A 121896-nucleotide genomic window follows, 5' to 3' on the forward strand; every position below is an offset into this window, starting at 1 on the left:
ACTACATCTTAAATTAGGCGCTGTTACACTGTGCAACACGAATTTCATAAGCATCCTTAAAGGTTTGCACTTGGTTGCACTGGCTGTATGCTTAAAAAGTGATGGATGGATGTGAGGTCAGAGTTCAAACACTGCCGTACATTCAAACCACCACATATGTAACCACATCCCTCTGATCTGATGAAGCTCCTTGTTTGAAGCATGATGACAGCTTGCCTTGTCATGTGTCGCTCTGTGGCAGGCAGAGGTGTGGACCCAGTATGCAGGACTGAACTCAGAGGAGGTTTACCGTTGGATTAAAACTAGGTAGGTACTTGAGCACTCTAATTAGGAAACACTGAGCAGACAAGACACAGCATCAAGGGAGATCACCACAAGGAACAGAAGGAAACTCAGGGCTTAAATACACACAAAGTAATCATGGAGATAGAGTACACCAGGGAACACAGGTGAACTAAATCAGACTAATGAGACAGAGGAAGCAAAGCACATAAGACAGGAAACAAACATAGACAGAAATCCAGACTCCAGACATACAAACCTGATGCAGAAAAAAAGGTAAACAAACAGAGATGAAACTGAGTTGATGACACTCATTTAACACAGTATAAAGACACGGCATGGGGAAACCAGACAGACACCAGCACACGACTGGGGAATAGACAGTGATCACAGGAAATAACAAAACAGATGAGACAAGGAAAGACGCATGAGGACAGGCTGATAAAGTGAAACAGGAAATAACTGAACAGAAATGCAAACTTGACGCTGAGACAAATACAGAGACGGAAAACAGAAAGACAGGGAGACAAACACGGAGACGAGACTGACTAAATATAAGGGAGAACACACACAGACAAGACTAAGACAGACTGGGCATGAAAAGGAACCGAATAAACGAAACTAAAGGAACTGAGAACTAGAAATGTAGATAATAAAACGTAAGTATTAGCAAAACCAAGAAGTAGAACCATGCATCTGTAACAAAAACTCAAAACACTGAATCCAAACCCAGGGATCCTACTATATATTATTTATTAATCAGTGTAATAACTGCTTTTTACACTACATTTTTTAAACAATAAGGACTGTGCAAAAAGTCAAAACAGGCAAAGCTAATAAGAGGCTTCGGTAGCAGCTCGATTTGGTATCTTTCCTGTGGAAATTATGTGTAGGTTTATTTTATGTGTTTTGTTCCAGCACTCCAACTTCAAGGATTTTTTTCTTTTGCACCAAGTCAGCAAGGAAACAATTTCAAGGGAAATGCAAACAAGGAATTTCATACTTAAAAAGGCTTGGAAAACACCCACTGACCACAGTTAATCTCGGTTACTGGAACTAGATTTTGGCTTGTTCACCAATATTTGCAAACTGGATTTTAAATCAAACTGTACTGAAAATCTTACTACTCATCTGTTCCCAAGTTTCCAGAAATCTAACTTAATTGTCTTTGGGGTGCTCTTTCTTTTGCCCCTTACAGCTCACAGTGCATGGCGAGCAATGTGCAGATGATCACCTCTCTCTCCTCCGAGGCAGTGCCTGATGGGAACAGTGTGTGTATGTGTGTGTCACAGACTTTTGTCATCTTCAGATTGTTTCAAGATGAATGTGAACAATATGATTCGGATGCCTGCAGGCCTTTACAGTGTCAGGGAATGTGGCGTCTGCATCTGATTAAAAATCTGTCATAATCTTGTGATTGAAAGATGGAATGAGGCCGTGGAAGCTGAGGGGATCAGCTGGAGAACATTAGGACTTAAAGCCTCGCAGATCTTGCTCTTCTGGGTTTAAGAAATAGATTCTGTGATGTCCGATTAACCAGATTTTCCCTCTCCTCTCCATCTTGTTTGCATAACTTCAAGGGCTAAGAAAATTGAAAAGATAATCCTCGTTCTTTTATGTGTTACTGTGTGCCTATGAGGCTCTTTGTGCATTATTGGACACTGGACATGAAGGAGAAGCAGTCTGTATGAGGAGATGAATATAAGCCACACTTATGAGCTGGATCAAACTGCACTCACATAAATAGTTTTTTAATGGCTTGTTTGAGGCACAAGGTGGTTTTGATTTTCCTGTCAGTACATTAACGTTCAGTAGTATCACTCCAGTCATATTATATGAAAGGTAGCCGTGGCTTTAGAAATGGTAATGATCCTTTGTGGGTCATATTGATAAGAACGACACTGTGCTTGGTTTCAACGTAATTTTATTCTTTGAAACCAAGCACACCATTGTTTTTCTTGTGACATTGCCAATAATGTGTCACATGGCCCTCTTCCTATTGAAAAAACAAAAGTTGTATCCAAGATGGCCGACTTCTAAATGGCCACCGTGGTCACCACCCATCTTGAGGAGTTTGCCCCCTCACATATACTAATGTGCCACAAACATGACTTTAATATCACCAACCATTCCCATGTTATTATGGTGTATCCATATAAATGGTCCACCCTGTACTTCATATTTACTTGGTCATACCGGAGCCAAAGCACATCCTCCTCATGGTTTTAGCCAAAGGCAATCAAACACTGGCAAAAGTAGCTGCTGAGAGGGTGGATTGCTCAGTGGTGCAAAATGTCTCACCCTGACATCACACCCTCAATTGATGGTCTAATAACCCCAATTTCTGCCTTATTATGCCCAAGAGATGTTGCTGCATGCTATCCAAATTTGACACTGCTTACCCTGCATGACCTGTGGCTAATGCGACATCATTGGCATAAAATGGAAGGAGAAGAAGGTAAAGAGCATCAACAACAAGACTGTAGACAGAAATATCGAGGTAAACTTGCAATCCAAGACTACAATATCTTTGAACAGACACAATTCAATCTAACTGAAGAGCTATAGTGAATGAGCTCCAAAAAATGTAGCAGTGCATTTTTAGTGAGAGATCAGATTGAACCTTTGCTATGTTTCAATACTGAGACGTCTTGTGGTTCACTTCAAGAACCACTCACAGAGTCCAGGTGGGGTTCATTCACCCTCACCACATAAAGTGAAACATTGAGCAAAGATTAAAAGTCAGTTTACAAGATAATGATTGAGAAAAGCGATCGTGAGCACTGGACCTTATTGATGATCAGGCCAAAGTGTTGCATGACTCTTTCTGCCATTAGAAACTTGCAGAGGATTCGTCACTGAGCCTGAAGCCACTCTCGCTCCTTCACTACTCTCCAGCCCACACTGTTTCAAACACTTCATTACTGATGAGTTGCGAGGCAATGGATTTTCAAACACATCACTGACAACATCTCTTGGCAGGCTCGTTTTGTCTGGTCTCGCCAGCAGGTTGGAAACAGACTGCAGGAGCGACCGAGGAAAATGCTGGACAATATCTAAACTATCGCAAACACTTGTCTCATTATTTGTCAGGGCGCCCACGAGGATTTTCAAAGAAAGCCACGGCGCAGCTGCAGAACTCAGTGAAATATAGCATGCATTTCTAAAAACGTGAAGTCGTTTCATCTAGACTCCTTTTCTTTTTGGCCTCCCTCTTAAATAAAGGTAATTTATTGGCACTTTCAGCTCTCTTAACCCAAACAACCAGTTACCAAGGCAAAGCAATTTTTTTTTGCTTATAGAGGACTTACTGTGTGCAGCAGCAGATAATTACTTTACTTTTATGCGCTTCAGATGGAGACAGTCATGTTTTCTATTGACACTATTATTTTCATGTGGCATTTTTTTTACCCTTTAATTCAATGGAGCTTATTCAATATAGTGTGCAGATAAAGAAAGAACTGTTTATTGCTTAATTTTATTTCTTTTTTTTTTGGTGCAGTTTGTTGCTCAGAGCAGGAGAAGGAATGCATTTATCCAGTGCTGTGACACATATGTTTGCACGCTAAGCCAAGTAACTCATCATTTACTTACATTTGGTTTCCATTTTTCAGATGCATATTGTTTTTGTCAACAGTGAGGCTTTCTCGCTGCTAAGCTGCTTTTGTTGTACGCAAAGCAAACTCAGACTCCTTGTATGTTCATCAGACATTCTCCTCAACGTTTATTTGAATATTCTTAATATCCTTATATTATCATTAACTTAAATTAGTCAGGTAGAGTACAAACTGTATAAACATGCCAGAATATCCAAAAGGCTTTACATTTATCAAAATGAATGCTTAAAAAAACTTAAATCTGTAATATGAGGATATAAAATAAAGTATATATTCCAGTACACTTTGTTCTCAGACTGCTGGTTTACTTCCTAGAATATTAAAAAGGAGAATGGGAGGCAGATCCTTCAGCTTTCAGACCCTCTTCTGTGGAACTGGCCCCTAGTTTAAATATGGTAGCCAGACCCCCCACTACTTTTAAGATTAGGCTTAAAACTTTCCTTTTTGATAAAGCATATAGTTGGGTGTTTCCTCTTCACACACCTCTCGGCCTTAAAAGATTAGTTGTTTTTCATCTCTGGCTCTTCCACAGTGTGTCTTTTGTCATGGCTTCCTCCCCCAATCTCCTTGAGCCCAGTTCTGCTGGAGGTATTTTCCTGTTAAATGAGAGTTTTTTTTCTTCCTACTGTCACCAAGTGATTGCTCATCTGATTGTTGTTATTTTCTCTATGCTATTGTTGATTTCGCATTATATAAATAACACTGAACTGACCTGAATTAATCTATTCAACAACAAGAATAATTCAAAAAAGTTGCCCCTGTTAATCACAATACAAAACTTTGAACCTTCAATCTTCAGACGGAGTTTATAGAAACAGATTTTTGAAGAGTTGAAATGAAAATATAGTTTCATGTTACAAACTCAGAAGTGCCAGTTTTCAATGAGCAACAAACTTTGCATTCAGCCTCACCACAAATAATTTCCTCTGAAGATTATATGTGAACTGCATGCAACAAGCAGAGTAAGATATTCACCTACGTGTTCTCGTGATCTTTAGAAATAAGTAATTTGACTGTTGGGGTGTTTAGGGAGAAGGTGGAGATACAAGTGACAGGGCTGAACTTAGAATCAGCTGAAAGATGTTAGAAGACTTTTTTAGTAGCTGGGACATGTAGGGATACTACAGTCAGGTAACTGCACATTACAGTCAAAGAGCCTTACTTTGGTAATGAAACTCTTTATAGTTCAAAGACTTTGATGAATTAGATTTCTGGAGCCCTGCTGGAGGAAATTACATAAATGAAGTTCATTGCATGTCTTTTTAGAGTCCACTGAACAAATTTGTTGTCTTCAGCTGCAACTGACATGAACTCAAGTGAGGCAATTTGATTTTCATGTATTTTAAGTGTCTAAGTCTGATAAAGTCAACCAAAGGTCTTTGTGTCTTGGCTGCATCGTCGTAGGGCTGTGGAAACACGCCATGAGAAGAAGGGTCAACATACCGAACAGCGGTCAGAACCAGCATTAAACCTGTCATCATATCGTATTTCAGGGACGTGTATTGATGTCTTTGGTACTGTTAAAGAGAGGGCAAGTAAAAGATTTATTTAGTGTAAAGTGTTTGGAATACTACAGTGACTTTTTAATGGTTTATTTTGTGTAAAAAAAAAACTCATACTAATAAATTCAATGTTCAATGTACTGTAGAATTTCTAAATACACGCGTGGAAAAAAAACTCCATTCCACCCACAAAAATATTTTTGGAACAAAAAAAGTTTGCGTGATAGTGATCAAATATAAGCTCTAAAAGTCCTAAAAGTGTCACGGGCTGCCGGGGCAGACTGTGTGGAGAGAGTAGAGGACCCAAGTGCAGACAAAACTGGAATTAATAAAAAGCGAGCCTTTATTTAGGGCTGAAAACTCACGAAAACACAAAAGGGCAAAACTGAGGGCAAACCTGAACATAAACTGGAAAACTATGAGTAGGACTCTCACTGTGACTAGACAAGATAACAACTCTGACTTACTATGACCAGACTGGGAAACTGTGACAAAGGGTAGGGAAGATAACACAGGAAGACTGAGGAATTAAATACACACAAGAGTTGATTAGGGGAAGTGGAGACACATGAGGACACAGCTGACTAGAATAAAAATAATGGATTGCATTTATACAGCGCTTTTTTTCAAGGCCCTCAAAGCACTTTACAATTCCACTATTCATTCACTCTCACACTGGTGGAGGCAAGCTACAGTTTTAGCTACAGCTGCCCTGGGTTAGACTGACAGAAGCAAGGCTGCTATATCACACCATCAGCCCCTCTGGCCAACACCAGTAGGTGAAGTGTCCTGCCCAAGGACACAACGACCAAGACAGACAGAGTAGGGGATCGAACCGGCAACCTCAACAAGATGAGCTTCCTAACCCCGTGAACCATGCCTAACCTTTCAGTAAGCACCAAACACTGACCCAAAGACTGTTAAAAATCATTACTACTCTGTGTTTGGACAAGGCAGCGTTTTGGCAAATGAAAAATAATGACACAGGGGAGAGTAAAATCAACCACATGAACACAGAACACAAGAGCCTTTTCACAATAAAACAGGAAATATGAAGACTTAGACACAGCAACACAAGGCTAGACAAGGAACCAAACACAGAAACCAGGGAGACAGATGATAAATAATCACTATCCTAAACCTCCACTAAACCCTAAATAAGAATAACACACAAACTTATGACCAAACTAACATGAAAACTTCAGAAAATTACAAAATAGAACTCAAAATCCTGGGTCAGAGACCCAGCCTGTGACAAACAGTCACGTCCGTATCTAAAAAAAGATAAAATAATAAAACCAGTAAAGGAATACTGTCTCAGCCAGTATATATATATAATAATATAACACTATAAAATAAACAGTTTTTGTTATGTGATTGTAGAGTAAAGACAAGTCCTGGCATTCTTTTAAAATGTGAAAGTTAGGCAGTATTGACTGTTTCATACCCTAATGCGTTTTTGTGCAGCTTAAAGGGCCGGTGGGCTTGTTTGCAGGTGGTGAGGTCTCGAGGGCCAAATCAGATACCGAGTGACAGAGCAATCTGTATGAGCTCAAAGACAAACTATCGGCATTCCTCATTCGGGGGCGGACCACCCAAAAAGACCCCCATGCTGCCCCCTGCTCCCGCCTTCTGAGCTCACTCAGCCCTCCCCTCTGTCTTGTGTTACAAGGCATCGCTGATCTCCAAAGGAAAATGTCACAAAAAAGGAACTTGAACTTCAAAAGAGGACTAATCTGAAGTAGCCTGAGTTAATCGTGTGCATCTGGTCCACAGCTCCGAGGCTTCTGACCCACAGAAGTCTCATGCTGCTGGCTGCCTAACCATGCAGTAAGCACCAAACACTGACCCAAAGACTGTTAATTGTAATAGTACCAAAATAGTACCAAATAGTACTTCACTCATTATATTAGCAACTCTAAACGTAGGTAATTACTCATTCTTGGAAAACAGAAAATTATTTGAATCATAGACCACTGTCATATTTAAACTTGTTCAATATTCTCTTTTTTTAAATATGGCACACCCATCACCTAATAATTAAATTAAATAAAAACAAATTGCAATTGCTGGAGCCAACTCCTTAGACTGCCCTTTGTTACAATCAACTGATAAATTGGTTCTGCTCCTAATAATAAGTATGTTTCAGAGATATTTAAACAGTTATTTTGTAAAAACAACCAACCAAACAAAGGAAATTACCCAAAGAGACCAGATTCATGCTGCTGGATATTTTAACATGTTGGTCTCCGGAGCTTTTTTAGCTTTTTTGGCTGAAAACGTGTGCGCTGATGTTGGGAGTGTCACCAACGAGAGAAGAGAGAGAAGCAGAAACTGAAAAGAGAACTACACAGTCAGGTGACAATTATCTGTGGTTTGCCTCTTTCACGTTACCCACAGTCATCTGATCTACAGAGAAGTTACACATACAGCAAAAGCCCATTTGCACGCACATCTCCATTGCCCGACAAGCAGATTTGTGTTTGATGTCTCTGCTAAAAGACACTCTGCACACTCTACTTAAAACAAGCCCACACTATGCGGTGCAATTTGTACTACGCTTAAACAACGCTGAGACAAACTGAAAAGTTTACATGGAGACAGGCTGCAAAAAAAGACTTTGGTTGCCAGATATTCCAGCTGTGGCTTAGTGTCCAAGAATGATCTATGCTGAGACTCCTTTTTCCTTTGGCAGGTGCTAAACAAATGAGTCCAGATGTCTTATTTACCCATTTTTAGGGAAGTAGACTAATATACCAACACTGCTGCACTGCCACTACAAAAACCAGCAAAAGCTACAATAACAGTGTATTGATGTGAATGTGTTAGAGAGTTCAATTCAATTCAATTCGGACCTAATCACAAATCACGCCTCAAGGCGGTTTGTGTTGTAAGGTATTACACGACAATAATACATCAATAACCAGAAGACCCTTATGAGCAAGCAATTGGGAAACACCTGGAAAGGAAAACTTCCTTTTAACAGGAAGAAACCTCCAGCACAACCAGGCTCGGATAAGTGCAGCCATCTGCCATGACTGGTTGGGGTGAGGGGAGGGAGACAGGGCAATAGATACGCTGTGGAAGAGAGCCGGAGATGGATAATAATTAATAATTAATGCAGAGTTGTTTCTATACACTTACCTAACTATAAGCTTTATCACAAAGGAAAATTTTAAACCTACTCTTAAAAGTAGAGGGGTTGTCTATCTCCCAAATCCCAACTGGGACCTGGTTCCACAGAAGAGGAGCCTGAAAGCTGAAGGCTTTGCCTCCCATTCTACACTAGGAACCACAAGAAAACCCACAGTCTGAGAGTGTAGTGCTCTACTGGGGTGACATGCAACTAAGAATAGAAGTTTATTGATCATTTTTAAAATTGTAGTTTCAAACACACAGACGAAGACCGTTCAGTTCAAATACTCATTTGAACTGAACGGTCTTCGTCTGTGGATGGAGTCTGGTGAGTTGGCATCTGGGTGGATCTACTTAAGGACTTTGGATTTGGAGATAAATGCTGCAAAACATGGTTTGAAGTTGCTGCAAAAACTAGCAAGTGCAGATGGGGACAGTGGGAGGACCTTGAGTTGGTTTTGAAATAGCGCAATTGTTGTATAATATGGAAACAAAGATGGAAAAACAAATCACAATAATTGCTTAGTGGTGATCTTCAAAGCAGTTTGATGTGTTACACATCTGTGTGAGTAACCACTTTCTGATGTTGCATATCATGCAGTAGGAAAACGACAGAATAGCTGGCCTTAACGACCACTTAGGTTAAGTTTAGCTAATGTTAAAAACTGAAGCTGTCTCTGTTTTTCTGCATAATTTGAAAGCAAAACAGACAAATGATGCGTTTTCCTTGCATGTCATGTTCAGTCTTTTAGCTCAGAAACCTAAATAATGCTATACACTAATATTATCATAGTGAATCTGTAAGATATTTAGTGTTTCCAAATATATTTCTTATTCTGACCACTACATAATTAACACAAAAGGTGATTTTTGTGAGCCTACATTAGTTTAAATCAATTATGCCCTTTGAAGCTAACCTCTTGAACCCTCGAATTGCTGCAGATTCGTGGTATGTGGCCAAGCATTGTTCAAACCCATACAAGTTAAACTTAAATTCTAGTGGAGACGCCCATGTTCTCAAAGATACCACATATGTCAGACTGAATTAGAGGAGCTGCACATAAAATCAAGTGTGAGAAATCTGGTGCAGCCATAAAAACACTCAGATAAAGTGTTGGAACAAGCAGACATCACTGATTTATTTAGCTTTAGGGGCAAAATTGAGGCTCAAGAGGTTAAAATAAAGCCTAACTATTATGCATTTGGAGTAACATGCCCCTTATTAGTTTCACCTGTTCAACGTTTTTTAAACCACTGAAGTTTAAACGACTCAGAACAGCTATGCGAGTTATTTTAATGTCATTTACGCTGTACTGGATCAAATTATCTGCCATCATACGATATGACACACAGGAGCCAGATGTCACTGACATCAGTAATGGCAACGTTATATTTCTGTCTCTCCGGGAATAATGGCAGACACCTCCCCTCCCCCTGTCTGCATTCCTCACTGTGGGACAGAAGCATAAAAAGAACCCCCAGCAACTATCATATTTCATTCACCTTTGCCAAGCAGATAGCAACTCCTGCAACATGTGGCTGCCCCTGAAGGCTACCCGAAACCACATGTGTGAATCCCCTGCCCCCTCAGATGCACACACACACACGGGCAACCTGGTGTCACTGGAGCGGAGCAATTGAGGGGAAGCCAAAATCAAAGGTACAAATCTTGAAAATTAAAGGACTTGCAGATGGGCCATCTTTCCCCCCCCCTCTCTCTCTGTGTCTCTCTCTCTCTCGCCGAGGCAGAAATGCTTCTCATTAAACAGCCGCCTCAACCAGGAACCACAGATGCAGATTAGAGTGGGCGTTTGCTGTTCGAAGCCTCTTTGGGCAAAACAAGCCAAAAAAAAAAAAAGGGTTCAAACCCTTTATGTTACACTGTGTCTGAATCGCATTGTAACTGAATGTGTTGTGGATTTAAGTCGGCTTCACTGTTGATGCACAGTAAGGATGAGCTGCACGGAAATGAGATCAATTATTAAATGGATGGCTCACAAAAATATGGTTAAGGTTAGGAAACTAAAGCTCTGGCTAAGAGTTTAGAGAGGCTCTTGGATACATGCTATGTATTACTCCAGACCTCCACGGCTTAACTTTATCCATAACTAAAGTGCATATGGAGCCTATTAATTTTTGCACTGGCACTGGACATAAATCATGTTGGAATCATCCAACATGGATGCTGTTTCTTGGAATATCACACTGGGTAATCCACAGGCCGCAGTGTAAACAGTTTTTCTTGAAACTATTAGTTGTTTGAAAGTTCTGCTTGCATAAAAAAGAGATGGTGGAGCGCAGAGAGAAATTGGAAAAGGTTAAAGAAGGTTGTAAAAATAACAAATTAGTTGGTGATAATGAACTTGGACACGGAGGTGTGGACTAGCCCCCAAATTACCTTTTAAAATTACACTTATGTGGTGTAAACAGAGGGATATGACTACACTTTTGGAAAAAAAGAGCAATGCTGGTGTTACATTTCTATTACACTCATAAAAATTAAGGTTTTAGTGGTTCAAGCTGACTCAGTCCACCACCTACTGTTTTACATCATCCAAATCGATTTCTAATAAGTCCTTGGTGCTGGAAATACTGGTTTAGGCGAGAGTGCCAGGTGGACAGAGTATTCAGGTAACTGCTCTTTCTTAATGTGCACCACATCATGGGTGCAGAGCATGCCTGAAAATGTCTACAGAGTCAGCTCTTTACTGTGTATCTAATTCATAAACGTTTTAATGTTAAAAAATGGGCGTTAATGGGCTTTGATTCAAAATGACGAGCCTGCTTCCTCTAAACTTTAATGGCAGTGTCTGACATCAGGCTGTTTTCCAATATTTGCTTCACAAGAGTTTACGAGTTTTTACTGAGCCGCTTTCTTTGACAGAATGCTTTGGATTCATGCTTTTAACATCTGCAGAAGCATCAGTGGAGTGCACTGTTTCTCTTATGCCAAAAAACACTGGACGTCATCTCGGCCAAGGCCAAACTGATGAAATTCTGAAATGTTTGGCCCTGGCAGTTTCACTAAGAAGGTGAGTCATTATACTGGCCCCCTCTCTATCAGTATCAAATCATCTGCAAAGAATCTTGGTGTTATTTTTTAACAGCATTTGATGTTTAAATCTGAACTTTTTAAGCTCATCCAGTCGTGTTCTTTTCATCTCAGAATCAGTATAAAGAATTAAGCCTTTTATTGTGTGCCAGTAACCTGAAACTTTTAGTATCCGCTTAAATTCTCTCTAACACAATTTAGTCGGCGTTCGCACATCATCCCACCCTTGCTTCCCTTCATTAGCTTCCAATAAAATTCTGAATTCTTTTTAAAAAGTTGTTTAAAGCCTGACGTGACCAGACTCCTGCACAAGTAACATGACTGCTGAGGTTCCAGCAGTCATAATGTGATTAAGATTAGGTGCTTTTGTGGTTGTGCCGGCTAAACTTTGCTGAGTCATTGATTTGTTTTAAAAGACTGCTGAAATCTTATTTTTATTGCTTAGCCTTGTCTTAATCAATCAGCCCACACTATAGTTAAATAGGCTATAGTTCACACAAAATGTATCTGTGGATGTATATGTGTAAGAAGGAATGTAAGACCGTATGTTGCGATATCCACTCGCCTCTAATTTATAGTCATTAACAAATTCATTAGACCAGTTGTTAGAAACATAAAAGAAAAAAATAATTCAGAAATCTGTCAAAAAACCTGTTTAAACCTAAAAAATGATGTTATTTTTTGGGCAAGTAACAAAGTTAATTTACATTGTTGTACCCACATTTGAGCCATTCACTCATTGAAACTCATTTTCCTGTTCAGGAATCCAAGTAGTAATTGTAATTTGGCATCTTAATCAAAAACTAATCATGCACTTTTACAAAACAGTAAACGCAATCACTCATGGATAACAGCAGTCATTATATTTTATCATTAAAAATATCATTTAGATTAAAGAACTTCCACATACTGGTGGATTAACCGTTACAGAAACATTAAAAAATTATTTTAGTTTTTATCCAGACTGTTAATTTAGGACATAAAATATGTGTTAAGCACTTTTTTGTATAATATATATAATACATATATATTATATATTATAATATATATATGGGGTTTTATAAATAAAGTTCCACTTGTTTCTTTGCATTGCTGTGCATCCTTGTTGGATAAGACAGATCTGTTGGTCTCTATAGTGACTTAAATATCTGTTCCCCCATAAAGTGGATGCAGTGTTAGGCTGAATGGGAAGAAAAGTATAAGAAGCTTACATCTGGCCAATAAAAGGGTGGGTTTAACAACATCTCTAAACTGCTGTGAACTGTTAGTGTTTGCTGCTAATGAACTGAAACCAACTGCTGGTGGCAGAGAGCAGCTAATGATCAGAGCTGGATAAGTTACCTCGATAACAACACTAACTGAATAATATTAAAGATATTTAATCATTACCCCACTTCAGTTTTCACGGTTAGCCTAACCTTAAGCAAATTTGTCAAAGTCAAAATAAGTGGTGCTTCACCTCTCGGGAACATTATCCTTTGCCTTTCCTCAGGAAGAAACAAGTCTATCACCATTACTGGAGAAGGTGTGGAGAGTCATTAAAAGACTGTCAGTGAATCATATCCCCTCCTCCTCCTTTCATCTGTCTGTGCTCGTGACATGATGGATAGGAAATGCTAGCTCACATGTTTACGTTTAAAGGGCCTCAGTTATCAGATCCGTAGCCCAACACCTATGCACATGTTTAACTTGAGTTTGTGTCTGTGTGTGGAAGGTGGCGGTGATGGGCGAGGAGGAAGCACCCATTCAGTTTATCCACTTTTTTCATCACTCATGTTGGGTTTCAAGCCTTTAACACTATCAGGCTGGTAAATAATTCACCTTGTGAGCCATTTAATCATCCAAGTTTCTTTAACCCCCTCAGAAAGCCTGTGACAGCCGATGGACTTGTGTCATAGGTGTGTGTACACTGCAGGGAAAGGCATGTGCTAACGGAGTGTTTGTATAGAATTAGAGTCAGTGCTGTATCCTGTTTACATTCACACGCTGCGCCCCGCTGTAACCACCTTTAAGTCTGGTATAAATCAAGTGATCCATCTAGAGTTTTTAAAATTTCGACTGTGTTCCCTTGAATGTATTTTTTTAAACTTAGCAGATCAGCAAAAACAAGAAAACTAACCAAAATTACCCTAAGAAAACTTTGCTCTTGTGCACTTTCATGTAAGAACTATTTTCTACGGTGGCCCTGAAAGTTCAAATGCATTGCAACTTCAGAAACACCAGTAAATAGAAAAATTCTGCAAAAGCACATCTAACTATTTCTATTGTGTTTTATTCAACTTTTGTTGTGTTTCGTGCACCTTTTCAGCATTTTAAAAAATATTTGCTGGGTTTTTCTTAAGCTGCAGTCAATTTGACCTCTTAGGGCCACCGTAATTTCTTTTCACCCGACAATGTGTCATACCCCATTTTTACCCCTTGCAGTGACACGGTCGCCATCACGCCACCTGTTCCCTGCACAATGTGACAACTTTGAGCTGAAACAGCAACTGCTATGCAGGAGGGGATTGAAATCCATGTGAAGGAAGCCTGTCGACCTCGTGGCCCTCGTGGTGTTTATGGCGGCAGGTCAAACTTTAGGCGCTTGTGCGTTCCTTGTCCGTGGCTGAGCTTGATTTATCTTGTGGGAGTTTGGAAAGGAAATGCCCATTTTTAATCACTGCTCGAGTCTTTTATATCAAGAGTTTAAAGTCTGGTTTGATGTCGATAACTGTGCCTTCAAATGAGTTCCCAGGAAGTATGTGCACACAGCAAACCTCACACATCTTTCCATTACCCTCTTTGTTCTATTGCGGTCATTCACTGGGCTGGCAGCCACTACCTGGAAAATAAAGGTTTCCTTTGAACATGTCGGCCGCAAGATTAGTCTGATTCAATAAGCGCCTAAACTCTCTGCTCAGCCACCACATTACATGATGCTGGGCGCTTGTTGTTAGATAGTGAGTTCAAAACCGTTGACTGTGGTGTTGTTGACCGCTTGTGCTGGTTTTGAGACAAGGCCGTCACTGTTAATGGAGCAGCTCTCAGAGGGTCAGAGCAGCTCGAGGACGCCGGAGCAGCCGATAACAACAGCTCTGGGCTGATGTGAGTCATGTGTGAGAGGATGAAAGCAGAACGGTTGATGGTGATACTTAAAGCCATAATCGTAACATTCACGTTGCTTTGATTTTGGTGACATCTGTGGCGGAAAGCGGTCACTGCTGCTGTGTATTGTTTTACACAGAAACCCTGGAGATAATTTGTCAAAGATTTCACTTCCTTTGAAAGTGACATGAAAAAAACGCATCTTTCAAATCTAAAGACTGTTCAAAGATTGCACAATTTGAAACTGGAAAAGAGGAAAGTAGATAAATTTTGCTTTTGAGCAAGAGATATACAATATAATCATATACTTACTAAAGGCTAGAAACCATGTGATAAACTTGAAAACAGAAGAGAGGCAGCCACAAACTAGGATGGTTACAATGATGTTAATGTGTGCTTGAGTGATCTGGAACGGCTTTCCGGGACATTCGGTTAATAAGAAATTAGGCAGGTTAACCCACATTACTATCAAATGAGTTCATGTTTCATGTGCTACAGGCTGGCGGTGCACTGGGCATGCAGATACTTGTTCAGTAATAAGAAAATAATGAGATTTAACAGCCTGATTTAACACATGCCTTTTCTCTCGTCATCCCCGTGATGTGTTCATGGTTCACATGTACAAAAGTTGTTGTACGCCACCATTACACCTTTTTAAGTGGCAGGTAAATTCAAAATACACATTTTTAAAACCGCTCAACAAATATCACAAAACACACAAACTGCTTCTGCCAAGCTTGTCTGTGAGCTAATTGTAGTAGCGGCTGCATTTCACTTTCATATGTGGAGAAAGACATAAGATAGACAGGACAGAAAAGGACTTTGGAAAAGTAAGAACTGATTTAAAAAACTTGCATGTATTATTATTTTTTAATTAAGTGTTACGTTAAATCAAGGGTAGCAGAAATCAATTCATGTTTAAGTGAATGATGCTGATTGGATTCACTGAAAAATATTCTACCTTTTTACTACTTTATTAGTGTCTGGGGGGTTTGGAAATCATCCGTAATCTGCAATTTGTGAAACATTTGCTTATATCTTGCTGAACACAGAGAGCAGTGCATATATCAGAGCAGCAGAGCAGGTCAGCTGATCACAGCACGCACACAAAGAAAAATCTACTGGAGCTCATAAAGCTAAATTATGGTGACTGGTTTCTTTGTTTTATTCACACTCCACACCCACTGGACATCTAATCTTAGGTGTCCCCCTGCAGAATCACACACAGTCATAATTACTTACACGTAATAATATTGATTCATTAGCAGCTAATGAACAAGTATTTCATTGAGCTGTTGATTCTTAATAAAGAATAAATACTGGAATTACTGAACATTGCTGTTCAGTGGTAGCATGAAGTGGCAAATGCATGCTAATTTCTTATTTTTTACAACAAAAATTGTCTACTTATTCTTTTTATGTCTACATCTATGCATTTACTGTATGTACTGCTTACACTGGTTTCAGAAAAGTATAAAGAAAAGTAAAACCGATGAAAATGACTTGAGTTTTCTGTAAACTGGTGTGTTTACTTACCTTTGCTCCGAGCAAAATGGGGATCATGTTTGTTCAGTTTTTGCACCTGTACAGTTGAGCAGATGGTAACTAGAGGATTTTTCAGATTATGTGACACTATGTCAAGCATGGAAGTGTGCTCAAGAAATATCAAAGATCCTTCATCCTCCCTACTCCAACACTGACAACACTGCTGAAAACTTGTTAATAACATGGTTCTTATCTTATCTTACGTCAAACTGCAGATTAAAAATCTATCTGTAAAACATGTTTTTATATGAAATTTCCCAGAAGTGAAGCTCTTGCAGTGCTGGTGTCTGGCTGAAGAAAAGACAAGGCCCACTTTTTATGCAGACCTACATCAATGCTGCCCTCCACACTCGGACACATACAGGACAAAGAGTCCAGGTGGAACAAGATCAAAGCAATACCCTTTAACAGCAGCCCAGGAAACAACAGCTTATAATTGGTATTTTAACATCTGGTGAAAAAAACATTAAGGATCCAGACTTCAATCCAATTGACATGCGCTGCTGTTTTCCCATAGCTGCTGCTCTCAGTGGAGTCATTGAATGAAATGTTTCTTTCACCTCCTTCCCTGTTTTGACAGGTCTTTATAATAATATTGTTGAGGATGTCTAGGCTGACACAGCTCTTGAAAACAGCAAGACATGCTGCTGAATCCCAAATAGAGACGATCCGTACCGACTTCACAGCCTGAAGTAATATACAGGGTGACCTCCCCTTTAGAGATTGGTGACCTTTTCTTCTCGGGAAGAAGCCACAGTGCCACTTGTGATGAAGCCATAATCTGGGAGGTGAAGGCTGAAGACAAAGTAGGCTGTCTTTACCTTGATGTCTGGATAGCTGGATTGGAAAAGGATCAGACTCTTTTGACAATTCTTTAAGTGAAATGCAATTCGTATAATTCATCACGTCGTGCATATAAATCTATTATATACATGTCATATAATGGCATTACACCATTGTAGTAAGGAACCCAAGTGTCCCCTGTGAGCAAGCACTTTGTGGGGAAGAAAAAAACCTCAGACAAGACCAGGCTGAGAGAGGGTGGCCATCTGCAAACAGAAATATTCTCAAGAGCTTATAACATGGGGTAGTGAATAATCTGATAATGCCATGTGGATTTTGTTCTTACGACATCATGATCAATGTTAGGCCAGCAACAATCACGCTTTGTGATGTCATAGCTTAACAGCTTGAAATGAGGGGGTAGGATGCACATGGGCAAAACTTTTTTTAGGGCCTGCTGTCAAAAAAGACCAGTCAGTAGTGGGTTTTTTTAATATATATATATAAATACAGGGTCAATATAACAAAAGGGGTTTATTTTAATGTAAATGTCCTTAACCTAAAGATGAGCAAGTAGTTTTGGTGCCTTACCCTAACAAAGTTTTTATTCATGCTGAAACCTCAACTGTGTTTTTACTGAAAACATTAAGTCCAGTAAATCCAGGTTCACATGTAACACAAACCCCAGTCTGGTGGGTGAAAGTCCTGAATTTTATGCCTTCATCCACCACCACCTAATCTTTTATTGACTTGCTCTACACGCTTTCCACCACTCTAACCACACCAACACAGTGAGGTCAGACGCACGTTTCAGCAGAGGCATAAATGCACAGAGTGGACGACGGATCAGCTCTAACTGTAAGCTTTAACACAAAGACAAGTGTTAAGCCTAATCTTAAAACTCTTAAAGCCAAAACTGGAGCTTTTCCCACAGCAGAGGATTTACTGTACACATTTTTGGATTGACCAGGGAAAACTGCATTTCCAGTTTGGCAGTTGTTAAAACTCGTGGATTCTTTGATCAAATGTGTTACATTTCACCAAATCTACAAGTTACTTTAATCAAATCTTCTCCTAAACGATTCCACATTAGGACAGACTCCAGATAACATTTTTTAGAACCAGATTACAGTTGCTTTTCCTTTTCATGCCCTCAGCTACTCCCCAGATGTGGTCTCCCAACAAACACTGCCTTCAGATCCGTCAGAGTGATCAGCAGGGGAATTTCATTAAAGCGAGACTTCATGGCGGAGACTGATAACAAGAGGTGGAAGGAGGGGAAGAAGAGAACAGCGTGAACTGTGTTTGACCAAAGTGAGTCCCTCGGTTGTTATCGCTGAGGAAGACGGGAGAGTAACATGAAGGTAAGGAGGAAAGAAAAATGATTAAAAGAAAAGGATGGAGGGAAAACAGGTGCATCAGGAGTTGAAAGAGGAGGAAGAAGAAGAAGAAGTGAAGAATAAAGAAAAGGAGGATGTAAGGAAAGGGAGATGAGGAAATAAGGAAGGAGAGGATACACGATGGAAGCAGGGAGTAAGGGAGGAGCAGAAACAGGAGAAAAGAAGGGAAAGAGTAGGACGGAGATAAGTAAGAAGGGAGCAAATGTTGTGGATGTAGAGAAAACAGAGCAGGTGGAAAAGATAAGGGATGAGAGAGGAAGGGGAGACAGTGACGTAGGACGTGGAGAGTGCGGCTGGACTCCCCACTGAGGAGTGATATGATGGTAATCTCTCAGCTGGAACATCTGGTCTGGGCCTGAACAATGAGTCCCGCAGGCAGATTGCCGCGATCCAGCCGACTCTCTCAGTCCTCTGTAGATGGCCCGATAACCTACCTCAACCGGTCCGACTCTCGCCATCCTGATCAACAAAGACATACATTGTCTGTGGACACACAGGGTCACAGTTAATAAACCTACATCTATGCAGTCTGATGGGAACGGGAGGGGAAGCAGGTCAGATAGGGAGGCCCATGCGTTCAAGGTGATGAGTGAACCGCCACAGGAAAATTCCTCAGAGATCCTCCTTGCATTAATGTGACATTCACTCTGAAGACGACCCGTTAATAGAGCGTTATTTTACAGTCGTGTCACTCTAAGTGCCATCCCACAAATCAGTTTAATAGCCCGAGTGTGTTTATACAGTACATAAACTGGAGATGCACAGTTGTTCAGTGATTTATACTTTTCTTCTTCAACATTTAAGATGCCTCAGAGATCATATCGGGAGCATAAAACTACTCGTGAAAAGACAGCAGAGGACAGAGCGACACACAGCACGATCAAAAAAAGTCCTTTTAGAGCTGAAGAAATTCCAGATGGTGCTCAAGTGGAGGACAACATCGTAGGAGACTATATGGCTCGTGCATGTCAGCAACTGATTAAAAGCCGTTCTCCGCCTGGGAGGAAATAAAACAAAAAAACCCAAAACAAAACAAAAAAACCTGCTGGCTTGGCCTTTCATTCTCATCTATCACAAGGAATTGTTTATATACAGTTATTTTATTCTCCCCAAGCGTGTGTGTATGTGAGTGCGAGAGAGATGAGATGAATGTAATTAAAGTTTTTTAATTAGACACTGTTCTTTTCTGGGAAGCCTGTGGCAGCGCTGGGTGGAGCCACAGTGGAGACAGGAGGTTTGTGGTCTGGCTGAGGGAACCACGCCGGCCTGGGTAATGGAAACCGGGTGTTCATTGTACACATATACACATACATGCCAACACACACTGTTGTACACATGCACTCGCGCCCACACACACACACACATAAACCAAAGCTGAAGAGAGAGTATGCACGCAGAGAAAGCCGCATAAACTTCTGCAGACATGAATCTGAACGCACAGCCCCCCACACTACTAATGTATGCCACATTCAAATACATATATTCATTCATGTGACGCGGCGCATTATGGAATTCATACTGCTGAAGCAAGAATTCCCTAAATAGTGTTGATGTGTGCTTCTGCACGCACGCACGCACGCACAGGCAAGCTCATGCATACGGAAGAACATATAAGCACTGACACACAAACGCATAATCCTAATACAGGCACGAATGGGTGCGCACGCATGCATGAATACACATTTACTCGTTGCCTGTCACTCACACAAGAATGTGTGTTTGCACACAGAGAGCTCATTATAGATGCATGTAGCGCACAAAAACACTCAATGCAAGCGGACACACACACACACACACACGGATGCACGCTATCCACCAGCCCCTCCTCGCTCAGTCATCACACATGCATGCACACGTGTACGTGCGTGCACGCACATATAAATGCGCTACTTTAAAAAGCACACAAAAAGCTCTCATCACACCAATCCCTAGGCGTGCACACACACACCAATTCACATACACATTACATTTCAACCTTCTTCAAAGATACTGACGTGCAGGCAGTCACGACACAAAGACGCACACACCCAGCCTCATTGAGCCTAACAATGTGATACAAACCCATATCCTGCATCATTCACTGGCTTTAATGCACACTCCCACAACCCCCCACACACACACACACACAGTACAGTCCAGCAGGGCCAGGAAATGCAGAAAACAGATCTCGGGCATCTACTGACATCAGTGAGGCAAGGCTCGCCTTTTCCATTAGACACTGACGTCAGTTTTCCCACAAAAACGGCTTCACCCCAAACTACAGGCGATCAAACCTGTTGACAGTTTAAAATAGATCAATGTGAGATACAGGCATCAAACGGGATCAGCGCTGATGATGTTCTCCCCTTCCTTAAACTGTGCGGTCAAACTGTCATAAATGAGAACTGAGCTTCTCCATCTGCCCGTCACTGCAAACAGAAAGGAGACTGTAAGGCCCCGATGCTGCAACTGGCCTCGCTCCAACCACTGGAATCAGATGTATGTAAATATATGGAAAACACTGAGGTGTGAGAACGCATACATTTTCAACACACAGGAACCATATGTGCTCTTTTTTCCCCCTCCCCTCTTCTCTTCCCTACCCGTGAGCATCCATTAGAAACCGAGTAACTTTTATACTGATACCTATATCTTTCGCTCCGGACAGTCAAAGAGAGAGCAGGTCAAGCTGGGCAGCAACAGGTCAATCACTATGAACAGGGCACCATCTAGTGTTGCATGCAGAGTATGAGAGAGCTGCACTTATGTTTGGATTTTTTTTTTTCCCCTTCAAGATTAAAGGACAGCCATGTTGGGTGCACTCGCTGGCTTCATGCCGTGTGCAAATTGGCTTTTCGCTCACATGATGCTCGGGTCAGTGCGAGGTTCGTCGCATGTGTTAAAGTATAGAGATGCAAGAAAGCTGAAACAAGCTGGACAAACACACAAAGGGCTCAGCGGACTTGAGCGCTGGTTAAAGCGGGTGGGAGCAGGGAAACAGATGTGATTGTTTGCATAGGCCAGGCTTATAAACCAAACCCCGAGGTGCTGCTACATGTGCGGGAGAAAGGAAGTTTAAGCTTCAACTACCTGCAACATGTTGTGTTTCCCCCCCCACTCTCAGTGAGTCTGTTGTCTAATTTAGAGAAACATTTTTGAACAACTAAGTTATTGAAAAACACTTAAAAAGTACCAACCTAAAAAATAAATAAAAACAAAAAGCTTCCCCCAAGATCATTTTGGCTTAACAGGAGGGCAGGCACAAGTGGATTAACGATGGCTGCGGTCCAACTTTGAGGAGCTCCCGCCTCTTTGCTGGTTTGCCATCAAGGCTTACTGGGAAACTTAATGGATCGGAGCCACTTGTGCTTTCTCTGCTGTGACGAGTGGACACGCCTGCTGCTGTTTCAGGCAGCTCTTTGCTTCATGTAGCCATTTAGCAGACCAAACTCAATCATTGCATGTTGCTCAACTTTGAAGAAAAAGAAGATCAGATCTGTGTCCCGCGGCTGATCTGGGTGTGGCACCGTTACCTTCATGGTTTGATATGACAGGAAAAGTTATTCTGCATGACACATATCCCACGGAGCGTGCTCAGCTCGCTTCTACCTTCCAAAAAACCCCTTTGACAAAGCAATAAAACACAGCAAATGGTGTTTATTGTCAAAGTGTTGGAGTAGGACAATGTTATATGTGCATAATTCATTATTGTGTACTCTAATTGTGCAACAAACTAAGCTACAGTATATACAGACATCTATCATTAACTGTTGATAGCTGGATGACAGTTATACTGTATAACAGTAAATCTAGTTGGCCGGTTGCTTGGGCAGGACAACCTCAATAAAGGCGATCCATCAAGAGTCCCAAGACTTTGGTATCATCTGCGCTGAATGCAAAATGGTGACTCTTACTCTTACAGTGTAATATCAATCAATACAACTAAACACAGCCATTAAAAACATCCACGTGAATATACTCAATGCAACAAATGTTATGCAGAAATATCTCCCCGCCCTCCCCCTTTCTCTATTACACTCTCTCGTTTCATCTCCATAAAATCCAGGAAAGGTTAAACAAACATTTAAATGTTACATATCCCATTAAAGTAAAAGAGAATAATGTTATGAGAACCCTCAGTCTACATAGCAACAATGCTTTGTGAAAAATATATGTAGAGTGTGAACTAAACATTTACATGATTTTACAGGTGGAAAGGAAACATCGCTTTGACATAACTCTTTAGAATAATAATACAGCCCCACAGTCTTATTAACATGCTATGATCTCTTGTTACTCACTCCGATTGCTGTTCATGTGATGTCAGGCCACGCAGCCTGTCACAGGTTTGTGGTTGTGTCAGTCTGTATACATATTTATTTGTATGTAAGTGTGTCTGCGTGTCAGTATGTGTGTCTGTGTGTGAGTGTATGCACGTGTGCTTGCAGGCTCAACAGTCCCCAGAGTTATGCGAGTGTAGCCCGGTCTCCATTTTCCAGTCTCTCTGGTCGGTGGCGTCTCCCTGGCCTTGCTGGGAGGCGGCGGGAGACAGCGACATCTGTCTGCGGGGGTTGGCGCTGTGCATGGTGTTCCAGTGGCGCTTCAGATCCGACGCTTTGATGAAGGCTTTGTCGCAGGAGCCGCAGTTGAAGGGACGCTCGCCCCGGTGCTGCCGTTCATGGTCTTTCAGGTGGGACTTGTGCTTGAATGCCTTTTCGCACATTTGGCACGCGAAGGGCCTCTCGTTGCTGTGGACCCTTTCGTGCCTCTTCAGGTCGGGCCCCCTGATGAAGGCCTTGCCGCACACCACGCAGCGGTGTGGCTTGAAACCGGAGTGGATCTTCAGATGCTCTTTGAGGTGGGCGGCAGTGGTGAAGGCTTTGGGGCAGTGCTCACAGCCGTAGGGGCGGTTGGCGGTGAGCAGCCTCTCCTTTTTGGCGTTGTGGTCCATGGGCTTTGCTCCCGTGCTCTGGCAGGAGCCGTGGTCGCGGTGGCCATACAGCAGGTACTCCAGCTTCATGTCGCTGGAGGTCGATGAGCCCCAGGTGTGGCTGTGCGGCTCTTTGCCCATGTTGGTGTTATAGTTGTGGGGCTGAGACACGTGTGAGCCACCGGGCCCCATGCTATCCATCCCCTGATCATAGAAGCTGTTCTTCCTCACCTCCTCCATAGCCAGCTCCTTCAGGATGGCATCCTGAGCTCTCATCCCATGGTCACCCGGAGCCTGGTTTTCCCGCGTTTTCATGTTGGTCAGCTCGCGTTTCTGGGTGCACAAGTTATCCAGGAAGTTGATGCCCAGGATCTGACCAGACGACATCATCATATTGATGTCCTTCTTCCTCACAGCCAGCCTGGCTGTGTACATGTAATTAAGCACCTCCTCGAAGATATCCGAACGGATGAAGTCCAACTCCACGATGGAGTTGTCCTCGTCGCTCTGTTTCTTAAAGAGCTTTTTGAAATAGTTGCTGCAGGCGGCCAAGACACAGCGGTGAGCCCTGAACTCTATGTTTTCCACCACGACCACCACATCACAGTGCTCACCTTCCAACCTCTGCTGGTTGAGCATCTTCAGAAAGGTGGCTTTGTGGTCATAGTCGATATATCTTAGTAAATCAGACATGTTGCAGGACAAACTGGAGCAACCTGAGAGGGGGGCAGGGAAAAAAAACAAAAATCAGCAAACTTGTCAAATATTTTGATTCCCACCAAAGAACGAGGGCATGCATGCACCCTGCACAGCTGAGGGGTGGAGCTCTATTTGCATGCCACTTTGGAAAATATATACAGGTAGCGTATGCAGCGCGCCTAACAAACAAAGTATCGGAGAAACTTGCAACCGAAGGTGAACCTGTTCATAAATAAGCGCCCGACAGACAAGAGAGCAAACAAGTGGCCAAACAACCGATGCAGAAACCCCGAAGAAAAAATACGGCAGGGCCCAGAGCCGCAGTAGCGCTAATAATAAGAAGCAAAAACAGAAAAGTAACGGCAGCAGAAACAAACACGCGCACTATTCTCCACTTAAAAAGCGCGTTTTACCGCCGAGTTCGCGTGACAGTCGCGTCGCGTGCAGGAAGGATAACCTTAGCAAGAATATTTCACATTTCACTGCGCCCAGCCATTTTGGTCAGCAAGCCTCCATTGGCATGTTTCTGGTGCCTTTAACTGAGTTCACAAACAGCAGAGACGGCGGCGGCGAACAGACCGACAAACCTCCAAAAACCCGCCGCGCGCTGTTCCGCGCCGCCCGAGCAGACAAAGAGGAAATAAAAAATGTTATTACCCGAAGCCTGAACGCGATTCCCTGTGTTGTCACGCAAGGCAGTCGACGACGATCCAGAGCTGTCGTTTTTCCTCTTCCTCCTCTTGTTGTGACTGTGCGGCTCCACAGGAAATGCTGCATTGTTCTGCTGCCACCTACAGCACCGGAGCGAAGCGCGCTACCGAGATCGTCTATACACGCGGTGGTGACTCACTCTGCCGGAAATCAGACGACGTGCTGAATATATTGGTGATTTTTAAATATAATACAAGCAAACACCCATCAGATAGTCCGTCTGTTCACGTCTTGAAGTTAAAATTAAGAACATTTGATTACAAAAAGTATTTATTTATTCATATTAACTGAACAAAATTGCCAAGAAATGCAGATACACAGTGACACTCAATGAGACACGTGACACCCCCTTAAGGGACAATTCCCACTAGGATTTAAATACCAGGGACTCTCCACCATTTGGTTTTAGAATTGAAGAAGTCTGTTGGATGAAAGGTGAAATGTCTTCAAGAAACATAAAGAAGTCCACTCGCTTTCAGTCCAAGTCTTAGACATAACCTGGGTGTCCAAAAACCTACCTACAGACACAAAGTATCATCTGGGCTTGAAGCTTTTCTTTTTGATAAGCTTTTAGCAGGGGGAGACCTACAGGGGGGCACGGGGAAGCAACAGCCCCCAGCTGCCCACCACAACTTTTATGTTCATCACCCCAGTACAGTCATTTAAGTTCTTTTTCTGTATTTATTTTGGGGAACTTTTGGGGGGAGGGGGGTCTCATTTATACAAAAAAAATTCTTTGTTTTCTCAAAAGAGATAATAATACAATAAATAGATTTAAAGTGTTTTTGTGGATATTTTGTTGACTCTGTTACATGTAGGGCTTTTCACATACTTGCTGAAGAGGTATGTGCCCCTCCTTTGCCCCCCACCACACACGTAAAATTTTCTGTTTTTCGGTGGCTCAAGAGTTGGGTGTTCGTCTTGTAATCGGAAGGTTGCTGGTTTGAGCCCCAGCTCGGACAGTCTCGGTTGTTGTGTTCTTGGGCAAGACACTTCACCTACCGCCTACTGGTGATGGCCAGAGGGGCCAATGGTGCAATATGGCAGCTTCGCTTCGCTTCGCTTCAGTCTGCCCCAGGGCAGCTGTGGCTACAACTGTAGTTTGCCTTCACCAGTGTGTGAATGTGAGAGTGACTGAATAGTGGTATTGTAAAGCGCTTTGAGGGGTCCCAAAAAGCGCTATATAAATGCAATCCATTATTATTATTAATTAAGATGCTGAAATTTAAGAGTAGCGTTCACAAGATTAGAAATGAATACGTGAGGCAGAGTGGTTTAGAGAGGACAGGCTGAGATGGTTTGGACAGGAGGGATGGTAGATATACTGGACAAATGATGCTGAAGATTGAGCAGCCACGGGCGTTTACTCCAATATTGTTCAGCAGGAGTGTTAGTTCATGGGCTACAGCCCAGTGTGGTCTCAAGTGGGCTAGAATGCTAAAACAATTACATAATGCACCATTGTGCCACATGTTTTCTACTGTCACTACATGTGTGACAATTCTTAAAAAAAAAACAAACAACAATAAACAAGCAAAAAACAAAAACAAAAAAACATTTCTATTGTAGATTTTTAAGTGTTTCAAAAGTTTCCTTCCACCTGGAAATACTTTCACTTTTTTTTATAAATTTCTAATCCTGTGTGTAATTAATATTCTTTGTAACCACTGTGGTGACATTCATGCGACTCTGAGGTGCACTTTAGTAACAAATGCACATTTACTCACACAATAAGAGACGGAGTGAGCGCTCTTACTCTCTATAAATCTTGGGAAATAACCGCACGTACGCAGAGGGGCGGGGCTTCCGCGTATTCACAGTAATTACCTCTGACTGCACAACGCCTGTCTTAATTAGCCCGCGGGCTCTCCTTTTAACAGGTCAATTAAGGGTTTGGAGCATTTGGTTTCATAAATAATAGATGGGCTGCAGCTTACAGCCTCAACCGCCTCCCATCATCATATTTAAACATTAATTTAACTTTAATTATGTCATTTTTAGATAATTTCACCCTGCTTAAGTTTGATTTTACCGCTTAAAGATCGATCCGTTTCTGCCGTGTGCTCAGCCTAATTGATTTTAGCATATTTCCATAAAGTGAAACTTTAAGATTTAACAATTTAATATCAAATTAAAATCAAAGTTACACATAATTTAAAATTAGCACAACTATTCAATCATATTTCCACTATTTTAACTATATTTGGAGATGACAAAAACTGATACTTAAAGAGGCATAAATGAGTGCTGACACAGGTTTCAGTACTGTGGTGGTTTTTATTATTTTAGAAGAGACCAGCAAATTAAAAAAAACAAAACAAAACAAATGCACTTGCCACTTTTGTTGCACCTTTTTGAGGAAAACACAGCTGTACATCAATAATACTCATTTTTTTGGATACATTAGAATGGATAAGAGGGGGGCAACACAGCTGATATGTTCAGGGTGGGCGAAAGTGGAGGGGGATTATAGATCTCTCTTGGCTTTGAATGTAAATCAGGGGAGAGCTCGCCAGTCTGAACCCTTTGCCTCACAGTCACACAAACCTGGGACTTGTGCTGCAGCTGATCATCTACCCTGGAGAAAAAACAAACCCTCCACAGGCAAATAAAATCCATTTCATGCCCAGAAACCTTTGATTCCTTGACTTTTTTGCCAGGACATAGTCTCTAAAAACCTTGAAGTGGGGGAATCAATGAGAAATGATGAAACACTGATATAAAGGAAAATGCTATTCAAGTAGACATGACAAAAAAAAAAAAAATCAACTTTGAAAGATAATTTGCTATTTTCCTAGGAAAGCTTTGATATGTACAGTACGTAGCTGTAGTGATTTCTGTAGTGACATACCTGCTGGATAACCACGGAGCTGTTTGAAGGAATGAGGCGATGCTTGCTTGTAAATAACGTTGGCACTTCTACTGCGAGGTTAAATAGTGTACGCTCTCTAACATATACAGCCTACAGCGATTTTAAGTTTCCGGAGTGATGGCTTTATTTCATAAATAAAATGTTGCTACAATAATTATTCTCAATAATCATAAAAATGCATCAAAGTCATATAAGGCAGTGAAAGCAAAAGGTTTTGCTTGCTGCACACAGGGATTTGGCGTGCAGACGGATTGAGGAACCACTTGGAGAATCACATGGTTTTCTGTATAATCTTGTTTGATAATGCAACGTTGCTTCCTTCTCATGCAAAATGCATTTAGTTGTTTTGCAGATGATGGCTGTGACTAGCGGCGGAGCTGCAGCACTTGGAGAGTAGGAGGCCTTTCTAGTCTTCTGAGAGTCCCGACGTTATATGTGGAGTTCTGGATGCTGGATTCTGGGAGGGTGCAGAGGTTTAAAAAAAAAAAAAAAAAAAAAAAAAGCCCTCAGAGTTATTCCTGTAAGAGGAGAGGAAATAGAAGTCAGTGAATCCTGTAAGCTGAACATTTACTGCCACTGTTCATTCTGCCAAAGAGTGAAAATGAGCCTCACTTCAGCTTAAGGCAGTTAAGTTAAACAGACGCTCAGAGAAAAGTTAGAAAAATGCAAATATACAAGACAGATACACACAGGCTAGTCGGGCAACAGGAAATCCACAAAAGTACCATCCTGACAACGGATTCAACAACTCCTACACGTGTTTAGACCAGGGGTCTCAAACATGTGGCTCTTTTACCCAACCAGCAGCTGCTTGTAGCTTTTAGAAAAAAAAAAAAAAACCCAACAACTTCACTTTAGACCCAATTTCCCTGAACTTTAATTACAGTAGCTAGCACAGTTGTATAGCACGGATGTATACACAAAAAAATGATTTATCATTAGTCCCCCCGACTAAGAATTATTATTTTATTTACTGTATTTAAAACTGCCTCCACTTAAACCCAGCTCCACTTTGTTGGTACTTGAAATAAGTAAACAATAACTAAACAACTTCAGTTATTATGGCTCTAAAATATCATAAATGCAACAAATGCTAATGCAATAAGAATGCAAAGTCCAAATACCAAATAATCATAAACATCTGCATAGCAGTCACAAGTGGTAAATATTTGAACTATTTACACCTATTGGTGATGTTTAATGTTATTTATACTTTATTAGGTTAGGAGACTAGAAAAGTTGAGGTATTTTTTTAGTGACAGCTGGTAAATAAGTTAAACAACAAGCGCATCACTAATAGCTCAAAAAGTAGGCCTTATAATATTGCCTTTTTAAGTTATTTTAAAAAGTTAGGCGCTATCATTACTTATATCTTCACTCGTTGATTTATTGGTTAAGGGGAGGGAATATTTAGGAATCATTAAAATCACATAGTAACACTAACAAACTAGTTTATTTTCCCTTAAGAAGAACATGTTTATTGTTTTTACCTGTGGCGCTTCACAGTTTGACAGCTACTAATTTGTTTTGTTTTTTTTAACCACCATAAACCACCAAAAAAAGAAAAGAAAAAAAGAAATCATCATTGTCCTGATGAAGACGCCCGTCTGAGGCATCTCATAACAGTTTTTGTTGCGGGAAGTAAACATGTTTCCAACTGACATTTGTTTCCAGGTTGTGTTGACCGTCACAGGCGATTTGTGTCCATGTCACATTTCACTTTTTCAATCTGTCCTGAGGCTGGGCTGTATATTTTTTTGCTAACGGTCTGTCTGCATGCACGTGGCTTTATTCTATGTGTTTTGGCCTTTCATCCACACAGAAAATGGAGCTTTCCCCCCCCCCAGAAACTCTGTTCTGTGTTTACATGTGGACAAGGAAAACCAGGATTTTGGCTTGCAATGTCAAACTTGTTCACCTTCATCTTCTTTTCCAGTGTCAGACTGTGTCACACTTTATCGCCCTTACTGGTCCCCCTATGGCTACGATTGGCCAACATTTGTATACAGCTAGGCCTTGAGTCACCACCTGTTGATATCAAATCCTTCACACCCACATTAAATGGCATATAAACAGGAAACTATCTCACGCAATTTAAAACAATATAAGTTACATTTTGACTTCATTGTGGACGTGTTCCTAACATGAGAAACAAAAAAGGAAGAAAATGGTGATTTCCAATTTTTCTGGTTGCACCACCACTCTGTGTGTATCTAGCACCCAAGGGAAACAACAACTACCCAAAACACTACAAACATTTATTATCATGTTACCAGAGCTGTTCAAGCACACTCAGATAAGACAGCACACACGCAAACACAGGACTGAGGGCAAGGCTGCAGAAACAAAGTCAAGCATTCCCATCTGGTGAGTCACACAAGCACACACATGCACGCTCGCTCATCCCAAACGCAGCGCCTTGGGACCGTTTCAGTCAGAGGATAAAGGAACAAGTTTCACTGCCAAAAGGTGAACTAGAGTAAAACTTGACAGCGAGCACTTTCCAGAGACTATAAATGCTTGAGAGAAGGCAACTAGAATGACATGCTGTGCTGCAGTGAAATGCAAAGTTCTTTTATAACAGCTCCACACATGAGAAAATCCTCACAATACCCACAGTGGACAAGTTGAAACACAAATGGCTGTATTTGCAGAGTTTGTTGAAACGCCATAAGGACTGCTGACCTATTTTTCCCTTCGTGCAAAAACAGGGAAGTGCAACTGAAAGCAGAAGTGTGTCACAGTGTGCCCTAGAATCATCTCAGGGATGAACCCCAGGCTCTGGTGTTCATTTCCATGAAAAGCAGGCTGCTGTCTGCTGCAAAATTATTGCGGTTTTCGCCTTTGTGTCACAAACTTTTCATAGAGTTTTTAAAAGAACAATTAGTGAACAACTTTCAAATCAGATTAAATCTGATATTTTATGTCACATGCATATTCAGTAGTTTCAAAAAAGCCCTAAAAATTAATTTCTCCAAATGTAATCTTTTTTGTGACCTGTACAACTGGGTACACAAGGATTTCCTCAGCTAACATATATAATTTCAAATTTACAGAGCGTAGTTGAAAATAGACCAAAGCACATCTGTGTGCACTCAAGATCAGATTTCAGTCCATACGGGCGCGTCTGCAGTCGCAGGCTCGGAGCGGAAGCCGGTTCAGCTGGAATTTAATCGCTCATCCTTGCCTGTGCTCTTTGTGAGCTACCACAATGCAGGCAGAACAATATATGGAAGATCTTTTCACTCAATGTTTCACAACATGCAGGCATAATTTCAAACATTTTTCCACATGTGTGTCTAATAAATAAATAAGAATACACTTCTTATTTAGAAAACTGTAATATTAGCGCAGCAATTTAAACTTACAAAATATCTTTAAAAAAAGGGAGTAAAGACATCTTTAAACACACAGTACATGGCTGTAGCTCTCAAATAAAAGTTCATTGTGTTTCTCTCCAGCAGAGGGAAGTGTTGTAGCCATATTGCACTAGATTGCATGAGACTGCCGGCAGCATTACTGTAAATGTTTTTAAGCCTTGTCATTACGAATTGAGACTGTAATATCCGGCCTGTGTGCACACATGCATCTTCAGTCCTTTTCCCTGCAGAGGGGAATGAAATGACAGCAGCATGATGCATTAGTTGTAAGTACCACAGAAACAGGGCTATCTGCACCAGTGAGAAGAAGTGCTGATGGAAAAGCAGCATGCCTAAGAGAGGAAACCAGCTTGAAAGAACAAACAAGAAAAACAAAGCCCAGTTCAACCAAATTAAAACCAGACTAAACAGGACAGCGCCGGGATCGGGACTTGGGGCCTTGCTGTCTTACCTGGTTCAGTCCTCCCCCTCCTCTGGCGTGATCTCTGTCTCTTTATGTACCACTACTTTGGTCACTGACATGTCAGGGTGCTGTTCTTTAGCCTCCTTTATGGCCTGAGCCAGAGCCTACATACGGGAGTGCAGTGCCAAAAGGGATCACCAGGGGGAGACAGAGAACGGAGAAAGGCAGGGAGGGAGCGGGGATGTTGGATTGTAAGTCAGTATGCCAACAGGGAAGTCATTTTTAGTCACATTTCTTATACGTCCAGAACTTGTTAAGCCATATGATGAGTTAATTTGTTTAAAATGTCACGTTAGCCCATTCCTGTCCTAAATATCCTGACGGTTACTAAGTCACCGCTCAGCACTTGACCTTTTTAATTTACCACACAATCAAATAATCAGCTTTGCAGAAAGAGAAAAATAATGAGTATGGGTAAGCAGAGAAACAGTATGAAAGGACTAAAAGACCTCGTCATGGTCGATGTCTGCGTCTCCGGTGATAACGATCCTTTTCTCGATTCTTGTCTCCGATATGCCTCCTTTCACCGTCTGACCAACAGAAAACACATAAAATAAGATAAGATAAGATAAGATAAGATAACCTTTATTAGTCCCACACGTGGGAAATTTGTTTTGTCACAGCAGGAGTGGACAGTGCAAAAGTTATGAGGCAAAAATTAGAATACAATAAGAATAATACAGTACACAACTGTACAGAATAGAATAAAATACTATATACAGTAGAATAAAATAAAATAAATATACAATAGATAAAAATAGAATACAAATACAAATACTATATACAACTGAGTAAAAATACAACGATGACAGAAAGGATTATTGCACTTAGTATTATTGCATATGTATGGATGTGTGTGCTTGATCAGTTAAAGTCTTTATTATGGAGTCTGACAGCAGTGGGGAGGAAAGACCTGCGAAATCTCTCCGTCCCACACCGTGGGTGCCGCAGTCTCCCACTGAAGGAGCTGCTCAGTGCTGTCACAGTCTGCTGCATGGGGTGGGAGATGTTGTCCATCAGGGATGACAGCTTAGCCGCCGTTCTCCTGTCACTCACCACCTCCACTGGGTCCAGAGGGCATCCTAGAACAGAGCTGGCCCTTCGGATCACCCTGTTCAGTCTCTTCCTGTCCCCAGCAGAGATGCTGCCGCCCCAGCAGACCACACCATAAAAGATAGCAGAAGCCACAACAGAGTCATAGAAGGTCTTCAGGAGTGGGCCCTCCACTCCAAACGACCTGAGTCTCCGCAGCAGGTACAGCCTGCTCTGCCCTTTCCTGTAGAGGGCGTCTGAGTTATGAGTCCAGTCCAGTCTATTGTTCAGATGAACACCAAGGTACCTGTAGCTGTCCACAGCCTCAATGTCCATACCTTGGATGTTCAGTGGTTGCAGTGGAGAATGCTTGTGCCTGCGGAAGTCTACCACCAGTTCCTTGGTTTTACTGGCGTTGATCTGGAGGTAGTTCAGCTGGCACCAGTCCACAAAGTCTTGGGTCAGACCTCTGTACTCCTTGTGTCCCCATCAGTGATGAGGCCGACTATTGCAGAGTCAGAGAACTTCTGCAGGAAGCACTGGGTGGAATTGTGGGAGAAGTCTGCAGTGTAGATGGTGAAGAGGAACGGAGCCAGAACCGTTCCCTGTGGGGTCCCCGTACTGCAGACGACCCTGTCCGACACACAGCCCTGAGTCCTCACATACTGTGGTCGGTCGGTGAGGTAGTCCAGGATCCAGGTAGTGAGGTGATGGTCCACTCCAGAGTTCACCAGCTTGTCCTTTAGAACCGAGGGAAGAATGGTGTTGAAGGCACTGGAGAAATCAAAGAACATGATTCTCACAGTGCTTCCAGCGGTCTCCAGGTGAGCGAGGGAACGATGTAGGAGGTGAATGACGGCATCATCCGCTCCAATGCCAGGCTGGTAGGCAAACTGAAGTGGGTCCAGTGATGAGCTTATTAGGCGCCGAAGCTGAGCCAGTCACTGCAATACTCCCGTCAGCTCGTCATAAGAAAGTCTTAATCTAGGTATCTGAACTTGTTTGGCCTTTTTTGTAGCTTAAGCAGCTGATGATAATACTAATGATGATGATAATAATAATAATACTACTACTAATAATAACAATACTAAAAGCACCGATAAAAACAAAACTGTAATAACTCATGAAAATAAAAACCAGGGGATGGATATATGCATCTGTTTTCATCCCCTTGGGCAGGCACACACTTGCGATCACTTGATGAGAACACTTTCCCGGCTTATTCAGCGATTCAGGTTTGAAACTTGCCAGAAAGAAGAGAGACGCTCAGATGTACAACAAGCGTGAAGAGTCTAAAGCATAGGTGTCAAACTCTGGCCAAATTTGGCCCGCAGCCTAATTACATTTGGCCCGCGAAGCCATACCAAATTACTATTAGAGCTGGCCTACTGGTGTTATACAGCTAATATATATATATTGTTTAATATTAAGCTTTGCTTGTTCCATATTCAGTTTTTCAGCAAAAGTTGTTTGAGTCCATAAGAAAAGATTCATTCTTATATCTGGAGGAAGATTTTTTTTTTTTCAATAAATATTAATGTTAGCCCGCAACTTTGTTCCAGTTTTGAATTTTGGCCCACTGTGTATTTGAGTTTGACACCCCTGGTCTAAAGCAACAACAGATGTGCCCTGACCTTTGTGATGTGTGTGGTTGTCGTGGTGCTGGTGGTCTCTGAGGTTATCGTCTGAGCACTCAGCAACACTCCGGGGTCTGCATCACCGTTAGTCTCAACCTGTTGATACACAAAACACTCTACATGAGCACTGCACATAAAACCATCTAAACACAGCAGCAGTACTACCTTCTTTAAATTCCAATAAATACTGATTGGTGGAAACCTCAAAGCTCAAACTCATTCACGTTTAGTTCTTTTTCAATTACGTTTCAGCCTCAACTAACTCCTGAGAAAATTATCTGGATTGTGCTGCATGCTGCTACATGTTGACTTTTCCCACCATATAGTAGATAACTGTGTGTGTCTGTTGCTGTGCAGGTAGTGTGTTTCAGCCAAGTCTGAAGCTGAAGACAAACAGTGAGACAAACTGCAGGTCAGACGATAACTCTTGGTGGTTTTAAGTGAGCCACACTGTTTGCTATAAACAAACAAACAAACAAACTGAACCAATCACATAACATCCTTGGCAGAGGTAGACATACTTACCCCCCTGCAGTTTTTAAAAGCATGCCTAAGGGATGCGAGTACCCCATTTAACAAACGCTGACTTAATCCATCGCTAATCCATGAAAATTTATAGTTGAGCTTTAAAGCTGCAGTAACTCCAACTGCTGCAGTTCCCATCAGCTCTACAAAGCTTCAAAAATGTGTTTTTATCTCATTTCTTACTGCTCAGACTTTCCAGTAACTTCAGTGTTTTGACTCACTCTCACTGGTCGTCTGCTGTCACAGCAGGCAGTTGCTGTACCTTTTTTCTTTTTGCGTTTCTGATAACTGTTCTCCATTAAATGCTGGCTGCTCACCAAGCAGATGATAGTCAGAAGCTAGCAGCTGAACACAATGCAGCTTTAAGCTTCAAAACAAACATTTCTCACAAGAGGTAGTGGGGAGCAAAATGGCGCTAAAAGTCGGGTTAATATTTGACCTCCCAGGCAAATGCAAACACTGCACTCAGTGAACGAGTGCTGCTCTGCAACATGATTGTCAGTTCACCTCAAATCCTGCTGTTGCTACTGCTAAATTTCTTATACCAACTCGTACACTATTCCTCCATCACTGCCATCCAATAACTACGACAGTCACACATTGTGGTCACATGTACCTCTGCAGCTTCATAGGTGATCGTTTTTGTCTCAGTGTGGATCACGGGCATGTCTTTGGTAGCCACTGCGGTAATGTCGGGACTCTGTTTGACAAATACACAAAACAGGGACAAATAAATGCCTGCAGGGGAAGACCAGCATTATGAAAAGCACCCTACCTGAGTCAGATGTTATGCCTGAAATCAAATGCTACAGGTGTTCACTGTTAACTGTGTGCTTCTGTTCTTAAAATAAGTAAATCACATTGACTAAAATAATGCTAATAAGCTAAGCCAAGGATGGTCACCGAGTGCCTCAGATCTCTAAAAGAGCATGCAGTCATGTGTTAGTCCCTCATCCAGTGCAGGGGAGGACACTGAAGAACGGGAATCACAAGTTTTCTATCAAGTGTGTGCACCACATCAATTAAAAGGTCAGCTGATCTGCACAGCAACAAACTGCGGAGTTAGGAGCTTGAGAAATAAATCCATGCGTTTGGCAGAGCTAGATCGATTACTAGTGGTGGGCCGTGATGCGGGGGGAGATGGTGAGTCTGTAATAATGAGGCTGAGGCGTCTGAAGCTTATGCAATGTTACCTCCAACCGAGGCACAGCAGAAGGCGAATTGGAAGCTGGTGTGTGTGACCTAAGGAGTTCAGATAGAGTCCCTTTGTGTGGGCTTGTCTGGCCTCGCACCTCAGTTTCTTTTTCCAGTGCTTTGCCCTCTACAATTTCTTCTGATGCCATCATATCTCCTCTCCCTTCTGACTCATTTTCTTCCATTTTTTGCAAATTCACTTCTTTATTGTCATACTTGTGAGGTACTCCCTTCTTTACAGCCAAGGGTTTAACCTCTGCTTCCTCCGTTTCATCTTCTGGGCTTTCCATCTTAACATGGTAATATTTCTCTTTTTCAAACGGCAAACGGTTTGACATCTCTGAAAGTTTCTTTGAGTCATCCTCTGTACACTCAGGGGCCACTGGAAAACATTCCACCACCTCTCCATCCACCTCCATACCATCTTCTGTCTTTACGGGGAATTCTTCTTTGAAAAATTGTACCTCATCAGAGAACTGAACCCTGTTCTTCACTTCTGTGTGCTTCTTCTCCCCTGCATGTTTAAAAGCTGCAAACTTCTTTTCTAAAGACTCCAAAAACCTCTTATTTTTTTCTTCATCGGGTTCCTCCTCTGTTAAAGGCAGCTCTCCTTGCTTTCCATAACCACTAATATAATCAGGAAGAGTAAATCTGAACCCATCATTGCCATTTTTTAACATCGGTCACTCCACCTCTACATCTGTTAAGCTTAGCTCCCCAGCATTTTCATGGCTTGTGGCTCTGCTGTAGGGTGCGATTGCTCGGCCTGTACAGCCTCTGTGGTCTGGATATTTACCGATGGCCCTGCAGACTTGGCTGGGAGTGCCTCCGTCTCTATCACCGGTTTCTCCTCCTGACCAGCTGGTGCCTGTGAATGATAATTATATCATTAGATAATGTCAAAATTCAAACACACAGGGCAAATTCAAACCTGTAAAGGGAACAACTGTTAGTTATGAGCACGTGTACAACCAGTACAACAATTACATACAACCTGTGTTCCAATACTTATTTACTGTAAGGGCCAGAGAGCAGTGGTCACCTTTTGAGAGGAGGAAACACACTCCAACGTAGACTAATGGGACAGGAAGATGGATGGACACAAGAACAGAGAGAGAGAGGTGAAGAGGGAACAGTCAAAAGTCACAGTCTGGATTTAAAGAGCCAAAGGAGAGAGCATGGAAAAGGAAAAAAGGGACTGAAAAGTAAATAATGTAATGATTGTATGGAATACCATTATGTAACTTATTAAATGTGCTGACTTATGACAAATCCTAAATCCTTTAAACAAAAATCCGGTTTTAGAATCACTAAATCCACTAGGAGCAAATTTCCACTAATCTGCTTTTCAAAACTGCTCCATAAGAACAGTGAAATCTCTTCTCGGGTAGATCCATACAATTCCCCCCCCCCCCGACCTGTTTATGAGGCAGAGGGGATTTTGGAGGATGAAAGCTGCAGCAGTGGCACCGAGCCAGGGCTATGAAGTCACCGCTTTCAGGGAACTGATAACGGAACCGAAAGAAAGAAATGGTGTCGCTTAGCAGAGCTGTAGAAACAGACAGAGACCCAATTTCTTCCTTTATCAGCTGCGGGAGTTAGCTGCTACTGTAAGGCAAGCTGTTAGCTGTCAACAAAACTCAAAAACAAACCCAAAGCAGCTGCACTGAAAAAGAAGCAGCGGGCCCGACTGCAAAAGAAACCAGCGGTTTGGCAAGAATGCGTGTAAACGCTAGGTGTTAAGGGACTGTTAGCCATGCACGGGGCTTGAGTTATTAGACCGGTTTGGTCGCTGCTGGAGTGAAGGCAGTAAATGGGGCTAGGCAGCGGGTGGTGGTGGTGGAGATATGAGGGGAGGCAGCCAAAACTGAATAGTTACTTTTAGTTTTCATACAGTACCACAACTAAAGATGTAGTTGAAGATTCAGAAACTGTAATCTGAGTCAGGCTGGACTTTGACTGCTCAGACTGGACTTCTTTGAAAGTGAAGATTTCTGCTCTCTCCTGTAGTCCATCAGAAGTCTTCATATCTTTTACTTCCTTTGTTGACATACTGATGAACTCTGGAGTCTCCGTCTTCACCACCTCAGAGATCCATGATGCCATAGCCTTCTTAGGCGAGTCAATGCCTTTAATCTGAGTCATGCTGTCTGTTTTTATCTCCACCTTCGGACTCAGCATCTTGGCGGCTGTAGTTTGAGCTTCTGTAACAACTGAAGTGTCTGCTCTGGGGATTTCTTCCTCTTTAGAAGCCATCCGCATTACATGCTCATCAGCTTTAAACTCTCCAGGGACAGCACTTTTCTCTTTGCCCTCAGTGTCTGATTTATCCTCGGCGTCCTTCAGGATAATTAGCGTCCCTTTCTTGTCGCTGATGGCTTGGGACACTTCTTGTCTCATAGCTCCGGGGCTGACCTTCACCACCAACCTCTCTGACACGTCGTCCTGGGACTCAGGGGTTTTCTCCTCCACCTCCCTCAGGGTCCCGTCCATAAAGACGTCGTCGTCCATAGTGGTTGACAGACTAATCCCATGAGGCCCAGAGGAGGTGGGCCCATCAGCTGTCATACTATCCACCACATATTTCACCAGATAACCTGCTGCCTGGGGAGACACTTGGCTTATTGGACATGGATCGTTCAAGTTAGTAGACAGAGGACATGACAAAGCCAATACACAGCAGAAATAAAGAATGCACAAGGAGAAAACACACACACACACCTTTTGCTAAACAAACTTAACATAACATTTTACATATTTCAGTACATTTAAAGACTGGGCAGTCCTAAACACTGGCCATAGGTTTAATTTGAGATTTCTTCTGTTGTTTTTCTGTGATTTGCTAACCAACTTTTGTGGATGTGGTCAAGTCAATTTAAATTCTTACAACAGTTTAATGGTTTGTTCAACTACAATCAAATCTGGAAAAAACATGCATTTGCACCACAACGGCGTCCTACTCTCAACGACCACAGGCAATTTGCAGCTCTTAGTAATCACACTTCAATTTCTCCAAGAGCTGCAAGTTCTAGTGTCCCTCTGCAGAGACAGAGGTACTGTCACTATAAGAACTAATGAGTCTTTAGCGGTTTCTAAACTTGAAAAGACAAAAAGGACGTTTTAAAAGCTTTCAAACAGCGGCCAAAGAAAGCTTAGAGAGTGTTGAGGGGGAAAAAAAAAAAGCAGAAATTGACAGAAACACTGTTCTTTCAAAGAACCACAAGCTACAAGTAACTCCACATAGATAAAGGTAAAAACAAACAAACAAAAACAACAAGTCTCACACATGTTCAATATTAACTCAGTGGAAGCAGCTTACCTCAGTGATTTTAGGTTCCACCTCTTTTGTCTCATCTGCTGCTGGCTCATCTTCTTTAGTCTGCAGAGGGAACAAAACATAAATAGACATTTAAAGAAAGTCACATATATTCAAGAAAAATACAAGAACGGGCAGAACCAGTGGAACCGCATGTTCCATTGTGGCAACTCTGGATCCTAAAGCTCCTTCACCTTCTTGCCTTTTAGTCAGACACACTGGTTGTCAGTGACTCGTCTTCAGACTTTAATTAGTGCCGCTCATTTGTCCTGTGCAAGTCCATCAGATAATTTTACACATCACAAGTAAAGGAGAAACTCTGATAAAAATGCACATGTCACTGAGCACAACAATCACACCACTGATTAATGACTTCATCATCCATTACCGAGACAAATTAATATGATAATCAGTTACCGAAGACATGAGCTGATAAGAGGGAAAGAGAAACACACTCACTGAAATTAACTTTATTCAGCTCTGAATAACTTTACAGATAATTCTCCTCTGTCAAGGTGCCCATCGTCTCCTTTCATATGCACTAAAACCATTTGGGATGCAAAATGTGTGACCACACTTGTACCGTTTGAGAAAAAATAAAAATCTAGGCTCATTATGAATATTAAATTTACTGCTTTATGAGTCAATGTGCACTAAATCCTGAACTGACTACTTTTTTTTTTTTTTTAAAGCAAAAAAAAACCAAAGGAAATATCCTTGGTGATGTCATGCTCTACACACACATGCCATCATTCAGTCTGCTGTGGTGCTGCAGCTTACATCCAGCTCCAGCGGCTCTATCATTGGTGCCTCATCCGATCTAGGTGAGCGCATAGGGGACGAGGAGAGTCTCTTCTCCCACTCTGTCAGACCGGGCGTGGCGATGCTTCCGTCGGTCTCCAGGAAGGAACGCTTCAATTCGCTGATGTTGGTTTGGTGCTTGACGACCTCCGCCGGAGGCTCTGTGTCCTAAAGTGGCCGATCAACCGTGATACAATGATGAGGGCAGGAGCAGCGCGGAGGGAACGACGGCCATGCTTCATGTACGCAGTGGTAGCTTGCATTTCCAAAGAATTACCAAAAATACGCGGACAGCATAAAATGCAGCTCGGAAAAGATCTGCGACGTAAACTTCCGCAGACCTAAATCAGTTGCATTATTTGCTTCCTCGGCTCTTCATACTTATTGTTCACAGGCCTGTTTAGGACTTTGTCCAGGCTACCTGTGCAGCAGCTAGCACAAAACGCAAAACAAAAGCAAAAAAAGGTACACCCACATGGCAGCTGTTAAGAAAGTAGCAGCTTGTACTGAAATGCTAAAGAAGCATTTAAGACTAGCTTAATTTTCTGGGGCGGGGGGGACTGGTTTCATGCAGAGATTTACAGATTTAGTTTCATAGGTTTAGTTAAGAAGAACACTCCCAAATCTCATTCAAGGTTAATAATGACCTATTTCAACTTAGCCTGTTTTGTCATAAGAATGCATTTGGATGCTCACAGCAAGTCTAACTCCCCAAAATCTCAAATACTAGCAGCCACTCATCAGTTAGACACATCTGTTACCACTTCGATTACCAGTTAGGTTTCCTCTTACCAAAGTAACCTGCATGCACATTTCAGTCATGCATTTTTTTCTTACCAACCTCTAGCATCAGATTACTATGTCTGATAAAAACGTTTTCCCCTTTTACTCGTCTTATGAAACTATACTGCAAAGACAAGAAAGGGGGAGAGAAACTGTAAATAAGGGAATTAGATGCTTTATTAAAATCAAAATAGTTTTAGGAGAAACTGGGAGCCTCGGTTTGTACAGTATGACTGACAAATGAGGGTAAGCTTCAACGCACTGAAAAGTTACAGGTTATGAAGAACCTTGAAAACTGAAATCTGAGTCCTGGGTGTAGCAACAGCAGGAAATTAAACATAACCACGACTCCACAAAAAAGCAGCAGAAGTCTGCGCAGTGGATTTAAGCAAGAGTCTGATGTAAGGTATGATAGTGAGCATCAGCAGCAGCAGCAGCAACAGGCAAGCGAAGGCAGATGGATTGAACAAAATGACTGATGGCTGATTTGTGAGCGGCTCAGTGCATCTGATGTCGGTGTGATGCACTGAGCAGGGCTGCGAAGCAAGCCCGGTGTACCTGCGTCCGCATCTCAGAGTCCTCATCTGCTTCAGACTGGCAGCAAGTAAGGAGGAAAGCATAGAGACAGTGAGACAAGACAGTAATGCGCTATTAAAGAAGAGACGCAGATGGAAAAAAAGGTGAAGGGAAAGAGAAAGCGAGCAACAAGGACAAGCAAGCAGAGGTAAGAGAGGGAAGGAACGGGTAAAGATAATGAACAGAAACTGACAGTTAGCTAATCCCCGGCTCTGAACAACTACAGTCCACGACAAAATATGTAACAAGGAACTGCAGCCATGTCCACCTTTGGATCTTTCCACAGGTTTAAAAGGACTGACAGCAAGTTTTATCAGGCAGCTGATTTCATTTCAACTTTCCAAATCAAAAAGTGGAAGAAACTGAATAAACAGTGACTTTCTCTGCTCTATACTACACAGCTATTGAGCTTATTCTTAAATCAATGAACAAGTATTACCAACATCCACAAACCAAGTGGACGTTGACTTGTGTGATGAGTTTTTCTTTAAAAAGCTCTCTTTTGTGACTTTAAGTGTAACCACCAGTATTTAGCCATTAGCTTCTAGCAACAGCTATTTCTGATGCTGCCAGACTTCAGAAGCGATTAGATAGAAACATCCAAATTAGTTTGGGATGGTTATGTCTCCCCCTTTATGGCCAAAATGAGCGTATTACAGGAGCTTAAGCTAACAGAATCTGGCAATATTTTTCACTTCAGATGATGAAATCAGACAGACACAAGAAGCCTGTCTGAAATCCTCTTCGTTTAAAAAACGCTTTTGTTTTTAGGTATTACAAATTAAAGTCTATCATCAACAGACACTGCAACAGGTGCAGGGCTTAGCCAACAGTCAGTATTAATGGAGTCTGTAGAAAAGACTGATAAAGAGATAAAAGTGCAGATACTGTGACATGCATTTTAATACATAAAAAAGGGAAGGAACTAAAATGGCATAACAAGATCCAGAGCACGACATACACGACTTTTGCATTTTCGCAAAAAACGTTTCAGTGGTTACCAGACCTATAATTCACCGGCACTTCCTTGCTTTTCCTTTTTATTCTGTATTTCCTGCATGCCTTAATTATGATGGTTTTCTTTGTGTACAAACCTCTGTAGCGGTCATCTCTCCATCAAAGGCAAAATCAGTTTGTTCGCTGTCAGTCTGCATTCACAGACACACCCAAACGGGTCCAAGTCGAAAGCAAGAAAAACAAGAACAACCAAACTTGTGAACTTTTGACTATTTGCATTTATGCTCTACAGAAATTCTTCATAGCCACAATAATGGGGAAGATGGAAATGCATTGGCTGTTTGCACTGTCAGCTACAGATTATTAGACAATACTGCAGATACGTTCTGCAAAAGAACAACCACAAAACAAACAGTTAAAAAGCAAATGAAAAATAAGCAGAAGCAAAACAGACTCAGAGGAAGATGAAACCTTCGGTCAGTCACTTTGACATTTCAGGGTAACATTTGATATATATTTTTTAAATCAATAATACAAATTTGTGATTACGAGAGGCTACATCCTGGTTTATGTCAATCACTCCACGTGGATATGACATTTGCTGTGTAGTCACTGTACAAACACAAAACACTTGACAGTAAAAATTTGTTGCCGAACAGTAACCTGACTTTCAGGCCCTCCCCCTCCTCTCACGTCATGCATGCTGGGGTGATTAGGATGCATTTATCGGTCACTGTCTCTCTGCATCACAGCGTGTATTACACTACACTCATAATTGGTGACTGCAAAGAGTGCTGCTTGAGGGAAAGGTAGCACATCTTTGCACTCCACATGGCAAGCCTCTTCACCGAAACACTCGGTGCCCTTTTCAGCTGATGTTCTGTTTGAATGATTCATTTTAATTAGTGCTGCTCTTCTGGACGCAATGCAGAGAGACTGAGTGCAGATATATATGGATGTGTTCCCATGCAGCTGGTATGGATAACGGTTTAATCTATAAAAGCCCTGAATGTACATGATAACACTGAGATGGGTTAGCCACAAAAGCCGTGTTTTTCTTTGTGGGGTTTGGTGAAGGATTAGTGACTAAATGAAGACAGGTGACTTCTTCTGATACTCATAATCTGTAAACACAATGTGCTCATTCAGATAGTGAAATAGTCACATGATGAACTGTTTTTTTCTTCAGTGAGAGTTCATGGTAACGTGTCACTGAAGCAGCTCAGAAGCTCTTAATGTCCCTGACTATTTGTGTCTAACCCTCTCTTTAAACATACATCAAATATGAGATGGTGAGACTTGCAAGTTCATCTCCGTGTACTCGTGATGCTGATGAGGATGTAGTCTACAGGATGAATGTGACTGGGCAGAGATGAGGTTCTGAAAGTAGGAGACTGACAGACACTGGGACAGACAGTCTCCAGGTCGGCTCTGAACTGGTGAAACGGCAGAGGACACGGTAAGGGGTTAACCGATATCATGGACTGTCATTCTAAGCCAGGGGCGGGTACTGGAACATACAGGCGTCCGCAAAACACACCTCCTCTTCCTCTGAACTGTCATGGTCATGGTAACTCTGGGCTAGGGAGGCGGTCAGGGAGGCTGCCTTGGGCTCCAGGTAGCAGAGGCACAGCGCCAGCGGGAAGGAGAGGGTGAGGGCATAGGGCACAGAGAAGGAAGTGGAAAGCAGGAAGAAGAAGATGAAAAGGAAGCAGGGGATGAGTGAAGGTGACTTAATGGGGAGGAAGTTCTGCGCACACTCAGGAAGGAAGCGCATCTCTGACAGGTCAGGGAATGTGATGTAGCCATCCTCATCTAGGATGGACGACAGGTCGGGCAGGTGCAGGGAGAAGGAGAAGAGCGTGCCGCCCCGGCTCTTGCCCTGCTCCAGCCTCTGCTTGCGGGCTGACAAAAGCAGAGCCTGCTCCTCCAGCAGGGCGGCTTTATGGTCGGCGCGGGCTTGCCGGCGGCGGCACCCGGTACTGCTCTTGACTGGACTGACTGATGAAGCTCGCTTGCGGGCGTTCTCCCTGTGCCTGCGCCGTACTTTAGTTGATGAAATGGGGGATGAAGGGAGCGAGAGCTCAGAACGGAGGGGGTCAGATGTGAATGCATGAGGGGTGCACTGACGGAGGGAAATGACAATGAAGAGATGGCCGTGTGTGTGTAGGGGAAAGGAAGGGGGCGAATAAGCATGAGCACACACACGAGTATAGTGTGAGGGTCAAAGGAAAAACAAGAAAAGAAAAGCTAATTAGTAAAGCGCACAGAAAATGAGAAAAAGCATTTAGGCCTTGTCTACTGCAGAGGGTTAAGCTGATAGCAAGTGGGAAATTCTCATCAGCCAAGAAGAAGTCTATTAAGAAAGAAAGCAAAATTAAAATCTCAGAAAGGGCTTAAAACATAATAACTGCAGCTTCTAAGAAACAATCTTAGTCTTTCACGTGTAGCACCTCTCTGAATCAAACAGAAAACATCCAATGTCTCTGAAGTCCTTGAAGTCTAAATGTGGACAGCAACTTACCTTTGTGTCTTGTCTGAGCGGTGATGTGGCAGCAGGTTCTGGTGTCTCTGCTGTGTCCTTCTTAGCGTCCCCCTCCTCAGCCTTCTCTTCCTCTGCTTTTTTCTCAGTTGTTACAGTGGTGATAATGTCTCCCTTGGCAATGACTTTGGCTTCCCCGTCAGCAGCATTGTCCTTCATCAGGGTCTCGTGGTTCTCCATAATTGGAGCTGAAACACCAGAGGACAAAGATGGATGTGATGGCCAACTGCATGTCATTCACTGTGAAAAAGCTTTGATTTGCTCCTGGACATTGCTGCTATTATATCCTTTATGCATTTGTCACTGTGCTGCTAAACATGCACCAAAAATTTAACAGCTACGTTAACAGTCAGGTGAAAATATTTTTCTTCCACTTTCCCGAGGCATAGCAACTTTCTCTTGTACAGAAACACATCCAAGAATCTCTGTCTCTGAAAAACCAACACCTCACCTCCATCTAAGCTGCGGGACATGTTGTAGCGTTTGCTGGAGGTGCGTTCAAAGAACGGAGCAGGTCTGATGATCTGAGAACTGGCCCTGCGTGTCTGAGCCTGTGTTCTGCCGCTGTAGCGAAATTTGGAGCCGAGAGTCAGGAACTTCTTTGGGGGTGCCTCGGGGGATACGAGCCTGTCAGAAGTTACCAACACTCACATTATTCAAACCAAAAATAAAAACACAGATTTAAGCATAGTGCTCTGAAACGCTAACTGCTACTTTAGTGAACATTCCCCAGAGAGCCGTGGGGCTGAGCACGCTACTCAAAACCTCCCTTTTTTTTTTTTTGCTTAAACGAACAAACTTCGCATGTTTTCAAAACGGCAACAACTATTAAGAGTCTGGACGATGCTTCTCTCACGACATGAATTCGTGTATAATGATTAGCAGTAAATCTGTGCCGACAAAGCTGTACGATCACATGTCTGATTCACAAATTCATTTGGGAAACAATGTATTATGCATGGTATTGAGTGGAGAATAAGCTTGAGCTGCCGAGGTGCACATATTATTTATAATTAAAACTTCTCAATGCTGTGTTCTCATCACAGGTCTGTTGCTTTTTCTTACCTGAAGAAGGTGTGGTGTTCCACGCAGACTTTCCAGAGCCTTTTGGCAGCACGATGATTTGGAAGCTTGAAACCAATCGTGCTTTCAAACTGCTCGAACTGCAAGTGAGACAAAATGCTGTGGTATGAGTCACCATGGAGATCCCTTTGACAATCACAATTCATTACTTTTCCCCCTAATCATATTAATGTGTTTTTATAAGGTATTTGTCTTTAATTAAAAGGATAACTGCTTTGCATTCTAGCTTGATAATACCGTAATGAATTGTGTTCACTTAAATTAACATTTGAAAACAAAGAAGGAAATTCGCCCAACTTTCTTTTTCCCCAAAGCGTTGCTGAACTTAGCCAGTAATTGCTAGATGCCCAGAGGCAGCAGCAGTTATTGGCTCTTCTCTACTTCATGAGATTTCTGCAAGAACTGATGTCAACTATTCTAGGAATGTTTGGTTTCATTCTTCTTTCATACATGAAACAGTAACTGAACTGTTGATTTATTGTCAAATTACTGCATGAAGTCACTTTCATTATTACGGTTAGCTTTTGAAAGTACTAAATATAGTAAAGTTAAGCTTGATGGCGTTTGAGTCAAGTTTCCTCAGAGTATCAGTGGTACAGATGGTGTGTGTGTGTGTGTGTGTGTGTGTGTGTGTGTGTGTAACACCGATAAACGCTCTCCCCGGTTGCTCTAGACACTGAAATTAATTCCCTTTGCAGTAAAAGTACATGCACTTTGAAAAATCCAGCAACTAAGCACTGTCACATTTAGAAGGAAGCTGATGTTAAAGTATCGTTGTCGAGGAGCTACAACCTTGCTTGCTTCTAAATGTAACTGTTGTTAGTTGTTTGCTATTTTTAAGCTGTAAATGCAAACTACTAAAAATAAATAAAATAAGGTGACACTGTGAAGCAGAAACCATTGCTTCATTTGTTTTTGTGCAAATCAAAGTGACTACAAGTGCACTGAAGAAGCAACAACAAGACAGCCCACATAAAGGGAATGGTGATGGCTACAGACTTTTGCTGTCTGATGTGAGGAAATGGGGGCTATTAAGGGAGAGTTGGACTGAAGAGCTTCAACCCAGCTGCACAACAAGCATCTGCTGCTTTATGTGAGGAGAAACAGGATGAATGGTGCACGAGCACATCTCCTGGTATTTTGTCCATACTCTTGAGACACAGCAAACATTCTTGCAACAGCATGTACGGATGCGCCATCCTGGAGGAGCTGCACTACCTGTCCAACCTGACAGGGCTGCAGGTACCAGCAGGTCATGCTATCAGCAGTGACAAGGGCACAAGTGAAAACCAAAAGTAATCAGGAGAGACGACGGGAGGCGCAATGGTTTGCTGCCACCACCCACAAAACAATTCTCTTTTTTGGTGCTTGTCTTGTTGTTGCCACTGTGCACCAAGGTAGAGGAAATGAATTCACACTGGTTAACATATCCTAACCAGACAGATTGACATCCCTGAAGTTTGACTGACTGTGTGCAATCTAGTGTCCCCTTTGAAAACCTTTGAAACAAACATGCTAAACAAGACAGCTTTAGTTTAAATGCAGATGCCTTACTTTGTTTAATACTTGCAAAAGCTAAGAGCAATAATTGGTAAAGCTGCATTCAATATTTAGAAGTGCAGCCATTCAAAAATAAATCAAAGTTAAAATCATCTGCCTCTAAATTACATATAGTGGTTCCATTATATTCTTAACCCTGGAGGTTGTTCAAAAACTCATCAGCTCTTAGAGATGTTTCATGAAGTCCAGAAGAAGTGCTACCCACTGCTGCCACAGGGTTTTTAGTAGCTACTGGCTGAATGCAGACGCCCAGCCAGGCAACTGAGAGCTAAGTTGTTGTTACTCAGTCTCTCTCTACTCCAGCTGAGTGGTCCATTGCTCTTCAGAATATTGCTTTAGTCTCCAAGCAAGAGGAAGTGCACACCAACATACCTCCATCCCACCATTCGACTTAGCAATCAAGTCAAATAAAGCGTATAATGGATGGCACGATCAGGCCCATGACTGCTTTTTTGCTGTCCTTGTGTTGTGGATTTTTAAAAGTGCTCTATAAATATGTATTTTTTTAGTTTAAGCATAGTGAAATCCCAGTGCTGTACTTTTGCCACAGATCTCAATGACACATTTTACAATCACCCAATTCCCTGCCCTAATTTTATATTCATATTTCCAACATAAATCAGCTACAGACTACAATGCACACATAGCAGAGATGGGGTATTATGAATGTAGTGGCAACAACACGTGTTAGAATTTAAATTACTGGTCTTTATAGCTGATACACAATTTCAAAAAGGTTTCTAGTTTATGTTTGCTGCTGCAAGAAAGTCATTTCCAGTATCTTCATAACGTATCTTTACCTCGCCGGGCCGGATTTTGATGTAGAAGTTGTTCCTTTTGTAGGAGATTTTGAGGATTTTGGGCCAGGCGAATCTGTTGATCCGCAACCTGTCTCTGTAGATGAGTAGGCCACTTGCACAAACTCCCAGCATAATCTCCACACCCTCCGAGTCCTGGAAACAACACAAACATCAACACACGACAAAGCAAAATATGGAAATACGTTATGTTTGAAATATTGTTTACAAGATGTTATTTAACACAAAGTCCTTGACAAGCTTTACAAAGAAGTTCACTGACCACGGCACCGTTTTCTTTTTCTTTTTTGTGGTCTCTAAAATATGAACTTCCATAGACTCTACAGGATATACGGGAGGCGTTTAGGTGACGGTGCACAGCAGGACAAAGTGGAGTTTAAGATAAGAGCCAGGTTTGTGATAATAACAGGGTTAAGCAGGCAGGTGGAGAGTAGATTCAGGCATATGGCACTCTAAACTCTTCTATGCAGGCTGTGTGGAGTTTGGATTAAGACTGAAGGGGTTCCAACTGGCAAAAGGAACAGTGAAGTTTCGGGAAATGGTGGATGAAGCACAAAAATGACGCTCTTCACTGCACAAAGCATGAGATGAGCAGGTAAAAATGAATGACGACGTTTTGAAAAGGCAGGCGCTGATCCAAAGCATGAACAACCAGCCTTAAGTGATTTGTGGGGTGCTTAAAATGACACCTTTGAAGGAAACCATGCACAAGTAGAGACCACATAGACACACACTCTCATTTGGGCAAAGCACATGGAAAGCAGCCTCTTACCTCTCCCTCAGCTGGAGCCAAGCATTCATAGAGATTCCCTACCAACTTTGCATTTAGTGAGAGAGGAGAGAAGACAAAAGAGGGATGCTGGTCTGATATGTACATCTTTTTCTCGTGTATCAAAACTGTGACTCACAGAAGCAACACTGAGCATTGATGTCTGCTCGTTTGATCAAGGCCGCTTCCGCATCTCTGTCATCTCCTCTATTCTGATCTAAATCTGTGAAGGCAATTTCCTCCCCATCATGTGCATCTAGACCCTTTTTTGACTTTCAAAGCACATTTGATAACAGATTCATATCAAGAAGACTGATGGCTGTAATTTTCTTTTATGACAACAGCGGCCCCGCTGTCCTACACCAGCTCTCTGTTTTTACCGCCCGTTTTCTAGTGACATATTTGATCCAATCTGGACAGTAGAATAAAACAGATGGGAAATTATCCAAGTCAAGCTGGGCTCCAGACCCCCTCCCACCTATCGCCCCTCTTAAACCCATCCCATCCCCAGAGAGGCAACAGTGACACAATGTCAGTCAGTCAGGGGAGCAGCGGTGGCATGTTAAATTGAGGCATTACTGTGGCAGCCATGATGTGTCTGAAGCAGCAGTGTTGTGGTAGCAAGCGTCAATACCGACTGCATGGGTGATGTGTTTGTATAAGACCTCACACAGAAAACGCCAAAAACAGTTTACGTCCACATTCTGAAAAACATGAATTGTTTTGAAACACCCACCACGTCTGACGAGGTGAAAGTCCTTCAGCTCCACCTCTTTGTTTATAGTAACAAATTAAATAACTAGTTTTTACATTTTGGTGTTTTTATCTTAGGCCTCTGTGATATCGTGGTAGCTAAGTCCATCTTTTACACAAAGACTATTCTAACCTCACATAAAGGTGAAGCCTCTCATTTGTGTAAATTAGCGATATATTCATGTACTGGTGGGAGAGAGACTTTTAGACTCTGTGCCAATGTTAACTTCATATTTAATGAGTAAATATGAGACTGAGCGATGGTTGTTTGCTTTCTTGCACATGTCGACTGTAAAGAGGGGAAAAAAGTTACTGTTTGGTTTGCATGTATAATGAAGCACGCTGTAAAAACTCACAGGTTAACCTTTAAAAAAAACAACTAAATCGATTTCCACATTTGACTTCACATTAACCAGTTAGGTTGAATTCTATAGACTGATATATCATTGTGTTGTAAGAAATATTAATAAATAAATACTTAAGATTTGTTGCGATTTGCTACCTTAGCGTGGTGGAGGTCCACACCGTACATGGATAGCTTCTTGGCATTTTCCAAGAAGTGCATCTCGGCATCAGCCGGTGACATCCCCCTGAATGCACACAACAGAGCACGTCAGACATAAACACGTAAGGCAAAGAGATTTAAACCTCTCTTTTTTTCTTAAAAGCAGACTTAAACCTTTCTGACCAATGTGACGAGAGAGAGAGAGAAAATCTCTACATGGATTATTAGCAGGATTATAGCTTGAAAGATTTTGGAAAAAGGCTGTTTTCATGGATGTTTTTAGCTGAAGTTCTATTGAGAATTCTAAGTGTATCCATTTTTAGATTGTCTAAGACCCTAATCCTGGAAATGTCACTGCAGCCAATGGACCAGCATCAAATTACAGACAAATCATTGCAATAAAGGGGAATGAGGGGGCTCAAAAGAGAGACTTAGGTCAGATTGTGAATGTTCACTCAGATTCACAGATTGATTCAAGGCCTAATAATGACATAAAAACTAGATGTGCAATTCAACTTCAGATTTATGAAGAATTTGATCAGAGGACCTTATTACACACATGTCATCACTAAATGCAAACAGAGCATTTTATTAGTAGAAAAAAAATGATGGGTCCTTTTTAGTGCTGTCAACGTTAATTTCGTTAAACTGACGTTAACGCGCTAACTCACTAACGACATTAACATCATTTTAACGAGATTAACGCTGACAGCACTAGTCCTTTTATGTTCTATGTATCATATGCGATCCATTCAGTGAGACGAGAAAAGCAGTTTATATTTTCTAAAAACATTCTACGAACATGTCATGTGTCATTTCCACAGAAGAAATTTAAAGTGACATGTTTATGACCACCAATAATAAATTCACTGGACTATTTGACACCCTTCTGACTCTTTCTATTAATAAATAGCACTACAGATACTAACTTGTAAGTCTTGTGGAGCTCCATGACCTTCTCCTCTAGCTCTTTGGTCTGGTTGGGTGCGAAGCGCAGTTCACTGAGGTAGTCGCTGGCGAGTTCCTCTGAGTCATAGTCTCCAAGTTCGGACTGCGCTGTATACGAGCCCAGCACCGTGTGGGTGGCAAAGGAACAGGGCAGGCGACCTGAAACTACATCATCCCTCAGCTGCAAGCACAGGTAGTACCTGAGAGAATGAGGACAAAATATACAATATATATGTAAACAAAACTGCAATTTCGTGTTTTTTAAAAAAAAAAAAATCATATCTAATGTCTGGATTTTCTCATTTCTTTGAAAACTTCCTGAGATTTTTAAGTGCTAGAAGTACATTTTTATGCATCCAAGTCTATAAAAGGTTTATAGAAGAACATAAGCAAAGGACAGCAAAACCGACCTTGTGATGTCCTCAGTCAGTTGTGAGGGGTCTGGTGGGTAAAACTTTACATTGAAAGCAAAGTTCCAGGGTCCAGCTGAGGTATCGACAGAACATCAAATGATTAAAAATCAACATTCAACAACATCAAAGGCTTCACTTGGAAATTCAGAGGATATAACAATCAGGTAGCTTCACTGGATTGCTGCACTCACTCCTGATCTGCTTCTTCAGCTCCTTGGAAGGATCCAGCCAATTCTGCGAGACAACCACAGAAGATGAAACATGAAATCATCTCTAATTTGGGAGCAAATTACCAAGAACTCAGAGGGGGAAATCCTGCCTGGTATGCATATGTAACAGTTATCTTATAAATGTCTTCTTGAAAGAAACATTTAACTTCATTTCCTACCGTCGATGAACCACTTTCCAAGTAAAAATATATAACATGTTAGTTAATAAGATTGCCTTAAAATAAAAAAAGTACCTTTTGATTCTCTACATCTCTATATGTAATGCCAAAATAGTCCTTCTCTAGTAGGTTGAGGTGATCACACACTTTATCAAAGAGGAACTGGCCCTTGGCTCGTTTCTGTGAACAGAAAAAGAATAAAAGCACATGTTGAATGCAGAGTCATTTGATGGGTATACTGATGTGAAACATTTGAACATACAGAACACAGAAACTCATTTAAAATAAACAGTCACACCGAATTAGATTAGTAGGATTGTGTAATTTCTTTTAAGAGTTTTTCCAGTAATGCAAACTCTTCATTTGTCCTGATTTGCTTAACAATTACCCACAAAATAATGATAAACACAAACAATAAAGCAATATCATTAATCCATGTTGCAGCTTAAAAAGCTATTTTACGCTGCCGTGGGACTGCGTTCCCCTTCAAGTCCTTCTCTTCTTATTGTTATCTCGATAATTAAATGAAAGTGAGCTCATCTCTGCAAAACCCCATTATGAATATAAATTTGTGAAAATGAAGCAAATTATTATTATTATTCTGCTGCGTGATGTAAGCCTGGGTACCGGAGACACAATCCACCAACCTGGCAACTCTGGATCGATTCCCTCTATAAAAAGCATAAACACACTTTCAAATTCCTGACCATTGGTTGCGTGAATGCATTACATCGATCGACTGCACATCTGAGTGCTGGACGTCATCAGCTGGAGCTTTGTCATCCCCCCCCTCGTGAAGAGGTTGGACTTCCAGTACTCATTTGACCAGCTCACAGAGGATATTTTAAGGCCCGAGTTGCCATGACACAGACGTCTTCTGCTTGCACAAAACCAATGCCAGCTCGTCACGTTTGGATCGGCTGAAGCCCACAGCCACAGCCTAACCTATCCAGAACACGGCTATTTATCTGCCACACTCACATGGATGCAATAATACATCCTGGATGTGAAACAAAGAACTAACGGGTGTGTGCATGAGCACACACACATCTTTAAATAAGAAGATTCTTGCATGTGTGTGCGCGTGTGATTTTAACAATGCTGGTAGAGGTGCTGGTGGCAGAGAGTTAATCCTACCAGAACATCTCCAAGGGAATTAGCACAGTTATGTCAGACTACTGCTGCCTGGGTGTGACAATCTCCTCTTAATGCAACACTTAAAGCTGGCTGGCTTAAATGACGCAGACAAAAAAAAAAAAAATGGCTGTGATATGCAAACAGAGGTTTTCAGATCAGTCAAATAAGCTGCCAATCATTAAACTATATCTATAAATAAGCAAATGGGGTACTGCACACGTATTCCTGGAGTTCTCTAGCAGAAGAAAGACCAGAAATCAGAAGTATACTGATCTTAAATTGTGAAAGCTTGATCAATCAGGACAGTGAGACCGTCACAGAGGTTAAACACTCCTAAGGATTAAAAACTGATTGTGCATCAAACCATGCATTATGGTTTATCTGTTACTTTAATTAGTTTTCTAGTCATTTTAAGAACACTTTCAGTCATTACTTGACCTATAAAATGTTAGACAACACATTTTTCCAGAGTCTTTGTTCCCTTCAGGCATCTTGTGTCATCCAACTGACTGTCCAAAAGCCAACAATAATAATTTCACAAAGATAAAAGACTAAATTTGATTAACTGACTATCAAAATAGGCTAAATAACTGCCTGCCAACAGACTCACTGACTAATCACTTTAGCTCTAATTAAAGCCAAAATTTAGCATGAATTCTCATGTCCTTAAGAGAAAGGATGATTTAACTGAAAGCAATTCAACACATTGTGTGGGATGTTTTTCTGCCTCCAACAACCTTTGAAGTGAGGGAGAGCGGTTCAGCTGTTCTGTGTCATAGAAAATGATAGGAAACGATTAGTGCGGACATTTTTCCCCCCACAGGAGGAAATTAAATTGAGCTGGAAAACTACAAGGTCAGGAGGATAAAAATGTCAAATCCTGACATTCTGGACCAGTTTCAAGTCTGGACTGGGAGGAGGAGAAGAACTCCCTGGCAATTATGAGGGTCTTCTGACATGAGCTGTACTACTGTGTTAAACACCATAAGCTGACCTGGCTTTTGTCCGGCTCACCCTCAGCTGCAGGAGCACACAGAGCATTTTTTCCCCCTAAAGCTGAAATTAAATTCTTCTGACTGGTCATGTTAGTGCCTTAACTGTTGCTATGAAAAGCCTTACAGGAAGCAGCGAACTTATTAGTCTCCTGCTTTATATCATAGTGATTGCAAGTATTAGTCACTGTTGTAAACAATGCACAAATGGAGACACCTTTACTGTGATTAAGAGCATTATCATAATACACCAAATCCACCGTCATCTGGAAGTATTCCCTAAAATAATGGATCTTAGTGTTCAGAAATAGTAAAGTGGGGCAAAGAAAGCCTTTGCTTTGCCCATCCTAGCAGGTGGGCAGCACTGGGAGCTTACAGGATAGTAAGCAGATGGGATGCAATAAGTAAACACTAAGTATTAAGATGAAAAAAGAAAAGAATTTAAAATTAGAAACTTTATTTAATTATCAATTTTTCTCTTTTGTGAGCTCCTTATAACTGACTGTCTATTCATAATAATCTGAAGTAAACTCAATTAAAATAAACAAATGTACTGATACATTATAAATAAATCTCATAAGGTAACATGTTTGAAAGCACACGATTAGGTCACATCTTGCTGCTGTCTGGTGTAACCCTACTGATTACACACACAAGATCAGTTTGCTTAAGAAAAGCATCAATAACGTTTTCTGTGAATCTGGAGGAGTGGACTTCAGTCAGAAAAAACCTAAAACAACAACCCTTGGTGGTAAAGGTTATCTTAGCTTTGGCTTAAAGACCTTTATCTCTTAATATTAAGCTTACTTTAAACCATTTACAAGCCAACCAAGCCAAACTAAAACCAAAGATGCTGCTTAGTTGTGTTTGTGTTTTGGTGCTTGAGCCATGTTTGGTAATAACACAGAAGGCACGTTGCCTAGCAGCAGTAAATTAGTAAATGGCCTGCATTTGTATAGCGCTTTTCTAGTCCATAGGACCCCAAAGCGCTTTACACTACATTCAAAAAAGGGACCCAAACGGGACCCTTTTTTCACGAGGGTCACACGAGGGTTAAATTACCTGCCATTTGTGAAAGAAGGCTTCAGAGTCATGTTTTGAATTTTTCAGGTTGTGTAACACATTTATTAAACATTTCAATAAAACATGAAATGTTTTTAATTGAAAATTCTCAAAAATGTCTTTGTTTTCTTAAAGTGTTCATATTTTAGACCATGTGTAGCTCTTTCAGCATAAACTAAAACAAATAAAAAAACTTTTCCTGACTTAAGGTTAACAAATTTGGACTGATCCCCCACTTCCACGTCACCATCCTTAATAAAAGTCCTTCCAGTGGCACAGTGGGCCTTCGTAATCATGCCAACCCACTGTGTCAATGACACCGATTCCCTCCAACAATTGCCCCCATTGCCCCAAACCAGCCAGCCAATCCCTCCATCCCAGCCCCTGGTGGGGAGGAATCCACTAAAGGAGATTTGCAGAGGAGGGTCTGCTTCTCTTTTTCAGCCTGAACACGTTTTGGGAATCCTACAAAGTTTCCTAACTTTGACAAAAGACTCAACTTTGCTATGGAAGAAATATTTCATGAGCCAAATGTCACATAAGTTCAGAAGTCAGACTTACTCCTGAATTAATGACACTCAGACAGAAAGAAAGACTGTTTGAAGGGCAGAAAGCAGCTGTTCGGCTGTGGAGCTAAACTCATATTTACAACAGAAAGGCATTTGCCTCAAAGGCTCTATTAGTTGTGAGGTTATTCCTGAATACTCGATACTTAAAGACTGGAGCTTATCAGAGGGTCCCACTCAAGCGAACAGTTCTGCTTTAGAAAAACTTTACAAAGCAGAAATAATAAGATAATACAAATGGAGAAATTCAAAACAGTCTGACACAGTTGGTCAAAACCACACAGCAAACCGACAAATAAATAAATAAATAAATAAAATTCTTTGACAGATTATCGAGCTCTGAAAGTAATGACTCCATCCACACCCCGCCATGCTAATAATGATTAACAACCAACTCATGCTCCATTTCTTCTCCTCCCAAAATATCCCATTTCCATATTTAATTTCCCTATATTATGATAAAAGCCATGCTTCTAGGCTAGTGTGGGGTTCCGAGTTTCACATTTACAACACAAAGACACATGTTTTTCCACTGATTGTTGGCTCTCTTTTCCTCAAAGGGTTTATTTCTGGAGAGCAGATGAGCTTTGAAGTAAGAACTGAACATTTAAGAACCATTACATGAATATTTTGTTCCCCCCTACAGACTACCCAGAGAAGGTTTGGAGGAAAAACAAAATCCCATAAAACAGTTTGACAATGCAAATGCGAGTGTGCAGAGAAAAGCGTGAAATCACTGCTTCTAAGCAGGGCCGTCAAAACAGCAGCTTTATTCTGTTAATACAACGTGCAGGGATCATAAAAGTAACACACAGATGAATTCTGGGTAATGGAGAAGACCACTGGCACAAGCTATCAAATCATGTGAGTACTGATGATCACTGACGCCCTGACAGGAAACATTTGTTTTATATATTAAAGCAATACGTAAGGTTGCTCACATCGTTCAACTGTAATAATAATAATAATAATAACAATAATAATAATAATAATAATAACAATAACAATAACAATAATAATAATAATAATAATAGTGCAGTGGAACGCCATGAGCTGCATTTCACATGCAGAAGGAAAAATAAAGATAACTTTACTTGACAAATGTGATGGAACAGGGCTCATAAACAAGTTCTTATATAAACACGACATAAAGGGAGCCAACCAGCCATTCAGCAGTCAGAGCTGAAAACACTAGAAATCAGCCGATTCTGGTCCCCACCAGGCGATCGGAGTGTTTACACACATCTTCAACCTTTCCCTCTCTCTGTCTGTAGTCCCAGCCTGCTTCAAAATGGCCACCATCGTCCCTGTACCCAAATCCTCCACCATCTCCTCACTGAACGACTGGCGACCTGTAGCCCTGACCCCCATCGTGAGCAAATGCTTCGAGAAGCTGATCAGGGACTTCGTTTGCTCTGCACTACCCGACTCACTGGACCCTCTACAATTCGCATACCGCCACAACAGGTCCACTGATGATGCCATAGCCCTGACACTACATACTGCCCTCTCGCACCTGGAGAAGAGAGACACGTATGTGAGAATGCTGTTTGTAGATTACAGCTCAGCATTCAATACCATCGTTCCCTCGAAGCTGGACAGGAAACTGCAGGATCTAGGACTGAGCAGCTCCCTCTGCAGCTGGATCCTTAACTTCCTGTCTGACAGACGCCAAGTGGTCAGACTGGGCAGCATCACCTCATCCCCTATCACACTGAACACTGGTGCTCCACAGGGGTGTGTACTGAGCCCTCTCCTATACTCACTCTACACCTACGACTGCACAGCCACTAACAACTCCAACATCATTGTGAAGTTTGTGGACGACACTACAGTGGTGGGTCTTATCACCAACAGTGATGAGACGGCTTACAGGGAGGAGGTCAGCGCCCTGACCCACTGGTGTCAAGACAACCATCTCACCCTCAACGTCGCAAAGACAAAGGAGTTGATAGTGGACTTCCGGGGGTGCAGAGAAGTACACACCCCCATCACCATCAACGGCGCTGCTGTGGAGAGAGTGAGTAGCTTCCGGTTCCTTGGTGTACACCTGGCTGAGGATCTTACGTGGTCAGTACACACAAACAAAACAGTGAAGAAGGCGCAGCAGCGCCTCTTCTTTCTCAGGAGATTGAAAAGATTCGGCATGAGCCCCCGCATCCTCAGGACCTTCTATCGCTGTGCCATTGAGAGCATCCTCACTGGATGCATCACCACCTGATATGGCAACAGCACCGCCTACAACCGCAAAGCTCTCCAGCGAGTAGTGCGGTATTCTGAACAGATAATTGGAGGTGAGCTTCCCTCCCTGCAGGACATCTACAGGAAGCGGTGCCTGAGGAAAGCGGGGAGGATCATCAAGGACTCCAGCCATAAACTGTTCAGACTACTTCCATCAGGAAGGAGGTTCTGCAGCATCCGGTCCTGTACCAGCAGACTGAGAGACAGCTTTTTCCATTAGGCCATCAGACTGCTGAACACTTCATAGACACCTCAGCTTCACTACTGGAACTTCAACATTATGCACTCCATACTGTACAGTAATGCCCCTTGTTTTGCACAATATCCAACTGCTAACCTCTGTATATTCTATTTGTGTTTACTCCATTTAATTTTTAAATATGTACACACACACACACACACACACACACACACACACACACACACACACACACACACACACACACACACACACTTAGTATACACATTCAGTAATATGCATACACTCTTATATTGTACATATATTTATTCATATAATTCTCAGATTTAGCCATTCTTATATTTTGCTTGTTCTTATGTTATTGTATTTTTGCACACCTCTGTTGCTTGTGAAGCTCGCACACAAGAATTTCCCTCACATGTACTGTACCAGTGTACCTGCACATGTGATGTGACAATAAAAGTGATTTGATTTGATTCTTGCCTTCTCTTTTTGGACCTGAGGCCATGTGGCTCGAGTCTCTTACATATTAAAGTAGTGACGAAGCTGATGGAAACAGAATATTTAAAATGACCACCACTCTGTGTTAAACTTAAAGCGTCTCACCTCTACATTGAGCGTGAAGTCTAAGCCATCCAGCAGAGTGACTTTACACTGCATGATCTTCACCTTCTTGACTCCTCTCAGCGGAGACCTAGACAGACGACTGGTGGATGACCTGTGGGATACCAGATCCTCTTCCTGCTGCTCCTGGCAAAAAGAGGAAAATGTGTCACTTAAAAATAATGAGAATAATACATTTACAATAACAGTTTTCTACATTTGGGATAGAGCTGAGTGGAATTTCCTTGTTAAAAGTAATGAGCTGCTTCTACCTTGTCATGCTAATTGTGGATAGAGGCATTAACGTCTCTAAATGTCCACCAGAAGAGAAGTTTCCTTACCTAAATGACCGTTAATGTAAACCTAAAAATAGACACTGGGACCCTGACTGAGTGTAATCAGGTCCCACTGAGAACAGCTAGGGGTGTACCGCCATTTTGTCTTAAGGAGAGAAAATCCAATTTTCCACTTCGCTGAAAACAAAGCCTTTGCTGACTGACTTTATGCTGAATAGACGCCGTTGCTTCGAGATATTTTTCTTTCTTACATACAGTGAATTTAATTCCCCCCTTTTATTCTGATGAAGAACATTTCTTATCTTGCTCTTCAAGCCATTTTCATTGCATTGTTCCTGCAGTATCTACTGCAGCTCATGTGGACTACTCTCCCCGTAGACTCATTTTGATGTAGTATTAAACAATAGAAGCAGAATAAGATGACTCTAAAGAACACAAGAATGAAAGGTCAAGTTAACATTTCTAGGAAATACCACAAAACACATTCTCCCCCCCCCCCCATTTGTTTGACGTATGACTGGTGAGAACAGGCACCACAGATGTATGAAATCACAGTTACATGTGCACCCTGCTGGAGAACGTGCCTCGCAGGGAAGGCCGACAGTGTTGTGTCAGACTGGTGCAATTTCCCCTCAGTCTTGCTCCTGGCAATTCCCACAGCTCTAACACTGATGGTGCATCACTGATCATCCTCAGTGTGGAAAAACAAGGGGTGCATAATGTTGCTGTGTGAATTTGAAAGAATCCTGGGGTCGATTAGCTCAGTGGGCAACACTGCAAGTTATAAAAGAAGATCATATATATGTATAACTATTCCCCTGGAGCTACTTGGATCTAGGAGAATAGCAATGTTCACTTTGGACCAAACCACAAACTGTAGCCTGAGAGGTGAAGCCAAAAGGGAGCTGCCTTAGCATTTTCTCTAGTGGCCAGCAGGGAGCGACTCATCTATATGCAAAAAAGAAATCTCAGGTAGAAACCTGTAAGATAATGATCCCACTTCTCACTTGCCTTATTATCCCAGCAGGTGCTTTCCTAATCACTTTATGGTAACAATTGCCCATTCAATTGCTTCAATTCCTGATCCCGATTTCGATAAAAGCAGATGACGGAGCAGGAATGCTTTAGGACATGGCTATGCTGTGACTGACGAGTCACTACTGTGTGAGCACGCAGTGTCCTCGGTTTCTCAGAACACATGTTTGTGCTGGCCATATTACACCCATCTTTTATATCCAGTCTCTGTATACATCTTAAATATCTCACCAAGTGCTTGACTAATGTCTGAGAAATGCAGCACAAATAAGCATTACCCTGGGAAGACAGGGTAGTAATTGGATTCCCAGTATTTTGAATCCAGCGCCATCAATAGTCCAAGATTTTTGGTTTATGACTAAAAACCCCATTCCTAAGGACAACTGAGGCCAAAGGGAATATGCTGCTCTTTTAGCAACGCTAAATAGCTTTATAAAGATTGCAGACACAGTCAAGTTTTAGCATCTGAATGAAAGCAATGCTGCGCCCATGTAAAGCCTAAAGCTGAAATTAAAATCTGGCTACCACAGAAGTGTTTAATGTAGACAAATGATATCAATAACATCAATGCAAAATATTGTACAAGTCAGACTTTGTTAACATGAAAACATGTCATTTATTTCATCACCGTTTCACCACATTACCCTGCATTGTATATAATTAATTTATCCATCACATCGCCCTGCGACTGCTGCTCTCTCATTACAGCCTGTTATGATTCACGTGTAAGCTTCTTTTCAACAAAGGCACCATTTAAATCCTTCTCCTTTCCACATCATGATAAGAACCTGCTGAATGAGTGGGGTTGTGAGCCTGAGCACATTCAAACTATGGTTACACACTCCAACATATTAAGAAGTTCAAAGTTCAAAGTCACCAAAAAAAAAAAATTATTGAACATGGATTTAAAGTTTTCTGAGTGAGTAAACACATCCTAGACGTTTAAAGCAACACAAACACTATGTAGACTGGGAATGTGACCTGTTAAGTTGTTTGAGATGTAACTTTTTATATACATTTTCCACTAACTACCACAGTAAGAGACCACATCTACAAGCATGTGCAGCTGGTGAAAATGTTTTTCTTTCAAGTAATAAATTAGAGAAGAAGCAGGGATCTACCTCACACTGAACCTCTGTAGTTTGGAAGCACTGGAAATTCAATCTGTAGATCGATTAAATAGTGAGCCAGAAGGCTGTTTGGGCCAAAACCTGAAGACAAGCACTTAGTGCTCAGATAACATCAGTAGCTTCCCAGGCTTCATCAGATATAACATGGATAGGCTACAGGGTATAATATTATACTACCAGAGATCACTGTTCTCTGGTTTTAGACTCGTCCAGCTTCTTTGTCAAACATGTAAAATCATTTAAACATGTTCATGCGTCGAAGTGGTGTGCAATCTTATGGATACATTTTAAAATACACCAAGTCTTCATCATAGTTCAGACTCAACTCAACGGGTTTAATTCCAGGTTGTTCCCTAAATTCTTCCAATCATTGTCCCCACAGCTGCAGGAAGTTGCAAATTGGGAGAGATGTAAAAAACAGTCAGTACAACAAATGATTGTTGTGATGATTGCAAATAATGCCAGGTTTCTACTGAACTACATTCATAAGTTATTCAACATAACAGCAAGGATGGCTGTGGCATCCTTGCTGTTATGTAGACAAGTTATTTAGAAAACCTGTGAAACAGGCAAAACACAAAGACGGCAAAATAAAACAACTAAAATCATCCCTCACCAAACTGCCCGTGCGTGTGGCCGATCAGTGACAGTGACTATATCTGTCAAACTGCCTTAGTTGCTGTAAAGCCTGAAAACAAAGCATCCACAATTGAAGGTTTCTTGATCTATCCGTCTTCCCATTTCTAATATATAAAGCTCTAACTGAACACCAGGCTTTCCTCAAAAACAAACAAATGCATCTGACGCATGGTTGTAACCGCCATGGAGGACTGAGGTCACGTCTTCACATTCTCTCCCCCTCCCCACGTTCATTTCCATTTTTTCCTCACAAAGCCACAATTCATTCAGAAGAGGGATGAATGGTGTGTAATGTTTTGTCAAATTCAAAAGGATCTATACAATGTTTACACCACAAAAGAATCATTCTTAAATAAAGTGGCAAAGTTTGTTTTGTTTTTTTCCTAATATTAAATTCAGTAAAAGTATGTTTAAAGGAAAATTATGGTGGATGCGATGGATGGATGTTCCATTTTTAAAAGAAGTGACAGTGGGTGGATGTGGTTACAAAGAGGCTGACCTGTTCTTTCCTGGCCGGGGTACTGTGTCCGACGGCGGCTGGAAGCTGCTCCGGTTGGTTCTGAGGCAAGGCGGGTTCGGCTGCCACCTGGCTGGGTTGGGATGCCGCTTTTGCTTTCCCCTTTTCTGTCTCCTTATTCTCCTGTGGCTGCTTGGCCTCCGAGTCGGCGCCTGATTCAGTTGTCATGGTAAATCACACTGGAGTGGAGGAAAATTGAGGGTAAAGAGGAAAAGTGGATGAGTCAGCTGACTTGTTATGAATTGATGCAGTGCCGCTTTTCGGGCCCGTCTAACGATAAGCTCCCCTCTGATGCAAATGCAGAGATGTGGATATTGTTTGACAGCAGAATAGGCATGAATGCAAGTGGCTTTGGTGCACTCACGTCCCCCTTTTAACTAATCACAGTAGTGTCAGTAGCTGACAAGGCTAAGGGCTTGGACTGCTTGTACCATGACGTCAACAAATTCTACAATATATCCAAAGCTCACTAAGGGGAATTAAACAAATTTAAAATAATATCTGCAACTGTAACAAATATCTATTTCTGCAAGTATTTTTTTTATAAATTGGTTTCTAAAATATGAGAAAAAATAAGTCTAGGAAAATGTCTGAATATATTTGCCAATTACTTTTGTCAGTTTATTAATCAAATAATTTATGAACTTCTGCAGTTGTTTCACATTCTGATAAAAGCATCTGTGAAAAATTTACATGTGTAAATCAATTAAATTGGCCTAATTTGCTGATTAGGAGGAAATTAAGTGAGAAACCATAATAAAACGATTTAAATTGATTAAATATTTGAATGAATCCGATGGAAATGTCAAACATCTCAAGCTCTCCAGTGTGGAGCTCCACTATTTTTTGCACAAGACAAAAAAAACATCACTTTATGCTTCCTACCTGTTGTTCAGACAATTCTGGGAATTTGAAGTTGGAAAATATTTTACATTTTCGAAGCAAATATCAAAAATAAACAAAAAAAAAAAATCAAACTTAAATATATTAATTCCACAGAGGAAAACTAAATGAAAAGCAGCAATTCACTGGAGAAAGCAGAAAGTAATCTGCCTTTTTCTTATCTGCAGTTACTTTAACAACACAAAACAGCTGATTAACTCTGTATTAAAGTACAAGCCCCCAGTTTCTCTGTAGTGTTTACACTCAGGAATCCAAAGTGTCTGAGCTGCACCAGTACGTGTTTTTCATGGCATGACCTTCTGCTTCTGTGAATAGCAGCATACCAGCGATGGATGTGGTCCCAAGGGCCTGAGGCTGGGTAATGAGGATATATCTAATGGCTAGATTTGACAAACAAAAATGACAGAAAGGACAGCTCACACCGGAGGCTAACTGTACCCACAGTCTTTGACACTGGGATGTGGGGTTTGGAGGCTGTTTGTGTGTGGAACGGCATACTGCGCCTCTGCTGCACAGAGCCTGGGTTTTGTAGTATGGATGCCTGTCATTCTGCTGCTGGTATGCTTTTCCCTGAGCTCTATTTATAGGGCTGTGTTTACTGCAAGCACGGAAGATTCCAAGGAAGATCTACTTCTAGCTGTGGGCATGGTCAGCACTGTCTGGATCAACAAAACCAACACTTCTTAGGGACAATCCCCAAAATAATCAAACAGTCATTAAGAAATGGCAACATCTGCAACTCAAACATTGAGCACATTAAAACAAGATAACATCTACTTGGTATGACTGATTACATCTGATTGTTACAAGCCTTTCAAGACATTTTACCAGACTGGAAAAAAAAATCTCTGAAAACCTTAAAGATTTAAATTTGGCAAACACGTCCAGCTCCATGCGTCTAGATTATCAACAGCTGGACTACATGACCTCATGCCTCGGATGCGTTGTTCATCTTGCACTTTTTAGCTTCAAAATAGTTTTGAGCTGAATAGACTCAAGGTTGTGTTGTCAGCCCCTTGATTCAAAGCCATTTGGTATTAGCTGCTAATTCTAATGCAGAACGATGCTTTACTTAAACAGGCAATTGCTTTTTGAACGCCAGAAAATATTTCATCTTTGCTAATGAGCACTCCTCTTAAATCCTGATGGAATTGCTTCAAACTAGCAGTTCAAAAATAATGCAAACTCAAACTTTGCCAAGTAGCAGAAACACTTCAAACCAGCATGTTGTTGGTCATTTAATGGATCAGAATGATGCTGATATAAAGCAACAGTAATTCATGGACTCAAATCAGTGGAAACTATGCTTTCTAAAAAGTCATGAGCATTCTAAGCTCTAAGGGTCACTGAATGCAACGTGCTGATCAAACACTTTTCAACTTCAGACCTCATAAAAAGGGCTATAAAGATGACCTAATCAAGATTAAAAGCCTGAGCAGCAGCACTTTGAATAAACGAATAAAGTCACAAGGTCCAAATTCCAACCCATGTTTTCCAAGTGAAGACGAGAAATGTAAAAGACCACTGAGCTGAATTCAAGCAAAAATCCTGTCAAAACCTCTTTCGCTGCAACTTTGTTGTGTCATGTGCGGCAGAGTTGAGGCGCGGATCACTAATCAGCTGACAGAAGATGGCTGCGTAGCTAACCTTTGCCTTTCTTAATCCTTTTATGAAAAAGGAACTATGGAAGGAGTGGTGGAACGGAACATCTTAGCACCATAGAAATGGAGGAAGAATAAGTTCAGTCACTGGTGACAGGCACTCTTCACAGTGCAACACAACAGCCTACACAGTAGTCCTGTGTGTGGCCCTCCACCATGGACTGGTACATAAATTATGCATTCAGAAAGAAAGCCATGTATTGCCTGGGATTTCTGCTAGTAGCTGCCCAATATTGTACCAATATAGAAGACAAGTTTCAGCCAAAGTACTTCAAAAATGTGTGTTTGGAAAAGAAAGGGTTCAATGCCATTTTATCAAGTTCAAGTCTTTTTGAAGGCTCTAGTAAACTTACAAGATTTACCTTTTAACAGGTATATAAGGACAGAAATAGACAACTCAATGTGCTGACAAAGCAACTAAATTACTGCTCATCCTCTCACCTCAACTTCACTAATGTATGTACTTGATCTAGAATCAGTTACATGCAAAACATTTTGTTGACTGGGAACCGTCTCTAAAACAGAAGCGTATTATAAAAATGGGAAGTTTTAAAACATCTGTTTGTTCCCCCTGTAAATTCTGGAAGTAATAAAAGTAGAAGTCAGCACTTACAGAAGAAAAAAAAAAGCACTTAGTGTCAAAGATATAATCAAATTTACCTCTTGGATTAGTAGCTTCACGGTCAAATGTGAGCTGATGAAAGCAGATATAGTCTCCTCAGTCACACCTTAAGATAAAAGCTAATACTCTCTGTGTTATGCCTTCCAAGGAAGGACAAGTAGAAACCACCCACCTCTGAAGAAACATTAATACTGCTTTATCATGCTTCATCCTTCTGTGAATCCAAAGAGGCCCACAGTTAATAAAACCTGCTGTCTGTCACTGGACAGACCAATAAAATCCCACTGAGCTGCAATGGTTGGGTTGTACACTGCAGTGGATATTCACATCCATCCTAAAAGTGCAGCCAGGGTTTTATCGGTGTGTAGCTGCATTATTATATAATTGATCACAGACACTAAATACTGTAGTAGGACTGCCCATGCATGCAGACCTCCATTTAAGGGCCATGTGTGATTGTAATGCACACTGCTGGAAAGGGGCCTGTGCACATTAAGTCTCATGCACACACATGGGAGGATGAGGGACTGCCATCTGTGCCGAGTGCTATTAGCCAGAGTACACCACAGCTGGGCCCATCCCTGCCGCCCCTGCCCCCACAATCATTACCCCTCAGGGACTTATGGAGGTTACATGGAGGGGAATAGTCTGCGTTGCTTGACACGTCAAGGCCCATCCCGAGCAGGCCTGCCAAATAAAATCTGACCATTTTGCATGGCCGCAGGGCCGACAGCTGTCGCAGACCAAAACCCAGCCGCTGTAACAAGATATCACGTAGCTGGTCTGGACATTCAAATTAGGCACCCCTGCAGATCCCCAAAGTCTCATCAACTGTCCTGACTAAGAAAATTATTGACATGTTTTTGGAGAAGTCTGTGGTTTAGTAGATTTAGTAGATAAATCAATTAAGTTTATTACTTAAATAGTTATTTATCAAAATAAATAACTTAAGTAATTAAAACATTTTTATTTAAAGCTCTACCTCCTCTTACTTTACTAAAAAAAATTAATTAATTAAAAAAATGTTGTTTTGGGTTTGTGCTGTACTTGTGACACAAAAAGACATCTAAAGATTACCGCCATATATAAAAAGCCAAGTGCTGTCTTAACAAATTCAATTACCAGATTAATCAAAAAAAAAAAAAAAAAAAAAGATTAATCACAGCTTTAGAACTTCCTAAACCTTCAAGACTTCTGCCAAAAATGCTGTCCAGCATCATCCCAGGAAACTTCCGAGTTTACTGAAACACAAAAACCTGATTGGACATCACACAAGGTGACAACAATGAAATAGAGGTCATTATTGCCATTTCCAGTTAATCAAAAGTTGAGTTGAAAACCTTCCTTACAACATTTTCATATAGCTTTGTGCATTTTAGTCGTGCACTTGAGTAAAGAATTTTACACGACCCAGATGTTTTATACCACACTGGGTTGAATGTTCTCCTGCTCTGGTGTAGGAAAATTTGAGCATGTCAACAGTTCTGACAATTAAAAACATGGGTTTCATTTGAAGAGCCAGCAAAGACATTCCAAAAACAACTCTCTGTAAAAGGTCCCTGCAAGACAATAAATGCGTGAAATTGTAAAATCTTAGACTCAGCAAGCATCTGAGGCAGATGGTTTATGGCTTCTGTGTGTACGCTCCATTGCCAGTTTACAGCTTAAGAGTGCAAGTCATTCAAATGATCCCTGTAAGGTTTCGCTGAGACTTCCATGAAAACGGCCTTGTGACATCTGATCAAATAGTATTTGCACATTTGATTATATAATTTAGCAGCCGTTTCAGATGTCAATTTTAAAAAGCCCTTTGGTTGAACCCTCACAAATCTAGCCGACACGTGAGACCTCAAGAGCAGAATTTGGGGAAGGTAGACTGGTCACATGAAGGTGACTCCAAGCAGGGAGCATTTTTGCTGAGGCGGCCATAAATCCTGTCGGCTTTCTGCGTTTACATTACTGTCTTTAGCAGTGAGGCCTCCGATGATTCGGTGGGCAACACAGCTAGCTTACCGGTACTGTTATTGCATTCTGACTATGCACACCGCGCGACACAATCAACGCGGGATTGTTGACATGCAGTTGCTTAAGGCCATGGATGACTTCTGTGAAAGGGTAACACAAACACAATCTGTCTGATAGGATTTGTTGGAGTTAGTGGCTCTCGATTGAGTTGTCTGCCTTAGTTGACAAAGGGAAAAACCCCTGTTAATGTAAAAGATTAGAACTAAGTCTCTGTATATTGATGAGAAGCTAATAACTTCTTATACTGTGGCCGAGACGGACCAGAAGGGATTAAGCATTTTAGGAGATTTACAATCAGTAAATCTGACTTAATTACTAATAATGCCTGCTGGCACTAATAAAAAAAAAAAAAAGTTAAAATAAACCTTTTATTTCCCCGTTTACGTTGTTTACTGTGTAAATTTGAAGGCACATTTGCTCATTATGTTTTTAAATTAGTTTTATGCTCACTGGACAGTAATAGGCCAAGAATGACTAACTTGAAAAATACTGATGGAATACCAGTGCATTCCCATTAAGAGCAGTCACTACATGGCATTGTGTCTACTAGAACTTAAAGGTAACATAATTCTACAACCTAATCCAGCTTGATGAGCTGTTACAGACAACAACAACAACAAAAAATACAAAGATACACTGATGTCTGAGTGAGCTAGCAGAGCCATAGTCATGTGGTTTACTATTAAAAATATGTTTTAGTAATGATCAGATCATTACAAAGCTATTCATGTGATTTTTGTGTTACAAAATCCTGATGATGAAAGTGCTATAATCAAGTCACCTGTCTGTCTAGACATTTTTACATTATATATACACACAAACACAGTTGGACAAATAACTGATGAGTGACATTTAGAAGTAGAAAAAAGTTACAAATGGTCATTGCTCATCTTTGTAGCCTTTGATATGAGAGTCACCATTTGTATCACAGCTACAGATGTCAGAGCATCTTATTCTTTAGTATATGAGACAAATTATGGTTTATATATGTATAAATACAAGCCAAAAATCATGATTCAACAATACTGACCAATATAAATTTGGGTCTTCCTCATATAAAATCAATGGTCTCAGCAGTTTTTGTTGAGTGAAATGAAAAGACTGCCTCCTCCATTGTCACTGTGCAAACTAAAGCTGTAAACAGAGGTGCAGCCTCAGTAAACGAGTTATGAATCCCTGCCTACAAGGCCCACAATGTTCTTGCCTCTCAATGCTACTGCAACAGCAGCTTACTGTGCATCTTAATTAAATTGTCAAATCAGTCTCCAGCCATTGCATGCTGTGGCAGCAAGGATGTAAGGATGCTAAAAGAGGATCCAGACCGTGTCATCCTGCCCCTAACCACGCCTACCGCACTGCAGATCAAAAACACCGAAGTGTGTCGTCTTAACCTCGGACAATCTGACAGTTTTAATCCATTAATTGTCTGCAAATTGTAACACTGCCTGCCAGTGACTCAGCGCTCTCCTTCACTGATGTAAAAACGGGAGGGACTGAAGGTCGGACAAGCATCTGTATCGTCTCATTTCACCAATTTCACCCACTTTCTGGCCCCGAAACTTGAGCACGTTAGCCAGCTTCACCTCAAGCGGTGCGCTTCTTTAAAATATCCGTGCATACCCCGACTTTTAGCTTCAGATTAACCACCGCTGCAGGCAGCTCAGTCGGCAAAAAGCAACATTTTCTGCTTCAGTGTTACGCGCCGAATGGTTACAATGTGAAACCACAGTGGGATTAAAAAAGAAAGAAAAACCATATGACCCCCGTTTCTGACTCGGTTAACCACGTCCACTAGACTTTTTCCGCCTGAGTAGATACAGTAAAACTGTACTCTAATGTTAATCATCTGTCATCGGCTGCGGGTGCTGTGAGCACGCGATCGAAAATGTGGCACGAGACAAAACCTCACAAAGAGCCGTTCAAGCAGCGAAACTTGCATCTTCTCTAAGTGAGCCTCGGTGTAATGGTACAAACGACAAGCAGCGAAGAAAATGGGTTTATTACCAGACACGGCGTCCTCGTTCAGCTGGTTATGCGAGTTGCATTCGTAGTGGGCTTCTGTTTCCTGACAGCGGTGCTACTCTGCTGCAGTTCCCCTCTCCACCAGCCTATCAAACTCCACTATGCAGCCGAGAGTAGAATTGTGGGATATCAGAACAGCCGGGGCATTATTTTAGCAGCACCCTCCTCCCAATACACAGCAATTGATGGCACGAGGTTTGTTGTTTTAGTGACGAACGACACTAAGAGTCATCTCTATGTACGGACATGAGATTAAATTAAAGTCAATCAGTGGAGGAATGTAACAAAGGAAGGATGATGTGCTCAACTGATTGTTGAGTTTAAAGGTGTCCGTGGGCCGTTCTACAGTCTGCAGGGTATTTTCTGTCCCACCCATGAATTTGAAAATAATGCATGCGCAAAAGACTAAAGGATACTTTTGTTGCGTAAACTGCACTTTTCCTGAGAGAATTTTTTTAAAAGCCTTAAAATACAAAACAGTTCTTTGAGAACATTTTCTCAACTTCTTTGTAACCAAATAGGATGTTAAAATGACTTAGAAATCCACTTAAAAATAGTTGACACTTTTTTTTACATCAAGATATTTTAAAGAATAATTTTGCAGCGCTGTTACCGGAACTCATTTAAAGGAAGAGACAACACGGTGATAGACATGCAACTTGTGCTAACACCATGGGGACACTAAAGGCCCTCTTTGACATATTTCGTATTTTTCCAGTACTTTCTGGCTAGATGGAGTGTGCCACTCCAATCAAGGCAAAACACTCTTACTCATATTCCCCAAAGAACACAAATCAAATTCCAAGTTTCCTTGCTTTATTTCCACTGCTAGCATCTTTCCCCATGAAAACACTAACACAAGTGTGTGAATGTGTGTGTGAATGGGTGGATGACTGGATATGTAAAGCGCTTTGGGGTCCTTAGGGACTAGTAAAGCGCTATATAAATACAGGCCATTTACCATTTATTTTTTACAAGCACTTTGCCCTAACAGTGATCAGTCTGTTATTTGCAATCCTGTTACCATAAAACAAATCAATTTAAAACAAACATATGCTACAAACATTTAAAATATTAATAAAAAATACATCTGCGGTCCTGAGTATTTACTTGTCATATGTATGTCATCTGTTAAGCCATGTTAGCGTGTACAACCCCGTTGCTCTAACATGTAATTTTCAAAATGGTTTAATCTGTTGCCTTTATAATCACTTGAATTATTATATGTGTTTGTGAAAAATATTTCAAAATAGATACAAAATTTCTAAAATAAACTGACTATTAAAGAGTTGGGCAGGATAGATTTCAAAAGTTGTTTAAATTAATCGAAATTAAGTCTCATCTAAAATTGAGTTTTCAATGTGAGTAGGACCATTTTTAACTGAATGGTCAAGAATTCATTAAACAATTTTGTTAAAAAAAACAACAACAAAAGAAAACAAACTACTGTGCCAAGCATAGCACACAGCAACCAAATCTCATAAGTGGACCTTTTTATTTGTTTAAAAAATTTTTAAAATAAAGAAATTTTAAAAACAATTTCTGAAGCCTATATTGTTCACCAATATGCTCCATTCATTTACCTAATGTGTTATAGAGGCAATTGTTGTTTACAACACAAATAACAAATCATTGCCAAAAATATCATCTTTATAACACTGGAAAAAAAACATTCCACCAATATTGGCATTCGTGTATATATTGTCTGATATGTGCCATTTCGTGATGTAAAGTAATGTCTTGCTTGTTAGATACAGAGCTGGAGACACAAACTGAAAATATCTATATCAGAATGCTTTTAGGCTACAGAAACAGGATCGGCCACAAAAATCCAACATAGGTCACGCTCCAAGAATTAAAAGCATAAACATTATCACTATGCCATGTTCTATATCAACATTTCAGAATCTTGTGCGTGCGTATAATATAAATGTGTCTAGACAGAGCGGCGACTTGAATCTCAGTTCAACAGTGTACATTAAACTGTGTTTCACTTTTCTACTTTCTGATATTTATGTAGCGGCTAAAGTTACTTTGCAGACTAGTATTTCAATTCAACTTTATTAATATTGAGCCAATTTACAACCACAGTCACCTCAAGGCACTTTATATTGTAGGGTAAGGACCCCGCAACAGATATTCAACATATATAAGCAGTAATAAGCTTAAAACACACGCTTCAGGTTAAAATAGTCACCACCATTAAAAAAAGCTCACTTTGACCATCCACAGGAACAAGTTTTTGCATCAGTATCATTTTCCAGAAATATAACACTGACAGGAACTGCACGACAAGCACTTCCACTATTTACATTTCAAGTACATTTTCCATGAATATTTCTGGACAATGTAGGACATTTACTCTGTGGTATAGTAGAAATTTTACTTGCATAAAGGATTCAAATACTACTTCTGTCACAGAGCTGAAGCTAGATAATCTCTATATCATCCACTGCCAACTGAAAAACAATCTAAGGCACAATAAAAAAAAAAAAAAAAAAAGGAAATTATGAGGATGTGAACGCAGCGACGCAAACGCACATCTGCAGCGCTCTCCCAGGCATACATATTGGTTTGTGTGCATTCACAAATACAGACATAAAAGCGAGTTCTTAATTAGAGTCTGGGTTGTTCCCTCTGGGGATTTGTGGGTTTTGCCTCCCGCCTCCCAGTGGGAATTTGACCCAACTCGATCACCCATTTGACTTTTCTTTCATTGAACTGCTTTCATGCTGGATGCCCACACTTACAATATGCTACACAAATATAAACATGCAGTCGTGAACACTAATGAGAACTTTCTGCTGAATTCATACATAAATAGTGACAGTGACAAAGTGGGCGTGCTTTCCACATAGCAGAACAACACACAGTGACACTTATATACAGAAAGCAGACAGCTGCTTCCTCATTCAGTCTCTCGGTGGACAAGTCATAAAACAAAACCATAAAACAATGTTTTATATTTAGTGGATATAGTAAAGTAATTAAACTACACTATATACAGTCTTTTTATTCAAACAACTCTTACTTGTGTAGTTAGGAGATGATGTAATACCTGTAATATATAATAAATGTAAATGTAATAAATGTAATAACTTAAAGGGCTACCAGCCTGAGTGTTAAAGTGATATGTCCATTAACCACAAAAAAGTGAAAGGATTTGCTTTTGTCACATACCCTTACCACCAGTGGAGATCAGTGATGGTCTGTTACACGCCCTCCCCTTCACGTCCTGTCTTGTTTTTGTAATGAGTACTATAGCTTATGCTTCCAAAACAAATTGTTGTGCACATTACCACAATGAGGCTCTCTGAGAAAACATAGTGTACAAGAGGCTGTAACAACTAGCTACAATATCTTTTTTTCTGTCCAGCTAAACAATGGTTATCTACATTTAGAGCTGGTGGAGTCTGGCGCAGTATGACCAGACTGATTGTTTCAGACATTGCTCATCAGGGCCTGTCTAGCCAGCGGGTCGCGGCGGTATGACTTTAATGCAGTAAAATAAGGGATGAGAGCTTGCATATTAGCTTGTCCCTACAGGAAATATCAATGCACATTGAATACTTGAAGCATTAAATGTAATGGAGCTTGGTCATTAGATAACAAATAAAAATGGTTAAATGTTGAACATTTAAGCTGCTTAACAAAGGCAAACAGACAGTACTTTATTGCTGGTCATGAAAAACTACTTAAAAAAATGTTGCCAATAGAAGATAAAATATGAAACTTGTTTCAAATCAATCATCCTCAAGGGGACAGGGCCTTCTCTATTGCTGCTCCTAATCTGTGGAACAATCTTTCCCAGCACATTAGAGAGGCCCCTTCACTGTCCACTTTTAAAACACGTCTTAAAACTCATTTTTACTCTTTGGCTTATGACACAGTCTGACCCTGATTTTATTGTTTTAATCTAATGTGCTGATTTTATTGTTTTAAATGTGTTTATATATATATTACTTATCTTATTATTACTATTTTTCTCATTTTTTTTAACATGCTCAATGTATCATGTTTGGCATGTCAAGTGTACAGCACTTTGTGTTCAGCTCGTGGCTGATCTGAAAGCGCTATATAAATAAATTGCTTGCTTGCTTGCTTGCTCCCACTTTCATATTTGAGGGTAGGGAGTAGCTTAAATATATTTTGGGTAGTTCTGTAATGAAGTTGTTACAGTCTGTGATGGTAGTGACATTGGGGGATTATCCCCTAAACACCTCATGAGGTGGTTTTTGGCTACCACACAGCAAAAAAAGAGACCAAAATACACCATCAGAAAATTGATCCTTGTTAAAGCAGACACTAATACTGGGTTGGATCCCTTTTTTGCCTTTAGAGCTGCCGTAACTCTTCATGGCAGATTCAACAAGCTGCTGGAAACACTTCTCTGAGATTTTGCTCCATTTGACATGATAGTACTACAGTTGCTGTAGATTTGGCAGCTACTCATCCATGATGCAAATCTCCTGTTCCCCCACATCCCAAACATATCTATCAGACTGAGATCTGCGAGTGTGGGGGCTATTTGAGTAGGGTGATCTGATTGTCATAAAAGCAATTTGAGATGATCTGAGCTCTGTGACATGGTGAGTTTTCCTGCTCGAAGCAACCATCATGTGCACACTGTGATAATAACGGGATGGACAAAGTCAGCAACAATACTCAGGTAGGATGTTGCGTTTACACATCTTGTTTTTTTAAACACTAAAAAATGCCAAGAAAATATCCCCCACACCACTACACCAGCAGCAGCATATTGTTTATGCCAAACTCTGACCCTAGGGTCAGAAATCAGGACTAAGAAATCAAGAGACATTGACAACCTTCTATTGTCCATCTTTGGTGAGCTGGTATGAACTGTAGCCTCAGTTTCCCATTCCTAACTCACAGAAGTGGAACTCAGCGGTCTTCTGCTACTGCAGTAAATCTGCTTCAGTGTTCAACATGAACAGGGGACTGTATAGACTAGGTCTTAAATATGCTAATATTTTAAGCCTGGCTTTGTCAGAATGCCTTTGGTTTTTGTCAGCTGGTAGCCTAAAACAAGCTCCTCAAAGTGGAAGAGTATCTATTGTAGGCAGGGTTTTCACAAATCCATGACTGGTCTGATTTAATGTTAAATTAACAGCCAGTTTTGAAGTTCCAAAGCAATGTTCAAAATGTGTTACTGTCTCAATTGTTTTGAAAATCCAAAAAAAATTCCAAGTCCATATCCATTAGAAGGCAGAAGGTAAACAGAACTGTTCTGCAGAAAAATATTTAAACACTTGTGGGGTTTTTTAATATATAATTGTTAGCTCAACATGTAATAAAACAGGCTGCGCGTGTCACCCTTTCTCAATGGTTATTTAAATCTGAGGCAATAAAGCCTTGGCCTTTAACTGTGCTGTGACTTTCTATCTTCACATATAATTACTCACAGATAAGTGAGTGCACATCGGTGACTCTTCCAAGTCTCTAGAGCAGCCCTTGGTCAGCAAAATGATTAATACCACGCAAGACAGCCAACATGTGATCTGTGGACTCGACTTAGCTTATGTGGCTGCTTAACTTTTCACTTTTTTCTGCTGTGTACAGACACCGAGTTCCCGTGCAGGTCGTCTGCTGAGAACCCTGACCTTGAACCCAGTTTACTTCTAAAATCTTTTCTTTTCTTAGAATCAAAACAAGTATGAACAAAAGCAGATAACATAAGACAAAAAACAATAGTTAACAACTCTACCACTGTCTCTTTTATTTCAATTGACTCAAAACTGAAATGTAATAGAAGTTGCATTCAGCTGATCTTCTTACATTTCACTTTCATTTAACACAAGAACATAAAAAAGTGAGAAGTAATACTACAAGCCCTAGTTTTTTGAGGAAAAAACTTTTTCCTTAAAATTCACACTGTAAAGCTTGTTAAGTATAAATATGTCTATATGCTCATTCTCTATAATCAGGAACCTCATGAAGTTCATTACAGCAATCCAATTTACAGTACTGTGGTCAGAACAAGCAAGCTGGCACTTCATCAATGTACAATTAAGTTGAAGCATGTCCCTTACAGAACCTGGCAAATCACCCGTGTGATCCAATTACAAAAAGAAGAAAGAAAATTCCAGCAGTTTCAGCAAATCCCAGGTCCGGGGGAAAATAACTGCTACTCTAAAATGTGCCTTTTTTGGTTTGTTTTTTGTTTGCCAAACACAGGATCACTTTCCATTTTGTCTGCTGGGTTTTCAAACACAGTAAGAGAAACACTTCACTAGATGATATTTCTATGCTTACCTGAACCATTCCGATAAAAAGGCATTTTTAATCATTGCAATCTGTGGCTTTTATAGGGTTTTTTACAGTTCCATTATTCAAACTATGAATGCATTTTTGAGAGTTTATGACTGCGTTAGTTCGTCTGTAAATTACACTTTGAACTGAATGAACTCAAATCAAATGGGCTGAACTTCACCTCCAACCAGTCACGACTACCATCCCCTACTGTCCAGCTCAACTCAGCTGCAAATGCCTTCACTCCCAAAGGGCTGCAGGTCAGCAAGCACACAATGGAAATTAGAGTCTGATTTTGACACCCCACACTGGGCAAAAGCTTCCAAATCAACCCCCTACCCCACTTTGCGCACACCCTCATTCCACTACACCTCCTACACTTTTTTCAGCTCTGGCTGAAAGGCACACGTTGCAGATTAAGAAGAAATAAAAATGAAGTAATAATAAGATACTTGCTTTCTGCATGTAGGAAGCACATCTTATCTCGAGGCATCATAAATGAGGGCTGTATTTACAACCTTTGGAATTCACAGTTTTGCCCATCAAGTAACTTTTGGTTAGGAACTGTCTGAGTAAGCGAGGGGCGGCACGTGTGCAGCACGTGGCAACAAGGAGAGAAAAAAGCTTCCTTTTTTGGCTTTGCTGTGGATACCAATTCGTGAAAAACAAAGCACTTTAAGGAGGATTTCGACTATGTAATCCAAACCAGCCTGGTCTACAATAAATCACACTTTTTCCTCTCAACTGTTGCAATTAAATCTAAAATATTTATCTGTGTTGATTTCATGAAAACCAACATTTCCAATAAGCACTCAACACTGTTTCTCAAAGGGAAAAGCTCTTTTTTCCCCTTCCCAGCCAGAGTTAGATGTGAAACTTAATCTACCTGCAATAATTATGAAGCTGCCATCAAAAGTCAATGAGCTTAGCTTAATATAGCATAAAGGCTGGAATGTGGGGGCAGGGGAAGCTAACCTGTCTGTACACCTCTGAAGCTCAATAATTAGCAAAGGAGCTCTTGTTTAATTGGTACAGAAAGCTAGGATTAAAAACAGCAGCCTGCGCTGTGGTTTTATAGGAGAGATGTTCTAGACTATTTCCTGGAGTGCTTCTGCGAGACAGAGGAAAACCAGGGGATACTTCATGAATAGGTGAGCCTTTCTTACCAATTTGAATATTTGTGCTAAATAATGCTAACCAGGTAGCATCGTTAGCCTAAAACAGATTCAAGATTTGAGTTAGAGTCAACCTTCTCATCTAAAATCATTTAACTCTCAAGCGCAGAAACCCACTTAACAAAAATATGAAGAATTTATTTTATATCTACCGAATATAAAATATTCTATCCAATAAGAGTCTTAGCTTTACTCTGATGTAAACTGTTGGAAGTCCTGCCCAGCATCCCATTGGAGGTTAAGCTGAAAGAGTAACCTCTTTGCTGCCTGTGACTTTCAGGGTGCCATCGCGCAGACTACGGCTTTATAAGGCAAAGACCGCTCCAGACCACTTTCAAGTGGTTGGGCATGCTGGGAGATAACAATGCTCCCAACAAGCTTATCAACGCACTGCAACAAGATTGAGTCATACGTTTTATCTCCTCCAGCCTCTGAAGACAGCAGCGCTGCACTCACGCGTTGGGTTCAACTTGCTTTAATAGACTGAACTAGACTGTACACCTGAAGGCACAAAGTCTGTGATTATCACTGATTAACACTTTGCTATCGAAACTGTAAATAGACTGGTACTTATGTAGTGCTTTTCTACTCAATTGAGCACTTAAAAGTCGTTTTTACTACAGGGCTCTTTCACCCAGTCACATACATTCAGACAAGAGCTTTTATCCAACATTCCTCTCTCTCTCACACACACACACACACACACACACACACACACATGCACTCTGATGGATTCTGAGGGAGAAACACAGATCCTGCTTAAGGATATTTCGATGTGCAGACTAAAGAAGCCATGGATTAGACCACTGACTTTTCAATTAGCTGATGATCTGAGCGACAGCAACCCCTTGATCATTATATCTATCTATCTATCTATCTATCTATCTATCTATCTATCTAGAGAGAGCGAGATATAGATATATAAAAACTCACAATTTTGTATTAGAATTCAATCTCACTATTCAAAAGCACCCAAGTTTCACTAGAACTGCAAAAATAGATTGATTTGAAACACTCACTTTGGTATAACAGTATTCAAAAGCATATATTGCTTTCCACAAAGATAATGTAATATGAGCTTTTAAAATCCAGCATGTGCACCATGGGAAAGTTGTGGCTTTAATGTAATAACCATTTCATTCCATTTAAAGTGCACAGACAATACTCCAACCTTTGCCTTACTTATCTATGAATCGTTATAACAACAAGGGTTTGCTGGCTGTTCCTTTTAACCTTTAACCTCTTACTTCTGAGTCACACACCTAGCCCTTCCACTGGTTTTCATACAGCAGCACAATGAGTCACAGCAACAAAGAGCAGCAGGTAAAATAATGTATTCTCCTGCAGTCCAAACCTAGTGCTATTGATCATGTACTAAACTGACAGCAGCATTGATGTAAATTCCTAAGATGAATAGGCAGAGATAGGATTCATCAGCTACAACATTACATCAAAACAACAGTAAGAAATCTGTCTTTGTGTAGCTCTTAAAGCCTTAGATGTGTGACGTGAATGACTCTTTTTAAACCACGATGAAGAGATTTTATCTGGTTTTGCCTGTATATAGTGTAGAGGCAGCTAACAAAGTAAAAAAAATAAAATTTAATACAACTTATAGAAAATCCTCTGATTCTCAAAAGGCTATACAGGCAACATGGGGAACTCTAAAGGACTACTCCATTATAACATCAATGTATCCTCAGACTTAATATCTCATGAACTATGCATGTTTGAAAAAAATATACAGCTTTGGAGTTTTGGTCACAATTTGGAATTTCCCAGCTGCTTGCCTGTAATTACAACCTTCCCATGTTCCACTGGTCCAACTTGGAAAAAAAATCAACAAGCAACATGGACACCCAACACATTTAAATAGCCTTTTCCATGTTCCAGCTGTGTCACATAAATCACAGCAGCTAAGACAATGTTTTATTGGCTAATCTGTAAGTGCAGCTTGCCATTTTCAATTTACGGTGTACCTTTTCCAGAAAGAGCTGGAGGAAGAGCATGCTGGAAAACTCTTGTTTGGAGTTAATGCCTTTCCTTAAGTGGAATTCATCCTTTAAACAGGTCCTGGAAAACTTTCCTCTCCTAATAGTTTTATTAGCTTTTGCACATTTTTTGCCAAAGTTAGAAAAGATCAGCCATTTCAAAAGGTGCACATGTCTGGATTTTTCTATATGGTGATCTTCTCAAAGTAGTGGTCAACACAAACTTACAAATTCCCGGTGAAGAAGCAAATTAGCAAAAATTTTGTGGATTAAACTTTTCATAAATAATACTTATTTTACCTGCTTTGAATATTTAAACTGGCTGTATTATTATCATCATAGCAATGTATGAAATAAAAACAATGCAGCAGTGAGAGGGATGCTTTTAGCAAATGATTGAAAGAGTTTTATCACCCAAAGCTCGCTGAGGCTTTATTTGCCTTTGCAGAATGCAAACTGTTTACCTATCCTGACAGGAATGTTAGCGCTAAAGTAGCTTTGCTTGGGCACCATCTGCAGCTGGATATAGAGACAGCCATTTCATCCAGCAGTTGGTAGAGACCAAAACAGTGCTGAAAGAAGTCAAACAGACCTTATACTCTCCAATTCTTTGGCCATGCATAACAAGAAAACAAACATCTCCACGCAGTCACGACAAACTTGCTGGTTGGCTGAAGGCAAATTTTATGTTACTCAGAAGCTCGCATATTTGTGTACACAGAAAATGTAACACCAGTGTAAATGATCCACTGTGACGACTGGGTATGTAAAACAACTGTTAGCTAACAAGTTGAAAAAACAAAACAAAAACAAACAATATGTTAACTTGACCCCAAGCAACCAAAATAACAAAATATATACTACTGAAGTAAAATAATAATAATAATAATGATAATAAAAGAAACGATTTCATAGGAGTTAATGGGTTTAAAAAAAATCAGCTAAAATGTGTTTTTAGTTAGAAGGGTTTAAAAAAAACTATCAAAAAAACAAAAACAAAAAAAAACAAAAAAACAACCCAACCATTCTTTGTGGTCCAAGTTGTCCTTAACGACAACGCTAACATATCAGTGAAAGACACAAAATTAAATAACACTACTTCCTCTGGTATGACAGAGTGAGAACATTTTGGCCAGTCCAAGCCAGCTCATGGGGTACAAGAAATGTTAAGCCTCAGCAAAATGCTACCAATCATCCGCAGAAACATCAAAGACTGCACACACAAGCAAGTGAACAAGACAAGTCCCACGGACTTTGGCCGGTGTTATCTCCTCAGTCCTGTACATTCAAACTCATCATTCGACCTTATAAAACTGCTGAAATTACTCAAGTGCAAATGGTCAGATGGCACTATAAAACGCACTGTCCCATATTAAGATACATACATATCTAAAAGATTAAATATCAAATAAAATTTCATTGCAGCCATATGGACCTCCCTATTAACAATGCCATGAGATGAATGTTCAGTTCAGTGTAGATGAAAGAGAATATTATAACAGAAACGTCTTCTCTATTTCAAGGAGAGGAAACACATGCTGTGACAACTTCCCCTTTCCGAATAGCCTGTCTGTGCCCAGCAAACATTTAATCAGGTGTCTGTGTGTGTCTGTATGTGTGCGTGTCAAAGAAAACAAGAAGTGCTTCCTCAGCAGTTATGAGAAGAAACGAGTTAAGAAATAGCCCGAGAAAAATGCTGATGAGGAGATTATAGACGCATTCAGCAAATTGTAAAAGACTTGAGTCAAAAGTGTGACACAGAACTTAGATTTATCGAGGGCTTTGTATTTGTATCGGGAAGAAATGGATCTGACTTGTTTTCACTTTTAAACAGCTGTTACACGAAGTTTCTCAATGCTCCGTCACGTTAGATTTTCAAAATAAAGCGAGGTAAAGTATTGATCGCGTCTGTTTGGCCCTTTACTCTGCAGTATAATGTGTGAAGTGGCTGCCGCTTGAAACGTATTTTGTTCTAACTCCAAATTATTCCTTGTGCTTGTCTCTCTGTGTGTTTCACATTGTTGCCCATAAACACTTGTACTCACCGTTTGAAATGTAACAGATCGCCGGGAAAGCAGCAGGTCAAGTTGTGGTGGAAAGCCCGGTGATTGCAACGGAAAAAAGACATGAAAAATGAAACAGAACATTACTAAGATATGTCAGACGACGAGAATAGCCCTTTAGAAATATTAACAACCACATATAACATCCTAATGCTGCATTAATTACAAAAAAAAACCCGACTTAAGTTTGCTCGTGCTCATATAGTGACAGCCTGTTTTTCGACACACAAACTAAACAACAGTGTAAACACAAGCGAGCACTTTACCTGAGTGTTCAGCGAGGGGACACAAACTCCCCAAACGCCAGCTGTTGGTCAGGGAGCGCTACGAAGACCAGGAATCCCCTGCGTGGGTCTCGTCCGGGTGAAAGGGATCACACACCTGTGAGCGCCAGATTTGGCAAACCTTCCCAGAGACGGAGCGAGCTGACCCCGCCCCCTCCTGCCTCTAAAAAGAAATCGGCCCCGTGGTGCTCATAAACGGGCACGCCCACGACTCAACCAGCATAGACCCAGTGCCACCTGCTGGTCGCTTTATTTTTTGTACTTCTTCTTCTTCTTCTGTTTTTTTCAAACATCACATGACCACTAGATGGCCACGTTAGGCTGAGCTGCGCTGGCTCCTCTCGTGAATAGTCTGCAAACTTCGAAGTGGACTTTTTGTCTGATCCTGTAAGAACTGTTAACAATATGTAGGACTTGGAAGATGAGTGCTGTGCAACAGTCTTGAAGTACCCCTTATTTCTTTTTATTTAACAAAGAAAATAAAAATAGTCACAGGAATTTATTGAAACGGATGCAAGCATACATAGAAATGTGTATAAGGCAAAAACAGAGTCTGTGTACTTCCAATGAGCTTGAAAGTCAACGTTTTGCTATAGCTACCTTTACTCTTCAACACAGCCTGAACTCTGAACTGTCTGTTTCTTTAAGTATACTTAAGGAATTGTTCTCCAGGCTTGTTGAAGGACTGTTGGTTGACATTTGATCCCACACTGCATCAGTAATGTTAAGGTCCGGGCTTTGGGGAGGCCAATGCATGACTGATAGTGTTCACTCATGCTTTTACTGCAGTGGCAGTGTGTTTGGATCATCATTATGCTGAGAAAACAAAAAACAAAGCCGTTGCTAATCGGACACTTGACAGATGGTATTGCATGGTAGATTCAAAATCTGATGGCACTTTTATGAACGACCTTCATAAGCCCCGGAGAACTGTTGCTCAAGATCTCTTAAAAAAATACAAGAAAGCATTTTAGAAGCAAAATGTAAAGAAAGGGGCCTGGCTCTATGATGCGCAGCACTGTATACACAGTGAAGTGGCAGTGGTGCAATATGCATTTACAACAGTACAAGGCATGCATTTATCTCATATAAGTAACTATATTAAAAAAAAATATAGGGCTGGCTATAGAGTAAGTCTATTGTATTTTATGTGCACAACTTAAAGGTGTATCTATAACTGCAGTGAGGTTAAAAAGTACAATAGTACAGTAGCAGATTATGATGAAGTCATGTAGACATATGATAAACTCTATGTATAAATTGCCACAAAACAGGAGTATTGATGCACTTAGGATAACTGAATACTACCTGTTTGGGGTTTTTTTTGGTGCTAATCATACAAGTTGTATGGAAAAATCTGTTTAAGTAAATGGAGAAACAGTAATAAATGCACCTGCTTGCATACAAGGGATTGTTGAATGATTAGCATCTATCTGCCAGATCTCAGCTGAACATGATTTTCAAGGGATTTTTTTTTTAGCATTTTGAGGCCTTATTTGACAATACAGTAGAAGAGATCGTGCGGAAATGACACACAGGAAACTATCTGATCTAGACTTGTGCTCAGACCCCTATACAGCAGCCTTTGACCTCCGGGTCACCTGCTCAACCAGGTGAGTTATTGGGCACTGACAGTTATGACAGTCACTATTATCAATAAACGCCCATTTTATTTTTCCCTGTTTATTTTGTCACCCATTTGAGCAGATACTCAGCTGTTAACTTCCCTTTGTAATAGTGAAGACAATTATTAAGAAGACTGTTGTAAAGGTCACTTATAGGTCACTGGTCTCGGTTCAGCTGGCAGAAATAATAAAACATCAATACCACTGCAGTGTTTCCCAGTAATGAGAAGTACGGCTAAAGTCCAGGAAAAAAAAATCCATACAGTCTCTACGTTTGCCACACAATCAATCATAGTCCGACTTCCAGTTTTTTAATCCTTTTAATTTTTCTTAACGCAAGTGAAACTATTTGGAGCAAACAAGCCATTTTGCATTCGTGGCATTTAATCTAATATCACACAAAGACATCTATTAGACCCAATGGAGGTGTTACAGTCAAATTTATTAAACCATGAATGTTTCATATAAACAAGTGTGTGCACATAGGGAAGACCTTGTCCTCAAGGTCCCGATCCTAAGCCAGACATCTACCTGAGATTCAGTTCAGTTCACCTATTCACGTGGTATTCACATAACAATGCAGAGAAGCAAATCTAGACTATTTAAATATCTGTGGCATATGTTAATGCTACAGTACGACATGTTGGACAGTAGTTCAGAGTGAAAGTTTTGGCAATTCTACAAGCTACAATGTTTGCCTTACTCTTATACAAAAGAAAAAAAAACCCTCATCTGATCAAATTTTCTTTTCTTTTCTTTTTTTTTTTACAAACCATTTCTAAATCTCCTTACAAGTCTTTAGTATTGCTCTTGCTACATTGAAAAAATAGAAAAATTACATCTGAATTTTGAACTGTTGGTCTGGTGTATTTATAAAGAGTCTTGCTCTTGAGTATTCATGGCTATGTTTCAATAGTCCTTAGTTGCTTACTCTCCGTGTTTCCTTTCCTCTCTAATGGCCAGCTTCACCCATTAGCAATCACATAAGAGGGTGCGAAGCAAATAACAAGACATCAAAGAGTTTTAAGAGGCCTAGGATTCTCCAGAGGTGCTCGGTGTCGCCAAATTGTCCTGTCCCTGAGCTTCTTCCTCTGCCGCTGCTGCGTCCATTGCTACTTCCTGTTTAGGGGCCACCAAAGAAGTGTCTGCGTCGGGGGCTTCGAAGGATTCACCCCCCAGGTCATTCAGTTTTATGTAGCCCTTGCTGTTGGAGTGCTCCAGACGGGGGTAGCTGAACCGCCTGGCTCTGTCACCTTGACGGCACCCAGACACAGACAAGCTGCAGCGGCGTGCTGGCCTGGGCTGATCCGTGAGAGAGTTGAGCGACAGCCGTGAACCCATTGCCCTGGCAACAGGAGATGGCGGAAACAGCTGAGGCCTCTGCGGTTGACGCTGAGCCTGCGGCACCCCCTCTTGGATACCTGTGTCGGTGTCCTCGTGGCTCCGGTGAGGAGGAGGAGAGTCCATGATCGAAGCCTCCTTCTGCTTACCGTACATCACGTCTCTCTGGCTGCTGCTGCTGGCCTGTCCCTCCTCACTTATGTTTTCAGCAGCAGCTTCTATAACAACCTCCTCCTTTGAGCATCCCTCTGCCTCTGCTTTCTCCCCCACCTCACAGTTGTTCAGTTTGATTACTGGCAGGGTAAAAGCGTTCACAGAAGAGGTGACGATGGAGGTGGTCTCCCATTGTCGGGGCTGAGGTGCCTGCTCACTGCTATTGCTGTAGTCTTTATAGATGCTATAGACAGTCTCTGTGAAGCTCTGCACATCTTTGGACAAGCTACGAGGCCTGCTGACCAATGAGGAGCGTCTGAATACCTCCTCGCCATCTACCTCACCTTTGAAAGTGATTCCAGTGGAGGGCCAGGAACTGCGAGTAAGCATCCCACTTGTTGGGAATGTACCCGACGGCCCTTCTGCACTCTTTGACTGGGTGTAATTCACCATGCCGTTCAGAGGTGAGTACTCCTTTGATCGTATGCTGTGCAGATCTATCACTGTGGAGTAGATATCCCTCAGGTTTATGATTTTAGTTTTCTTGTCTCGGTTTTCATGGAGGACGGCGTTAGCACAAATGAAGAGAAAGATACCAATTCCCATCACAAGTGGTCCGAAGACTTTCAGGTTGTCTGAATACAAATAGTTATCCAGGAAGTCACAGAAAAAGCCACAGTGACGGGACGGGCTGGAAACACTGGTGTTAGAATGACTCTGGTTGAACAGATTTGATTGGCCAGAGGAAGGCTCACCACGGGTCAGGTTGGAGGTAATCTGAGGACTTTTGGAATAGCTCATCCTGCTGGTGTGAAATCCCCCGGTTCTGCGGCGCTCCTGGTATTCCTGCTGGTTCTGGCTGGGCCAGTAGCCCAGTACAGCCATGGAAATCCCAACCATAAGAACTATAATTCCAACAGCGGCCACCAAACCAGCAGGGGAGCAGAGATTGAGTTTGCCCTTCACCACCACCACATCGTTTTTCTTCTTTTTCTTGGATTTCCTCTTCCGTTTGTTCTCCGCTCGGTTTTTCGATCGGAGCGAATCCTGGCGCCTGTTCATGCGCAGCAGGCCACCCGTGGCTATCATGGTGGCGACTACACCACAGGCTTGTCACTCAGTCTGTGAGAACACAAAACAAAAGAGAGAGAAGATAAGCCTGAGGAGAGAGCAGAGAGGATGTTTACTGCATACTGCATACTACTACAAGTCAGATCTCGGTAAGCTCAAACGATAAGAGTCTTAGCATTTATCTAGTTTCACTCTAAAAAAATAAAAATGCTAACATGTGAAGGTTAGTTTAGAAGAAAGGTGTAAAGCATGGGGAGAAGTTAATTCTTTGGTGAGCTTTAGAGAACCTGGCAGAGGGATTTCATTACTACTGGGTACAATGAAGTTGCCTGTTTCAAAACTTTTGCTCAAGCTGTGTATCTGCTGTACAGACATGTTTTTATTTTTCATCAAATTCTCGTCAAGAATTTCTTTAAGGTGTAAAAAAAATATCAGAGGTGGAATACTAGTAAGATATTAGCAACAAAATCTGTCCAAGGAGGACCTAAAGGAGGGCCATGGCTAATTTTCATGGTCTGCCAGTGATTTAATCCAGCCCTGAATCTCAGATTACGCAACAGGTTTATTTAGCCTGCTTCTTTGCACTAATCCGACTAAAGGCAGAGGCAAATATTAGTCATCAGAAGGAGTCTAAATAAAAGATAGTATACATCTGCTGCTGCTGGATCTACAAATCTGAAGACGTAAGCAAAAGACAGACAAAAACCCAAGTTGACAGCGTAGAACAAGAAGTGCTTGTTATCTATATTCAGCTGTGCCGGTGCGATATCAGCCTATGAAAATGTAATGTGTCCAGACAGGAGGCCAGCAGGCATGTTCTCTCCACCTCACTCTGTTTTTCTTGCTCTCCTTCTCTTTCTCTGCCTCTCATTTCTTCCACCAATCTCTCCCATAAAACACTATCCCTTCCTGCTTTCCACCCAAATCCATTTCGTCATCAACCAGTGCAGCTGTGCTTCAACATGACTGCATCCACACACACACACCACATCACAAAGGCAAATATGAGCTATTAGCCATGTGTTTACACAGCAACACAGCCATGTAGGATGTTTAAATTTGTTTGGGGTTTTTAGACGGATCTTTTAGCTGTTAACCGGCATATTACACTCAAAAAGAATGTTGGATGAGGAAATGGAGCCAAAGGACAAAGTGAATGTCTTCTTCTGTGCTGTGGCTGTGCAGATACAGTAACAAAGCTGGTTATGTTTCAGTTGCAGAAGCGCTGGAGCTATTTTTGACACTACAGTATATGAGAGCTTCTCTGCAACGTAGACCAGCCACTGCTGACTGATCGTAGAAGCTCTGGTTCAAAGGGCAACGAAGCCACCAACACTTATCATGATTACAGACATCTGCTGATGCGCACCAACCACATGTGGTGAATAACAATCAGAGGATAAGAATGATTAATTAGACAGATTCTAGCCCCTGTCTGATTGTGTCTATAGCTAGATATTTAATTTTATAAATCACGCCTGACTGTGTAAGACTTAGATCTTGGGTTCGTGAATAACTTATTCATGACACTCCTTCCATTTAATAAGACGTTTTCAAAAGCTGTCGTGGGACAAAATAATAATCACGATGGCCTTCGAAATCCCTTTATAATTCAAGTTATTACATGCTGTTCCAACGAAAGTAGAGCACGGACCTCTGCACCTGAGCTTCAGCAAACATCACACAGGTACTCAGCTGCTGTTTATAGCGACTTTCAGTGTATATCACATCCAATAACCACTCAAAATACGTCCTGGGCGAGAGCAACTCAACCTGCACTAAAACCGATAAGGCGTAGGCGGTACTCTCTCTATGTTTGGGGAGAGAAGGGCAGCGGTAACGTGGACCAAAAGTGGGTGTGGACAAGTCGGATTTTGTCTCTGTCTGCGGTGCTGAACAGGAAGCTGCCAACCCGTCGGTTCGCCCCCGCCCCCCCAAAAAAGAAACCCCCCCAGCTCGTGTGGCAAAACGGAGACCAGGGTGGTCTTAACGCTCAGTCCGTCTGAGCTGCGGGGGCGCATTTTTCGCGCAATGTTGTGTGAGTAATCGGCTGTTGACATTAGGGCGCATCTGTTTCCCTTCTGTTGTAAAAAATCCCGTGAAGCAAACACGAGCTGCCGTGGAGCTGGGGGTGCCGTGAAAATGCCCAGAACCACGACGCACGCTTCTCGCTCCAACACAAAGCCAAATACGGTATTGGAGGAGGAGGGGGTCTCACAAGGTGCAGACAGATGACAAACATCCATATTTCTTCCACGGCCCTGACGAAGCTCGTGGTTTCATAACTGAAACTACAATTCAGAGTTGTGTCGTAAATAAAAAATTATAGCAAGCAATGCCTTCGGCTCTCCCTGCTTTGCCTTCACAACTTATGCGAAATCGGTATCTATTGGCAACACCACGACCATAAAAAAGTTAAGCGGCATGAGCCGATCCGCATTTGAAATGGTGCTCTATTTACACATTTTTATCTGTCGTGCATTTGAAAGAGGAGGCGTGCTATCAGGAAGACCAATCGAAATATTTATATATGTATAAAAAGCAGCATCATAAATGAAAGTAAACGGACTCCAGTGCCCAGTGCTCTGAGTCTACCGCCTTCCTGACATCAAAAACTCATGTCGACTTACTCGATTTTCACAAATACTACCAACCTAAACGAGGCGGTCGCAGAATTAAACCACTTCACAAACCTCGTTCTACCTCGACACCGGGAATCAGACCCGCTTCATAAGCGCGAAAAATAGCCCGCCTGATAAAAACCGCAGATTAAATAAAATCGTAAATCAGCGCGTCTCTCACCAGAAATTGTAGCTTGGCAATCAAACATCTTCAAAGGCGCACTCCTCGTTCAGCTGTGCATGTCGTGGTGCGCCACTTTGGTGCCAAGGCTGGAAGAGTGGTACCCAGTTGAACGCAGATTCACAATAGACCGGCAGGGGCGGGCCAACCGCATTTCCATTGGTGGTGATTATTGAGTAACGAGAAAGGGGAGAGCTGTTATCATACTGCAAACACCTCCAGATTTTTCAGGATTTCTTACCTCTATAGAAAGACAAAGATTCTGCACCATGAGACTTTCCTTGATTTATGTATTTGCACTGTTGTTTGGGGAGTTTGATGACAATTGCAACTTGTCATCCAGGCTTTTCATTTGCATGTGGTTAAACAAGCAGAAATACCATGCATGAGTGAATTACTATACTATGGGTTTAAAACTGCACATAGTGGAGTTGAAGTCCACATTTAAATACACCAAATGCATCATCTATCATTTGGTTTTCTATCCTTACCTTCCCCCCAGTTGGGTTAGATTGCTATAATTGCTTATATGCTGTGTCTTTGTGTTTAACAAAATTAAATATGACAGAGTCCAGATGTGTTTTAGTGATGTGAGACTGGAGACAGAGGCAGCAGCTCTACACTGGCCAGAGGAAGCACACATAACAAAGCTCAGCTCTGATGCTCCAGAGAGTTGGCTGCAAATTTATGACCCAGAAATGTGTTTTGTTTATGGCATAAATTAGAGGAAAGGAACAGAGAAAAAACTCTAGCGTGCATGCCGCAGTCAGAGTCGAAATATACAGAGACATGGTAAATAATCCGACGGGGTTTTAAAGAGCTGTCTTTAATCCCCAGTGTTGACTGGTGCACTGTAGGTCTGTAGGTCTGGAACAGATTTCTGTATAGCTCTAAGCTTGTGTGGTATAGTAAGACACAGTGACACAACAGACGTTTCAGTGTTTCTGACAGAGACTTAAAATCCTGCTACTGCAAACAAACATTCCAAAATATGATGTTCCATGAAAATAAGTCAACAGATAGTGATGCAAAAGAATCAGCACAGATCGTGTCTTAACATGATTTATTGAATATTTGATTGAATATAAGTTGTGTGTCTGTTATTTTTAAGGGCAAGTGAAAGCATCTCTTGTCTTGATGTGGTTACACTTTTAATTCAGTCACTTTAAGCAGCTTTTGAAAGCAGCTTGGTGCAAAAAAAAAAGAGGAAATACTTACCTCCTGCATCTCTTAATCGTTGATGTTCTAAATATACATCTGTTGCTATCTATTTTTAAAGATAGCAACAGATGCAATCCAAAGCACTGCAGTCAACACACTTATTCACATCATTATCTGCACATCAATTCTCTAGTACGATCTCATTTTCAAGAGATTACACCCCCCTTCAACAACACTTCATTCCAATCAGTAATCAGCCTGAGATCCCACTCTCAGATTCACAAGTTTAGCCTGACACTTTTCTCTATTTTTTGATTGCACTGTATTTCAAAGGGTTTTTTTTTTCTCTTCTTGCTGTTTATCAGTACAGGCGAGATAGGAAATGCAGGGAATTCAAATAAAGTTTGGGCTCACTCTGCTGTCTCAAATAGAGGATGGGATGGGATCCACGATCAGCGCCTTCAATCTATGTGTTCCACGCCAAAGATGTATTCCACTGTAACACAAGGAAAAAGAGCAGACTGCAGACTTTTGTAGAAACTTCTACTTAAAAAAATCTGCAGACTTCCCAACTTTCCCTAATGACTATGCCCTTGCATACTTAATCATTTATTATCAAGACTTCCCCAGGTAATTAAATTCACCTACAGCACAGTGATAAATTACAGCTGGTTTTCACTACATATGGAAAGAAATGAAGGAATATGAAAAAGTAAAAAGTAAAAAGATGGGATGGAAAGAGCGATATAGAGCTTTCGCTATGTTTTAGTCTTCTAATACTGGGTCTTCCATCAGCAGTAATTCAATAATTCAATTTATTCCTCAGTGATCATATCATGTCTGTCACGGTTATTTAAAACACCAGCCTCCGGTCCTGCTCGCTATGAATGATGTGCCCTGCATATACAGTTCTATTCAAGCCCTAACAAATCTGCTTCTATAGAACATTCTGATCCTTATCCAAAAACAAAAAACAAAAAACCCCACATCATCTCTCACATATCGAAGTATCTCCACAGAGAAGCTCTCATATACTGTAGTGTCAAAAATAGCTCCAGCGCTTCTGCAACTGAAACATAACCAGCTTTGTTACTGTATCTGCACAGCCACAGCACAGAAGAAGACATTCACTTTGTCCTTTGGCTCCATTTCCTCATCCAACATTCTTTTTGAGTGTAATATGCCGGTTAACAGCTAAAAGATCCGTCTGAAGCAGTTTCAGGAGCTGCGGGGCGTTCAGTTCATTTCTTTCTTAGCTTGGTCTCATAAATTAATTGGGAATGTAGGAACTTGGAATGTGGGCGCAGCGAGAGATCAGCTGCCCCCAGGAAATGCTGCCACAATTACACCTGAAGTTAGGAGTCAGTTCAAAAGATCAGGTCATGCCACATTTCTAGCTCTTAGAGGTGATGACCAAGAGTGATGATGGTTCATCAGTTAAGCTGATTTTTTTCTGATCTGAGCTCTCAGTGATTAAAGGATAAAGGATTTTTTTCTTCAAATCAAATCCAATCAAAACAAAAGGCAACAATGTTTAGGGCTCACATCCCTAACCAGTGCCCACTGGCCTGTACAAAAATATATTCAGAATAAGAACACGAATTATATTTTTTAATTCTTTGAAAAATAATCTCCTTAAACCGTTGGGCACTGACCTTTAGAAAACATTACTCATACTAAAATTAAGGGGCCTATTTTCAGCTGCAGGTGAATACACAATTGACTCTCTAAAAATAGCTACAAAAGCAGAGGGGTGAGTGGTGGACACAAAACAAATTACATTGCCCATGTTCATTATAACAAACAAACCCCCAGCAACAATGTGCTTCATAGATGTTTTTAACCCTTTAAGACCTACCATAGAACCAAGTTCGCCAGAGCTTATATTATATTTTTACATGCTGTGGAGCCATTTTTGGGAGCATTTCAAGTTGCTATACATCAATACAACCATTATAGCCCAAACTTTAATAATATGTCTGCATTAGGTGCATAGTAATTACATAAATTGCAAAAAAGTGCAATAAACTACAAAAAAATTGAAAATCGTTTTTGTTTTTTTAACATATATTTCTAGTTAGAGAAATTTAAGAGGCTTATCCCTCAAAACTGTAAATACAAAAAAGTTACACAAACTAGTTTCCCACCACAGGAAATTTATTTTGAGTGTCTTCATAGTTTTATTTTTGAAATACACCAATTTTTATATACTGCAGGAAAAACGAAAATAAATATTATAGTGCAAATTTGCAAAATAACAGCATATGCATCAAAATAAACTATTTCCAGCAGTGCAATATGAGTCTTAAGCATCCCAGAAACGACACAGAAAGTCATAAAGTCAAACATAACTTTTTAAAACACATAACAAGTAAAACACAAGCTCATAAGGCCCCGATCGTAAAAAACTACATTTCCGCAAAATGACGTCACTTCCGGTTTCGGGCAGGTCATGCGGTCATGTGATAGTTCGCGCTGATGGACGTAGGAAGTGTTACAAACAGCTGATGGATCGGCGAAGCGTGTTTCTGGAATATCATGTTTTTGTTGCTGCAAGTGATTTTTATGCAGTTTTTGCAAAGCTATATGTGGAAGGAAACTGTGACCTAGGACAAGCTGATGGCATAAGACGTAAGTACAACTCCTCCAGTTTCATATGCAAAAAAAATTATTGCGCTAGCTTACTTGGTTGCAGAGCTACCGGGATTTAAAAATAGTTACGCAAAACAGAGCGTGCCCGCTCCGATCGGCTGTAAAGGGTTAACTAGTTTAGCTACATTCGTGGAGCTCTAAGTTATTAGAATATTGCCACATAATCAATAGTTGTTAGCAGCATCTATATATTTTGTGGGTTTTGCCATTTTTTTGTTATTTCCAAGAAAATATGAAATATCCTCAGACTTATCGTTTGACTAGATTATCTGTTAGAACTCAATGAATCCACCAAGCTCCCCAATTGCTGCAGGTATATAAACAGGGTCAAAAAGCTGAATTTCTACTCTTTACCTAAACCCATTGCAATGAAAGCTTAACTCCAGACGCATCAGTCTCTTGGCCCATAGAGCCACTATGTTCATTATCTTCCACAACATGGGAATGTTGGGCCTCCTCATAAATCACACCAAAGTTTCCCAGAGTAACCATCTTCGGCACCACTACTCAGGTGCTGTTGGGAGAAGACCTCCATTTGATGAATGACCATTTGGGTCCATGTGCAGATTGTGGTTGTGGCTAATGAGATGCATGACAGCGCTAAGACTGATACAGGTCATGGAGACATATGGGCATTTCGGGTCCGTCCGGTTCTATGTTCAGCAGCCATGCGTCACTGACATCATGCAGCACGCTGGAAATGGAGCAAGACGCCCAGTCATCGCAGGAAGAGAGACCAATAAATTGATGAGGAAGTATCAGGAGAGGGTGTGAATAGAGAGCAGCAGGTGAATGCTTGCTCCCAGCAGGTAGCTGGTTCCCACTGGTGGCCCTGTTTCATTTCCACATAGTGTAAATGGCTGATTAATAGGCGAGCAAAGACCCAGGACTCGGATAGAGGCCAATATTAGCTCACATATCATCAGCTTGTAACACTAATGGGAATTCATGGGTAAAATATGGACCCAGTGTCTTTTGCAAGATAAAACAGACCCAGATACAAAACTCGGACAACTTTTAAGTTTGAACTGAGTTGTACCAAAGTTTTTCAAAAAGTAAATGCATATATTGATCCCTAGTTTATGCACAACTTTCTCTGAATATGATTATCAGTTGGGCAACAAAACAGAATTGTGCTGAGTATGCATTACCTAAAGAAAAGGCAGTAATTACAATCCTGAACATCAAAAAGCTGTGCAATTCCTAAACTGCAGGATCATGAACCCTGTAGGCTGAACAACTACAAAAGAAGCTGTTTTTCCATGCAGTGTTTGCCTTCATGGCCACATTTTGCAGGGGAGCGAGGCTGTTGCGCAATCTGGACTAATTCTCGGGGCTTGGAAGACGCGAGCTTCATAAGATCAGTGAGGAAGCCTTCTTTGATCTCCCATCCTAGATAATATAGGTCATCTCTTCAGGGAGAAACAACAAAAACCAAAATGAGGCGGAAAACACCATTCAAGTCACTGTGGAACACGAAGCAAGCAGCGCCTCAAATGAGGACCACAACATCGCCCGGCAGACCTATTTTTAGGGTCTTGATCTTTGGCATTTTTAACACAACAGTCCATCAGCCTGTGTGCTGACGAGAGAAAGAGGAATTTCTGAAATGTGAAATATTGCATCTGTCATTTTCTATTCTGCTGCCTGTATGTGGAGCCTGTTCAGACTGGGTATCCATGGCAACCGTTTCATAATGCCTCGCAAAACACCTTAGAAGAGGTTCCTTTTTATCTAGGCTGGAGGGCTGGGACAGAGGCAACAGAGAATCAAATGAGAGGGCAAAAGTGATAGCTGACAGGCTGTACACAGCATATTCTTTAGCTGACATTTTTAGAAGTCGCCCCCTCAAAATGGAATGGGGAGATAATGAAAAGAGCTCACCCAGAGAAACCAGGGAAAAAATAGGATGACATAAGAACATTTGATATTTATTGCACTGCACAACTGTCAAAGCAACCCTCTTTCTCTTGCAGATTTAGAGCTTCTACTTCTGCAGTTTGTGCTACATGCATAGAAAGACAACCGTCAGTTCATGTGATTCAGTGAGACATGCTGGCACTGACACTCACTGTATAGGAGCATGTTCTCTGGGTCCTGGAGGACAAGTCCAGTCATGTGGAATGCAGCAGGCGTGAGCTTGATGGGAGGGCAGCATACAGCCAGCTGGGTCTTCTGCAGGGGTGAGACAGAACCCATGCCAGGAACTGACAGGACCAATCAGTGAAGGGCTCAGGCCTCATCCATGCATGCTAATCAGCCCGTCAGAGGAGCCTGGGTCGAGGGCATTTGCAGGGGTTCATTGCTATGGATACAGCAGCAGCAGTCACACGATATTACCTGAGCAGGTAAACCAAGTGGAAGGAATCTTGGCGTTGACCGCACAGGGCTACGTGACCTTCGGTTACGTCATGCATTCTCAGATGAGTCAAAAGCTGCAGAATGAGAAAGCAAAAGTACCGATATGACTGCAAACACTGCTTGATTTATGGAAGAATTCAAAACAAAAAAGTTGAGAGGAAACTAGAACGCTATGTTGGAAAACGGACACACGCACACACAAACCCCCCCAAAAAACAAGAGCACAGTCTCAAAAACATGCAGGCTATGGCAAAAGAAGCCTTTCATCATTTTAGCACAATCCTATAAATGGGTTTTAGGCTAATGTGGCCAGTTTGTCTTTTTCACAGCTCCACTCCTATTTCTATTTTCTGTTGTGTAACACATATAGTGTTACCTCAACTTTGTGGCACAGAAAGTTTGGAGACTAGGTGCCGCGATGGGAGACCAACAAGCCAATTGTTCCCCAAAGTGTTTTTCTTCTTTGGATAAGCTCTTTAATCATTTCAAAAGACTTGTGAGTCACCAGATTGAGTGACACAAACAGCAGTGGATGATAGATAGATATGACTGCTGGGATAAAGGACTCCATTATATTAGTTTGACTTTGGAGAGTCGAATATGCTGTAAATTTGACAACACGGATTGTTTAGAAACACAATTTCCTTGTCGATCCTACAGTGCATATATTTAGCACATTAATCACTTATCTCCATCACAACATTCCCAGTTGTGTAGCAACAGCCGGAAAATGTATTTCCAATCAAAAGGGTTTCATCTCAGTGGCTGACCTAACACAACCACTTTTGACTGCTTTTATCCAGAGAATCTTTGAGGTCATTCATCTTTTCATATGCTAATATTTTAATCAACATTTCCCAATGAATTAAGCCTTTGCAGGCCTCAGGCTCATTTGTGTTATCGGGCAAATTAACCTCTACTGCTGGAAGGACAGTTGAAATCCCAACTGTCCGAGCATACTCAGAGGACGGCAATTTTCCTTCTGCCAACAAAGTGAGTGAATGGAGTTACTATTGTATATCATTGTGTGTGCATCTGGACGGATAATCAGTTTCAGCCACAACTGCAAAATAGTCTAACCTGTTTAACCTTCGTTTTCATCACAACTTTAAATGGACAATATGACAAAGCGAAGGGATCATAGATTCAGACCTCTCTTTAACACACAAGCATGTAACAGATACAGAATAAATACTGATTACTGGCTGTGAGGCTCAGAGAAGCACAGCCAGTACTGTCATTATTCTTCGTTATTAAAAGCTGACATTAGAAGGATAATAATGGAGAAACGCTCAAAGCAAAGCAAGAAAGTTTTGAGGAAGATGTAATAAGGCTGCACTCATGTAGTACATTTCATTTTGAGTGGAGAAACAAAATGCTTCGCAGAAAACCAAAGAGTATCACAGGAATCTTTCCATCTGCTTCTGAACGATGTTAAACCCACATTAATTGATGTTTTAACCACTTGGGACAGCCCATCAACAGCTGTCAACACAATGCACACATATTGTCCAACACGTATCTGGCTGCTGAACAATCTAATCGGAAGATCTGTAGTTTCAACTTTGGAACTATAGATGTTGATGTGTCCTTGGGCAAGATGTGGAAACGGCACTAATGTATCATTAGTTCTTTATGAATAGGAGTGTGTGTGGCGTGAAGTGTAAAGTGCTTTCAGTGATAACATCAAAAAAAAAAAGCACAGTGAAAATTTTAACAGCCAGCTGATATCCATTACCATTAGCTTCTGTTTGGGATTGTGCTTTCCGGCTAAATGATAACAGTAAATCCAATATTCACTTTCCTACCAGCTGTTATTGGTCTGCAGTGCACCAACTCCTGAGGGAAATATCTGTTTCTAAAGCAGCTAAATATTCAGACATGTTCATCAGCTGGTTGTTAACCGCTGATGTTTCTCCTGTGCTCCAACAGCATGTTTCAGTACCATAAAGACCTATATAACATACACATATTTAATTCAGTGTTCCAATATATAAATCAAAATGTTAGTTATAGTTATCTACTTACAGATGTTGGAGTTCAATAATCTGGCAAAACCTTTTTATTTGGTCCCTGAAACACCCCAAAAGAATGCGGAAGTAGACTATTGAGCAAATTCACACAGGGCATAGAGATTATAGTTTGTATTTTCTAGTTACTTTTTATTTTGTTTCAGTTTATTTTTTTGCTTTCAATATAGCTTAGTTTCCAGAGTGGATGTAATGTTCTTTGAAAATTTGTGGTTTTACTTGTTTTTTGTTAGGTGGAGGGTATTTTCCACAGGAGACATTTAGGAAAGTTAGAACAGATATTACAAAACATGTAATGTAGACATCCTAAATCTCTGTAAACATACTCTAAAACCTGCACCAAAATGTTACATGATATGTACTAGGAACCTAGTTGCTATGTTCTAGCTTGTTAGCTAGCATAGCTAGAACTTCATGAAACCAGTTTGAGATTATCTAAACTTTATAACATGGTGCGCTATCTTTTTGGAAGCAGCTATCAAAACATGGTTACACTGTGGTCATGAAAAAATAGACATGATCATCAACAATACTCAGGTAGACTGTGGTGTTTCAAAAATGCTTACCAGAATCTACCAAGAAAATATTCTCCACATATTACACCACTACCAGCTGCCTGAATGATTGATATAAGGCAGGATGAATCCATGCTTTCAAGTTGTTCACATCAAATTCTGACCCTAAATTTAGAATTTTGCAGCAGAAATCATGGCTCACCAGACTACGCAATGTTTTTCCAATCTTCAAGGTCCAATATACTGCCTGTTCAGAGATGCTCTTCTGCTTTGGTTGTAACAATTGGTTGTTTGAGTTACTTTTGCCTACCTGTCAACTTGAAGTAGTTTGGCCATTCTCCTCTGACCTCTGGGATCAATAACACATTATCACTAAGGGAACTGCCTTTCACTGGATATAATCTCTTTTTCTGGCCTTTCCCTGTAAACCCCACAGATGGTTGTGTGGAAAAATCTTTGTAGATCAGCAGTTTCTGAAATACTCAGACCAGCTGGTCTGGCACCAGCAACGATGCCATGTTCAAAGTCACTTAAATCACCTTTCTTCCCCATTCTGTTGCTCAGTTTTGAACTTCAGCAAGTCATGTTGACAATGTCCATGTTAGCATGAACATGTAGCTCAGCTAAATCCACAGCTGACAACAGTAGGTTTTCTTATTTTACATGGTAAAAGTCAGCTTTGTTATGCTGGTTATCTGGCTAGGACATGTGAGACCAGAATCTCTGATGTCTGACATTTGTTATGGATCTTTTTATTATATTTCCTAAAAACAGAGCCCAAAAGGCTAAAAAAAACCCCAACAAAAAAAACAACACACACATAACAATTTTATCACAGCCCTGGCTATCATAGTAAACAGTACCCACTGCCAAAAAGGCTCCAAAAATTATGAGTGCACACAGCGGAACATGTTGTATTAAATTACTCGAACATAGTGTACACTCACCCACTGCCACCTTTTTCTAGCAAGAGTGGGAGACAGGAAAACAGGAAAGGAAAGGAAAATAGAGCAACAAAGCAGTCTGTACACTGGCCTAAGATCAAATGGTCCAGCGAGAATGCCTACTCATCACTATCCTGTGTTCCCAAAAAAACCCACTTCGAACAGTGGAGTGTAGCGGGACAATGACCGATCCACACCATTGTTTTAACTACATTACTGATGCAGGCAGGGCAGAGCCTAATGTCTGCTTATGTGCTCTGAGTCTGCTTTAAGTTTGTTTTATGTCAGTGATCCTGTGCATTTTGCTGTGCTTTGTAAACGTTAACAATGAATCTTCTTTAAGGAAAAATCAATGGCCAGGAAGTGACCTGCAGATCTCATTTAAAGAAGCTATAATTCATCTTCCTTTTATAAGATCAATTTGTCAAATGAAAATGAGAGAACAATGTGACAATGTGCATGGATTGCTTACAGTAATTATACTCTAAAGCAGGGGTGTCAAACATAAGGTCCGGGGGCCAGAATCGATCCGGCAAAGAGTCTAATCAGGCCCACTGGATGCCTTTGGAAAGTGTAAAGGAAGTCATAAAAGCTTAAAATCTCCCCCGTTTATCCATATTACACTGAAGTAATTAAATAAATAAATAATTAAATAACAGTAAAGTTCCTGTTTTTTTCACAAATAAATAGAATAACTTTCTGTTTTATAATTACAGGGCCATCTAGACAACGAGCTACCAGAATTTTCTGTTATTTTACACATTTATGTCTTATAACTGAAGCCCAAAGAGTCACGCTAAAATATTTCTTTCATTTATTACAGCAGAATTGCTTTATCATCTGGAAAAACTGAGATGTGCTGTTGAAATCTGTACACTAGTTGGATAGGTCACCAGTCAATCACAGGGCAAACATGCGGGCAGACACAGACCATATATCCCTTCATTCATTATATAAGTTAAAAAGCAATTATATGGTAACAACCTGCTCCACTCTATTGCTTCCAAGTGGCCACATTAACAATGAGGTGCCAGTGTAATGAGTATCATGCCTTCTTGTTAGTTTTTTACAGTTGTCCCATCCATCCATCCATCCATCCATCCATCCATCCATCCATCCATCCATCCATCATTTCCTTTACATCTTTATCTTTTGGTTTATTTTATTCAGTCTCTCTCTAACTTTTGGATTTGTTTGAATAAGCACTAATCCTTCCTCTGGCACTGAGTGTTCAGACACTCAGTTATCCAAACATTGTGAACTGGACAGATCAATTGTTAACACTAAATTGTACCCCTGACGTCAGTACTTTGTGACTTGCATTACAATCCACCCCACCATTTTTCACCACAGCCAATCATTTTTCCACTCAATTGTCCATTATTGCTGATCAGCGAGGCTTTATCTACTTGTCAGCTGCTGTTGTTCATCCATCGGTGACAGATTTGCCTGGAGTGCTTAAATGGCTCCTTTAAGGTGGAGGCTGAGTTCCTGAAGGCAATTCCCACTGAGGGACAAAGGAGTGTTACGCCAGATGCTGCCTTGAACAACGGGAAAGAAATGATTCAAGACAGAATGGCCTAATAATACACTCTCCTTAAAACTAACACACACATCTGATGGTCTATGTGAATTTGCTGCTCATAGTGATGGATAGATGTGCACGCTGAGATTAAATGCAGAGCGTGGCATACATATATCCACAGAGTTGCGTAGGCTGAAACGAACACTGTGGGCACATTCTACATAGGGGCTGAATGATGCTGAGCTGTGATTTTGATGTCAGATGCCAACTGTGGGTAAAGCTATGACGGTAGTAGTAATACGATGGCACCTATCCAAGATGGCGGCCAACTGAACGATGGCACCTATCCAAGATGGCGGCCAACCAAACCGGTTTGAGAACCGGTTTGACCGGTTTCGTGCGTGTGCGCATGCGCGTTCAGTAATTCGATGGCACTAGTCCAAGATGGCGGCCAGCCAAACCGATTTGACCTGTTTCGTGTGTGTGTGCGCATGCGTGTTCAGGTGTTCTTACCCTCTGGGCGGGAACGACTCCTCCTAGTGGGATGTGCTAGGTTGTATGGGTATAAAAGCGATCCTTTCACATTCTAAGAGCATCACCGCCACGGTCTGAGGAGCACCGACACATCGCGCTAAGGATCCCCGACGCATCGACCTAGAGCACCGACACATTGCGCTAAGGATCCCCGACGCATCGACCTAGAGCACCGACACATTGCGCTAAGGATCCCCGACGCATCGACCTAGAGCACCGACACATTGCGCTAAGGATACCCGACGCATCGACCTAGAGCACCGACACATCGCGCTCGCTAAGGATCCCCGACGCATCGACCTATGGAGCTCGGAATGACACCCAGCCAGGACATCGCCCATGCCATAGGCACTCTAGGTATGTCTTCAGGAGTATGCAGTCGGGGTCCTCAACGTAAAAAGCAACGCTGTGGAAACGCCGCAGATGGAACTGTATTCAAGTTAGAATATCGAGGCGTCGAAGGGTATGTGTATGCCATTAAATATACCGAAGGGACAGTTGTGCTTAGTGTAGATTGTGGTGAGGGATTGTTTTGGGGGGAAGCCCAAGTCATGTCTACTAAAAACTGGAAGCTCTTCCGCACCGTAGTGTGTGCGGACCTGGACAATGTGGGTTTCCCAGAGCTGCTGTATGTTTCCCAGTGGAACAGTGCATCAGGCCCTGAGCTTTACAGGGTTGAGGCTGATCGTTTCAATCGCAACCCCGACGACTTTATTTTTCTCAGTGTATGTGATGACAGGGATAGTCTTATTGCTTCCAGAGGGCTTGAAAACTGGAGGTTAAATCCATACCCTCTAAACCTCGAAGAGCGCACAAGATGGTTTAAGGACTTGTTTTTTATACAGTGGTGCGACTGGAGAGGTTTGTCGCGTCTGTTTAGCCAGATTGATGACGCGATCAAGAAGGACAGACTCAACACTGCGTACGAGAGTATTAGAAAGCGCCTTGTTTTTGACGATCTGGCGAGTTGTCCGAAGACTGGTTTGCCTGGTACCCTGTGTAAACCTAAAATCATAAGACCTTCCGACAGCTAAACAATAAACTGGTAGGTTTAATGTGCGGGTGTGTGGGGTTGAGTGTGTATCTATGTGACAAATTAAGAGCTTGTGGTTTTCATTTTACAGAGAATGACACGCCCTCGTGGGACCTGTTGGAGTCACCATCAACAGAGCTGCTAATCCCGACCCTCCAGACTCCACCACCCTCACCACAATGCTCGCAGGACCCCCTCATATCAGACCTGTGGGATGAAACTGTAATCGACATCAAACTCGCAACTCTCCACCTGTTAATGTTGGCTTTGAATGAGTTTATACAAGAGACATGTTACGGATGCCAAACAGGCCACCCCAGTCAGGTGCAACACAGCTGCTTGCAGGAATTGTCTGAGTATTTCTTCGACACCTACTATGATGATGTGATGATAAGGCTCCAGACTGAGCGATTCATCCCTGCCATCCGGCTGTTTGTACGCTCATCCACTGCAGATGGGTCTGGAACACAAATCCGCAGAGTTGCAGAACACATCATGTGTGAACTGAGATCAGAGCGATATATAGTATGCGCCATTAATGACAACATTGGGCACCTGCTAGATGCAAGTACTTGCGCCCGCCGTGTTAAACCAGCCATGCTCCGCATGATTGGAAACTACTGGGCTGGGTTACATCTGGTTTAATGTGGGGTGTCCAAGTATCCATTGTCTGTGATTGTGTCTTTGTGAAAATTAAATAAAAAGACTTGTTAACATCAACATCATAGTCATTTGTGGTTTGTAAATCATGGAAAGCACATTGCATAAAATATATCACGATCCAGCCCATCCTGCGGGGTTAGCCAGTTTAAATAAGCTACGTATAGCGGCAGGGGAGGCATCAGGTGTAACACCTCCACTATCTCAGGTCAAACATTATTTAGAACAAGACGACACCTACACACTCCATAAACCTGCGAGGATCCATTTCCCCAGAAATAGAGTATTGGTGACAGGGGTCGACAAACAGTTTCAAGCCGATCTGGTTGACATGTGTGAATATGTGACAGATAATGATAATGTGAGATATCTGCTAACATGTATAGATGTATTCTCAAAATACGCATGGGTTAGATGCCTAACAAACAAGACAGGGTCTGTTGTATCAGCTGCTTTTGAAGATATACTTAGTGAGGGTAGGATCCCTGTGAAACTACAAACAGATGAAGGCAAAGAGTTTTATAATGCAACCTTTAAACAGCTAATGAAGCGATATAATATCAAGCATTTCTCAACAGCTAGCGAGGTTAAATGCAGTATTGTCGAGAGATTCAATCGTAGCTTCAAGGGTAGAATGTGGAAGTACTTAACATCAGCCAACTCCCGGAGATATGTAGATATCATACCAGATCTCACACAAGCATATAACAATGCTTATCACAGATCTATCCAAATGGCTCCGGCAGAGGTGAATAAGGATAATGAGAAGTCGGTCTTCAACGCGCTGTACAAAACGAGGCCTCAGAGGGAACTGCGCTTTAAATTTAATATCGGTGACACTGTACGAATATCAAAACTGAGAGGAAAGTTTCGAAAAGGATACGAGCAGACCTACACCGATGAGATTTTCACAGTCAAGGAACGTATAGGGAGACTGCCCCCAGTGTACAGACTAGTGGATCTAGCAGGAGAGGTATTGAAAGGTTCATTTTATGAGCCTGAGATACAACGTGTGGTTGTTGATGAAAACAAAACATTTAAAATTGAAAACATATTGGCTAGAAAAAAAGTGGGTCGGAAAAAGCAGGTGCTAGTGAAATGGCTAGGATGGCCCAACAGCTTTAATTCGTGGATTCCAGAAAAAGACATCGTTGAGGCGTAATTAACTCAGATGACGCAGCTCTACACACATTCATTCAACACTGAGCATAGACTGAGAAAGCATGAATAAAAAGAACAACAATGCAGGCTTCTATGTAAGCCTCTTCTCGAATGCTTCATCACATGTTTACCCAGGTAATAAGATATCTAATTTTAGAACAAAGCTAGCAAAACCTATTGTTTTGGATCAGCCATATGAGGTCGCTGTTATAGAGATACAGTACCCACGCATATGGCGGACTTTTCCACAATCAGATTCGGAAGTGGAAATTCATGACCCCGTCAAAGATGGAACCATAGCCATAACCATGATCGAACTGTCTGTGGGCCATTATGCATCTGTGGAACAGATAATAAAAGAATTTAATTTTAAATGTCAACAGCACCAAGCCACTGGAGACATTAAAATGCAGTACAACGCCGTTAGTAACCATGCCTGTGTTATGGGGCCTAGGGGGACTATTCTCACATTTAGAGGGAGACTGGCGGAAATCCTAGGATTCAAAACAGGAGAACCGTTTGCACTTCATTATAAAAACACATATGCCCCGCACCCCGCAGACATATACGGGGGAAAATATAACATCTTTATTTATGCAGATATCGTTGATTACCAGCTTGTGGGTGACGCCCACGCGAGGCTATTAAGAGCTATAAATATTACAGACGATGACCGCCGGTTGCCTATTCTACAATTTGACAGCCCACACTACACACCTGTGTCAAAGACATTAATCGACGACATAGAAATTGATTTGAAAGACGATCGAAATCAACACATACCCTTTTTATACGGCAAAGTGTTTGTCAAGTTACACTTCCGACCGATAACACAGCATTTTTGAAAAAAAAAGGATGGCCGTCTACAACTCTGATGACTCAAAATATGTAAAATACTACTTATCACAGGCTGGTGGAGAGCTCGGAGGGTATGTTGGGACCAGTACACAATATGGGACAGGTCTGGGTGGGTTGTTCCGTAGCTTGTTTAGATTTGCAGTACCGCTGTTTAAAAAAGGAGTCAGCATAGTCAAACCACACCTAAAAACAGCCGCATCGGGCATAGTGTCTGATGTCATAACCAACATAACCAGACCCTCAACCACTAAGCAGGACGGTAACGGCTTGTATGTGTATACGCCCAAACCATCTAAGACCCCACCCCCAGGGCAGCCGTTGTCTAAAAAGCGTAAAACCACAAAACCTAGCAGGAGAGCCACCAAACGGACACCGTCACGCAGAGTGAAGAGACCCAGAACCACTCGTTCAAAAACTGCAGCGCTTGACATATTCTAAATGGCACTGTTACACAGTCATTCTGGAGAATGTGTAAAAACAGAGCTCGATCTTTTTACTGTCCCATACACACAGACTAGCATTGAGAAAAGTACATTTATTGAAATCCCACCTGTATCTGCAATCACTGATGGAGGGCCGATCGAGTTTTACATCTCATCGTCGGGTGAAGATTACCTGGATCTAAATGACTCATATATCTACACACGGGTGAGAATCACAAACGCTGATGGCTCAAACCTGGCTAGGGACGCTAATGTAGGATTTATTAATTATCCTGGATGCAGCATATTTAGTCAAGTCGATATTAATTTGGGAGACCGGCTCATTAGTCAATCATCCAATACATATCCATACAGAGGTGTGATAGAATGTCTTATCAATTATAATAAGGACACTTTAGACACACAGTTCAGCACCGGGTTATTCTGTAAGGATACAGCATCACACATGAATGACACATCTATAGAAGGAGAGAACCAGGGTCTGATGACCAGAGGTGGCTACACAGCAAATAGTAGTATTGTTGAATTGATTGCACCAGTACATGCAGACCTGTTTTTTCAAGAAAAACTGTTACTTAATGGAATCGACCTGTCGCTGAAATTTGTGCGCTCTAAAGACGAATTTGCTCTCATGACAGCGGATGCCAATGCATACAGAGTTAAAATTGTCTCAGCCAGTCTCTTTGTCAAGAAAGTTAGTGTATCACCTAGCGTCAGACTTGCACACAGCAAGGCATTGCACCATGCAAACGCAAAATACACGGTAGACAGAGTATCTTTAAAGACCTTCTCCATACCTGCAGGGGCTAGAATATCAACAAATGACAATTTATTTATGGGTAGGATACCTAAATTTGTCATCATTGCATTCATAGACAATGAAGCATACACAGGCTCCTACCAGCGTAATCCATTTCATTTTGAAAACTGCGATATAGAATTTATGTCTTTATATGCTGATAGTCAGGCTTATCCTGCTAAACCATTCCAGCCAAATTTCCAGAGAAAACACTATATCAGAGAATTTTACCAGCTGATACAAACCACAGGAAGACATTTAAAGGACAGATCGTTGGCCATAACACGTGACGACTTTGGTAACGGCTACACTTTATTCTGTTTCAATCTGGAAGCTGACGAAGGACATTCAGGGAATGTGTCGTTAATTAAAACTGGGAACGTGAGATTGGAAACCCGTTTCAGAAATCCACTACCCCGTACAGTGAACCTCTTGTGTTATTCTGTATTTGATTCAGTCATTGAAATATCTAACATGAGACAAGTGCTCTTGGACTACTATTGAGACAAAAACGGTCATGAACACTATAGAACTATCAGCCGTGGTCGGCGGCATTATCAATAAAAACACACATTTGCTAGGCGTGTTAGCCTATGATCAACTAACCACTGAACGGCTTCAAAGACTCCCTGCTATGTGTATTGTAAACACCCACCCTTCTACGATGCCAGGGGAACATTGGCTTGCTGTTTATATTTCGAGAGACAGACGCGGTTATTTTTTTGATAGTTTTGGTCACTCGTTAGACAGTTTTCCCCCAGCAATAAAGATGTTTCTTCTAAAAAACTGCTCCACTGTTTTATATTCAGGAAAACAAGTGCAGAACGACTTCTCCATCACATGCGGTCAACATTGTGTATTTTTTTTATATCATATGCAAAATGGTGTATCTTATGACCGCCTGCTTAACATGTATGGGTCTGATTTAATTTGTAATGATGCTATGGTGTGTCGATTTGTCAACAACATACAACCTGTTGCTGTATGCAGTGCTTATGTGTGTGTGCAATGTGGATACTGATATGTACTAATGAGAATAATAATAAAAACAACAATGAGAGCATGATTTAATCGAGTCAATGGTATTTATTATCAAATCTCGTATATATATATATATATATATATAGATTCATAACATACTTTGTTTAAACATAAAAGAAATCAAACATTAACCAGTAATAAAAGACATAAAATATTTAACAGTAATAAAAGAAAATAAAACAAAACAATTTAGCAGCAATAAGTGAAAAAAAAACAACATAACAGTAGAAAAACACCAAACAGCAAATATTTTTAGCAGAAAAACAATTTCTGCAATAAGAAAAAAAAAAAACCCGAATTCAAAAATCCAACCACTCTACAGGACCCCCCTTTAATTTGTTTTTTTTATTCTTTATTTTTTTTAGTGTACTATGTCGCAACGGTCCACCGGGGGTGTTCTTTTTTGGTGTGTGATCGGTTTTATACAAGGCGACGGTCTTACGTATGCCTGTGTTAGATATGGCTGATAACGGTATGTTTAAATCTGAGAAAGCTTTTAAAAACTCTGTCCAGCCGATAGGTCTCAAACCCTCAGAAGGTGTGTGTGTGGTTGTGACGGCTTTAATTAGATCATAAATGTGTGAACCAGGGATGGTTTGTTTATCAACAACAATTTCGCCTTTGTCATTGTAAGAGATCAAGTGTGGCGAACGGTTCACCGCTGATAGAATAAGTTCTGCATTCCTCCTACTCCTTTTAGGTATGTGTGTTAAAACATTCTCCGCAACAAGATCCCGCACCCCGGCATCACCATGAACAGGCAATGTGTCCGCCGACTGGGGTTGCACATCCCTGTTAAATTGTTCAGGTAATGATAAAGACAATACATTCTTTTCACGGGCACCTTGTCTCACAAGGGTGAGGTATCTTTGGAGAATATCGCTGTATTTTTTAGCCTTCTCATACACATCTATGTCAGAATCTTGTAACACTTGTAACATCTCCTTGTCCAACTCGTTCTGAGACTGTTGTCTGATGGTGCCTGTTTGCTGCTGCTGCTGCTGTTGCTTTATTAAGTCCAACTGGTGTTGGGGTACCAAAAACATCTTTTGCACATGTTCCATTTTCACCTGTTTGCTATCAGACTGGTTATGAAAGGGATTGCAGCCCCTAATAACGGCAGTAAAAACCCTCCAGATTGGTTGATTGTCTTTCTCTTTTTCAAAGATTTTATTTTTTTGTCTGCAATCAGTCTGATTATTGTTTTTTTCTTTTTTAGCTGTTTGTACTGCTGATTGGTCAGTGGAATGTTACCATGCAATACATTAAAGGCTATCTCACACAATGCATTGATAAAATCTAAGTTTGAATTACTAATAATAACTCTGCGTAGAGTAGGAGGAGCCCTGTATATCATCTCCAACAGAGACAGATTCCTCCGCATGCGTGATGACATCCTCTCACCTCTTTGCTGATTTTTGTTTTGGAATGTAAACAACCGGACGGTCTGACAGTAAATTTGTTCTGAGTCTTAAATAGTCCGGGGTCTTAGCTTTATAGTCTATTAAAAGATACCCGTATGTTGTCGATGTGGCATCATTAAACGCTTCTATAAAATATTTAGTATTACCCGGAAACATTTGCCTGGCTAAAAGCATAACCTGATATTTATCTCTCGGATTTTTAAACAATATTAGGTAATTAGTGTTCAAGGAAATGGTTCTACTGGATTTTCCCTGAATAAACAAATTCTGAACTAGATATATACAACTCAAATTCCTATGATGCACATACTTTGTGAACACATTTTGTACTTCTAAATTGTTAGCTGCATCGTTCATCACATCGTCTATAATTAACAAATTGTTCTTTTCTGCAGGCAGAAGGGTGTCATCAGCAAGAGATTCGGGTATACCGTTAACAAAGTTTATGTTTCTTATCTTAAGAAGCTGGTCATATAGTGTCTGCCAGCATGAGTATATATACACAATGTTATCAATGCTGCATGATATAATCCTGGAAGAGTTTTCAATTATGTTTTTAACAAAAAAAGTCTTGCCACAGTTACTGGGACCGCTGACCACCATGCTGAACGGATGCTGCAACCGGGCGTCAAACCCCTGTTCTAATTTAAAATCCATAAGGAAGGGTTGTGAAGTCTGGGAGCACACGGCGCTTATTGTAAACAACTTTAACTTTTTTCACAATGGTTTCATTCTTCAAATGAAGCTTCTTTTTATCGCGTCTGATGCTATCAGACACGGCAACTAGGTGTGCGTCTGATGTCTGATTGGCTACAAACTTGCGGACTAAACCTTTCAAGGAGTCGTGGGTGACAACTTTCGAGTTTAATGCATTCAGTGTGACGCCTTTACATTTGACCTGGGTCTTGCCCAGCGATGTGTGATACGCATAACATTTTGGCCCACCGGAAACAAATTCCGCTATGTAATCCTCCACACCATCCTCTCCACAATCTAATTCACTTGTGAGATCCCCCAGAAACGGACCTAGAGGAGGTATCCACTCGCCAGGGCGTGCCGTGAAAATGACACTGTCCGTGTCACAATACAGCACGCGCTGCTGCAAGTTGTCTAGCAAATCATACAGCATGAGTCTGGCGTGTGCAGTGGTCATGGCCCCGACAAAGACATTAACGTCCTTCACACGGGAAGCTCTACCATCAGCGTGGCGCCACTGCACCATTGCGACGTCGTCAGAGATGAAACAAAACTGACGCACGTCGTACTGGTCGCTAAACATTAGCTGGCTAAATCTGGAAGGGTCTGTAATGAGCTCAGATGATGCCATGTTTGACCTCATGCTGAAACGACCCCATAACGAGTTTAACAACAGCTTGTTACAGTTACGAACAGCTTTATTTACACAAATCTTGGATGGGTCTAGCATTATTCCCTCCTTCTCATAATACTCGTCTATGTACTTCTGCTGTTCGTCAGGTGTGTTCACATGTTCAGGATACCCCGAGGCCTCCTGTTTGAGTTTTAGGAAGGCTTTCACATAGTCTTTAAACAATGTGTCGGTCTTATTGGGGAAATGCCACACCTCATCAACAGCAAGAACCCTGTATCCCTTCTCAACAGCTTTTTCAAGCTCAAATGAGACCCATGTGCCTTTCAACACCCGCTCACTGTCACTGTGCCCGCATGCAGTATGCTGGTTCTGGTCTTCAGCACACATGCTGCAGAGTGGAAACATCAGTTTTCCATGGCATCTGTAGGGTAGGACGGGGTGAAAAAGACCCTTAGGTGGGAGCACTGTGCATTTAACAAAGCCGAAATAATTTTCTAGCTTGTCAAAGTTGGTGTAAATGACTTGAGGGTGTCCTACAGGATAGTCTTTTTTAGACTGCACTGTGGGATAGAGACTGGTGAAGTCGTAGTAAAATATTTTTTCATCACAAGCAGTCTTGTGGTACAGCTTTAGAGCATTTGTGCGACCGCCAAAAAGGGCGTCTCGGGGATTCAGGCGTTCTGGCTTTCTGTATGTATGCATGAAAGCCACAACTGCAGGGTCTGTCTGCTTCAAGGCAGCCCATTCACACTCCCACATCACTATTACGCTCACACTGTGTTGTGATCTCAGTGCATCAACTTTGTCACAAAACATGCGATGCAGCAGTCCATAGGATGCTTTGCTGACAGGATTAACTTCACTCTCGGGGTAGCATTTAACACAACCGTGGTGAAAACATCCTGCAAATTCATAAGCTGTATTACTTGTGGGGTCAAAACCGTCCACAAAATACGGTCCAACCCTCTGTTCGCCTCCTCTGAGAGCATGTTTTACCACTTTGTTGGTGGTGTGGGACACATATTGAAGCCATTCAATAGAGACGTTAGAAAACGTCTTGTTCTGCTCAACGTATGCCCCTTCATACGTGAGAGCGAGCGCGTCTCTAGGCAGAAACAGCGTTTTATACACACCCATACTAAATGCAGCCAGGGTGGTATACATGAATGGATCAACTTGAGTACAACCCAGTAGCGTGTCACGATAAATGATGCATGCTTTACGCAGGACATCAACATCGTTAACACAGTAACGCCTGAGTTCAGCCTGAAAATCAAAGGGATTCTGTGAGGCAACCTGGTACCATTCCATGAATCGCACCTTATCGCTTTCAGACATGTGCTCATAGCCGTAGAAGGAGGGGTCTGGGTACGGGCCCACATAACGCTCATTATCCCTCGTATTAAACCTGTGTGGGAAATGGCCCTTCTGCAGGTCTTGAAAACCTAAAGCAGAGGGTATTTTGGCAAGGCCCATGGGCAAAAAGCTGAACGAATCAATCCACCGCTGGTCATAGTCCCTGTCATGCATTAAAATCACACGGCTGCCGCTCATTATGACACTAGGTGTTATGCTCTGTCTGACAAAGTACTCGAGGAGTATGTAGTTATCAAAGCCAGATGCATTATGTGCTATGAAAGTGTACCCACGAAACCTTGGGCGTCTGTAATGCTGCACAAACGCCTCCACACACTTTAATGTATTAAATGTGAACTTATTGCCCTTCAGATCAGACGCACACACAAAGTTAGCCTCGTGTTTACCGTTGTGGTACCGCGTCTCAAAATCATATAAAATGTATTTATCGTTAGGCTTCTGTTTTTCAACAGGCTGTATGAAACACTGATGGTCGGAGTCTCCTGCTAATTTAGGTTCGCGGCAGTGCTCGCATCTAGGCTGCGCACATTTGTGTGGCAATTTCTTGGATTCTCTATATGTGGTGCCACAGTGCATGCAATGTTTCATATTATCACAGGGGATCATGTTGTGTTTTAATTCAGGTAATTTGTGTTGTTGGTAACAGTGTTGTGATTTGCAGATGCGGTTACAGTCGCTGCATTTCACTGTGGGTCCCCTGTGATGTTGACAGAGTGTGTAACATGTGTTACATCTATGTTTACAGCTGTGCTGTAATGGTGTATTATATATACTGTAACAGAAATTACACACATAGGATCCCCCCAAAAAAGCGGTCGGGTTTAAAATCAGGTGGTAATGTTGATTATGGAGATACATCATCAACGTGTTAGGGTTTGGCTCTTCATGTGTGTAAAAACATTCCAGGCGTTTACGCCCTTCTGTGTGGTAATAGATTACAATCTTAATGTTGAAGTGCTTCTCAAATTTACCGACATCAGAGAATGATACTTGCTGTGTGTCGCATAGACCTACTTCAGCATGCATCTGTTTAGCTGTAGCAAGTTTTTCATGCTCAGAGGATGATGAGTTTAATGAATGTGCTATGCATAGGGAGAAGCACAAATTGTTGTTTGTGTTGTTTGGTGTGTATAAATGTCTGCCTTTCTTTGAGAGAATCTCATCATAAGGTATGTGCGCCAGTCTTAAGCGAGACCCGCCACTGCTGTTCTGAGCTACCGTGACAATAAACTCTAATTCATCATCACCGATAGATTCATCATTACTCTGCATAACTTGTGCAATTTGATCGAGAAACAGCTCCGGATCATACCGATCATCAGCGTTTAAAACAGCCTGAACATCTGAAGCCAGCGAGGGGCCACGCAGGACCACGTTTAGAACACTGCCCTGTTGGGATCCCGCCACAGCTCTGTCTATCACATTGGCTAAGCACTCGCGCACTCGCGCCGGCACTTGTTCTGGATGATCGAGACTTATACCCCTAAAATCAAGGCGTTCACGCAATTCGCGAGCATTAAAATTAGGTATCTCTCTAATGTGTGACTGAGAGCGGCTGCCGGACCCAGACTGCACAACGGGCTCAATAACAACTGCACTAGCTGCAGCAGAGGTGACCCGGCTAGATTGTGCATCAGACGCAAAATCACCAGCAGCACAAGCTATATGGTTAGCATCAGTAACAGCAACGGCCCGAGCAACACCAGCTGTACTATCACTATTATTAGCAACAATAGCCCCATCAGCAATAGCAGACGTAGGAACAGTCTGACAAGGATGTGTATCGGATGAGGCTGATGCAGGCACCCTATTAAGTCTAGCTATAATATCGTCTAATTTTTTATCTGTTTCTTCAGCCCACTGCATAAAAGTCTCTAAGTCAAAACATCTAACAGGAGTGGAGGTTCCGTTATTATGTTTAAATAATTTATTTGGAGGGTCCATGGTCTGGATTTTAAAAGTCAGGGACTTGAAATTTTGCTGCAGATGTTGTCTAATGTACTACACACTTTGTTTATGAGTTTGGTAAACTGTTGCCTTTGTACCTGTGCTTCTTGGTGGTATTGATTGAGTCTAGCTTCAATCAAACATAATTTATCAGCTATTGAAGCTATTGAAGCTATATGACTTTGTTCAGCAGGCTGAGCGTCTGGAAGCTTTATGTAAGCATCATACGCCGCTGATATTTGAGAGTCTGTTATGCCGTCTTCTTCGAAATCTATGTGTGAATCAACGCTATTTCTGACACATTCTGGGGTGGTGGGTATATGAACTAGATCAAAATCTGACATGCTGTACTCAAAAACATCAGAGAAATCGCGTGGTAGCCACTCACTCGGGGGTGTTGCAGGTTCGCTGATGAAGATCGGTTCTGACTCTCCACTGTTGCACAAAGCTCCAGGTTTTTGTTGTTCTGGGAGGTCGATACTGCTTAAACATTCCAAAAACGTCTGGAATCGTATGGTGTCCTGATCATTATGAGGAGGGGTGCTGTTCTGCAGTCTGTGAAGATAGATAGACATGTGTTAAAACATATTATACATGTACCCATTTCAAACTGAATAAGCGTGTCTCCCTCTCTATCTCTTTTTATCTAATTTATATATGCCTATGCTTACCTTGTAGTGTGCGTTATTCGGGATGGTCCTGCTTCTCCACACACCCGGTTCTCTGGCGTGGCTCTGTAGGTGTAAAACGGTCAGTTTAGAACATTTGTAATTGTTTAAACCCCTTTAAAAAAAAATACACAACTATACATCCCGTTGTATACACACCTGATGTAAGGTAGGTCTCTGTGGTAGCGGTGTCTGAATGTTTTCCTGCTCAGTTTGTTAACCCTGGAACAAACAAAAACGTTATTACATAATTTAAAACAATCGCTAGTTTAAAACATACATACGTTTAAAAATCCAGTAATGCTGTACACACCTTGTGCCTGTTAGAGAACTAGTTCCAGCTGTAAAAGCGCCCGTTTCTAAAGAAAAGGGTCCTGGGCCGTTCTCCCGAACTCCTAAAAATTAAGCTTTTGTTTTAGGAAAAAAAGATAGTTTGAATATCCTATAATATGTTAACATAACACTTTTTAAAAATCCAATAATAGGTTTTGTTTTACTTACCGTTTACGATGTCCATGTTATAAAGAACGATGTTAGTGTTGATGATCGCAAAGAAAATGGTGTGCTCTGCAGCGAATCTTGAGGCGTAAATGGCTCAGGGTATCGGGCTCTGAGCGTGTTTTTTATATAGGGTGGGTGTTTCCAAAAAGAAAGGTATGTCTCCAATCAATTTAAATGAGGCCCTACAGGGCTTTTGTCTTCTCAAGGAATTACAAAGGAGCCGATACTTCAGACAATAGGCGGGGTCCCCACCCGACTGGTATCACCTGCCCCCATTTACCTTGTCGAGGAATTACAAAAAGAGCCAATACTGGCCACTTTAAACAATAGGCTGGACCCTTGTTCGCATGGTACTCTCAACAACTAAGTGATACCCAGCGGTGGGCTTTTACAATCCTGAACAAATTCAAACAATTAGCCAGCTGTTGAAAAGTTGGAGCGGGTCTGGGCGACTGGTTTTAGAAGTATCACTGTAGCGTTTATTTTCTAAAGGGCTGAATGTTATTTGCGACTATCTGTTGTGTTAAAAACTACTCTGAAACCATGAAACCACTTACAGAAGAAATGGCCCGTTTGATCCGTTTTTAAATAAATAAAATGCTTGCATCGGTGCATGGTGTGACACCAGAATCACAAAATGAGTGTATTTAAAAGACGATTAGTTTGAAAAGAGCGATACTGGCTGCTTTGGGGGAAAAGGTGACATTGTGTGCAGCGTGTTTTAGAAGTATCACTGTAGCGTTTATTTTCTAAAGGGCTGAATGTTATTTGCGACTATCTGTTGTGTTAAAAACTACTCTGAAACCATGAAACCCCTTACAGAAGAAATGGCCCGTTTGATCCGTTTTTAAATAAAATAATCGCATCAACCCTGGAAAGAAACCCCAGTAGATGTGTAAAAACTAGTTAAATTAAAACTAGGGGTTTGATTAAATGAAACGCTTGTGAACATGCTGACATCACCCATTCAGAAGAAATTCCCATTTGTGCCGTTTATAAAATAAAATGCATGCCTCACCGCAAGCTGAGACATTGTCAGATTTAGAAAATTAGTGTGATTAAAACACTATTACCAACACTTTTGACTAGAGCACACCCTCTTTGTTAAGGCGCACTGTGAACCAAAACAGCTTCCACTCCGCCAAGAATGAAACAAGATGTCTCCAATCAATTTAAATGAGACCCTACAGGGCTTTTGTCTTCTCAAGGAATTACAAAGGAGCCGATACTTCAGACAATAGGCTGGGTCACCACCCGACTGGTACCAACTGCCCCATTTACCTTGTCGAGGAATTACAAAAAGAGCCAATACTGGCCACTTTAAACAATAGGTTGGGCCCTTGTTCGCATGGTACTCTCAACAACTAAGTGATACCCGCAGTGGGCTTTTACAATCCTGAACAAATTCAAACAATTAGCCAGCTGTTGAAAAGTTGGAGCGGGTCTGGGCGACTGGTTTTAGAAGTATCACTGTAGCGTTTATTTTCTAAAGGGCTGATGAAAAGAGCGATACTGGCTGCTTATAGCATTTATTTTCTAAAGGACTGAATGCTATTTGTAACATTTACTGTGTTAAAAACTAGCTGGCTGGCTTTGTCTCACTCTTAGTTCAACATTCCGAAATCCCGATTTTTAAATAAAATGATCGCATCAACCCTGGAAAGAAACCCCAGTAGATGTGTAAAAACTAGTTAAATTAAAACTAGGGGTTTGATTAAATGAAACGCTTGTGAACATGCTGACATCACCCATTCAGAAGAAATTCCCATTTGTGCCATTTATAAAATAAAATGCATGCCTCACTGCAAGCTGAGACATTGTCAGATTTAGAAAATTAGTGTGATTAAAACACTATTACCAACACTTTTGACTAGAGCACACCCTCTTTGTTAAGGCGCACTGTGAACCAAAACAGCTTCCACTCCGCCAAGAATGAAACAAGAAACAAAGAATTGCTTTTAAGAACACATGCATAACTGAATGTTGCGATACACCTAAGTGAAAAAATAGTTTAATTAAAAACCCTATGGTTTGATTAAATTAAAACCCCGTTAAAAACACATAAACTCATATAACCCCTCTGATACCCTGTGGTATTTCAACACCTGAACACGCATGCGCACACACACACACGAAACTGGTCAAATCGGTTTGGCTGGCCGCCATCTTGGACTAGTGCCATCGAATTACTGAACGCGCATGCGCACACGCACGAAACCGGTCAAACCGGTTCTCAAACCGGTTTGGTTGGCCGCCATCTTGGATAGGTGCCATCGTTCAGTTGGCCGCCATCTTGGATAGGTGCCATCGTATTACTACTGACGGTGCATAGCTTTGTGCATCTCAGCAGAAGACTAGGAAGAAACTGTTTGTTTAACAAGGAGGTCGTATTCACTGAAAGCGACTGACACTAAAAGTCACTACAAAAAGGAGACTTTCATGCAGTTTTTACACTAATATCATTTTGTTGCCCTCAAAATTTTTTATAATATAATACTGGTTAATTAGAGATATTTAGAAGAAGGCCACATTAGTAGTTGTGCTGAACTATAACCACTTGCTTTATATTTTAAGAATAGAGATCGTAGTCGGGGATCGAATAAAGCGGTATTAAGCTTTTGATTTCTCTTGGCAAGAAAGTTTATTTCTCAATATGTCAAACTATTTCTTTAACCTTGGCCTGAGGGAAAACAGACTGAATGCCGCTGTGTTGAGCACTGGTCTCCCATTCCACACTAGTTAAATTTTCAGTTTCAGATATAGAAAACGCGACACTGGAAGGTTCTTAAAGTGACATTTAACACTCTCCAGAGTCTGGTGAGTCTCAGGATGAGGACCATGACCTTAACAAGGCGTCTATCAGAGGACTCGAACTGCAAGACCAGGAGGAGGAAACTCAACCAAGAAGCAGCTAGACATTCTTTGACATTACAAAGGTGCTGCTGACATGGTGTGCCACGTGAGACAACACCATGCAGCCCGTTTCTGATAAGTCACATGTCTTCCTCTGCTGAAAGGACAAGTGCCAGCAGGGGCACTGGGTCTTGGCGGAGGGGGGGCTGTTACAGAAGCCACCGTGAGTCATCATCCTCTTGAGGTTACCACATGGTGAGGGAAGATGGATTTAGTCTCAGCACTGCCATGGTCTACCACAGGAAAAAGCTGGCAGTACTTACAGTCTAGCTCCAGCATGAGGATCCATAGCAAAGAATGTTCAGCTGATAATGTCACTTCTGGCTGGGTTGTGCCAAAGCCCTTTAACATCTCTGTTTCCACCAGCTGCGCGACTGATGAAAGGTGAATAATGTAACAGTGTTATCAAGGACAGCCTCCATAAGGTTGCATGGAGTCATCTTGATTAGTGATGTAAATTCATTTAGTGTAATTAGATGAAGAGATGACGATCCAAACCTGGAAAACTCAATACTCCATCTCAAGGTGAACAGTTATGTAATACACCTTTCATGCTTTGACTGTCAGTAATTAAACCACAAAGCCTCAAAGACTTTATCTTCACACATAAAAAAGCTGTTGGGAAAACACTGTTTTTAATCATATTTCATTTTTCACCCTTAATTTTACAGGCATCCTCATATACAAAAATGCACAGGCTTCTCGCTTCCTCACGGACAATAACCATAGTGTTATGTTTTTTTTCTTTCTTTTTTTATACTGTATCCAGGCCAATACAGGGAAGATTAGAATTTCCTTTCTAGCGCTCAAAGCTACAAAAAATACATATAAAAAATTAAACACCTTTCTTTCCTTAAACAGTGCCCCAGTTACATCATCATGTTTTTTTAAAGTTGATATTGTGAGCTTGTCAGGAAACAGGCATGCAGCAATCCTAGACCAAAATCATCACTTGTAAGATATCGATCACACCCCAAAAAACCTGTTTTACGTTGTCACATAATGTTCGCATTCTCATTTGATGTCATGTTTGCATAAAAATATTCCTAACACTGCCTTTAAATTGGATTTATGAAATCCCTGGCTCTATTGTTGCTTGTACATATTTAAACTGGTTTGGTACATACTCACCGTGACTGCACTAGATATGACTCCACATATCCACTCATTCTGATACAAAGTGAGTCAGCTGGAGCGTCCACTCCAGGCTACCTTGTTAGGCATGTCTCTAACATCCACCATCTCAATGTATCTCCTAATTAGCACCCGATGAGCACACTGCACATCTAAGCAGAGATCCGTTCTGTCTTCTGACATCTACTTTCTCCCCCTTCGGCTCCCTTTGTCTGCTCACCATGTTGTAAGTACTGAACGTAAGAGAGCTCAGCTCAATATAATGTGTTGGAAGATAAAGGAAGTGACTCCCTGCCATGCCAAATCTATCCAGAACGCTATTACGGTGCCATGGCAACAGATGAAGACGTGCAGGCCTCTTTGGATGGGGGCACCGCTGGTTCACTCGTCTTCTCTGTTAGACTGACTGGCAGGAAAGCTCCACAGGGCTGCTATGGCAACAGACTGATCATATGCAGAGTGGGGCTGTTGGCTGCCACGGCAACATAGGGGCCAAGTCATCGGTTTGCCTCTGAGTTACAGGAAATTAGATTGCTTTTGATGGGTCCCAAGGATTTTTGTCATAAAATGTGAAAAAAAACATAAGTGTGTGTGTGTGTGTGTGTGTGTGTGTGTGTGTGTGTGTGTGTGTGTGTGTGTGTGTCAGGGGTGAAAAGGATTAAATATGGCAGCACAAAGCAAGTACAGTAAGTACAAAAAAACCTGCAATTTGTGCAATAGCCACTGGTGGCCACCTCCAAATGTCAACTAATACCTATGGAATGCTATAGTTAGGTGCTCTGCTTTAAAGTACACATTTAAATGGTCACAGCCTCTGAAGCGAATATCCCAGTTAATGGCCACTGAATTTTTTTTCTCTTCTTTTCTTTCCCCTCACCCCCAACTGGTCAGGGCAGATGGCTGCCCCTCCCTGAGCCTGGCTCTTCCACAGGTTTCTTCTTGTTAAAAGGCAGTTTTTCCTTTCCACTGTTGCTAAGTGCTTGTCTATAGGGGGTCATCTGAGTTTTGGGGTTTTCTTTCTATTTCACATTCTTTACCCTACAGTATAAAGTGCCTTTTCATACAAATAGGTCCCTTCTGGCTTTCGAAAAAATTGTTGCACAAATATTATTCACAAAAAGTGGAAAAGTGGAGAAAAGATAATGAGCGCACCAATCTGACACGCTTTGCGCTTTTCTTTTTTATAGCTTAACACCCACAGGGAAAGAGTCTGGGGTGTTCTGGATTCCTCCATGAATTACCATCTCACTATTGTGAAGATTTTTCCAGGCCCCATTGATCCCAGGTGCTATGTTATTGGGGGATTTTGCCCCTGTGCTCATGTGTTTAATGTCAGTTTAGAATACATATCCTTCTGGGAGTTGTTGAGACGTATTTTGTCAAACTTGAGAAGGCATTTAACTGCATCCCTTGGGGTATCCTATGGCTGTATCGCGGTGTCTGGCCTGGTTTGTATTGCCAGCAATAAGTTGGACTCATTCTCAGTGGGTGCTGGACTTTGGCAGGGCTGCCCTTTGTTACTGATTCTGTTCATAAATTTTATGGACAGCATTTCTAGGCAAAGCCAAGTGGCTCTCACCTTGGTGGCCTCAAGCTCTCGTCTCTGCTTTTTGCAGATGACGTACTTTTATGGCTTGAGCAGGTGGTGGCTTCTAGCTTACACTAGAGTGATTTGCAGCTGAGTGAGAATTGGTGGGAAAGAGAATTAGCATCTCAAGGTCAATGGACATGATTTTTGGCTGGAAAAGGTCAGTGTGACCACTCTGGGTCAGGGTTCAGTCGCTGCCCCCAAGTGGAGGAATTTAGGTATCTCGAGGTCTTGTATGCTTGAAAATCTGGGATCACAAACCAGTGGGTGCTGCTGCAACATTGCTGCTTGTTGGAACTACAACAAAAGAGCAAAAAAAAAAAAAAAAAGAAATATGCCAGCCTTACAACAAACTATGGTATTCACTTGTGGGTTGACACTAAGCTTGAAGCTTTTAAAATATGTAGTCTGAAGCTACTGAAATATGCATGATGAGTCTATGCCCAGGAACACTGCTTCCCAAACCTTTCCTCATCTAACCAGCTCAGCTAACCAAGAATATTAAAGTACCAGCAGACTCCGATGGCTGACAGTGCAATCACATCAAACTGTCAGAGTAATTGGAACAGTGTCACGAGAGCGGAGACATCTTACTCTCCCCTTTCTGCCCTCCATCTGCATGAAAATGGAGGAAATATGAGATATGGATTTGTCTCAGATGTGAGAGCTCAACAGGGGTGCTCTTTTTGTTTGCTGAGCTGCTCCACTGATTGATTGCTCGCTCCACTTTGGAAAACACTGGGCTGCAATCAAAAGCAAATACAATGAAGACAGTTCAAAACAGCTGCTACACGATTTTCCAAAGGAGAACAAGGAAGGATTAGGAATTTCAACATCATGTATTTTTAGATTTTGTTCAGTTCATACCTGAAGGCCTCTCTGTTGCAGTCACTTCAAACACGTAGAACGGAAAGTCAAGAGGGGATAAGTTAAGCGGTTGTCCTGTTCTGCACTCCCGGAGATTTACGGTCCGGTTTCTGCAATTATTCGCTGTAGTGAAGCAAAGGAGGGGGCGTGGATGATAAAGCGATGAAGGCAGCAAGAGAAAAAAAAAGAGAATAATCTCGTCCCCGGAGATATAAACAGGCTGTTGTGCTCCAGTTGCTTTAGCTACCCTTTGACCTGTATGTGACTCTGCACTTGTGCTGCATATGTGTGTGTGGATGTGTGTGGATGTGCACGCACGTGTGCAAAACTCTGCAGTAGCGCATGTGGGACTGCATGTGCAGGGTTACTTGGATGAAATTCAGTGAGCATCTCGATTATAAGAAAGTACACCACTTAATTTTTTATAGGCAATTGCAGTGTGATTAATTATTCATGGGGTTATTCATTACACTGTTGCATCAGCACAGATGAGACTGGGTGTGAGATAATATGCTAACAAATTCAGTAAGCGTAATTCTAAATCTATATGCCATTTATATCCTCCTTTTCATCTATTGCACATATGCAGAAATGCTGAATCATTAGTGTCAACATCCAAACATCGTAATTTTTTTTAATTCTTTTTTTTAATTTAATAAGCAAACATCGTCAAAATTAAACAAATGACTTTCTATTCAGTTTTGTTTAACTGCCAAAGTTGTTTCAAAGAAATATAATGTTTGAAATGAAGCAAAAATGAGGTTTAAAGGTCATTTCACAAACAGAGTGAAGACTTCCCTCCATTAGCTGCTCTTGAACTTCACTGATGATGTGCGGCTGACAGCATATGCTGCTCTACATCGCCATCTCTTGGATAAGTGCTGCCATGACAAGCAGGCCTACATGGCTGCAGCTGCAACCTTGATTTTGAATCCAGGTTTAGAAAATGTAAAAATTATGTGATATTTGGGTTAAAGATACATTTTTTACTCATAACTTCTTATTCGTTTATGTTCTTTAGTGGTGGTTTGATTCTTTCTAGATGTTTCTTGATATTTTAAGTGTACTTTTGCCTCCCTTTGTGTTTGTTTTGCATCACTCTGTGCACCTATTGCGTCTTTTTGTGCCTTTCTTTCACTTTTCTACAAGGCAAATATGTTCTTTGTGGTGATTTGGAGTCATTAGATCACAACTACTACATCTCTTTGGTGCTTTGTGTTTCTTTGAATCTTTATTTGATTTTCTGTAGTTGTTCTACATCTCATTGCAGTTATTTTGATAGTTTTCAAGTTGCATTTCTGTAATTATGTGGTTTTGATCATTTTATAGTTTTTTTTTAATATATATCTTGCTTTTTTTTTTTTTTTTTAGTGTTTCTGATGCTTTGAGTAATAGTTTGGCATCTTTTTCTGTCTGTACACTTTATAAATCTCTTTCTGGAGATTTTGCTTCTCTTGCTTATTTTTTTGATAGATTTTTGAGTGCTAATACTCACTGATACTGTACTGTACTGATAGTCACTAGAGTCCCATTGGTTGTTTTGACTCGTGTGTGTGTGTGTGCGCATTCATGAACTTTGCCAAGATAATCTACCTATCTCTTATTTTGGATTTCCATTCATTTCTGTGGCCACAAATGGTCCTGACCACTGTTGCTTAAATTGCTGGACAGATTACTTCCCATGTTCACGTTTCCATATGTTGTGCCTTTGCCTCTGGACATTAGCTCGGGAAGCATCTGGTGTTGACTCCCTCAGCAGCTCCACTCGTATACAGGCTCAGCAGCAGGAGCAGCCCAGAGTCTCTTCCCTCTTCCTCCCTTCCTCACTCTAGCTCGTCAGCTCCCCCGTCTCCATGGATAAACACAGGAATAATTCACCAGCACTCTTGCAGTGAAATATGAAACCATCTCTGGTGCCACAGTGCCTGCAGGCCCAGACCAGCTGGAACATTCTGTAAGAGGAAAAGATGA

At 41.3% G+C, this 121896-nt stretch overlaps 4 protein-coding genes across 27 annotated transcripts; 1 reads left to right on the plus strand and 3 right to left on the minus strand.

Annotated features, from left to right (window-relative positions):
• Positions 1 to 22016: 22016 nt before the first annotated feature.
• Positions 22017 to 24792, minus strand: LOC146553309 (zinc finger and BTB domain-containing protein 14-like). Of its 2 annotated transcripts, none has more exons than XM_085255169.1 (2): positions 24666 to 24792; positions 22017 to 24025 (listed from the first exon to the last, which is right to left on the minus strand). In XM_085255169.1, the coding sequence occupies exon 2, from the start codon at positions 24000 to 24002 to the stop codon at positions 22830 to 22832; it is 1173 nt and encodes a 390-aa protein (XP_085111295.1). In that variant the 5' UTR covers positions 24003 to 24025; positions 24666 to 24792; the 3' UTR covers positions 22017 to 22829. The 2 variants fall into 2 exon arrangements, with proteins under 2 accessions (XP_085111295.1, XP_085111296.1); XM_085255170.1 differs by having other exon boundaries at positions 24596 to 24785.
• A 2184-nt stretch (positions 24793 to 26976) lies between these two features.
• epb41l3b (erythrocyte membrane protein band 4.1-like 3b) lies at positions 26977 to 81603 on the minus strand. 22 transcript variants are annotated; one of them, XM_085256022.1, is made up of 27 exons: positions 69667 to 69783; positions 62434 to 62630; positions 58838 to 58981; positions 52110 to 52214; positions 51838 to 51880; positions 51644 to 51719; positions 51215 to 51433; positions 50283 to 50370; positions 49031 to 49075; positions 48241 to 48393; positions 45863 to 45960; positions 45249 to 45424; positions 44780 to 44985; positions 43796 to 44380; positions 42393 to 42446; positions 41281 to 41316; positions 40781 to 40846; positions 39919 to 40107; positions 39142 to 39201; positions 37722 to 38426; positions 36865 to 36897; positions 36619 to 36690; positions 35245 to 35328; positions 34101 to 34199; positions 31884 to 31964; positions 31423 to 31538; positions 26977 to 28109 (listed from the first exon to the last, which is right to left on the minus strand). In XM_085256022.1, the coding sequence occupies exons 2-26, from the start codon at positions 62617 to 62619 to the stop codon at positions 31428 to 31430; spliced, it is 3714 nt and encodes a 1237-aa protein (XP_085112148.1). In that variant the 5' UTR covers positions 62620 to 62630; positions 69667 to 69783; the 3' UTR covers positions 26977 to 28109; positions 31423 to 31427. The 22 variants fall into 22 exon arrangements, with proteins under 22 accessions (XP_085112148.1, XP_085112132.1, XP_085112126.1 ...); XM_085256006.1 differs by lacking the exons at positions 41281 to 41316; positions 69667 to 69783 and adding an exon at positions 81450 to 81603 and having other exon boundaries at positions 62434 to 62603; XM_085256000.1 differs by lacking the exon at positions 41281 to 41316 and having other exon boundaries at positions 58838 to 58975.
• Positions 81604 to 83393: 1790 nt separating this feature from the next.
• On the minus strand, positions 83394 to 119967 carry tmem200cb (transmembrane protein 200C, genome duplicate b). Of its 2 annotated transcripts, XM_085255140.1 has the most exons (4): positions 119926 to 119967; positions 94613 to 94707; positions 94345 to 94447; positions 83394 to 85708 (listed from the first exon to the last, which is right to left on the minus strand). In XM_085255140.1, the coding sequence occupies exon 4, from the start codon at positions 85673 to 85675 to the stop codon at positions 84125 to 84127; it is 1551 nt and encodes a 516-aa protein (XP_085111266.1). In that variant the 5' UTR covers positions 85676 to 85708; positions 94345 to 94447; positions 94613 to 94707; positions 119926 to 119967; the 3' UTR covers positions 83394 to 84124. The 2 variants fall into 2 exon arrangements, with proteins under 2 accessions (XP_085111266.1, XP_085111265.1); XM_085255139.1 differs by lacking the exons at positions 94345 to 94447; positions 94613 to 94707; positions 119926 to 119967 and adding an exon at positions 88460 to 88597.
• On the plus strand, positions 100010 to 101889 carry LOC146553312 (uncharacterized). The gene has a single exon (XM_085255007.1). It carries the CDS (start codon positions 100484 to 100486, stop codon positions 101213 to 101215), a length of 732 nt encoding a protein of 243 aa, XP_085111133.1. The 5' UTR covers positions 100010 to 100483; the 3' UTR covers positions 101216 to 101889.
• Positions 119968 to 121896: the final 1929 nt, after the last annotated feature.

Source organism: Mchenga conophoros, linkage group LG18 (genome assembly GCF_057382185.1).
Source record: "Mchenga conophoros isolate Kocher_MC1m ecotype Shallow Benthic linkage group LG18, M_conophoros_male_GT1.1, whole genome shotgun sequence".
NCBI lineage: Eukaryota > Metazoa > Chordata > Actinopteri > Cichliformes > Cichlidae > Mchenga > Mchenga conophoros.

Excerpts from the sequence above, each read along its gene's own strand:
- LOC146553309 (XM_085255170.1), bottom strand. The coding sequence starts at position 24,785 with ATGCAGCATTTCCTGTGGAGCCGCACAGTCACAACAAGAGGAGGAAGA. Across the intron at positions 24,026-24,595 it reads CGCGCGGCGGGTTTTTGGAG|GTTGCTCCAGTTTGTCCTGC; the intron begins GTTTGTCGGTCT and ends CCCCCCTCTCAG.
- epb41l3b (XM_085256022.1), bottom strand. The coding sequence starts at position 62,619 with ATGACAACTGAATCAGGCGCCGACTCGGAGGCCAAGCAGCCACAGGAG. Across the intron at positions 45,961-48,240 it reads TCAAAATCCGGCCCGGCGAG|TTCGAGCAGTTTGAAAGCAC; the intron begins GTAAAGATACGT and ends TCTCACTTGCAG. Across the intron at positions 31,965-34,100 it reads CAACCACACACATCACAAAG|ACGGTGAAAGGAGGCATATC; the intron begins GTCAGGGCACAT and ends TCTGTTGGTCAG.
- tmem200cb (XM_085255140.1), bottom strand. The coding sequence starts at position 85,675 with ATGATAGCCACGGGTGGCCTGCTGCGCATGAACAGGCGCCAGGATTCG.
- LOC146553312 (XM_085255007.1), top strand. The coding sequence starts at position 100,484 with ATGGAGCTCGGAATGACACCCAGCCAGGACATCGCCCATGCCATAGGC.